The following is a 140,041-nucleotide window of genomic DNA, read 5'->3' on the forward strand; positions in this document are numbered from 1 at the left end:
ATAATTTAAACAACCAAAAAGTCTGGAAATTCAGCAATGGTCAAGAAGTTTCTTTCTTAAAAGTATCAAAATTCATGAGTCCATTGAATCTGTGAAACAAACAGCACACATCCTAAAAAGATAACAGAAGAAGCCTTCCAGTATTGTTTCGAACATTAGAAGGACGCTTCGTTGTAGGGATAGGGGGAGGATGTATATTGATGGTGATAAGTAAATATGTATGAAACCAAAATAAAATGTTTTACAGTTAAGTCTTTTTATTTAATAATCATACCTCACCTACTTTATACAAATAACTTGCGATAGTCAAATTCCCTTAATTAAAGCAGTTTGACATTTGTTCTTAAAAATTTCAAAACATTTTCATTCAGTAAAAAATTTATATAAAAACAGTAAACCTTTTGTAAAAAAAAATCGGTTGCCTATAAAGTCGGTTTTACGGGCGAAGATTTTACGTGACAACGTCTTTTTCTCGGTAGAATATTTATTTATATGAATATTATTAAATTGCACAATAGGAACAAGGAATTGAATGAAAATAAGAATTGCACAAATTTTAACTATAGAAATATATTTTGTTTACTAAAACATTGTACATGTAAACTTAAACTTAACTAATTTCTATTCCGATTCAACGCGCCTAATTCTCTAGTGCTGCGCGCGCAGCGGACCGATCATGTTTGAGTGGGAGAGAGACGCAAGGCATTCGCCGGTCCGGCGGGCCTCTCTCTCGTTCGGTGACTCATCGTAACAGACGTGAGCGGGCGTTACACTTTTTCATGAGTGACTCCGAGCCACAACCTAATTTAAGACGTTGTCACGTCAAAACAAAAAGTCTTTACTTAACATTAGTCCTACGCTTCTTTCTTTGTATTAGTGAAACTTGTTGTTTTTCTTCAATTTTACAATCTTATTACTTATGTTACCACGCCAAAATACATTTAAGGCTTCTCATGTTCCCAACCCGTTTAGAAATCCAAATTGAGTGTCATTCATTTGAAACTCACACTTCTTGTAAATTCGTGTATGGATAATTCTCAGAAAAGTTTTAAGGACATGAGACAGCAAGCTTAATATTCGGTAGTCATCACATTATGAGGAATTTGGTGCTGATATTTTCTGGACCGGTGGCTTTTCCGTTTTGCTGAGCTTTTATTGCATGAATAATTCTTTGGTTATGTCTGGACCTTTTTCATTTATTTGATCATGTGTGGATGCTGGAGGACAAGGTCTATCGTCGTCAAAAAGTGCCTGAATGTTTGTTCGATCTCTTCAGTTTGTCTTCTGTACCTATAATTATTTTGTTATTACTTCTTAATCTTGATTCTTCTCTCTTTCTATATCTACCTGCCATTTCTTTCATTTTGTTATGGAATTATAGGTGTCGTATCGTTCCTGAAGTTGTTCAATTTCTAGGAATTTAGTTGACATCCAGTTTTCTTTAGCTCCTCTGCACTTTCTTCTAATGATTTTAATTATTCGTTTGGATTCTATTAGGTTTGTTTTATGTTTTCGTCTATGTTCATGAGGTCCATGATCTCTCGCGTTATCCATTTTTGTTTTCTGTTGTTTTTCGTGAACCCGATGTATTCTTCTTTTATCGTTGTTATTTTCGTTTTTAAAACAGTCCATATTACTCCAACGTGTCAACTGCCTCTCTAGTTCTCTATCGTTTCTATTTCTTTCTCAACTTTGATATTTTCTTCTCCTTTCATAGTTCTTCCGTTGCGAGATGTTTATTTTCCTTGTCACTTTTTCTCTTTTAACTTTCAAAAATCTTTTTAGTCTAAAATCCATTATAACTGGATTGGGATAGCTATGAATGTCAGCTCCAGGGTATGTTTTAGTAGCTAGTAAGCTACTCCTAGTAATGTTTTTTCGTTAGTCGTAGGTGTCGATGTCTTGTAATCTAAAAGTTGTGTGATCGATCGCATTCAAATCTGAAATGTGTATTTTAAATCAACCTTATCATTCTAACTGATTTATTTCTTTCCTAATCCTTACAATTTTACATTAAACGCTTCTTATTAACTTAACAACATATTTAACGATTTGTAACTCGCAAAACATGTTTCTAGTTTATCATATTATAAATACATACACCGTGCAAACGTTATAGAATTTTATAAACAAATGGGAACTTCTCGCGGCTCCGCAAGAACCTCCGATTTGGTGAGCATAGGACTATAGCAATAAGAGAGGCGTATCTTCTGGTTCTATTATTGCAGCGAATCAGTGTTGTCAAATGACAATAAATTCATCTCTTTGAATTAATTATTAGCGTTTTTATCTATGTCCTATTGTTGATTTAGAATAAAAATACGATCAAATAATAGCTACTGTTACAATAATACTATTGCAGTGAAAATTATTGTATGAGGGAGAGGACACGTTGAAAAATCTGATTTACAATTGGGTAGAAGATATTAAAATATTGCATTGGTTTTGCAGATAAATTTGTCTTGTCGCAACTGCTGAGTTTCTCCATGACATAATAAAAAATTAGAAATGGACTATGCACACGTGTGCGAATGAAAACAGTGTCCTATATTAAAATCATCGAAGAAAAGTGGGGCGACTAAGAAAAACGTGCAAGAGATCTGTGAGAGGCTAGAGCAGAGGTTCCCAAACTTGGGGGGGGGGGGCGAGACAAGTCGAAAATTAAATAAAATTTAAGTAGTCTTTCTAAAATTATAAATTAACCATGATGTTTAGAAAATTAAAACAAACCACTGTAACATCTGACTTTATACATAAATTTGAAATTGAATGCTTGAAAGAATGGAATGTGAGCAGTTCAATGTGGCAATAGCACGCATTTGACAACCGAGCGTTTCCAAGCACTGTCTCCCTACTTCCCTCCCTCCAACAGACGCAGGCCAGCTAACAGCAGTTAGTTAACTGTGACTAAGTCTTTGAGAAAGCCGGCCTAGCCTTCACGTATTTTTGTATTATAAAAGCGTACGTGTTGTGAAATTTTAATTCTATTAGTTGACTTTCATTGATTTCGTTGATTTGAGTGAGAAAAGTTATTTTAGTCAAGATGAGCTCAGCAAAGAAACGCAAGTATAATGATGATTATATCATATATGGGTTTATTATTTTGTATCCGTAAAGATAATGTCTAACATCCTCCGTGTGTAATTTGCTATGAAGTATTAAACAATTATGCAATGAGATCTAATCGTCTTGAAAGACATTTGTCATCCAAACATAACTCTTTTAAGGACAAACCAAAGGAATTTTTTGCTACAAAATCTAAAAATTTAAAACGCATGTTGGATAGTACTGGTTCTACGGCTCAGTCGTCTGAAAAAGTGCTTGAAGCTTCATATGACTATCACTTCTGATTGCTAAAGAAAAGAAGAGCCATATTTTTGGAGAGACGCTTGTTAAACCGTGTTTGTTAAAGGCAGCTGATATTATTCTTGGAACGCAGAGTAAGCAAAAGTTATCTCAAATACCTCTTTCTGACAATACCGTGAAACGTCGCGTTGATGATATGGCCGAAGACATACAAAACCAGGTAGTTGATGCAGTAAAACAAATCACCATCTTTTGTTATTCGGCTAGACGAGAGTAAAGACATAGCACAATGTTCTCAGTTAATTGTTTATGTTCGGTATATTGAAAACGAAAGAATGAAAGACGAGCTACTCTTTTGTACAGAGTTGGAAATCACGACAAAAGCTATTGATGTTATGAAAGCAGTGTCAGACTTATTTGACAAACATGAACTATCTTGGCCAAAAATGGTCGGTGTATGTAAGGATGGCGCGCCTTCAATATTTGGTTCTCGCTCAGGATTTGTACAATCAGTAAGACAGAAAAATGCTGATATGCATCGACAAGCCTTGGCAGCAAAAAGTCTTTTAAATGAACTAAATGCTGTCTTAAAGTAGTGAATTACATAAAAAAACGTGCGTTGAATACTCGACTGCTTAAAACTCTTTATGAAGATTTAAGGAGTGATCGCAAAACAGTGCTATTTCATACAGAAGAACGATGGCTCCCAAAAGGAAACATGTTGGCAATATTATTTGACCTTCGAGATGAAGTAATCACCTTCTTGGAGGCAAAGAAAAATGAACTAAACGTGGCCTTCAAAAAACATTGTACCCAAGTAATATTGGCTTATTTGTCAGATATATTTGACTCCTTGAACGGCCTTAAAAACACATAAAGATAGGACGTCTGAGGTGGGTAGGCCATGTAATGCGGATGGAGCAAACCGACCCAGCTAGAAAAACGCTCCTCGATAGACCTATTGGTCAAAGAAGAAGAGGAAGACCCAGAACAAGATTCCTAGATAACATAGACCAAGATATGAGAAATATGGAAATACGTGCTTGGCGGAGGAAGGCGATGGATAGGGACGACTGGAGAAAAATTCTTGGGGAGGCTAGGACCCACACAGGGTTGTAAAGCCAAAATGATGATGATGATGAACAGCCTTAACCTAAAACTGCAGGGTGAAGACTCAAATATAGTTACTCATCGTGATGCGATTAAGACGTATATTGAGAAATTGCAACTTTGGTGGCGTAAAATATCAGCAAACCCCTGCAATTATTCGAGTTTCCCTAAAGTAGAGTAAATCTCAGAAGAAACACTCTTCAAGGACATTTATGAAGGATCAAGTTTGAAAATCCAATTATCAAAACATTTGGAGAGCCTAATTGAAGAATTCCAGAAATACTTCCCAAACACTTGTGACGATAGTATTTTCAGAATGGCAATTGACCCATTCCATGTCAACATAGACTCCCTGACTGAATTACTTCAAGAAGATGCTTTGCAAATAAAACATGATTAATCTGCCAAATACAACTTTGATATAATGAAAAAAACCTTCATTTTGGTTAAATTATTTCAAAGTGTATCCTAGTGTATCACATCCATCTCACTAACCAACCTAATCCATATTCCTTTTATTAATATTTTTTGTATTTTATAAAAACTGATATTATTGTATCTTATGGCAGTATAAATAAATGTTTTGTTTTCTATGTAATACTTATTTGTTTTTGTTTTGTTCCTAGGCCCATACAATTTATTGTTAAGGGGTGGGGGGCGCGAGAAACTTTCATTTCAACAAAAGGGGGCGTGGTACAAAAAGTTTGGGAACCCCTGGGCTAGAGGAACATATAAATATTGGATAGATGTGTAGTCACTAGCAGAGGATGAACAGTATTTACGGAAGCCCTATGCTCTGGCGGAAACGGACTGAGTCAACAAAATATTTATAATGTTATGCCCGTTAAACATAACCTCAAACTTGTTTTCTGTAAATATGTCTTTATATTACAAGTAAGCGTCAAGTTTACATGTGGTCATTAGTATTTATCCATCTGAGGACTCAGATTTGGCGTTTTAAAATATTTCGTATTTTCTAATCCACAAAAGGTAAACAATGTTCATTCAAATCGATCAAGAAATGGTAGTAAGCTGCACTTAATACTTTTCAAGATTCAACTGAAACGTTGACGCCACAACTGTTGTAATCCAATAAAATGAACATTGTAATACAAGTGTTCTTCTAATATGTCATCATTAATCCCGTCTTGAGTGTCAGAGTCAAAACATGGCAACAAGGAAATATAAAATGAAACGATATTTGTTTTTATTTTACTGTATAGCTTTTGAAAATATCAAAATTTAAAATTAAATAAAATGTTATCTTTTTTTATATTTTCCGAAAATACACATTATGTATAGTATTTTAACATAAAATTCTTCAGAAGTTTCTAAGCATCGTTATCTAATCAGTTACCATCAAAATAAATACTAAGCATGAAAATTATAAACAATTGAAAGACAAAAGTGAGATTTTAAGAACAAAATAAAATAACATAGATACTGATCTAAGTAATTAGTACCTAATAGATTCTATTTGCTAATATATTACATAAAGAGTATGTGACGAGATTACCATCAATATTCCTATGTTAATAACAAAAATGTTATGTATCCTACTTAGGTGATCATATGGTATTTACAAAGGCAAGTGTATCTGAAACAAAATGTTTTTATTAATATACAAAGTTAAAAGATGTATGCAGTAATCTCATCGAGCAAAAAGACAAAAGAGGGAATGTAATCCTTATGAAAAGGAGACCAAAAAAGTGGCCTCTGATGGCGGACATATCCGGAAATCCTAATGCGCCAAATTTGAATTTTCCGACACTTATTAACAGTAGCTATAAAATATTTTTCGAATGTGTCTTAGACGAGAAATTTTTAATTAAATATTAACGATAATAGTCTAAAATACGACACAATTGTTAAAAAACTTCAATATAAATAAGATTTCATGTGACAGTTGGGACAAACAATAACATAACCCAACTAAATTTGATGTGTTAAACAAGGAAAGGGACTTTTTTTCCTTGTTTAATGTGGCCTCTCAAGATGGCACTTCCTGTCTAACAATATTTTTGCCCCCACTACCTTTACATTCCCTCTTTTGTCTTTTTGCTTGATGAGTAATCTAAACTCAAAATATGAAATAGTTGTCAGTGATGTCCAAAGTTAGACAAATATGCAAAAGTGCATATGCATATGCATTTGCATATTTTTGAATTTTCTTTTGAATTTTGCATATACTGGTACATTTAAAAAAAGTACATATAATAGGTTTTCAAAACAAATTTATTTGATTCATGGTTCAAATACCTTCACACCTGATATTTCCAAAATAATATTATTCTTATCTTAATCCATTAACAATTCCTAAATAGACAGTAAAAGTTCCCAAGAATTAGCCTATTGGGACCTCTTATTGCGTTTTGGATGATGTAATAGTGGTTTTAATAGTTTTATTAACTTAGGTAACGAAAATTTCAATGTACTTTATGTTTTGAACTTGAGCAGTTACTTTTTGATTGTATACAGTATTTAAACATTGCAACACATATCAATATTTAAGGTGTGATCATCACAAAAGAAGGCAACGTAGACAACACAATTGAGGAGAAAAACAACCAAGCAAGAACAGCAATTTCCCTTCTCAATAGTATCCTTTGGTATCAATCAATTTCTAATAATAACAAGCACAAGATATATAACACAATCATTAAAAGTATAATTACCTACAGTAGTGAAGTATGGCAAATAAAGGAAAGATACAAGAGAAAACTTGAGGCAACGGAAATGGATTTCTGGAGACGTTCAGCTGGAAAATCTAAAATAGAAAGAGTAACGAACAACAGAATAAGAGAAATTATGAAAGTAAAACATACAATACTAGACGATATTGGTACCCAACAAATCAGATGGTCCAGTTATGTACAGAGAATGTCTGAAGAACGCCTCCCAAAACAAGTCTTAATGTGGACCCCTCACGGTAGAAAAAAAAAGAGGGAAGACCCCGCCTTAGTTGGAGAGAGGGCATCAATAGAGAAATGAAAGACAGAGACATAGAAGAACGTTTTAAACCGATATCTATATATATATATATATATATATATATATATATATATATATATAATGTCAATACAATCACGTACAGTCTGTCCCAAACCCTTCTTTCAGTGCGTCACTAATTTTGACGTCATATAGGATTTTAAGAATGTCGAGAATTATTGCATGACATTTTAGTTAAATCTGACAGTTGAAGGATCGTAATCGGCTAAATGTGAAAAGGTTATTTTTTGAAAATGTGGAGTAAAAACTTTAAGAATTAAAATTTTTTTTTAATTTACATATTAGAGGTCCCGTCCTGTATAAAAATTTTTATTGTGCATTATATTGGAACGACAGTTTGTCATAATTCTTATTCTATACACTCCAAGGAAAGTGCTTGATTAGCTAAGATTTATTTATGTATTTATTATTATTTATTACAAACACTATGGCTAAAATGTATAGTATTTAAACTACTAATATGAATATTTTTTAGAATAATTTAAAACTTACTTCACGAACTGCAGAAACTGGTAATAAAGTTGTCCCAGCCTCCTTTTCTAATTGAAAATAATTTAATAATTTTAATATTAGTCTTTGTTCATTCTCGGTATATCTCGGCATATTTAAAATATTTTTATGATAATAAATACAAAATTCAATTTTCACTGTAAAATGTCTAAAAATACTATCCTGGAATGACAATTATCATTTTATCAGTTGACATTGTCAAAGTACTGTCACTATCGAGATCATCTGCGTCAAATTATATTTATGCGCATCATTGATTGGATATCTATTTAGCGTATTCTAAACTGCGACCAATTATATATCCGTAAGTAGAATTTTGCTTTAATATGCAAATACCCGTGAACGAAATATAATTTTCTAAGTTCTATGTATAATAATCACAGACTCACGTTTTTTTCTGTCACTTCTAGCTTAATGCGTTAGAGAGAATTCGATAAACTGTGACGCACTGAAAGAAGGGTTTGGGATGAACTGTACTAACCGCTAACTAATGTAGTGCAAAACTAATAGGAAAAATTTCATTTTAGTTTACTCACCTAGTACTGTACATCCTCTACTTTTTCTCTTGTTAAATGATGTAGCTGCGCAACAGCCAATTGCGCATGGATGGCATTGGCATGGAGAGCGTTGGCGTGTAGAGCATTTGCGTGTAATGCATTCGCATGTAAGGCGTTGAACATGACATTATCAGGAATTACTGGTTTCGGTAGAGGAATTGTTATAGGTGGAGGTTCATCGGGATTTTCTTGCTTGTGAACAGGCTGCAACCTTCGTATGTTACTGACTACATTCAAACCTAAAAAAATTAAGGAGTATAGGAGTGTAATCCCAGATTAAAGAAGTGTAAATTTGGAAAACAATGTATTATTACGAAAAATATTAAATTTTACTTTCTGGATTATTAATTTTTAATTTAATTCATTTGTAGTCACACTGACGCTCCACAAGAGGTGAAATAGTATATTCGCAGACCCAAATGTATAAAACACAAAAGCTTTTTTGACTTCGAAATGTATATTCATATGCCATCTTATAAATATTTAAATTTTATACTCCGGTGAGATTCGAATTTGATATTTGTATAAAAATAAAATAAAATAAAGTTCTGAAGCTATTTTCTTGAGGCATCTGACTCATTCATATTGACAATTCATATATTATACATTTAAAGTAGACAACTTTACAATGATTTTGTCAATGTTGTTGAGTTGCGTTCCTGGGACGACTTTATTGTAAGATAGTGTTATATATAGAACGATTTCGATGGAAATCGAAACTTAAATTGTGGCTTATTCCCAATAAAAATAGTAATTTAAAATAAAATAAAATTAAAAAGAAAATTAAATAAATATTAACCATCACAAAGATAACTAAAAATACTGTAACAAAAAATCTAAGTGCAAATTAATGGAGCTGTTTAATTGTGCTGCTCGAAGGACCAATGTATAAATTCGAATGTCCTATGTTCGAACTTCTCGATTGACGATGTGAAATAATTCAAAGTAGAATCTGGTGGAGAAAAAATGATTTATTGGTAGCTCAAAATAAGTACACTCAACGTAACTTCAGAAATGACTATACATACTAGTCTGAGGTAAATATTCTAATTGACTACATACAAAAAAGAGTCCAACCCCAGTTTTATAAACCCACAAATAAAACAACAATTCATCAAAAGGCCATTAACATGTACCATTGTAATTAAATTAAAAAATATAGATATCTATTACAATTATGTAAGTAAAATTAGGAAGTTAAGATTAATGTGAAATTACAAATTAAGGGGTTTAATTCCTGATTGTACAGCCGCCGTTCTTCAAAAAAGAACAGTGAAATTGTTTACCTACATAGAGAGGTTAAGTAGATTAATAATACAATCCACCAACGACGAAAATTATTGCAAAAAAATTAAAGATGCAACTTTCATAAAAAATTAAAGAGACATGGAATTAAAATGTTATAGCTAAACAAGAACAAGGAAAACAATATAATGATAAATAACGTAATTACATAGTGATAACTTATGACAGCCAAACGCTGCTATGAAATTATTAATAATTAAATACGATGCCGATCGATCCTTGATAAACCTAATAAAAAGTAACCAGTTCATGTGTGAACACTTTTCAAATGTCAAACTTTTCTTAAGAAAATCAAATCAGCGATCAAAGTCAGAAAAGATCAAAGTAAAGTTTTCTTCCCAACTCACATAATATCAATTAAAGCCCTTCATGTTTTGGTCCTTCGATCCGGATATAAACCAGCGCCGTATGGTTGTACAGCCCAAGACGGATACTTAACCTCCACTATAATTTTACTGTATTATTAAAAGATTAAAAGCCACAATACGTCAAACTGGCATAAAGTACTTTCTAGAAGTAGAGAACTAAGTTTGAAAATGAGCTGGTAATGAGAATTTTGTGTTATTTCAACTTGGTAATACTGCTACGACAATTCTGGCAGATGTTTTTTGACATATTCCATGACCTATCACTCTGCATTAACTTATCTTAATATCAGTTGTTTTGTCGGTTATTGTGGTTGATTTACACGTGTTTTTCTATGTTTTGAGAGAAATAGCAAGCTGAACCCCAGACAGGCAAGTTATGATCTTCAGCAAGACTTAGAAAAGATAAATGAAAATTTATGACTTGCAGAAGCCTTTTGAAGGAAGGAAGAAAACTTGTGAGAACTAAAAAAATATTATGAAAAAAAGTCTCATTTTGATCCGTAAAAAAATATGCTAATTGGAGAAATGTCTTATTTCTGTGAGATACTTTTTGGTCTAAGGATAGCGCTCCAAATTTATGCGTTGAAGTGTGGACAAAAAATGGATTTCAGCTAACTTGGTCCAAACGGTGATACATACAGTGAAAACAGATGTTTTGGGACTGTTTTTCATATCTGGGAAATTTCTCCTATCGAGAATATGTCGGCTATCTGCAAGGCCCAGATTGCTGTAACTGAATTGTACGAAAAAAACCAATAAGATTGAAGCATTATTCCGTTATGATTTAGAGGTAACAAAGGGGGACGTATCCTCTATTGAACAATACTTAAATATTTACAAACTAGTAGTTTATATTTTTTTCTTTGGTAAACAATATTTCACGTAAATATGTCTGAGTTCACATTAATTCACACAATACTGTGGTACTTTAATTTCAATTTAAGATTCAATAATAATCAATATTTTAATATTAAATTAAAATTCTTTTTAGTTCTAATTACTTATTAAAACTTACCGTGGACAGTTCGCTTGTGTTGCGTCAATAAATAGCCCATAAGGAAACTCTCTGTACATAATTCGCACTGGAATCTTTCTCCTGTATGACGTCTAACGTGGGCTTTAAGATCGTTACCTTGTGCAAAAGCAGCATCGCAATATGTGCACTGATATGGTTTTTCACCGGTATGCGTTCTCATGTGAACGGTGAGATTATAGGCCCTACAATAAAAAAATAAAGCAACGATGAAGAAATGTTTTTTAATGCCACTGATACATAATAAAAAATTTAATGTGCTGACCATGCCTTCTGTGGAAGGTTCATTATAGAGAAGTTAAGACATTGATAATTCCAAAGTTTAATGATTTGTATAAATAGAAATCAATTAGGTAGTAGCACAGTTTATTACAATCATTTATTTTTTTATTAGGAATAAAAAAGTAGTTAATTAGTTGGAACACGGCTACTGCTTTGGTAATACTTTAACAATATTTTATGTTTTTGGATCTTAATCATTACATACCTTCCAAATCCTCTTCCACATATTGTACACAAATGAGTCTTCTCTCCAGTATGATATCTCTCGTGCACCGTCAAATCTGTCGTTCTTGGGAAACCTAAGTAAAAATAAAAACGAAGTAAGTGAACAAATATAAAATACTCTGTATAAATTGTAATATGAACATAGTAATATAGATGATAAAGAATTTAGGTTTACTATACACCTTGGTTTGGTAATCCCAAATTGTAATTCACTGCAACATCGACAAAAATCATAATTAGAGTTGGCTATGAAATAAATATTAATAATAAAAGATTAAAAATAAAAAAATTGAAGAACCCTGTATAAAAGAGAATCTCAAACAAAAAATATCTGAAAGCTTTGATAAATCGGACAAGTAATATCGAGGACATCAATCAATAATGGGAGAAAATAAAAAGCTGTCTCCTCGATCCATGCAAACAGATATTGAAAGAGCCTGTAAGAAAGAGAGCTGGATCAAAGACGGGATATTGAATATGGTGGAACAGCATAGACAAGCCAAGAACAAAGACACTCTCAAATACAGAACTATTCAGAATGAGATCAGAAACAACATCGGATAAACAAAACAAGTATAATTTGAGGAGAAATGTAAAGAAATCAAGGAACAATTATGACTTGTTCAACCTACATAAAAAGGTTAAAGTAATGGCAGGCAACAATGAATAAACCACATTTTGCCGCTTTTACACAAAAATTTTAACAAAACTTTTAGCAAACAAAATTATTGATAATTATTTAAACAGGAGTGTTGTAAACAAAGAGTACTTTACGTTCCGACTGGAGTAAAAGGAATGGGGTAGCCGACAAAAAATCTAACACAGTTTCAAAATCGAGCGTTTGGAAAAATGACATATCTCGGGTTCTACTTGACCGGGTATTAAAAAATTTCTTTTTTAAACCGGGGTACAACGTTAAAATAATAACATTTATCGTATTTTCATTGCAAAATAATCAAGATAATACGGTACAGATAAAAAAATGGTAAAAAATATAAATTTGGATGCTATGTAATCAGCAGGTAATATTTTGACGAATATGGGTATAGAAAAGAAATCATCATCAGGTGCGATAAATAGAAAGTGAAAGAAAATTAATGACAATAGCACTGCATGGTGGTGAATAGTATGGTAGACCTGTGTCCAAAAATGGATAGATGAATGTTGTAATTGACCTTTTTTAACTTACCTTTTCCGCAATATTTACACTTAAACGGCTTCTCTCCTCTATGCCGCCTCATATGAATAACTAAATAGTCATTTCTAATAAAGCGCTGTCCACACTCAGAACAAAGGAACTTCTTGGAATGTTCATTGTGGAATTTCATATGTTCTGTCAGATGGGATTTAGATAAGAATGTCTTTTCACATACTCTACATGAGTATTCCTTAGTACCGTTGTGACCTGCCACATGAACATCTCGATATTTCTCTGTGGTGAAGAATTTGTGACATAGAGGACATTCAAATTTCTTCTCGCCCATTACCTAAAATAATAATTTACTAGTTTTAATGGTGAATATTGAGACTATTGAATTATGAAGTCTATCCAAAAACCGCCACTATGTTGCTTTAATGAGTACTATATTAACAATGGTTTTATAAAGCTTAAATAATATATTTTTCGTTACAAAATCTGATTAAATAATCTATGTTAATACATAAAGGTTTTTTTCCATTAATTCAAAATATACAATAAAAAATTTAAATGATTCAAATCTGATTGGTCTTAAAGTAGATATCAAAAAGTAATTGTAGTTCAAATTTAAATCTTTCTAGTTGACTTTCCTTCATATTACTGGGCAGCTTATTATACAAGATCAGGCCATTTGAGTAGATGCTTCTATGTGCACCAGAAGTTTGCATTCTTCCTATACAAAAAGTACCCCTTTGCCTAGTATGATAGTCATGTACATATTCGGTCAATGTTGGGGCAATATTTGTATGTACTTAAGAAAGCTTACAATTATGTATTATTACACAAACTTGCATAGTACACATTGATTCAATATTGAATATGCTTCTTGGACAGTACAGATCTTATGTTGGATGAAGGCGTGGCAGTTGAAAAACATATAATGGTTAAATAAGACAGATGCCAGTTGAATAATACACTATTTTATGATGAGGGAGACATACATTTAGCAATTGTTCCTACTAAGCCCACTGTTGTGAAATTTGAATTTTCCAAAGTTCAACTGCCTCTCCCTATGTGCATCTACATTTGAAATTATCAAGTAACTGCAGCTGCTAGTATTGTAACAATTATACACTATTCGTCTGCACAGTCGAGCACCAAAGAGTGGTTCTGTGTCAACAGGCTACTGCTTAATGAACCAAAGACCAACAGGGCTGTTTTTGCTCTTAGGGACACTCGAGCTAAAAACGCGGATGTGACAAGGGTGAAGTCCATGGATCTGAGGATACACATGGATCCCAAGCTTCAATATGGTTAACATATTGACTATTTGGGTAAAAACCTAACAAAGAACCTATATGTGCTCAGAAATCTAGCATCGGACGTTTCGCACGACAAGCTTCTTTTGCCAATTTCCACTCTCATCTGACATACGCAATCTAGATCCGAGTGCATTCGGCGAGAATGCCGAGAGTCTTTGGTTTGCAACATGAGACTATGAGATTTCTTACAGGCCTTAGGTTTAGGGGCGATTGTGGATTGGCCTATGAGACTCTTTGAATTCTTATTGTGCCCTTCCTTGTATGTCTTGGAGAACTTTATGTTTGTTAACAAGAGCGAGGGGCGCTTTGGGACACATAGATAAGTGCACGATCATAATATTAGACATAGATGTGATGTTGTTCCAGCCTAATGGAGGCTAAAGAGGTGTCAAACTGGATCAGGGTATTGGGCAATAAATTTTATAACAAATTGCCTGATAACTTAAAGGATTTTTCCACAACTCGATTTAAAAGTAAAATTAAGGAAATTTTAACAAAAAATGTATTTTATAGTAGTGATGAATATCTGAAATTTCAATTTTGAACTATTTTAAGTCAAATTAATATTTCTTTTTTATTTTTCATTTTTATGTAACTAGAATTTAAGATTTTTTAATAGAACTGCTTTTATTTTTGACGTGTGTTAGGCTATTGGCATACTTACATCAATAAATGAATATGAATTAGTGGAAACAATAGCAGAAGGAGAAGAGGTACTTGAATCTTTAACCTAGAAAATGTGTACAATACACAAACAAACAAACACTTTCAATTATTCAATAATTATATCATGATAATAAAACATTTGTTAAGATGGTCAAACCTTCGATAGTGACTGTAAGACCTTCATATAAGTTCAGGGGCTTAAGCTGACTGTTCAGGGGCTAAACTCTCTGATAAGGAGCTCTCCGTTGAATGAAGTTACCTCCTATAACTGGCTAGGCCTAGTGAATGCGACCATGAACGGATGTGAAATGACGTCGCTAGAGCATTTCCTTTCACCACTTAGCTCTCTGGAATATCTGTGAATCTCTCCTAGGTAGTCAAGAGACTAGGAATGGATAACTGCTTCAGCAACTAAAAAGCAGTCTACCCCCTATCCACCCCTATATGGTTGTACCGCTACCCCTGGCGAAAATTCAATTATAAGGCCCTCTGACCTTCACAGCCACATCTGCAGTCTATGTCACTACCCATACCGCCAACGTATAGTCATTTAGACACAATAATATCTATTATGTATATATATATATATATATATATATATATATATATATATATATATGTATATATATATATATATATATATATATATATATATATATATATCCTACATTCCGAATACAACCAAGAAAAGATTCTTCATCCGTCTTTCCACTATACCTACATCCCTAGGAGACAACTTGCAACTAAAAACCGATGGAGAAAACCAGGGAAAAAACCTTTAATCCTAAGTGTGAGACACTGTGCTGAAGGATGTATGACCACACGATAAGTGGTTTCGAAAGGTTCCCTCCGGATACCAGGAGAGCTCCGAAGAAGCCTTACTTGCTCAAGCGGGGTTCTTAGCGAGTGGACATTTATTCCCTAGCTACTCGTGGGAAGAGTATGGAACCAATAGTAAAAATAAAAGTAAAAATGGATGTTCAGGAGAAAAGTACCTCTGAAAAAGACATCTCCAAAGTAGGAGGACAGATCCTCGTATGTCTTAAGATAAACTCAAGGGCGAAAGGAGGCAACTAAGTGGGGTTGGCGATCATATTGGCTAACAGGATGTTCTTCTCCGGCCTGGGCCTCTTCTTCCGACGATCTTGCCCTATATTGTATGAGGTGTAAAAGGTTATACCTCTCTGGATGTCTCATTACATGGCCGAAATATAACTTTTGAATTTTTATTGTTTTTATTATTTCTGTGGTCTTTTTCATTCGATGTAAAACTATTTCATTTCTGATTCGATCAACCCAACTTTCGTAAATTCGCAATACTAGCAAGTCGATAATTGTATTCAAGATGTAAGCATACGTAGTTAATAATTTGTTCAATAAATAATGCCATCTAGAAGTTATCCCGTTGCAAATACGAGCGAATAAACATAATGTAACGTCACAGTTTAATATATTTATCAATGCTCTTCCAAGTCAAGATGTAGTTAAGTAAGAAATATCGCAAATCCATTTAGATATTAATATGGAGGCGATCCAGCAAAGTCCATCTACAACCATTGAAATACTTTGGACATGTTATGAGAGCAGATACAGAAATCATGGAAAGACTTTTTATCCAAGGAGAGGTAAAAGGCCGAAGATCAAGAGCAAGATCTCCAACAATTACAAAAGAATTACATTTCTGTTGAAAACAATTGAAAAGATTCTCGATAGGCACATTAAGGAGGAGCCGTTGAGGGATCACCCTCTCAATTGCAACCAGCATCCATATCAGGAAGGAAAATCAACAGAAACAGCTCTGTACGAAGTAGTTCAGAAAATCAGTCACTCCATTAATAATGGAGAGATTGCATTAATCGCCTTTCTGTATATAGAAGGGACATTTAATAATGCACTAGGTAGCAAATTTTCTTTATGATGCAGCATCATCAAAAGGGATATCCGCTACCGTATGCAATTGGATCAAAACAATGCAGGAAAATAGAGGAGATTCTAGCCAAAACAGCTAGGGGGTATCCACAGGGAGGAGTGCTTTCTCATTTCTTGTGGACACTCCTGATCGATGACTTGGTTTCGCTCCTTAATGCACGGGGGGTAGAAATGTAGGCCTATGCAGATAATCTAGTAATTATGGTAAGAGGAAAATATGGAAATGTTCTTTCTATACATCACACTCCAAAGAACATTAAATATTCTTTCTAGATGGATGTGAGAGTAAGTGCTTGGATATTAGAAGAAAACTAAAGTGAAGGAGTGGTCCAAGGAGGAATTTAGAGATCTAGTAACAGCAAAATTAAAAGCAAAAGAAAGGCAATGTTATCCAATCATAATGAGGCCAATACAGAGAAAACGAAGAGAGATGAAGAGAAGATGTAGGATGCTTAGAAGACAGTACGATAAAAGAAACATCCAAGATACCGAAGAAAAGTTCTGAAACAAATAAATTAAGTTATTTCATGAGGAAGGTAGACAAAAAAAGCGTTATCAGGTTAAGAGTATATATATGACATTGAGAGAATGAATACTGCCAAGTGAGACTGTTGATGTAATGTTCGAATGGAAAAGTTTCTTTGATGGGCTGTTAAATGGACATGACAAAAAGGAAGCTGGTAAACAAACAATATTAGAATGCGAAAGTGTATATGAAAGATGAACAGAACAAGAAATAATGAACATAATTCAAGACCTAGAGAACAATATGATCTTGACAGCAAATGGGATGAAAGTCCGTTAGGGTCTGAGTTTTATCCAAGAAAACAAAGCGAAGATTATACCAAACTGTAGTAAGACCAACTACTACATTATATGCATGCAAAATTACAAAGACGGTCTTGCATACGAGGCTCATAGAAAGTAGGAGATGCAAGATGGATAGAAAAGGTCGAGAGTGATTTAGACTGAAGAAGAGAATTACTGATCTTTCAGATTATTATGGAAAAATGTCTACGATGCCAAACGATGGCCTTGAAATCTACAATCTAGTGATTATATTTGTAAATTTCAAAGATATGGTTTGTTCTCGTAGACCTTTTCACTCTGTGACCTGAAAGATCTTCATGTGTAAGGTAGATTATATTGAGAAAAACTATTTTTGTCAAAAACAGCTACGATATATTCAACCGAGATCTTTGTTTGGTTTTAATAAAATGATTTTCTTCTTTAATGTAATGAAATCAAACGCAAAAACTTTAATACTTTCTACACAACAGTTTAAATTTTTTACAGGGCCTGTTTCAAGAAGATCCTCATCTAGACAGTTGCCTCGTTGTTTATACTTCACATGCATATACTCCTCGATATTAACATCACTATGGGAATATTGGCGTGATCGGCTGTATATCATATTAAAGGATTATTTAAATTAATTAAAACGTTTTTGGTCTTTTCAGATCATCATCAATGAATCTTGATAAAATCATGCGTGGAGCCATATAAGGTATGGGTGCAAAAACCTTAAATTTACATTTTAATATTTAAATTAAACTTAAACATTACCACATTCGACATTATGTCAATAATGACACAATGTCGAATGTGGTGCTGGTGATGGTGTGATAAGACCGAAAAGATTTTTATGAATTTTAAATCATCCTTTTGAATATTTTTACATAAATATTCCTTCAGTAAAAGAAGTTTTGCTGAAAAATAGCCACTAAACGAAATAACAGTTTAACACTGAGTAATTTATACAATACCTAAATTGAAGGTGACATAATAGACAATTGTGACAAAATTAATGACCGCAGATGACAGTAGAAATGTGTTAATAAACAAAACAGAAACTACAACAGAAAATGTATAGCGTTTTACAGAGTACTTTGGGTTCCCTTCATACTTTACTTTACTTTTACAACTAAACCATCATGGAAGAAAAAGTGCGTTAATTTTAATAATTAATCGATAAGAAAACAAGCAAAAATCATACCAAAAATAAGAACTCAAGAGTATTGTGAAACTCTAAGGTTGAAAAGGACGAAAGGATTGAAAAGTATTGTGGATGTAAAAAATGGAATATAGTGTATTATATTTTAATCATTAATGCCTTGAGAGCAACTTAAAATATTGATTTTATAATCTGAATTATAAATAATTTTTACTTACACATATTCTCTCTCCTATGCCATGTTTCGAAGCCTTGTGTTTAGCGAGGTGGTCGGCCCTTGAAAATGGTTTTTGACATATTTCACATTCGTAATCATTAGTTCTCTCATGCAACTTTTGATGTTGATTGAGATGATCGCGTCTGTTAAAGCTTTTGGTACATACTGTACAACGGAAAGGTTTAATAGTTGAATGTGATGTAATATGTCTCTTCAAGTGATTTACGCGTGAGAAGGCTTTGCTGCACACATTACATTTGTGAATCTAAAAATATAAATTATTCAGTATCAGAAACTACTGAAAATATATATATCTATACAAAAATATTCCATTTTATAACATATTTGGACAACGGAAAAGGTTCCCCAAACAATGTTTAATATGTAAGGATAGAGCATGTCGAAATTCAACAATAATCCAACATGACTAGAATATGCTTGCAAATCAACGATAAAGCTATGAATGCAGAGCAAAAAGTATATGATATAGATAAAAAAACTGGAAATCAAATGATTTACAAGCAAGTTATATTTTACTAGACTCCTCAGACCGGCGAAACGAACAGAAGCACAGAATTAATTCTGTGGCATACCAACATCGCTACAATAGGTCATATAAAAGTTTGCGCGACGAAACATCAATTTACGTTTGCTATATTAAAAGCTGTTCTAAAATTGTTATCTTGTGGCATTTTGTATTTTATTCTTGGGAATTTGCCATAATTAAATGAAATAACTATCTTATTTTGTAACGTTGGCGACAAAACAAATGAATTATTTAAATACTTCATTTTGAAACCGGCTTCCAATCTGCAAGTCAAAATTTATTGCAAATTGCAATCTAAAAACCAAATCGCTATAAAGTGATGGCATACCTGCAGAAGTTTTTAAATGTGTGTTTCACTGGCCAAATATATAAAATAACAGTCAGAGTTTGGAATGACGAACAAATCCCGGAAGAGTGATGTACTGGAATTATTTGTCGCTGCACGAAATGGATAAAAAATTAGAATGTAGGTCTAAGGGGAATAACCTTAAATACAATAATATATATTATATTGTACAGAGTCCTGTAGGTGGCCTAAAATGACTAGACTTAGTCAATTAAGAAGAGACAAGATTTTTAGGGCTAAGACAAATATTAGAATATATTAGAAAATTTACTGAAAATGGCTCAAACAGGGGAACGAGGCTGTTCATTTTATGGAATGTTATAAGAAAAATGTCTGCGAACTCCAAAAATATATTAATAATTCTAAACAAATTGTGGTATATAAGGACGATGTAAACTAGATGGGTCGAACCGTAGGAGATATCAAAGAAGTGTATGTAGAACTGTACCTAAAGCCCTAGTACAAACAAGAAAACAACGAACCAAACGAGGAAGAGGAAATATGGAGAATGATTATGCTAGCTAACAGACCACATCACAGGTGTTTGGATCCAAAGACATCTATAGGGAAGTAAAGGTCAAAGTATAAAACCATCACACGACCACCAATAGCCACATTTAGCACAGAAACATGGATCATAACAGAAAAACAATAAATCTTATATCTTTGAATGAAAGATATAGAAAATGATATTGGGACCCATCTGCGACTATGGTGTGTGGACAATAAAGTTCAACCACGAGTTATATCAATATTACAAAGAACCCATTATAGTAAATTATTCAAAAATACAAAGATTGCGCTAAGCTGGTCCCCTTATCTGATCAAAGACCTTAGATTAGAACTGAGAGTAAGAGCACTGAGATGCTACGTGTTTTCAATACTGAAATATGGGCTTGAAAGCTGGACATTAAAGCAAGAACACATAAATAAGTTACAGTCCTTTGAAATGTGGTGTTACAGGAGGATGCTTAGAATAGCATGGACACAGAAGCAAACTAACACGGAAGTATTGCGAGAAATGGACAAAGAATGCAAAATAATAAACACAATAAAAATAAGAAAGTTACAATATCTGGGACACGTAATGAGGGGACAGCGATATGAACTGCTAAGGCTGATAATACAGGGAAATATAAGAGGAGAAAGGAGTATAGGAAGAAGGAGAGTGTCATGGTTGAAGAATTTAAGGGACTGGTTTAAATGCAGTTCTATAGAACTCTTCAGAGCAGCAGTAGATAGAGTAAAGATAGTGATGATGATATCCAACCTCCGATCGGGAGACGGCACTTAAAGAAGAAGAAGGTCCCCTTATAAGAATTGATAACAGAACACTTGGTGAAACTATGGTGATGCGTCGACCAGTGTGAAGTTGAAGGTGAATATCTGGAGCAAAGCGGACAAAGAAAGGAATGCTTGGATACAAGAGCTTGAGGAGACCAGGGCCAGATTTGGGCTGTAGCTCCGTTGGAGAGAGAAATATTAAGAAAAAGCCAATAAATTTAATGTCGACACTATATTGTCATTGATGTTAAGCCAGCTTATGATAGCCAATAATAAGCTGATATAAAGTGAGCATAAAAGGATAAAGTTGCAAAAAAATACAAAGTACAAATACACTGGTACTTAAATTTCTTAGTAACTAATGGGAACTCATATCACAGAAGAAATTAGTATATGTTGTAAGAGCATGATTTGTGAATGAGACATGATTTTTTGGACTGAACTTAGTTATTAACAAATTAATACCAAAAAATGGCAAAATTTTCATTGTTTTCGTCTATCAGCAAAAACTAAGCATTTGAAACAAATTTAAGAGAAATAAACCTATGTCACATAAAAACCTTCAAAATGACGTTTTTCGTGGAAAACTCAAAGCAAACTTAAGTGGAAAATAGTCTGGAGACGTTTGTTGGTCTTTTGTATTTGTGTATAAATGTTGTTTATCAATTCAAACACAGAGGCTGACAAATGTGTCGTGCGCCTACGACACATACTGTCTTATATATAGGGTTAATAGTGCAAAGTGGGATAGCGGAATTTTAAATTATTAAAAACATATGGGGATTGATGGAAATTTAAGTGGAACAAAAAAAAAGGTTTGATAAGATCTGTTTTATAGGCTGGACCACCATTACGAATATTATGGCAGTCACCAAATGTTTAGTTAAGGTTAAGAGTTAAATGGCGGTTGTGTAAGTATATAAAATGAAATTTTAGAATTTTATAATAGTAATAAAAGTATATACAGAAAAATTAATATTTTGTTACCTCTTTTCCGGATATGTACTTTCTAAATGGACTATAGTTTAATTACAGTGGTAATGTACCACATAGGACACATAAAAAATTTATATTTTAAAAATAAAAAAACTACCTTGGCTCCTTCATGTTTGATCTTAGCGTGTCTATCCAATTTACTCATAGTATTAAACATCTCGTTGCAAACAGGACAAGGATAATCTCCATAATCGTCATCCTTTTCTTTTTTAATATCTCTATCCATTTTGTTTTTATTTTTAGAGCCCGGCTTACGGCCCCTCTTGCCGGTTCCCACTTTCTTCGGTGGTTTAGGGGGCGCTTCCGCATTTTTACGAGGTCTACCTCGACCGCGTTTCACTGGTGGCGATTTCTTTTGTGGAATATAATCCGAGTCGTTACTTTCTTTATCTGAGTCATCGTCGTCTGAAACTAAACAAAATAGTGGTGAGAACATCAATAAACTATTGTTATAGATTGTTGTTTTTACATTTTCAATTGTTAAATGTGAATAAAATTAGAGTCAATGCGCGAGTTCATAGTGAAATAAAGTTAGTAGGTATCGGCATAGCTCGCAACAAAGGAAAAAAATATAATGAAATATATGTATAAGTTGGAAGGCAACTGTATATACGTATTTCTGACTATTGGTCGTCTTCAGTATGGTGCAGTCAAGGATCACTACAGGAGCTTTGCGACCAAATTGTGGCAATAATGTTAAAAGACTCGGAGGATTCCAGAGCAACAACTAACACATCCACGGAGGAAGCTAGGAGGAACGTTTGGCATTCCTTTCCTCAGGTAACTTAGCTTCCTCCGTGGATGTGGCAAACCGCGTTTGGCAACTGCATTAATTACGCTCATTTACAAAGAAAGACATATCGCAACAGGTTTTTGATAAAAAGGTTCCTTTGAAGACGGAGAGAGCTGGTAGTAAGTTTAAATAGTAAGTATTTGAAATTTTAATGGATTCTTAGTATTCAATAGGTAATAAAAAATAAATATGCCAGATAATTTTATTGGGTATAAATTTGGTAGATCTAAGGAAAGAATATGATAGCATACCGCTCAGTAAAATGTGGCTTGCAATGACAGATAATGGAATAAGTGATTTAAACGGTTAAAAATATGTCTATGAATATAACAGATAGTGTCAAGAAAAAAAGCTTTCTGAACAATTTCCAATTACTAAAGGATTAATACATACTATGTATGTATGATGAGAATGAGATGATAAGAAGTTTTTCACTTTGCACTTTGCAGAAGACCAGGTTATATTAGCTGAGGATGCATATGATTTAAGATATATGCTCAGAAAATTTGATGAAGAGTATAAGGCTTGGTGTTTGACAATTAATATGGAAAAGACAATATCTAGTTTTTGGAAAAGCAAATCGACATTCGGCTTGGTCGTTCCATTCTACTCTTCTATTTCTTAGCCAGTTCTTGATGTTCTGTACCTTATATTTAAGTCATTTATCTATAGTGTCTTACCATATATTTTTTTAAGAGTTTTCATCTGTGCTGTTTCTAACATTTTTTTTTGTCCTCTCTGTGTCAGATCGTGTTTCTGCCGCGTATTATTGTTCTGATGACTGTTTTGTAAATTCTGCCTTTCATTTCTTTCCCGATATTTTTTCTCCATATTGTTTCATTCTGGTAACCTGCGGCTCTGCTCTATTCACTTGATCTTCCACTACTGTTTCGAGCTTTCTGTAGCTAGATTGTGTGATGCCTAGATATTTAAACTCTATCACTTGTTCTGTTATCTGATCTTCCAGCTCCAATTTGCATCTTAGTAAATTTGCTGTTATAACCATGCATTTTGTCTTTTTTTGTGGAAATTAACATGTTAAATTTTCTGGAGGTTATATTAGATTAGAAGAAACTACAAGAAGAATATACCAAGGCTGGCCTAGATATTAACCTCGCGAAAACAGAGTACCTATCTACAAGTGAAGAAAACATAGAAGATCTACAGATTGATGACAATGTAACAATCAAAGGAAAGGATAAATTCAAATACTTGGGGTTTATAATTACGAAAAAGGCAACAACAGAGGAAGAAATTACACAAAAATTAGGACAAACAAGCACAGCAATCCAACAACTTAACTCAGTATGGTGGGATAGACACCTAAATATGGAGACCTAAAGAATGGATAGGAGAAGTAATGACGAAATAAAGCAAAGAACATCAATAGAAACAGACATACTAAAATACATAGAACAAAAAAGACTAAAGTGGTATGGACATGTAAGAAGAACTAGTGACAGCAGATGGATAAAGAGAATAACCAAATGGAGCCCCATAGGAAGGAGGAAAAGAGGACGACTCCGAAAATCCTAGAGGAATGAAGTAGACGACGCCATGAGTAAGAGAGGCCTAAACGATGGAGAATGGAACACCAGAGAGAGATGGAAACGGTTAAGCGAGGGAAGGCAGTGAATACTAGATTATTAGTGAATATTAGATTATGATATTATTATAGCGTTGTCTGATTAGTAGATTATTATAAGTTATTTTACTCCCATTTGGTACCCCTTTTTAAGTCTTACTTTTTTTATTATTTCATCCATCATCAGGTTGAACAATAGAGGACTCAGGAAATCTCCCTGTCTTATCCCATTGCCAGCTTCAATAGGATCGGTTAGTTCTTCTACTTTTTCTTTTATTGTGTTGTTCTGGTAGATATTGATTGTTTTGATTATTACTAGAGGTATCTCTCTTGTGTACAATAATTGGATAACATCCTTTAATTTGACCCTTTAATGTTGAGTCATTTAAGTACCTTGGAGTTAAAATTACTAAAGAAGGTTCTAGTAAGATTGAAATTGAGAAACGAATTGAACAAGGTAAGGAGGTGACAAAACAACTAAATTGCTTGCTGTGGAACACACAAAAATAACACAAGATACACAACTCAGATCTATAAGACCATAGTCAAAAGCATCACAACTTATGGAGCTTGTTACAGTTAAAAAAAAAAGCTACTGTTAATGGATATTGAGACTGTTAATGGAGAATGGGTATTGAGACAACAATAATTTGACACCATTGCAGCCAAAGTTTGAGATGGTAAGTACATGTAAGTTATATAAATGGAGACAGGTGGCCAAAGAAAGTGTCTGAAAGTTTTACTTGTATGTTTAGACAATCACCTTTCGATATGTACTACCAGTCTCTCTGAATAATTTCGGAATTTGTAAAAAACATTTTAAAAACCATTGTGGTCAAATCACTGAATAAAATTGTCATTCTGTGGAGGGGTCTTAAGTTCCACTTCGGATTTTTCTCGACGACTTTATACTAAAACAACCTGCTCAAAGCAACAATGTCCGTGAAATTAGGATGAACAGGAACAGTAAGTGCTCCAGAATAAACCCAAGTCTTTGGGTTAATCAAGAAATATTACCGGAATTATTAAGATACTATGACAAATAAAAGAGATTTGTAGTTTATCTACCTATTTACATTTATAACTAAATAAATAACATAAAAAAATTAATAACTTACCTTCACCTTCCACTTCGGCAATAACATTTTTAAGCAATTGCTCATCTTCATCAATATCTGGTTTTTCATCTTCAACTTTAACTTCTTTCTTATCTTCGTTTTCTTCCTCATCGATACATGTTAAATCTTTCTGATCTTTTTCCATACTACTGTCAGCATCATTATCTTTTTTCTCCTCGTCAAATTCTTCATCTTCATCTGACTCATTATCATTATCTATGTCAATGCCAATATCGCCACCACCAATAGAACCATCACTGTGTATACTTTCATCATCCTGGTTTTCTTCGTGAGTTGAAATTTCAGCAGCAACCTTTTTAAAAACATATTATCTTAAGTTTGAATGAAATGTTTAAATTGAGTATATAATATAAAAATATTTGCGAAATATAAGTGTAATAGTCAAAACTATATAAAGTGTGCGCCAAATAAAAACTAAACAGTTCGAATATATAAGACACATGTTTTGACACAAAAAAATATTAGTTTAATTGTTATTCCACGTAGGACGCCATGGCAGCCATCATACATTCCTATCCATATACAGATAACGACATTGTTTTGTTGACCCTAGGAATTAAGATTTATTGCAATCCCATCTCTATAGTATATTTATAATAATGCTCTAAAACAAATTTTTTGGTTATTTTTTAGCCTTAATAGCAATACAAATAAATAAGTAAGTAAATAAGTAATATCCTTATAACAATAAGACAAGAAAAAAGAAAAAAATCAGAATAAGCATCGTTTGTACTTTTAAATACAAAAAAAAACAATAAAATTCTTCCAAACTTAAACATAAAAAATACTATACTCGTTTTTATCGTTCTTGGCGTGTGCCTGAAATAAGCTACTACGGAATTTTTAATATTCGTCTCTCTCTGATACACAGATGCGTAATTCAATTGTGCGAGTCACGTTCGTCATGGTAAAGTGCGATGAGAAGGGAATGAAGAGACCACTCACGTCTCCCAGTATTGTAGCAATAAAACCGATGCGTTTGGCCGATACGGTGTCGGTGATAAGTTCGGCCTCTTTACGAATAAAGATAGCTGGCAGTGACGTGTTTTTTTTTAACATGTTACCCTGATCTGTGCAGGTTTGAAGTAGCTGATGAAATAGGTTTTATAACAGTTTTTAATTAATTAATAGTTTGAGCTCTTACTGTGTGGAATTCCATTACATAAAATAATACTGTCGACACCTTAAAAATTCCAGTTTATTATAAATTAACTCTCTCTCTTCCGATACCCATTGCAATGACTTGTGGCATTGTTCTTGAATGAGCTGGCTAATAGGTTTATAATTGTAGCAATTATTTAATAAAAAAAAATGCCGGGAAAAACGATAACAGGAGAAATGCGACAATGTGTAGTTCATTTATTGGAGTATTTTAAAAAAGAAAAAGAAAACAACGGACCTTTGCTTTCGTTATCATCGGTACATGAACGAGTAGCGGACGCTTTGAAAATCAGTCTTCGCACAGTGACAAGAATAAAGAGTGAATACAAGACAGGGGCAGCTCTTACTACACCAGGAGAGTCACGTAATGTACAAAAAAAAAGACTAATGATGTCAGCGATACTATAAAAGGAGAGATTAGAAATGTACTGTATGGCATGAAAGCAAAAGGGGAGCACGTTACAATTAAAGTTCTAAATACACAATTAAGAAACAAGCATCTCTATGACGGTTCTGATACAAGTTTGTGGCGTCTTATGAAAAATTGTGGGTTTTCATACAAACTAGAAAATAGTAGACGAGTGCTATGTGAGAAACCATGTATTGTCTCCAAACGACTGTATTTTTTGAGGCATTATATGAGAAATTTTTTAAGTCCAAGCCCACTTTAGTTTGTTTTTTTAGATGAAACATGGATATTCCTAAAAGGGGCATATAAACGTACTTGGCAAGATGACAGGTGAAAAGCATCAGAAAAGGACACGAAAATACGGTAAACGCTTTGTTGTTTTACATGCCGGAAGTAGCCAAGGATTTGTTAAAGATGCTGGATTACTGTTTTCTACGAAATCGAAGAGTGCAGACTATCATGATTATATGGATAAAGAGTCTTTTAAAAAGTGGGTCTCCGAAAAGCTGATACCAATGTTGGAGGAACCATCTCTAATTATTATGGATAATGCCTCATACCATAGCTCTTTAATAGAAAAGTTACCGAATCCAGTTGGAAAAAATCGGACTTACAAGAATGGTTACGAGCGAAAAAAATAATTTTTGACGACGATTCGGGCAAGACAGAGCTATTGAGTCTTTGTCGCCAGAATAAACCACAAAATACCAGGTACTTTATAGACGAGCTACTCCAAGAACATGGGCATCAGGTTTTGAGATTGCCTCCATATCACTGTCAATATAATCCGATTGAGTTGGTCTGGGGCATTTCTAAACAATACTATGATCGTCATATTGGAGAACATGGACGTGGAGATGAAACAGTGAAAAAAGTTTGGGACGATGCATTAGCTGAGGCAACACCTACAGTGTGGGCGAGTTGTGTTAACCATACTGAAAAATTAATTCAGGACGACTGGGCAAAAATGGTCAAATATGATGAAAATGAAAGTAGGATTATCATCGATTTGGCGGAAGATTCCAATGATGAAGACAGTTCCAGTGAAGACGCTGACTGATTAGCTAATTAATAAAGGTCAGTACGTTGTAACAGTTCAGAATTCGCTACAGTGCTTAAAACTTAAAAAATCTGTATCATTTTTTAATTAAAGTGGGTTAAATAATTAACACTTTTTTGGGTATATTTCAAAATCCTTTTAAAATGTACTTTTCGTTATATCCTGTCCTATTGTACTGCAAGCTAGAAAAATACTTCTTCGCAATTTATACGTATATTCCGTTATTAGAAATTTAATGAAAAAGAATTTATAATTTTCTTTTATAACTATTATTTCGTTTGACATGCTACATTTTGCTCCGCCACTGGAGGAGGTAAGCGAATCGAGCTTAGACAAGGAAAGACAGATGAAACAACTTATTGCAAGTGTTTTACACGCACACGCCAAGAACGATGAAAACGATAATACCTAATTAAGAACCTATAAACTTCATAAAATGTACCTAACAAAAAATAAAAATTGGGAAAGCAGATTACTGAAATAAGGGCTCAAATATTCCACCTCCTTGTAATAAACAGTAACCAAATCTGTCATACAGATTTCTCCTCATATTTTGGAGTAGGGCTGGTGTAATGCTTGCAGAGAAATAAAGTATTTTTGCCCTTAATTCGACTAGGTTTGTGGTCCTTTTAAACTGATGCCTATAAATGTTTTCTTTGAGAAAAACCCAAAAAAAGAAATCGTTAGGCGCTAAGTCAAAGGATCTTTAATTGTACTATTTAATTGTACCACATACGGAACCAGTGCTGTTCAGTGACATTTTATCTGGTGTGTATAGAAAAATTAACCCGGATTTATTTATTTAGGGCAACTATAGACATAATATGCACTATTTTATTCATACTTTTAGTTGAAGAATAGATTAAATTATTTCAAATGTACTAAATTATTAATCTAAAAATTTAAATTACAGTTCTGTCATAGCTTGTCACAAATTTCTCAATTCGAGTGTATGTTTCTGTAGGAACACTAAATACTTTCTTTATTTAAATTGTATTTATAATAGTAGTGGTGGGGTGAGAAGGGAGGTACGCCAGTTAAGAATATACTAGAACTATGTCTGCCATGGAATAAAACCCGAGCCGTTTTCTTATATTTTTTCACAAAAAATGTGTCTTAGAAATATTCGATGTTTTTTTAATTTTCGGCGTACGCTCTATATTATAATATTACTACTAATTGGATTATACTAACCTTGAGTTTATCATCTTCAGTTGTCTCTGTAACTTCAACTTGAGGTTCAAAGCAATCATCAACATCAGAATGCTCATGATCAGAAAAGTCGATAGACGGGTCTTGATCGATCTGGTAGTAATGATCTTCAATATTATCCAAGTTTTCAATTGTAGGTAATTTCGGAGTGGTTGAATCATGCATTTTCCTATGAACTTCAAGACTGTCTTCGCGGTTGAAGGCTTTATTGCAAATATCGCATGGGTAAACAGTATCACCTACATAAAAGAACAATTTAGAATAACATTTTGAATAGCTTTGGATGTATTTCATTCAAAAAATTCTGGCTATACTGCGATTATAGTCATCCAAAAAGACCTAATTAGTCTATATAGTATGTGCAGTAAAAATGACGTGGTTTGAGATTTTGGCCATTTCCACGAAATAATATACAGATTGAACGAATTTAAAACGGAACATACAATTTAATATATGTCTGTTTGAACTGCATTTGAAATAGTGGACCAATATAAAACTTGGACAAAAATAAATCCATACCCGGTGATAGACATTGTATAAAATATCGTTCAACTATCTGTCTCCTTTTAGGACGCACCATATTCTATAGCACCGCCCAAAGTCAATGTTGCCAATCGCCGTGTAATAATCCGATTTGCGGATCTTTTTGAGCGTTATATCTTCTTCGTATCTTTAAATAAATCGGATATTTGCCTATATTTTTCATTGTATTTACCAATCTACTACAACAGACTAATAACAAAAATAAACTTAATGGTTTGTAGTTATTTCCTTTCTTTCCTGTAAATATTTTGAACACCTTATTTGAAAAACATCTAGAGGAATGAGATTGGCAACACCGCTCAAAATATCCATCTGACTGCTTAGGCTTAGGTAAAGGAAAGAGGAGCTTGCCGAATAGTCGGAGAGATAGAGCTGAAATTTTGAACTGATCAGTAATAAAACAATGTTTCCAAAACATTTGATAAAACTCTACGTCATCGCCTGAATCTTTTATAGAATATTTGGTAGTTTTAAAATGATATTATGATAATGTTTTTTTTTCAAACTAAAGTCATATTTACTTTACAAATCACATTTTTTTCTTAAATATAAATATTTTACGAATTAATTTTTAATTGAATAAATGTTTGATATTAGAATGAAAAACAAAAAAAAATATTTTCAATATAATAATCAATTGAAATTATATGATGATTGATAAAAATTAATTATGAAACCGGTTAAGTAATTTTATTAAATTAAAGTAATTTTATAATGTTAACTATTGAATATTTTCAGAATAACAAATAGTAATTTTACTTATTTTTTATTACAATAAAAAGGTTTTTAAATTTATATTGCATAAATAATGGTTGTTCAGATATAAGAAAAATTTGATTTATTATTACATTAATAATCAAATACAAAATATATTATTTCTATTTATCAATAGGTAAAATTCAATTTGTAGAATTCCTTTAACATTTTACAAATAATTATTAATAAAAATCAATTTAATGGTGGAATTATCAATTTTTTAAGTTTTGAAATTTACTTTGTAGATATTTTCAATATTTTTTTTAACTTTCAAATTGATTGAATTTTTTTTTCATTAGTTAATTATAATTTTACAAATTCTGATTGGACATTTATTTTGCATCATTATTATTTTAAAATATTAAAATAATAATGATGCGCGTTCCATTTAGATCAGTAATTCTAGACGCATGCGCTAAATGTAATAAGTATCAAGATGCTTTTATCCAACTTGGTGAAACTGACTTCGATTGTAATGAAGTTTTTAAAACCTTAGAAACTTTCATATGTCACTTATATGGAACAGGATTGACGAGAAATTTTTTTGGAAAATTTTGAGGAAAACTCTACTTGACGCTTTTCAAAATAATAACAGAAGTGAGCATACAAATTTTCAAATCAATCGGTATAAAAATATCATAATAAAATCCGTTTGAAAATTGTTACCGAGACCTAAAATGCGCAGTCAAGTGGTACATTTGACCCCGTTTTATGGCTCTCTGTACCAACCCAGCTGTCTGCCCTTTTGGATATAGTTTTTAGGGGCTAAATAATGAGCCATGAAAATGGCGGACATATTACTTATCGTTAATTTTTCCCCAAAAAATTGCAACTTCACCCCTGTCCGCCACCCCTATGTATCCACTCTCGCGTCCGCCCTTTGGGATTTCGTCTAGTTATACCAAGATCTTACTCTGGGCAAATTTTCAGCCATATTATCGATCGTTAATTTTTCCGAAAAAAATGACAACTTCATCCCTGTATAGCCACCCCCTGTACCACGAGGGGCGTCCGCCTGTAAGGCAAAGTCTTAACCCAGTTACAATGAATATATTCCAATAGAGAAATGTCATATTACTGATCAGTTCAAAATTTTGGTTCTATCTCTTGGACTATAAAAAAGCGATAGGTGGTTTGACAGCATAATAACTGCTTGTTTAGTCTAGTTTTCACAGTGATTCTAGGCAACCTATTTGGGTGGAGTTTTGACTTGTTCTTGAATGAATTCAGAATCCAGCAGCCCGCTGAAGTATTGGATTTTTATAATAGAATTATTTGACAACCTTTTGTTGGCCAACCACCTAGAGCGGAGTCGAGCCGAAATACATTGATTTCGTATGTTCCGTTTTAAATTCGTTCAATCTGTATACATAGCCTACAAGATTTGACTTAAAAGTATCTGACCTTCGTACATAATTTTGTAATGCTTTATATTTTTTTTCTTCCAACCGCATCGTTGGAAATAATCCCCATTCATTTTAACAACACGCTCTTATTGATGTTTTAAGTCATTAAAGTGGTTCTACAATTCACTTAGCTTCCAGTGTCATCGGCACATTCATTTGAATTCTCTATTTCATCGAAATATTGATCTTTAAACAATATTTCCAGTTTAGGAAGCACAAAAAACTAACACTGTTATTAAGACTATATGTAAATTGGGTAAGGTTAAACACAAGCAATAAAGATACAAACGAATGTAGGGTATACATAAAATATATGGGATATATACATATAGATATTATAAGAAACTATAACTGTTTTGGAAGAACTGGATATATGTTTCTTACCTTTACATCTAGGAGCATGATTATGTAAATGTTCAATTCTGTTGAATCCTCTGTTACAAGTTTTACAGGAAAATGGTTTTTCTCGTAAATGTGTCACTAAGTGTCTTTTTAGATGTTCCATTCTTGTCAAAGTTTTACTGCAAATTCTACAAACATGGACTTTCCTTCTATTGTGAGATTGTTCATGACGCTGCAGGTGATTAAGTCTTGTATATTCTTTGTCACATTGTTTGCATTTGTACATACCTCCAGTGTGTATGCGTTTGTGGCAACGTAAACCCTACATTAAAGAAATAAGACAATTGAGTAAAAGCCTTACATTTATATATTTTATACATTAGTAATCAGTAAATATATTAACTAAGTTCACATCTGTAATATGAAATATATGAAGAACTTTGAATAGCCACTTGATCTACCTTTACATTTAAGATTGTTAATGGGCGATGGCCCTTTATCCATTTCAAAACAAAATTGACATGTATGGAAAATGTTTATCAGAAATAGCTCTTTCGCCAAAGGTATTTTCAAGGGACTGTTATTGTTCCACCCTGTATAATTCTTCACATTCTACAATCTTAAAAGATGTCTTTTTAAATACCACAAATGAATTTTTACTTTTTGTATACCCAGTAAAACAAGACTTTGTTGAAGAAATGTTAAATTAGAACAATATAAAAGTATAGGGCCAATAATTAAATTCACAAAACCAGCAAAACATGTTGGTTGGTTTGAAGAATATCGCTTCGCCATCCAAAATTAAATGTTGATATCCTGAAGTGTGAAAATGACTTTACTAACTTGATCAATTGTCATATTTCAAAATTTATTGGAACATCCCTGATACTTATAGGTATACTTATATAGGCGGTTGGCTTTTGTTGAAAAACATACCCACCAACTGAAAATTGTTTTAATCGATACATTATGATAGTAGTATGCTTTGATTAAAAGTTTACCGAAAGTTTACCATAGAGACTTATTTATTTATAACAATTTTTAAGAAAATTTTAAAAAATTGCTATTTTGCTTCGAAATCGCTTTTTCAATAAATTGGGTTATTTTAAGATAAAAGTTATTTTAGTAATTTCTTCGTTAATTGTTTATTTTAAGCGTAAAATGCAAATAAACAATTAAAACTACCGAAAAAAGCCAATTTTAGCATTTTTCGAGGACATTTTTCATTAGGTTGGATATTGAATTTAAAAAAACAAAACATACATGCTTGTATTTCGATTATATGTATATATACATGATTTCCGAAGGGGAAATTGAAACTTCAATAAACTTATTTTAACCTTCAATTGTGGCTTATTCCCAATAAAATAGTATCTAATTTAAAATGCCACAAGAAAATAGCTTCAGAAAAATATATACATATTACAGTAGAAGTTCTTAGGAACTTAAACTAAAAAATCACAAAAATAACTTTTGTCTTAAAATAGGCAATGAATAGGTTTCCGTGGAAATGTTTTGATAAACTTTTAAACATACACTCAGATGCAAAAAAACGCAACGGAGAAAATTTTGGTCAAATTCAAAGTATTTAAATTTTTTATTTTTAGCCCTATTTTGAGATTTTTTAGCACACTGTATAAATTTATAAATTTTAATTTGGTATAGTCAGTTTTTTGATAAAATTTTATATTTGACTTATTGTACGGGGTTAATTAAAACGTGGTTTTATTATCCTAACTTTGAAACATCCTGTGGAATAATTCCGTTTGCGAATTTTCGTAAAACCTTATTTTTCGGTTGCAACCATGTCTCCTAAGCATTGTGTTTTTTATTTCATGTCAAAATATGCCTTAGTTCATTTTTTAGAGCCAAATGAATTTGCCATCCACAATTTATTACTTTTGTAATTATGATTATTTTGGAGTTATTTTATAATACGACGAGGTGGCTTTGGTGACTGTTATCATTATGTCATATTGACACTTACATTTTTTTACTTATGATTGATCATGGTTCTTAGTGTCGAAGATTGTGCGAAAGCCGTTGCTCTGGTTGAAGATGGGCGAAATTATGAATATGTGGTAGAGTACTACACACTCATCGCTCTACCATCCAAAAGGTAGTGGAACGTTTTATATGAACTGGAACAGACAGGCGTAAAACGAGAAGTGGCAGGAAGCGCAAAACTACCGCTTTAGATGATCGTTTTATACGAGATGAACGCTTTGCGGTCGTCATTTAACAGCGGTGCAAACAAGAAATCAGCTTCAAGAGGTTCGAGGCAATAATGTAAGTGTATTTATAGTTCGTCGAAGATTACATGAATTTAGTTTGCAAAGTTGCAGACCAGCAACTGGGCCCAAATTACTTCCACGGCACAGAGTGGCTAGACTACAATTTTCCAGGGAACATTTACATTGGAATTTAGGACAATGGAGTAATGTTCTTTTTACGGATGAGTCGAGATACTGTCTTCACTCATCAGATGGGAGAGAACGAGTATGGCGTCGAACTGGAGAGAGATTTGCGGAAGGTGCTTTCAGTCCCCGCGTTAACCATGAAGGAGGTTCGGTGATGGTATGGGCAGGAATATCCCGATAGGCGCACACTGAATTGGTATTTATTGAGGGTTCGTTGACTGCACACCGGTATATTGAGGAAATTTTAGCGAATCACGTAGTACCTTTTTCTCAATATATCGGCGATGATTTTCTATTCATGCAAGATAATGTGCGACCCCGCTCTGCAATGTGTGTCACGCAATATTTAGAGGAAGTTGGTATTAATAAAGTGAACTGGCCAGCGTGTTCGTCAGATCTGAACCCAATAGAGCACGTTTGGGACATGCTTGGTAGAAATATTAGAGGTCGCGAAGTCGCACCAGCCTCAATTAACGAACTTCGCTTGGCTCTAGAAGAGGAATGGCAAAACATCCAGCAAGATGATATTCGCAACCTCATAGACAGCATGAGACGACGTGTACAGGCAGTTATAGAGGCTAGGGCAGGCAATACAAAGTATTAAGTTACTTTTTAGTAGTTTTTCTTTGTTATTTGCGTACTTAGGTTAAGTGACAGTTAAGTTGTTTTTTTATGTTTTGTTATTGTTATCATTGTTATTAAAACCCAAGATCACGTCGTTGCTTTTAATCATTATTTAAATATAGTGCTTCTGGGATGTCGATATGACATTTCTTCGATATCAGTCACCAAAGCCCCCATCGTTTTATTACAAATTAATACGAAAGATAATGGTAATAATAGGAAAAGTCGTAAATTGTGGGTGGCAAAGTTATTTCGCTTCTAAAAATAAACCAATCTATATTTTCACATGAAACAAAAAACATAATACTTAGAAGACATGGTTGCAACCGAAAAACAAGGTTTTACGAAAATCCTCTAACGGAATTATTCCACAGAATGTTTCAAAGTTAGGATAAAAAACCACCTTTTGATTAACCCTGTATAATAAGTCAAATACAAGATTTTATTAAAAAACTCACTATACTAAATTAAAATTTATAGATTTTTACACAGTGTGCTAAAAAAATCATCAAAATAGGGCTTGAAAAATAAAAAAACCGAAATACTTTGAATTTAACCAAAATTTTCTGTTGAGTTTTTTTGCACCTGAGTGTAGAATATTAGCATTATAATCTATCGATTAAAACAAGTTGGCTTATTATGGTCTAACAAAGCTTATTATGGTAATCAAACATTAACAGGGAAAATCAGTTATCTCTCAGACAACTTAAGGATATACTATCTTGCTTTTTCACCATAACGAGATCAATATCTGCATTGAGTATTGAGTTTAAATATTTATTAAAACTTTACCTCTAATGTAGTGAACATTTTTGCACATTCACGACATGTGAGAAGCATTTGATTGTTGTCCATAAACTGTATGTAATCTGTTTCAAATTTCTGGGGAGGTGCTGTTTCTCCGGTAGTAGTTGGGTCTTTAGCTGTTTCATTGAGAATACTGTCAAGTGTGTTAAGAGATTCTAAAATAAATAAAAATATACTAAAATTATGTACTTAAGATATGTCTTGAAATAAAAGATATAAAAAATCTAGAACATTTACATAAATATGTTTATATCTACAGTGCATAGTATGTAGGTTCCTCTTGATGTAAGGAAGAACCCTACTAAATTATTGGGTCAATGGGTCTTCTTATTCTCATATTAGTATGCCTTTTCTTTTTTACTGGAGGTAAAGTCCTAGTCTTGAAACATGATACATAGGTTCCTCTTGATGTAAGGAAAAACCCTATGTAATTTGGGATGAATAGGTCTTCTCATCTCTTTTATTGGATAAAATGTCCCAATATCTTGAAGAACATCAGTTCCTCTGGATATAAGGAAGAACCCTATTCAATTTTGGGTTCAATATTCAACAGTTCTTCTTCTCATATTCTAACCATTTCGTTTTTTTTTTTTTGAACAAACACTAGAGTCTTGGTAGTAGTCCAGTCATTAGAGATTTTACTTCTAAAAATCATACCAACAAGCTGAATTTTGCTGAAAATGTCAATTAAAAAAATTCAAAAAAAGATGCAAAAAAGTTTAACACTTCTACCTCCGGCTTCCCCCTAAAACACCACAATTTAGGTGGGGGGGGGGGGGGGAATCGGTTTACTAAGAATCTGTATGTGACTGAAAAATGTTTCAAATAAAAAATTTTATATTTTTGAATAAAAATAGTTATTAGCACTTTTTATGTAGAATGAACCATTCTCTCAGAAGCAATACTTGAAGCAACCGGCTATTTAGAATGTCAGTTAAGCACGCGAAATCAAAATTTAAATAAAATTTAAATTTTGTCAACTCGACATTAAAAATTCGATATCTTCTGATCAGAGTATTCTATCTACAAAAATCAAAATGCATTTTAAAACTAAACAGTGCAGCTTTTTTATACAATTTTTGTGTTTTGTCGCAAATGAAATAAGTTTTTATAAAGGTGTTAAATAAATAAATATTGTGCAACTTTTGCCATTTTTTATGATTCTCATGAGATTAATAAGATTTATCACTTTTATTGACTGGTCACATTAGAGCCTAATCGTCAAAGCATGAAATTTCGGTTTTTGAGTTTTGACAACAAATGTGAGGCATTTGAAATGTGCCTAAAAAAATGCTGAATTTAAACTTTTACATAACAAACGATCGCACGTCACAGGAAATGCTTTCACGAAGACGGTTTGTAGCTGAAGTTTTGTAGTTTCGAACGACATACTTGTGTATGTTTTAGTTTGTAATGTGAAAGCTTAAATTCGGCATTTTTTAGACATATTTCAAATGACTCACATTTGTTGCCAAAACTAAAAAAAATTCATACTATAGGTTTTCAAGCTTATGCTCTAAAAAATGGATATTCCATAAACATTTATTTATTTTACACCTGTATAAAAACTGATTTCATTTGTGGAAAAATACAAAATATGCATGCAAAAGCTGCACTCTTCACCTTTAAAACTTATTTTGATTCTTGTCGGTAGGACACTCTGACCAAAATATATCGAATTTTTACCATCGAGTTAATACAAATTTTATTTAAAATTGATTTTGAGCACATTCAAAATCACCAGTCACTTCATTGTTTCTACAGTTTGTTTCTACAGCATACAGATTCTTGGTAAATCTATTTTTTTCCATTTCCCCCACCAAGAGGGACATATTTTTGCAAAATTTACATTCTTTGCAAAATTCAGCTTGTTCATCTGATTTTTAGAGATTCCGAGGTATTTTTGTCTCTGGCGACTTAAGTATAGTATTTACATATAATTTCCCTTCTTATTCCATATTTACTAAAATAAATATAGTGAGGAATATGCATAAATTAATATTTTAAGTTTGGCTTACATTTGGTGTATGTTTATATCTTTATATCCCAACAGGTTTTCAAAGCACATATGACAAAGTTATATTTTTAAGTGAATATTACAATTATATTTTTAACATCAGATGTTATCAGATGACATGGCAAAAACTTCTCTTCCAGTAATTCTCAATTAATACCAATATAAAATTAACACAATCATATTGTGACGTTTCAATTTCTTTAAGTTGAAAACATTTTATGAAACTGTATTTTCAGTTAACCCTCTATCTAGATCTTGTTTTTTATCACTTCAAATATGTCAAGTGTGTGTATTTAAAAGCTCTATTTTCTTGATAAATTACGTTTGGGGTTAGAGTATTCATAATTTTCCATGCACCCTTGCACGGTTCTCTCTAATTTAGTCCACTTTAGAGCGATTTTACATAATCACTCTTAGAATTCTATTAGTTTTGGCCTATAATTAAGTTAAAGTGTTAATATTTTCTCATGAGAACCAAGACTATAAAACTGTATATCCCTCCTCAAAAATTAATTAGTATTGTCTAACTTATAAAAGAGCCAAAATCCAATATCATTCTTAGTTGCCAGTTATTTGTATATCAAGGTGCATTCAGACATTAATATTTTCATTGTTTAAAGTTTTGTTGTGAACTCACATATTATGTGGTAAGTTGATCCTCTGTTTTTTTTAATTAATTGCAATATTAAGTGATCCTTTTTTTTGTATATTTATAGAATCTGATTGACAATTTACTTTAATGCCGCTACACACCCTGAGCTTTTTTTACTATTTGATTTCTGCTGAAAGGGCAATACACTTCCTAATAACATCTAGTTATTTGCCCAAGAGGGTGAAGAAATTGTGAGGACAATAACCCTCATCCCTCTATCGAGGTATTTGAATATCCACTTGTTTTTTGATGTTAACATCTGTTATTCTCTAAACCGATGACATACAAATGTCATCGAGCTGTAATGTGAGTGCCATTAAGTTTTATTATTGACTATTCATTTTTTTATGTTTAATTACAGATGTATCTGTATATTACGTCTTGTAACTTAAGTAATAAAGTATTTTATTTTATATATCAATTATTATAATATATATTGAAAAGTAGTATATTTTTCGGCTATTAAAAGAATGTTATTTGTCATTCTTTTCTGTATTATATTTTAGGCAAAAACAAAAAGCTTTACGTTTTTGCCAGATTAGAGCTCATATTTATTTTCGTTTATTAATTTTTGAGACATTCTAAGAGATTATTAGTAACATAATTTGTTTAATTAAGTTTTCTCGGATTTTAAGAGCTGTAATCTTTTTAGATATAAGATTATTGATGACAATATGGTCACATATAAATTGCAAATTTTGAGTGTATAATAAATTCATGTTTGCTTAAATTTGAAAGTTTAAATACTTAAACATAATTGTTTATTGTGACATATAAATCTTTTGACATATAACTTTTGACAGACGATATAAATCTTTTGAAGTATCTTATTGAAAATGTAACCTTTTTACAGCTTATGGTAAATGTATCAATTTGTATGATTTGCTTTGGTAATTCGTTGATATATTTTCTGACATATTTATTTGATGTCTTTAAGAGAAATGTTAATATAATGTTTAGTTTATTTAATCTTGAGTTCCTTCATGAGTTTGGGGTTAAAACTCATTGGCACCCATTTTGTTTTGCAGTTTAATCCAATTATCTATCTATTGTTTATCTATTTGTCATTAATCTGTACTTTTCTATCATCTATATCCTTATCCAGCCCCAATGAAGATGCTGACTTGAGCAATGTGGTCTTCGTTTAGTCTTGGTGAACAATCAGTTTTTTACCATCTACTTTTGTTAACTCTTTTGAGTGTGTTAAAGTAACAGATTGATGTGTTGGATTAAAATGTTGTGAATAGTGTAGAAATACTTTTCCCAAAAATTATTTACTAAAAAATCCTATAACAAATATACCTACTCCTACTTTATTAAGGACCCAACAGGTCATTCTTGAAATTGTGTTGTCAATTACTATCCACCTGTCTAACTATTTGTATGATAACCAGTGAAAGGAAACCCCTATTCAATTTGGATTTAAGTCAAAGATCATGAAAGCTACAGATAATTGGGTCCTTCAATACCTCATTGCATTGGGTTTATTGTTTATTTGAAAATAAATGATAGCTTAAAAATCAACAATGCCACTATTGCACTATATCATATTGGTACTAGGTACAACTAAGAAAAATTTTTCAAACTCCCTCAAAATCCAAAGGAGAAATTTGGAATAGATTGCTTTTAAAAAAGTCAATTTTTGACTTTATGGTGCCACTAAATATAAAATCAAAAGAAAAATAAATGTCAATATAAAATCAAACTAAAAAACACATGTGAACACAGGGGTAAAATTCTTAAATAAGGAACACTCATCTGATTAACACAAAATTATTGAAAGAAAGTATTGGAAATAATGGAAAGCTTTTCAATAGAGGAAAAGTACAAAAGCTACAGTATTGTCCTTAAGGTAATTACCTCTTAACTGAAGGCGGTAGTCATTTACACATAAAATTTAAATGTAAACAAATGGTACAATGATTTAGGTATATAGCCAAATTACACATAAGACATTTAAAATAATACAATAAGTTTAAAATAACAATAAAAACAAAATGATTATTATCATATTATAAGCAATACGATATTTAATATTAGGTTTAAAGTAGCTGATTTTTTAATACAATAGAAACTCTTACCCATGAATTCCGAGTTCTGTAATTCTTGTTTAATTTCATTTACTTTGAGGTTTTTTGCGTACTCTCTTAGACCAACATCTACCCTTTCTGCTTGTTTTTTGAATAGGAAAGCATTTTTTAATTGTTCCACACATACTTGGCAAATTAAAGTCGGCAAACCGTCTCCACATATTACCTAACAAGAACAAATCACCGAATTTTAATTTGTAAATATTTTCATTGTAGGCGTTTTATCATTTACCTGAACTGAAGCACAGGCCATTAGCATCTCGTCAATACGGGGATTCTGATGAGGATTTTCATAACCTTCGAACAGCGACCGCATCTGTGGACTAACACATTTGCAAGTCCTGCAAATCTGATTAAGATTCGCGTTCTCCATTTCTATTAATGTTATCTGTAAAATTGGGATTATCCCATGAAAATCACTTCATTATATTTTCTACGAAACCCAAGCCAACTCAGTCGACAGCACTGGCAAAATTGACATATCCCGTTTCCTTTTTCTTTCTGTGAAATTAACACTAAATGAAGCGCCAAATTCAAATTTAATATTTTTATTTTTGATTTACTAAAACTTTTTTATGAAATATTATCTCTTTCATAACATTCTAACTCAACAATTGTTTGTGTCCTCTAATTATTGCCAAAACGTATAAGTAATGCGGAATAGATATAAAAAATTTAAAATCAGTGTCGGCACCTGTAAACGGTGAGTGGGGGTGTTAGGGTCCCTAGATGGAATGTGTGTTTATTCAATATAAAAAGTAATGTAAAACACATTTACATTTAACAACTTTATAAGATTGTTAATATGTTTTAGTATGTAAATTTAATTTTATCATAAGGAAATTTAATCGCATATCTTATAAAATCTAAATATGACAAGTCCATTAAATCAATTTGATGAACGTTAATGCCATCTATTCAAAACAAACAGTGACAGCGTGAAAAACAGGGTCGGACTAATGTAATTTTACCTCGTTCCCCATGTGTAAATCATCTATTGACTATTTAAATAAAGTCATTAAACAAGTAAATCTCAGACGACTGAACTATTAAAAATTGTTTTATTAAAACTAATAGCATGTTTCAAATTTATTTAATATAAGCGACTCTTTCAAAGGATTACCTACTTAAGTATTGAATATTTTTTATTGAAAATGTTCTGTTTCTGAAAATGTTAGTTTTGATAAATTAGGCGTTTAGGCAAATATCAGTTTTTGATAACATAATATCTGAAATGGTTGTAACGTATAGAGTTTATTTGTTCTTTTATGAGTTAACTTAACTATTATTGCTGACCACACCACTATGAGTATTAGTCCCGTAAGTATACATTTCGTTATTCCAGTCATACGTCCCTCTAGGTATTCATAGTAACAAACGGTTGTTTATGGTCTTTAACTATGAAGGACAACTTTTTACTTAAAATTTATAACCCAAACTTTACTTTCCTAATGTGGATTGCCATCCTCCAAAACTTTTCAAATGTGAATGGATTTCAAGTATAACTCTGTTGATTTATGATATCGTATACATTGTTATTTTAGAGCTCTTAGAAAAATGCTTAATTTTTATAGAAATAAAATTATCAATAATAAATAATAATTAACATTTCAAATGTTAATTATTATAATAATTATAATAATTAAAATCATAAAATTTATTAAAGTTTGATTATGTTTCTAATAGTAAAAATATTTATAATAGGTACGGATGCTTTTTTTGATTTCTGATTGGCAAAGATGTCTATAGTTTTCGAAAAATCGCATTTTTTTACCAAATCATGCTCAATATACAAAGTTTCTCGGCCAATTAACTAATTCTGCTTCATTGTAGATCTCATAGCATTTTTTATGCGAGAAAAACAACTAAACGATCTTTCCTCTTTTTCAACTGTCACTAGTAATGTGCAAAATATTCTTTACGCAATAACGACGTTAAATAATGATTTGAATTTGAGATATTTAATTTTATTTTATTAAGTAAATCTATTGGAAAAAGTTGAGATTCGCCAATATTATCCTTGTATATCGATTGTCTTTTTTATAAAACTCGACTATAAAACAGCGATTGTGGGAAATTCAGTTCCAGTTCCGATCCAGAATTCAGTCAATGGCTTTTTTTTAAATTTGAGTTTTAAGTTTATATCACTCGAAAGCTCAGCAAATTCCTCTTGAGCTTTAAGTGGCAGGTGATCAATCTCACTTAAGCCAATCCAAAACGGCTTTTGAATCCAAACTATTTTTTGGAAATCAATATTTAATATAAAATATGTACGGAACTGTATTTCTAGCGCTTGTAAGTGATCTACAATAATTTTTGCAATAAAAGTTTTACAATGAATTTTCTCGATTATAAAATTGTTGACACTAGAAAACATTTCGAACGAATTTTTTTCGACCCTACATTTCCAAATGTTGATCTTTATAATAAAACTTTCAATTTTATCATTTGAAGTAAATATATCGCATCGAGATCGTTTAACTTCGCAAGAATATCTGACAAATAACACAGCTTGGCTAGCCATAAGTCATTTTGAAAAAAGCAACAAGTTCACATTTTCGTTCGGCCAGATAATCGTCTGTTAATTTTTGCATTTACTGAATTATTCTGGTTGATTTGTGAGTCTAGATATATGAAATCTATTACTCCTTCGACAGTATAATATGTTCCTATCGTTAGGTCTTCGGGTTGTGCTACTTGCATATCATTTATCACTTTCATACATTTAATATAATTAATCGGTAGCCTCATTCTTTTTGTTGATGCTTCTAATGCCGTGAACGTTTCAGTTTGAAATAGGTTTATTTGACGTTTGGATTTCCACTTTCGAAACAATTCTCAAAATACAAAAAGAACGATTTCCGAAGTGGAAATCGTTCCGTCATCGTATTTTAAACTGAATTTGTGGTTAATTCCCAATAAAAATAGTAAATCAGGATGCTTTTTATCTCCAACGCCATTTAAAATATATTTTCAGGAGAAATGAACAAATTGGAGAAGGAAATTCAAGGAATGGGAATAGACACTGGGAACCAGTGATCTTTTCTTCACAGTAGATCCAGTAACTGTAGCAAATGACGAGGAAAATATAAATTATATGATTCGGAACTGACTGAAGAATACGAAAATTGATGACTTACCATCAACCATAAGTGCTAGAGCCAATTTTTATATGTGGATTGGAATGTTGGCAAATGACGAAAGAAGAGAAAAAGCAAATTGACGCACTAATGAACTATTTAGAAACAGAGTGTTGTATCTCGACACTCTCGTTATTTCTGCTACTGTAGTCGTTTCTTGGTTAGGAAGGGGCGCAATTTCAGGATACTTTGAAAAATAATTCATTGCGAGAACTAAGTACTTGTTTCTTCTATCAGTCATCGGAAGTGGACCGAAAATATCTACTACACCAATCTTCTACACCTTGGCAATAATTGATACAATAAAATTTGTCTCGAACTCTAGCCAGTGATCTTTTGACTCCAAAATGTTCTCCAGAAAGGCTGTTATGAAGTACTTGCAACACAATTTTAATGTGTGATTTTGGCAGCACCACTGGTTGAACTGTACGTACCCCATCGGGACTTTCCCCACTTCCAATATAACACACAATTGGAAAGATACAGAGATTTCCATTGAGCCTAGTACGCCTTTATAGTTCCACTATATTATTTATTTCCTTCCAAATAGGTCTTACTCCATTTTTAAGCCATTCTCGTTCCTCATGCTGATTGCTGACACCGACTTTGAACCTGTAATTAGTTCAAATCATCTTGTAATTTTTGTAATTGTTTATTTAACACATTCTTCCCCTTCATCAATTTCTTGCATTCGTATTCCATATTGAACTGTGTAGTTTTTGCATTATTTCGAGTTACCTTACGCCTTACACTCCTCTTGCAAAATTGACACCTGTTCTATAAACTTTTATATTTCATTTTTACTAATCGCTAGTTGCTCTTTCAAATGAGCAACTTCAGATTCCAGAGTATCTTTTTTCTTTTCTGTGATCAGTTGTGGAAATCGATTTCTTAGAGACCTATAATATCTACTAGTATTTCTAGTAGGACTATGTGACGGGCTTCTGGAAGTCGATCTAGGCGACCTCCTCACCTCGTTCTTTGGTTCTTCTTTTCTTGCCTGGGATCGACTTTTGCAAATTAATTTATAAGTACTGTTCAACTTTTAAAATCTCATATTATTCTCCTAACAGAAACGTGGTTGTATTCTTCTACAACCGATGCTATTGTAAACATTGAAAATTTTACTATATTTCGTAGAGATAGAGGTACTCGTCGAAGGGGAGGAGTATGCATCTATTTAGCAAATGAAATTACCAATACTTTTTCCATCAGTAATAAAACAATAGACGTACACGGTTTAGCAATTATTTGCTTACTTCTTAATAATAACTCTTTCATATTTAATATAGTTTGCATATACCGACCTCCGGATACAGTATTTGCTCAGGACAATATGCTTATTGACAAACTTGAGGAATTATCATCCCTTGAAAATCTCATTGTTGTTTGAGATTTCAATTTTCCAGAGATTAGCCGGTCCATTACTTCCAAAACTAATACTATCAATTCCCAAAATTTGTTTAAAAACTTTATTATGAACTCAAATTTATTACAACTGATAACTGAACCTACAAGGTTTAGAGCCAACAATAATCCTTCAATTTTAGACTTATTTTTCACAGGCGACGATCAATTAATTTCTACACTTGAAGTGTTCTCTTCGGTGGGACTTTCTGACCACTCGCTTATTACTGCTCACATTCAATTTAGTTTAACACCGCTTTGCAAAAATAATTTCGTAACGTATCCCAATACTTTCTCCGATTTCTCTAATGTAAATTCAGTTTTATTCCAGTTAAACTGGCAATCTGTTTTTCTTAATCACTCTGATCCATCGTCAATGTGGGACCCTTTTCTTTATACTGCTACTACAATAATTTCTGATCATACAACTGAACGGCAGCTATACAGAAATCGACTAAAACCTTGGATTAACTTCTCAGCTACCCATTTAATTCGACATAAGCGAAAGCTTATATAAATTTACTGATTCCCTTGATGATTTTCTCGCCCCCCGTAATTTTTCTAACCGAGTCAAACAATCTTTGCTAAAGTTAAGAACAGAATTTGAAGAATCTATAATTGCAAGTGGTAATAGTAAAAGTTTATCAGTACATTCGCACATCTTTATATTCTAAAGTCTCCATACCATTACTTCAAAAAGCTGACTGGTCTTTATGTTCTTTGAATACCGAAACTTCGGAATGTTTATCGTTATTCTTTTCTCAGGTTTTTACAATTGAACCTAACGATACCCTTCCTCAAATAATGTGCCCACGTTTGTCTAAAACTCTTGATAATATATCTTTCAATCCGGATGCAATTAAACATCATTTATGGAAGCTACGCAGTAATTCATCACCTGGATTAGACGGACTCACCTCCTTTTTCCTCAAACAATGTGCAGAATCTGTAACCATCCCTATATCTCTCATAATGAATGCTTCTTTTAATCAAGGTCCTCTCCCCTCGACCTGAAAATTGGCTTCGGTTACTCCTATATTCAAGAAAGGAAATAAACTTCTTCTTCCTCCTTATAAGCAGTTCTGGTTGTTCATTGGCGGATTAATACCTCTCTGAAAGGTTGTCACTCCATCTTTTGCGCGGTCGTCCGATACGTCTTCTGCCGATTGGTGACTTATCTCTTGCTATTTTGACGATTCTCTTTTTAAATTGTCTGTCATTTCATTTATACACTGTACGTTACATTTTCTTATATTGTCTTCACTTCTCTTTCGATCTCTCAGCGCATTTCCTGTAATGCTTCTCAGTACTCTCATCTCTGCCGTTTCCAGTAGCCTTTGCGTTGTTTCTGGGGCGTATGTCATTATTGGTATTACACTGGCGTTATAAATTCTTGACTTCATCTGTGTCAATGTGTCTGTTTCGCCATATAGTATTATTAAGGCATCCTGCCAGTCTATTTGCTTTTTGTACTTGATCTCTCACTTCTTTGTCCAGGTCTCCATAGCTAGACAGTGTAATTCCCAGGTATTTTATTTCCATTACTTGTTCAATACTGATGCCATCAATTTCTATTTTACATCTGGTTGGTTCTTTGCTGACTACTATTGTTTTAGTTTTCTGAGATGAGATAGTCATATTAAATTCTTTTGCTCTTATGTTAAATCAGTCTTTGCAGACTATCTTCATCTTGGGCTATCAATATTGCGTCGTCTGCGTAACAGAGTATTTTGATTTCTTTGTTTCCCATTCTGTATCCTCTTCCTTTGTTAACGGTTTTGATAATTTCATCCATGATCAAATTGAAGAGCATGGGGCTCAATGAATCCCCTTGTCTTATTCCGCTGCCTATTTCTATAGGTTCTGTAAGTTGTCCATCTATTCTGACTTTCATTTTGTTGTTTTGGTAGATGTTATCGATAGTTTTTATAATATTTAGGGGAACTTCTCTATTATACAGAAGATGGATTACATCTTTGAGTCTTACTCTGTATAAAGCTTTCTTTAGATCAATCAGATACATAAATGCTGGTCTATTATACTCTAGTGATTTCTCAGTAATTTGCTTTATAACGAATATTGCATCTGTACACGATCTTCCACTACGAAAACCCTGTTGTTCATCTGCTAAACTTATCCTCTGATTCATTAGCACTTGTAAAATTTTAGTTTTAAGTTTTAGCGTAGTGTTTAACAAGTTTATACCTCTGTAGTTTTCTGGTTGTTTTTTATCTCCTTTTTTGAATAGCAGAATTACTTCGCTCGTGCTCCATTCTTCAGGTTTTTTATTGTGTTTTATAATTTTATTAATTAATTTTGTTAATTGTTATGTCATAAAATAAACTTGATTGCAATAATTATCGTCCAATCAGCCTGGTTCATATTGTCGGCAAGGTCATGGAATCGATTATTTTGGAAGATATGTCTGAGTTTCTTCTTCAAGAAAATGCCATCCCTCACCAACAGCATGGCTTTATCAAATGTCGTTCAACGATCACAAACTTACTTCATTGTGTAAATGATTGGTCATCATCATGATTATTGGCTCCACAACCCATGGTGGGTCTTGGCCTGCCTCCATTCTCTCCTATTCTTCGCCTTGGCTTTCCAATTTCGTACTCCCATTATTCTCAAGTCTTCCTCCACCTGATCCTTAAATCGTGTTCTGGGTCTTCCTCTCCTTCTCACTCCATCTATTCTTTGGTTATAAATATGTTTTGGCGGCTTCATATCATTCATTCTCTCTATGTGACCTAACCACCGCAGCCGGTTTATTTTGATGGACCTAATAATATAGCGTCTACGCCATAATCAGCCCTCCTGTACTCCTCCATAGATATGCCGGAGAATTTTACGTTCAAAGCATCTTAAACGTTCTTCATCGCTCTTTGTCATCGTCCATGTTTCCGACGCGTAGGTGAGGATGGGCTTGATAAGAGTTCTGTATATCACTAGTTTCGTTCTTTTTGTAACTAGGCTGGTTATTAAAAAAATTTTTAATCCACAATAGGCTCTATTTGCCAGATATATCCGTCCGTTAATTTCTGAACGTACTGCATTATTCTGATTAATTTGTGAGCCTAGGTATATAAACGCTCTTACTCCTTCGAAAGTATATGTTCCGATCGTTAGATCTTCGGGTTGTGCTGCTTGTATATAATTTGATACTTTCATATACTTCGTCTTACTAGTGTTAACCTCTAGTCCCATTCTTTTTGTTGCTGCATCAAGCGCTTTGAATGATTCGACCACGTCCGCCTTTCTTCTTGCAATAATGTCGATGTCATCGGCGTACGCTAGTAATTGTACGCTGCGATTAATAATAGTTCCTTTGGTTGTTATTCCAGATTCTCTTATCGCTTTCTCTAGTACAATATTGAATAGAAGGCATGATAGGCTGTCTCCTTGTCTAAGTTCTATCTGAGACTCGTTCTCTGAGAACGATTTCCGAAGTGGAAATTGAAACGTCAATAAACGTACTTTAACCTTTAATTGTAGCTTATTCCCATTGAAATAGTAATTTCTTCTATTCATATGCATAATATTAAGGGGTTAAAATAAATAATTATTAATTAAGGCATTAAAGTTTGCCATTGATTCTAATATGCATGATCGTTTATCAACTACTTCATATTCTTGAATAAATGCATCCATATTTAGTGAATTGATTTCAATAGTTAAATAAAAATGTTAAAATCTGTTAATACAAAGAATAGAAATATTTCTCAAAAAAATATTAAAAAATAGTTTTTTTTGTGAAAACAAAAACCAAGACAAATAATATCGGTTCACACGTTAATCACATGCAAAAATTGTGAATGGCTATGCAGTACTTGACGAAGTTATTGCTTCGTAACATGATAATCCCAATTTCCTCAGTAAGAGCTGGTAGACTAAAGAATGTCATTTTCATTTGTGGGGTTACACAAAGCGTAGAAATACATTTTTAGTTATAATTTCAAATTATATATAAGCATTAGCTACGGTGTTTTCTTCGGGAACAATAAATATTACTACTAAAAATAGATGTTTATTTAAAAATACTGTTACAAAAAATACATGCATCTAACATCGTATAAAATATTAAATTGTGCTTTCCTATAATCAGATCGATACTGGTATAACTTAATAAAGTATGAAAATTAAAAATATAAATCTAAGATCTTATATCACTCTTTATTTATTACCGCATGTAGAAATAACTGCAATACGAGAATACTGTTATATGCAGAATGTTGTTTTTTTTTCATTTTATGTATGTACCGGACTTTCTAGCGTCTCAAACGCTTTCCGATAAGAATCCATTAATCAATTTCAAAAATAAATTTGCACACAAAAGCGTTAATAAATCGAAAGCTACCAAAAATAGGCGTAGGGGAAGGGCGGGCAAGATGGCATACTTAGTTTATTTTCCATATATCTGAGACATAAATAGAGATAAATCATTCCTTTTGATGTATAATGATAGCCAGGTCATTTTTCTACTATTCTAAGTAACAAAAAATCACTCATACAAAGAGATTTATTTAAAAAAAAATCAAAATCAAAATGTAACAAAAAACCATTTTGCCCGCCCAGTGCGGGCAAAATGGCATACACATAAACAATAGTGTTAAATACAAAAATAAATATAAATTTTTATTTTTAAGAAGAAAAAAAATTGAAATTAAACATTTTAGTTCATACAAACTTCGCAAATAAATTGTTTTGCTTTTTTGGGAAGTCCAGCACATTCTGAATGTGACCAGTTTTGGCAAATTTGGCATCTTAACCATCCTTCATTAGATTTGGACCTACTAAACGTATCATTGCAGTAAATGCAAGCGCAGTCCTCTTGTTCATCATCATTAATACTAAAGGGTTCTTCTTCATCACTTGATATATTGTTCAGTATTGGTCTGGTCCCAATATTTCTCTTGCCTTTTCTCTCCGTCTGATGTCTATCTTTGTTCACAATGCGTCTTCCATCACTTAAATCATTGACTATTTTTCTTTTCACGACGTCCCCTTTTCTGCTTTTTATTTCTTGTGCTTTTTTTTTCATTTTCTTTTTCGCGGAGATATTTCAGGAAGGGGCTCTCGGTTAATACATCTTAGTATTGACCAGATTTACGTTTGGTAGATTTTCTTACATTACTCTGAGGTACCGGTGCCAATTCCATCAGGATTCCTTCAATAGATTCATCTTTAGAACCAGATGCCGATGGTTCTTGGACATCATGATGATCGTAAGTTGCAGCGTGAGGAACATTAACATCAGCAGGTAAAGATGTAGAAGCAATGTCAGGTTTATTAGTAGAACCAAGCACATCCTCAGGCACATCTGTAGTTGCACTAGGCAAAAATGCATGCTCCGGAAAAATGTCACGATTTATAGGTGATATTGCGATTTCAATATTTGCTGTTTTCTCATATGCTTTCTGGAAGAGACTGGACAGTTGATATATGGTTATTGCACGACCAGGATTTTCTCTAAGCCAATAAGTAACAGCTTGATTATAATATTTATGCCTAAAAGGGCAACATCCAATGGCTGAAGGCGGTGCGTGCAGTGTGCCGGCAGGCAAAGTAATACCACTGAATTCTGTTTAGCTAATTCTTAGCTTTTATGGCTGGAGTGTCCGTCTAATATTAATAATGCTTTCTGCACAGGATTCGGCCTGACATGGTCAATGAAATGTTGCATCCACCTTATGAACAAATCTCCGGTCATGTATCCTGATTCATTATGCAATTTTAATATTCCTACAGGTGCGCCGTCATATAAAAGTGGGTTAAATCTTTTTCGGGGAAAATTATTGATGGTGGTACGTAAGTTCCTCCAGAACTCATGCACACTACAACTGTTGTGTGTACACCCCTTTCTGCGCTCGTGATAGAGCCCACTTGTTTTTTTCCTTTCTGAGCAAAGACTTTTGGCGGAACTTGGACGGTGGCCAAGGCTGATTCGTTCATGTTGAATATCATGGTATTCTGAATTTTGTGTTCTTCAACAACTTCTTCTAACTTATCAAAAACTTTATTTACCTGCGGCTTATTGAATGCCTCGGCCCATGCAAGAGACGTAGCTTCTGGAAGACGTAATGATAATTGCGGATTTCGTTGGCGAAAACCATGCAACCATCCTTTGCCAGCCATCTTGGTCACTTTATTGAACGGATGATTAATCTTCATTTTTTCTGCAATGCTATGGGCTAACTTGCATAAGTCTGCTCTTGTCACGCCAAAAAACCGGGATTCAAGATACAGAATGTGGGCAACTATTGCAGTCTCCATATCTTCGTTTAAAACTGTTGCCAGGGAGCCCAAATGTTTTTTTGCTTCAATGGCAATTTTATTTTTATTACCTGCTCGACTTCGTAGTGTTGAGAACGGTACATGAAATGTATTGCTTGCTTTAAGCCAACCCATTTCGGACTGCCTCTAAAGCTCTTTGCATGTCTTCCTCACTCCAACTATTTCTGTTAGACTTCCTTTTATATGAATAAAGCATCTGCAAAAAAAAACTGAATATGTACCTTAACCTGAAAAACAGACGGGCAAAATGGCATAGTATGTTATTTTGCCCGCCATAATGCTATGCCATTTTGCCCGTTTTGTATTTGCCGACTACTGATAGTTGAAAAAAATTAATAATGGAAGTAAACACAATTTTTATTTAAGGTCACATGCAGCGTATAAAACATAATTACCAAAAAGTGAATTCAAAAAGCTCTATAACCTTAATTTAATAAATTATTGAATAAAACTTACATTGACGCATCGAACTCGACCAGCACTTATTCACAAATACACCAATCTCGTGGCCGGCCGTTAAATTAGGTGCACGAGACTTAATGTGGACAGTGTTGCCACTGTTTATAATAAGTATCCAGAATTGCGGTGACGTAGAACCGTTAGCTTGACTACGAGAACAAAAAACCATTTTGCCCGCCTATGCCATTTTACCCGCCCTTCCCCTACAGAACGTTTAATGAAGTTATATTAGTTTTTCAGTACATTTGAAAAGTTATTTCCATTTAAGTTAACGTAATAGGTATACAAAATATTGTACTAAGTTGAACAAAGTACAAACAACCTATACAATAAATAAATATGTTAGCAACAATTAAAAATGAATAGGCAAAAATATGTTAATAGATTATTTTTATAATAAGGCTTAATTCATTTAAGGGTACTTCATTTGTAAGATCGAAAGACTTCGATCTGATGCGTATTCCATGGTCTGCATACTTCACAAATGATGAAGTTTTAAGAAGAAGTGACGGAGAACGACAATTGATAAATACTGTAAAGCATCGTAAAATATCTCACCTAGGACATGTGTTGAGGGGACCCCGATACTCGATTCCAAAACTAATATTACAAGGAAAAATTGAGGGAAAACGTGGACCTGGTAGAAAACAACATTCCTGGTTAAGAAATATAAGGGACTGGTGTGGAATACCAGACGCTGCTACTATATTTAAACAAACAGAACAAAGCGTTCTGGTCTCTACACAAAGTATTCTTATTGTATATAACCATAATTGATTATATTGTTCTGTTGGTATTGATCTTAATTTGTAGCCACTACAGATCGACGTATTTCTGACGAAGGAATTTCTATTATCACTGACAGTTTTCTTAGTATAGGCTCCCTCCTGTTGAGAGTGGCAAGAAGAGAGTGAAGAAGAAAAATAATCGACGTAAGATGCCTCAAAAACGAGGAAATACTACAAATCCTTAAATATTAGCCGTCGAGAATTTAAACCACGATTAACAATTTGTAAAGACACTAACGGTGAAATTCTACATGATAAAAACTCAGTTCTTAACAGATGGGCACAACATTTCAGCGAACATTTAAATATAAACGATATTGAAGGAGAGAACAATATAGAAAATGAACAAAATATACGTCAACTACACAGTGAAGACCCAACAAGAAGAGAAGTGTCAAATGCGATCCTAAAACTCAAAGACAATAAAGCCCCAGGAATCGATGACATCAGTTCGGAAATGTATAAAAAAGGTGGTGATCAACTTTTTGCATAAACTAATAGTACTTATATGGCAGAATGAATGGATACCAGAAGAGTGGCTGAAGGGAATAATATGTCCATTGCATAAAAAGGGGGATCAACTGGAGTGTAAGAACTATAGAGGCATTACTCTGTTAGCATCTGCGTATAAGATCTTCGGCAATGTATTATCTGAAAGACTTAAACATTTTACAAAGGATATTGTTGGTCAATATCAATGCAGATTTACTGCTGGAAAGTCAACTACACATCAAATTCAAGCACATAGGCAGATTCTAGAAAAGTCACTAGAATATAACATAGAAACACACCATCTCTTCATTGACTTCAAAGCAGCCTATGACAGTGTGAAAAGAACTGCATTATATAATGCAATGATAGACTTTGGGATCCCACCTAAGTTAGTTAAGTTGACCCACCTAACAATGCAAAACATAAGCTCATGCGTTAGAATTGAAGGAGAAAATTCTACGTTCTTTGACATTAATAATGGTCTAAGACAGGGAGACGCGTTGGCGTGTCTGCTTTTTAATATTGCCTTGGAAAAGGCAATCAGACAATTAAATATTAGAATGAATGGAACTATTTTTAATAGATCGACGCAAATTCTCGCATTCGCTGACGATATAGTTATAGTGGGCAGAAGTATGAGAGACATGGTGCAGTGTTTTACAAGGCTTGCGGACGCAGCAAGTGAATTAGGACTTGTGGTAAACGAGGAAAAAACCAAATATATGTTGGTTTCTAAAAACCCTCGAAATATCCAACAAAGGATTCAAATTAACAACCATACCTTTGAGCAAGTCAAAGAATTTACATATCTTGGATCGCTAGTAAACGCAACAAACACGACAAGCGACGAAATAAAAAGACGCATAGCAATAGCAAACAGAACTGTTCACGGCCTCCAGAGACATTTAAAAAATAAAAATATAAAACGTGCACTAAAGCTTAATATATACAGGACCTTAATAAGACCAGTTTTGATATATGGGGCTGAAACGTGGATCTTATCTCAAAATGATAAAAGACTTCTTGGTATTTTTGAGAGAAAAATCCTTAGAAAGATTTTTGGGGCCGTAAATGAAAATGGGCTATGGCGTCGAAGATACAACTTTGAACTGTATCAGTTATACACCGATCCAGATATTGTGAAATTCGTTAAAGTGCAGAGACTTAGATGGGCTGGACACATTGCTAGGATGTCAGATCACGAATACACGAAGAGATTAACATTTTCAAAACCAGAGGGCACAAGAAGCAGAGGACGACCACGAATGAGATGGATTGATGATGTGGAAGAAGACCTACAGATTCTAGGGGTTAGAAGATGGAGGGAAGTTGCCAGGAATCGACAGGAGTGGAGACTTCTTTGTGAGCAGGCCAAGATCCACAACGGATTGTCGAGCCACTTATGATGATGATGATGAAGATGCTTCAACTCAGCAGATATAGGTAGCGACCATAGCCTTCTTCTTCTTCAGGTGCCATCTCCACTACGGAGATTGGCAATCATCATAGCTATTTTAATTTTTGAGGCAGTAGATCCAAATAGTTGTTTTGAGTTGCATCCAAACCATTCTCTCAAGTTTTTAAGCCATGAAATTCGTCTTCTTTCGATGCTTTTTCTGCCATCTATCTTTCCTTGCATTATGAGTCGCAGGATGCCATACTTCTCGCCACTCATCACATGTCCGAGATACTGTAGCTTTCTCTCTTTAATTGTAACTTCAACTTCCTTCTCTTTACCTATTCTTCTCAGTACTTCATTGACCACAGCCTAGTAGTATGTAAAATAAGAATCATTCTGAAATACCTCACACCCAAGAGAGCGGCGCCAACACAAATAAAAATCAAAGTCGAAGGACTAAATACGGAATCCACGGAATACTTATACAGAAAAAGGATATCAGAGAAGATCGCTGGGAATGAAATATTAGAAAACGAAAACATCGAGGAAAGCTGGGAAAAACTCAAAAATATCATAATTATGCCGATTATTTTTGATGGATATAAAGAAAATTAAATATTTGATGAAAAATTGATATAAAGAAACTAAATACATGATAATAACAAAGAAAACACTTATATAAACAAATATACATTTGGGATGACCAAACAACAAAAACGACCGGGGTAGAAATACTAAGAAATACGTTTGTAAACATGAAAACAATTCTCTGAAATAAAGACCTGATTAGAACTGAGGGTAAGAGCTCTGAGATATTACGTGTTTTCGATACCACAATATGGACTCAAAAGCTGGAAAATATGAAGTAAGAACACATGAATAAGCTACAGTCATTTGAAATGTGGTGTTACAGAAGGATCCTTAGAATAGCATTGACACAGCGATATAAAAAAATGTTATATGTTAATATTGATAATAGAGAAAGATAAGAGGAGGAAGGACTGTAAGAATGTAAGAAGAAGGCGAGTGTCATAGTTGAAAAATTTAAGGGACTGGTTTAAAGCAGTTCAATAGAACTCTTCAGAGGAACGGTAGATTCTTCTTAAAGAAGAAGAGCACTAATATTAAAAGCAAAGCTTCTCTAATGACGTTCGTGGGTTTAATTTGTATGATCTCATTGGCTGGGCTGTGCATGATTACGTTTGGCCTCGTTGATAAGAGGATTTTATATACAAATTGTAAGAAGCTTTGTTTCTTTCGGGTGGCCACGACATTTAACGCCCTTTTTATTAATTCTTCTTCTTTCCGCGAAAGTAATAAAAAGTAGTTAATAGGTATTATATTTTCGTTTTCATACTTTATCATTATATCCTAAGGCTAAATCATTTTCTTATATATTAAGTTTAAAAAATAATACATTATCTAAATAATAAAATATTCAATTACAATTATATCACTATTTTTAACATTAAGTTTCTATTTGATAAAATAATATCGAGGTACAGGTATAAAGTACGTGGTATACAGATCAAAATTAAAATAAATACTGAAGCATTAGAGAGAACACTTCACTTGCTTGATTTAAAATATTCAAGTACCCGTTACGTGCTTGTCCATGAAGAGGCTACGCTAAACAATCATAGCGTGAGAAGAAGCTAAATACGGACACATAGGATGTCTTTTTAACTCTATTTAACCCATTTACGGCCAAAGGTGCGTAAACGCAACCTTTATTGTTAATTTTTTATTAAAGTAACATCTCAATAGATTGAGGTATATAGTATCATTTTTCTTTTGATAAAAATATTACTTTTTAAATATTTTAAGATTATTATAATTTTGCATAATATAATGATTTATGCACATCTTCATACAAAAAATGTTTCCGATACTAATTATAAACTTAATTCATATTTTGTATTCTATAATTATAAAAATATGTTGAAATTTTTATTATTCTAAAAACTTATTCATTCATACTTTAAAAATAAGGTCTATAATTGCATGTTTATACGATGGATTCGTATACGCACCTTTGGCCGAAACCATATTATATTTTTTTCGTAGACTAAACAATCTGAAATTACGATCTCGTCAATAGTCAATACTATTATATTTGCTTTTTTCTTGACTTAAATCAGTTTGAAAGTTTCCTTGTGTTTATTTGTTTTATATTCCATATAAGTTGAAATAAGGTAAGCTAAATTATTATCATATGAATGCGTGTATATAGTAATAGTATATTTTTAGTAGTGCATGTTTTTGTTTATTTTAGTAAATTCTCGAAATAGGTAATGAAGAGGGCACTAATTACTAAAGAATTAATGGCTTTGTTAGAAGAAGACTCAGACTGTGAAAATGCTGACTCACTTGATGTGGTTTATGTGCCGCCGGAAACAGATGAAATTTCCGATGTAGAAGACATTGATGATAATATTATTGGTACACAAGGAATAAAAACAGATATTGCAGGTATATATGAAATACAAGTGAATGGGAATTCTGATGATGATATTCCTGTGAACCACAGATCAAAACGTCCAAAGAAAGAACCAGGCAAAAATAATAAATCCAAATTTGTCCAAATTTGTCAAGTTGGGTAAAAACAGATACTCCTTCGTACTCGGCAGTAATTCAACATCAGTCTGATCAATATTTAGAAAATATAAAAGCCAACCATGGAGGCAAGTCACATTGAAGTTTTTTTACTCTTTTTTGATAAAGAAGTAAGTGAGAGCATTCTAAATTTTACAAATATTTATGCATCGCAGAATAACCGCCACAGATTTAAAAAAAATTATTGGCATATGTATATTATCTGGTTATCACAGTCTGCCTCAACTTGATATGTATTGGTCGAAGGATGAGGATAAAGAAGTGCACATTGTAAGAGAAAGCATGAGCCGACATAGATTTCGTTCAATCAAACAGAACATACATTTGTCAGATAACACCTTACTGAATAAAAATGATAAATTTGCAAAATTGTCACCAATTTTTGAAATAATTAACCGAAAGTTTGCACAATTTGGAGTCTTTGCAAAAAATCTTTCCATTGACGAGGAAATGGTTCCATATTTCGGGCGACATTCGTGCAAAATGGCCACATTGTAAAAAGAGACGATAATAGTGCAAGAAGAAAATGTCGGATGTGCAAAAGTAATACTATTTATTTATGTAAAAAGTGTACAGTGCATCTACACCCCGAATGTTTCGAAAATTTTCATCTTAAAATTTAATTTACAGTTAAGATACAATATGTTCCTTTTTTAAAAATTGTATGCGTATTCGGCCAAAGGTGCGTATACGCACCCACCTGTTTTTCCTTTCATGAGAAAAAAAAATTCTTTTTGGTTGTAAATTAGTCTTAATTTATGTGTTTTTAATCCAATCTTATAAATTAATTGTCAAATTTCTCTTTGTTTATTGTCTCGGCTCTTAATGGGTTAAATATAAAATTGGTTGAAAATGGGTTCAAACAAATGTATTGGAAGATGTATAAGAATTGTTAACGATTTTGTTGGTTTTCGATAACTGTACATTCGATAAAGTTGTAGTATGTAGGTACTGAAAAGGCATTCGATAAAGTACAGCATGTAAAATTAATATAGATGCTAAAAAATATAGGAATATATGACAAAGAAGTTCGCGTCAAATCTCCATACAACAAGGAGTCAGACAAGGTTTCATTTTGTCCCCAACATTGTTAAATGTTTACTCGTACCAGTTATTTAAAAAGGCACTTGAGAGACAGCAATTGTAATTAGATACGCGGACGATACAGTAATTCTGTCAGAAAATAGTGAAGGTCACCAAACTTTGCTTGATCGTATTCACGAAGTATGAGAGGAAATGGGCATTAAAATAAACTCTGTCTAATCTGTCAACAAAACCAAATTTTTAGTCTTTAGTCATAACCCTATTCAGATGCCGAGCTTCAATTTGATCCTTAAAGGCAAAATAGAAGGCCGGATTTTCTTCCATGTAGAAAGAAAACAGGTTTCTTGGTTAAAAAACATTTGTGAATGGACTCAGATATCATCATCATCATCAGTGGCGTTACAGCTCTTTATGAGCCAAAGCCTTCCTCAGAACAATCCTCCATTCGCCCCTGTCTCTGGCAACTCTTCTCCATGCTCTAATTCCGATAGACTTCAAATCAATTTCTAGGTTGTCTTGGTACCTAAGTCTCGGTCTTCCTCTTCTTCGTTGTCCGATCGGCCCTCTTCGGTCAAAAACTTTTCTGACTATGGCATCTTCCTCTCGTCTGATTACATGACCTGTCCATCTGAGGCGTGCTACCTTAATGAATTTTACAATGTCAGGTTCTCCAAATCTTCTATACAACTCAAAATTGTAACACCTGCGCCACAAACCTTGTTCTTTTATGCCTCCATATATTCGTCTTAGTATTTTTCGCTCAAAACGTTTGAGCAATTCTTGGTAATTCTGTGTTAGTGTCCAAGTTTCTGAACCATATGTTAGCACTGGTCTTATTAGTGTTTTGTATACAGTCAGTTTAATTTTTCTAGGCATTTTTGAGGCCATCTGTCTTCTTAAGCCATAGTAACACTTATTGGCGAGCACTATTCTTCTTTTGATTTCTTCACTGACGTTGTTATCTTTGGTTAGCAGCGACCCTAAGTATATGAAGGTGTCAACACCTTCCAGTTCTAGGTCATCAATTATTATTCGTGTAGGTGTCGGGTTGCTTGACCTAGTACAACACATATATTTGGTCTTTTGAACATTTATATTTAGTCCCATTCTGTGTGCAGATGCTCTTAACGACCGAAATGCTTCAGTCAGAGATTCTGTGGACCTACCTATGATGTCTATGTCATCTGCGTATCCGACAATTTGTACTGATTTGTTAACAGTATTTGTACTCAGATATCAAATGAGGACAATTACTCCATGCGGCAGAAGATCGAAAAGCCTTCAATGAAGATCGCCAACGTCGGATAATTCTGATATGACACGTGAAGAAAAAGATAGGGAGATAAGTGTATATGCGAATCATAGAAAATGATGAATTTCGAAGATTATGAAGAATACATCAAAATAGAGCAAAATTTATATTTTTGGATGTACATAACAATTTCAAGTCAAATGTATGAATAAAAAAAGAAAAAATTGATGAGTCTGATTCCCAAATAAGTTATTGACGACAACAGGGTAAAAAAACACAACCAGTACCAGAAGTTGGACAGAACGTATAAATAAAGAGCAAAAACAGAAGTTTATATAACGATCGCTATGAAAGAAACAGATTTGTACTTCGAGAATCGAAAGATGTCAAACGTTTTATCCCGATTTATTACTTTATTATCACAGTGTGGCAAAAAACGCACCTTTCTTGCTAAAATTGGGAACTTAAATTTTTGATACGTTAATAATTCTTAGTTTGTCAGCATACTAAAGAGTAAAAATATGAAACAGGTAATAAGTTAAGGACTAGTACACGCATGTATACAAGTCTTTCTTTATATAAAGGTCGCTACTGGCGCACACTGGTGTATTATTTTATAATAATTGCCAGTAGACACAGCGTTTCCGTTCATTTCGAGTCTTAATAAGTCGCCTTACACTAAATATTTTAAATCAACATTTAGTACCAGGAATTCATAATAGATAACTAGAATTATAAAATCAAACAACTATGAGTGTTAACGAAAGTTTTCGAAAAATATTATAAATTATAGAATATTTACTTATCTAAACATTTTATTTTGTATTAAAATACGCATTTAATCCCTGAATAATCATGTAATGTTTAATGATCTCTAATACTTTTTCATAATCACCAGTACATAAAATTTAAAATAATTGTTGTCATGTATGTATACAGGGTGTCCCCGAAAATAGTACGTTCCTTTAAGGTTTAAGGTATGGATATAATACACAATTTTGAACAAAAAGTCTGTAACACTTTTTTCTAAACTTAACCGTTTCAAAAAAAAATTACATTGTTTTCCATATACGTAAATTTTTATTTTCAGAAAATTAAATAATCTGGCAATGTCATACGCAGTGAAAGAGCTTCTGAATAAAAACTCGTTTGTGACTTAGGGTATTTAACAAAATCCAACCCTTGTTTATTTACTATTCAAGTAAACGTCAATGATACTGTGTATCATTGACGTCTATGTCCAATTTGTGATATATTCGGTTATGGACGAAACCACCTACATACAAAATGTTAATTTTAGAGGAAGATCCCAAGAGGTAACCCAGACAGAGGAGTCCAGATGGAGAAAACCAGCTTTTAAAAAATCCGCAATTCAAGCTGGAAGACATCGCGGCGAAGGATGAATGGCCATGCGTAGTTGGTCGAGAGCGATTCCTGTAAGGAACCAGGCGACACCTTACAGTAATTAGCCTTACTCGGGCATGCGGGGCTCTGCTCGAGTGGACTGCAATTCCCTAGCTACTCGTGGGAACAATATGGAAAATAATATGGAAACCAATATTCCCGAACAACCCGTAGTAGAAAGCCCTGAAGGCACTACTATACAGATAGCGAAGCCGACCAAAAGGAAGGCGGTCAGAGTCACCTCCCTAGAGGAGGTGGATCTAATGACAGACGAGGAGGTTATTAAGGCCAGGCTGGCCGGGGCCTCCAAGAAGAAAGTAAGGGATCTGGTGGGAAAAGGCCAGGATTACATTGAAGCCAAGCGCTCGGTGATCAAGGCCAACCTCACCAAGGTGCTTGGGCGACAAAAGGACAATCCCCCTAAGTCTAAAGAGAAGGCGGAGCAAAAGCTGGAAATGGCTACGCAAAAGTCTACAAAGAAGCGACAAAGGTCGGACCACAGTACGCCGCCAGCGGAAGCCAAAAAGAGGCCGAGGAAGTCAGAAATGACTTTTACACAAGCCCTTTGCTCGGCAAAGGTGGCTGTAGTATGTGATGGCTTCCCTGGAGTCAGGATGGAACCCACAAAGCTTAAGGCAGTGCAAACATCCATCTTGGAGGCTCTGGAGAGAACGCCAGAAGAAGGGCCGCAAATCAGGCTGCTAAAGAGCACATTCAAGCCCGGTTACCTGGTAATGACGTGCGCGGATAGTGCAAGCGCACAATGGCTCAGGGACACTACTCCCACTCTGAAGCCTTGGGAAGGTGCAAGCCTCCAGGCTAAGGACGAGAGTGAAGTCGAGAGGCCGTGTTCTTGCACTGTCTACATCCCAGACGAGGACGGAAAGAGGTTGGGGGCGGAAAGTGTGCTGACTCGATTAAGGGTCAGCAACCGAAAGCTCAACACCCTTATATGGACCGTTTTGGGCAAAACACCTGCAGAAAAAGGGCAGGTATGGGTCCTCTCAATGGACAAAGAGTCCTTTGAGGAACTCAACAAACTTCAAATGTGTCCTTACTTTGGCATCGGAAGAATTAAATTCCGTGTCAAGGATGATGGGTACATTAAGAAGGTTGCAGAGGCCGGACCATCGGGGTTGCAAGGCGTAACTGCCGCAACCTCGGCAGTCAAGGCTAAGCAAAAAAGAAAAGAAGTAAAACCTTCAGAGGGGCAAAGCTCTAAAGCAGCGCCAAAGAAGGTTAACACTTCGACCAAACACAAGGCTCGCCCTAAGGATGATAAGTCGAGGGAAGGAGCTAAAGAAGGAATAATCCCGAAAGAAGTCCGTACCGACTTGCAGGGGAGTGCTACAAACCCGCCCAGAAGGCTAGAAGCCACTGAGCGGGTGGCCGCTCCCATGGAAGGGGTAGAGGACACGGGAAAACCCGAAAGTTAGCCTTCAGTTTAGAGGAAGGCAGAGTAAAGGTCCTGCAGGTCAACCTTCATCATGCTAAAGCTGCGTCGGCGGTTTTGTGCAGAAGGTTTGACATGGAAGGCCTGGACTTGGCCCTACTGCAGGAACCATGGCTCCACGGAGGGAAGATTGCAGGCTTGAAGCCGCAACAAGGTAAGTTACTATACGATGCGAAAGGAGAGACACCTCGAGCATGCATTGTATATGGTAACGAAGTAAACTGTACACTGATTCCGGATCTTTGCTCCGGAGACTTTGTTACAGGTATTTTAACCGCTTCCACCGAGGAAGGTAGTAAAAGATGGTTGGTCTGTTCTGCCTACTTCGCTGGAGAGAAGGTCTTCCGCCCAGGCATAGTAGAGGACGTTATAACCTACAGCCGAAGGGAGAACCTTCATCTAATACTGGGATGTGATGCCAATGCCCACCATCTGGCATGGGGGAGTACGAACATCAACAGTCGAGGTGAGTCTTTACTACAGTTCATCTTAAGCATGGGTTTAGAAATAGCCAATATAGGAAATAAACCTACCTTCGTTACGGCCACGCGCAAAGAAGTCTTAGATGTAACACTTTGCAGTGAAAAAACGTACGATACTATAAAGAATTGGCATGTGTCAGAGGAACCTTCATGTTCCGACCATAGGCACATTCGATTTGATTTAATTACTTCGACTCGAATGGTGGCAAGGTTCAGGAACCCGAGAGAGACGGATTGGGAAGGCTATAGAGGCTCACTCGAGAAGTCTCTTGAGGGAGGAATCGGCACCATAAAAGACACGGACGATCTCGAACTGACAGTCGAAACGGTGAGGGAAGCTGTTCTGGCCGCTTACCAGGAGAATTGTCCAGAGAGAGAAAAGAAAGGAAAGAAAAACACACCCTGGTGGAATGAACACTTACAAAAGCTTAGGGCAGATGTAAGAAGGCTATTCAATAAAGCCAAATTCAACCAGGACTGGGCCATTTATAGAGAAAAACTGACGCAATATAATAAGGAGATCCGAAAAGCCAAAAGAGACTCGTGGCGAAAGTTCTGCGAGGAAGTCGAACAGGCTCCCGCATGTTCCAGAATCCACAAGGTCCTGGCTAAGGATGGTATTGCGAATCAGGTCGGCCTCTTGAAGAAAGAGGACGAAACGTATGTAGAAACCCTGGAGGAAAGCTTAATAATGCTCACCAAGGTACATTTTCCCAGCTCATCCATTGACAATAATCCTTCGGTAGAGGTAGCTCATCCCAGAAGGCCTACTAAGGCGGACTGGAAATTAGCTACCGACATCACGAGACCGGAAAAAGTCAGGTGGGCCATCAATAAATTCCAGCCATACAAATCACCTGGAATGGACGGGATTTATCCAGCCTTGCTACAGAAGGGACAGGATGTGATCATCCCGCATCTAACAAAGATCTTCAAAGCTAGTTTGGCATGGAGATATATTCCAACCGCATGGCGAAGGGTGAAAGTCACATATATCCCCAAGGTTGGTAGGGTAATGGACCAGACCCCCAAGTCATACAGACCAATAAGTCTATCCTCTTTCCTAGCAAAAACGCTGGAAAGATTGATAGACAGGTATATTAGGGACGACGTGCTGATGGAGAATCCACTTAGCGATCGCCAATATGCATACCAGCCAGGAAAGTCAACTGACTTGGCGCTGGATGATCTTAACAGACTGCTCTCAAAGTCGCTAGATGACAAGGAGATAGCGGTGGCGACATTTCTGGACGTGGAGGTAGCGTTTAATAACGTCTCCTTCGAGTCTGTAACGGACGCGCTTAAAAGAAGAGGAGTTCCTGCCTTCATATGCGAGTGGACAAAGGCGACCTTAACAAACAGGATCATTGTGTCCTCGTTAGGTGAAGCCACTATTGAAGCGAAGGCAGGAAGCGGCTGCCCACAAGGAGGAGTTTTATCCCCATTACTGTGGGCTACGCTTATGGACGACCTACTTAATACACTGACCAGGGAGGGTTTTTACTGTCTGGGTTATGCGGACGATTTGGTAATTGTAGTCCGAGGACGCTTTACCAAAATAATTTCGGAGAGACTTCAAGTCGCTCTGAGGATTGTGGACAGCTGGTGTGAGGAAGAAGGCCTGAAGGTTAACCCTAAAAAAACATCTGTTGTTCCCTTCACCAGAAAAAGAGCACTGCAAGGCTTACAGCCACTAGTGCTCAAGGGAGTAGAAATCCCATTCACAAGTCAGGCCAAGTACTTAGGTGTAATATTCGACCAGAGGCTGACATGGAATGCACACATTCAGAAAGTCACACAGAAGGCCACTATGGCCCTGAACACATGTAGACGAATGTGTGGTAAGAATTGGGGGTTAAATCCTAAAATGAACCTCTGGTTGTACACAAGGGTTATAAGGCCCATGATAACTTATGGTTCAGTGGCGTGGTGGAACAAAACGCAACAGTTCGGGGCGATTCGATTGCTCAGTAGCACACAAAGGCTTGCATGCTTGAGTGTTACCGGAGCCATGAGAACAGCCCCAACGGACGCGCTAGAAGTTCTGCTAAACCTACCACCTCTGCATATATACATACAGAGTGAAGCCAGATCAACAGTACATCGGTTGATCCAAGGCCAAGCTCCAATAAGTATGATGCAGGGAGCTGATAACTTAAGGCTATACCAGGACATAAAGGCAGACCCCGTTCTAGGAATGCCTGTAGACCGAATGGTTACGAGGTATAGTTTTAACAAAAATTTTCAAATTATAATACCAAAAAGAGAGGACTGGGAAACTGGTCCGCCGCTAACAGCAAACTCAATATGGTATACGGACGGCTCCAAAACGGATACAGGTACGGGGGCTGGAATATATGGCATAAAACCAAGGACGGAAGTCCGGGTATGTCTAGGAACATACGCGACCGTATTTCAAGCCGAATTAGCTGCTATACACAGGTGCGCTATGGAACTAATCGGCCGAAATGTAGATAACGACTCCATCGTTATCTATTCGGATAGTCAAGCGGCTCTAAAGGCTCTCAGTTCGGTACAGGTCGATTCATGGCTGGTATGGAACTGTTTGGATGTCCTCTCTCAGGTGGGAAGTCAAAACAGGTTGACACTTGCCTGGGTGCCGGGACATAAGGGTCATCGTGGCAACGAGAAGGCCGATGAATTGGCCCGAGAAGGAGCATCTACGCCACTGGTTGGTCCGGAACCCTTCTTTGGAATCGCAAATACGATAAAAAGGGCAGCCATACACAAATGGGTGCAACAGAAGTCTCTTGAGTGGTGGAACAACTCACCAGGACAGAGGCAGGCCAAACAGTTCATCAAAGGACATTCGGCTAAATTTACAGCAGACTTACTTTCGCACAGGCGCAGGACTGTCAGAATGATAGTGGGTCTGCTCACTGGGCACTGTAGACTCAATAGACACCTGAGTCTCATAGGCCTGACAGAAGAGGACACCTGTCGTTTCTGTCTGGAAGAAGAGGAAACCGCTCTACACGTTCTGTGCCATTGCGAAGGTCTCGCACGAATGCGGTTTCTAGAACTCGGAGAGGAAAAACCGGAAGCACCAGGCTACATGAAAAGGCCACTATCAAGGCTGTTGAGTCTCATTAAGAGGACCAAGCTAGATGAAGTGCTTTAAAATAAGGGGGAAACACAATAGATCTGCAAAGGTCGCAGTGTATCAGGCTCTATTGGCCGCCCCATTTTCTACATTCTACATTCTAGAGGAAGATCACCTAGTTGTAAATCTGGTACTCTTTGATAGTGGTATGGATGTAGAAGTTGTTCCCTAAATGTTCTATGAAAAACGTTTTTTGACATTCCAATATACATGAATTCCCGACATAAATTTGGACAGCTAAATTACTGTTACACTGCGCTTCTCCATAAATAATCAACATATCATGGTACTTATGAATGGAAAACATTTTCGCGGTGACACTAAACACGATTGTTTCAAAATATCTGTTTACTAAAGTTGTGACTGCCTACGTTTAGATTTTTGTACCGTACGTAGTTGACAGATTTCTTTTTGCATACCAAAATATATATTCGGTTTTTGGTCAAACGGTTGAATTTAGAAAAAAATGTTATAAGACTTTTTGCTCTAAATGGTGCCTTCTACCTATACTTTTAAGGAACGCACTATTTACGGCGACACCCTGTATAATAAAGTAAAAAAAAGTTCAACAATAATAACAAAAGAACGTATTGAGTTGACAACGCCGTTGGTCTGTTGTGTGAGTAAGACCGTAGTACGGCATCTTTTATACTATAAACACTGGCACATTAATGTCAAACCGATTCTAGTCTAACTGTGTACTGTAGCTGTATTATTGTTTGTAGTATTAGTAATACATTATAAGCATTTTTACTCTATAAAAGAGATTTTTTACCTACCTACAAGTACAAAACTTAATAATACCTAAAATACATTATGACAGTAGTATTTTTTAGTAGTAATAGACACTTGATACTAAAAAAGTGCCATATCATTTAATATGGTCAAAGGAAGGATTTAGTCGGACGGATTCGATATGAAAAATGGCCAAAATATCGAGGTCGGGTAAAATGATTATAAAAATATCTAGGAATAACAACTTGCGAAAAAAATTGCCCATAAACAAATGAAAACTGAGTTTAACATAATAAGAATTAAATACCTTTTACATTTAAGTGTAATTGATATATATTTAATTAAACAATTAAATCAAAAAATCCAAATGGATTACAATAGTTGATTTTTGTTCAGAACGAACGTTTTCGGCTTTATCAGTCTATCTTCAGTGAACTTTGAAGTATTTGCGCTAATAACGGCATCAACAAGCAGTGGGTAGGTTTAAATTGAAAACTAAATACTTGAAAGTATTAACCCTGCAGTACTCGCGTGGGATACCACCATATCCCACTTGCCGGAAAAACTCGAATGCGTTCTTATACAGCGCATGTTCTACACCAGCTTCTAGCTAAGCTTTCCCGACAGTTTACTCAAGACTGGTAAACTGCGTATGTGTGCGTTTTCTGTTCAGAGTTATTGTTGAGGTTAAATTTGATTCTGGGACAGATTCGTATCTCATGCTGATATTGCATATGTTGGTGAGATATTTGTTTATTTTTATTGTATTTTGTATTTTTTTTTATATGAATTATTACTTATAGCTTTCAAAAACGTGCAAAGATCCGGAGAAATACTGACACAAAATACTGGCATTTTACAAAGAGCTTAAAGAGGAAGAAGTACTCGGAGTAGCAGATCCAGATGAAGATTATAGAGATTTTTGTTCGAAAAGTGTTCACGACACTGATTCAGAAGATGTCGGGAAGGAGGATGTTGCCGAGGAAGTTATAGGATGTTACGACGCTATGAAGTTACCTGTTATGTTGAGAAAAACCATACAACCCGCTGGAGAAAAATTTGTCCACCAAAAACAAGAACTAGAGTGTATAATATCTTCGAAAAAAAAAACCTCGGTCCATAGATGATACAGCAAATGCCAAAACCATACCAGAATGTTTTAAAATTTGTATTAACAACAACATTGTGGAAATGGTAATTGATTCTACAAATATATACATTGAAAATGTTAACCCAAGTACAATTGGGAACGAGACGCTAAACAAACTCATCAGTGTGAAGTCCGAGCTCTATTTGGACGCTTTATATTGATACCTTCTAGGAGTTAGTAAATCAGGCAGACAAAACATAACACATGGTACTGGGATAGATGCCATATATTATACGATGTCTTACAATCGGTTCCGCTTTCTTCTATGTTGCCTACGCCTTAATGATTTCATTGGTAAGGAGCGAAGGGAAATCGTTAGGTTTGCAGCAATACGAGATATTTATAGGAACTGCCAGTAATACCTGTACCTGATCTCACAACTGATGAATAATTTGTAAGTTTCAGAGGTCTTCCCCTTTAAAGCGTGCTAAATACGGCATCAAGGTATTCGTATTAGTTTACCCAAATAACATGTTTACTGTGAATTTTGAAATATACACAGAAACTCCACCAGAAGGCCTCTTTCGACTATCGGGACAAACATGAGATTAACATATTTTAGGTGGCACTGAAAATATTAAGGCAGTAAATACATGGGTATAATCCGCGCTTAGCTATTTATTTTGTGTAGTGACACACAAACCTCTAAAAAAGGAACCGAAAGATTATCCTTGATGTGCAATAGAAAGAGAATATAGACTAATAATATAAAGGTAAAAGGAAATGCGCACAATATACTTGATGAACATCCTAATGGGCTCAGACAGATTCATCTCAACATTTTTTGTTGAAACATCTTATTTTTGAGCAGAAAATCTTTAGTTGTTCTAAGTCCTGTTCTTCTCGGGACATTCTGTATATAAGTTATAATACTATAAAAGACAATATATTTGGCAGATGAATTCATAAAAACTATTAACTGGTAGACAGCCAATATGATTGTTATCACCAAGTAAGAAATCACATTATATTCTTTGTTTACAATTGGAAGTTGATTATGTGTATCTACATACATCCCATTAGTAGAATACTTTATGAAACATGTATAAGGTCCACACATTAGATTCCTGATTTAGACCACACATTATATTCCTGAAAATAATTGGAATCATATTTTGATAATTTAGACTTCCGAACAACTATTGCTGATATGTAGCACAAAACATTTACAGCTTGCTATCACTTCCTATAAAACCTGAAGTCAACAAAAACTATATTGTTTTTAAGCAACAAACTGGATATTGTTGTATTTTTAGATTCCGCATACAATTATGCAACATACCAGGTATGTTATACAAAATATATATAAATGTTGAAAAACTTTACGTACATAGAGTGGTTCATGATTTTTTTTAGGAATTTACATAGGAATTTACATTATAAATAGAGCATATTTATATGTAAATCATTTAAAATTAAATACCTTATATTTTATGATTCTAATGAAATAAGAAATCAATCAAATTCTTTTAAGTATTATTTGAACTCTACACCTAAAGTTAACACTTTTGGAGTTATATGGAGAGTATAATATTTTATGTAGAGTTGGAAACAGTGTGTGAACAACGTGTTTGTTACTGTGTGTTTAGAGCTCCCAGTTTGTTTTGAATATTTTTATTGATAAAAGTAAGTTTATTAGCAATATTCACCAACATTTATTTTGACAATCGCTGTAGTTATTGCAAAACTTTTGATATCACAATAAAGAGTAATAATCTAGATAATACTTAAGCATATTTGTAGTTGCACCTTAACCTAAAATAGATTAGCGTGTTTAAAACTTTAAATCTGCGCTGCTTGTACCTGTAGGTACCTGTTATTCCGTTGTAAAAAGTTACCTGGGCGGCGAATCGGACGTTTTTGATAAGGACGGATGGTATAAAACCGGGGATGCGATTTATATCAGTGATGACGGAAAATTGCATATAATGGGAAGATTGACGGATATCATCAACAGAGGAGGCGAAAAAGTCAGTCCAGCAGAAGTTGAAGAAATTTTATCGACTCATGATAATATTCGGGAAGCCTGCGTCGTTGGAACCAAATGTGAGCGATTAGGAGAAGAAGTATGCGCCTGCATTATTTTAAAAGATGATGAAATAGATCTCACCTTGGCAGATGTCAGAAATTTCTGCTCAGGTCAACTCTCCTACTATAAGATCCCTTCCAGAATTGAGATCATGACCCATTTTGAGTTTGGGTTTAGCAGCCAAAGAGAACACACGTGCAGACAACGACATCGACGAAAATAAATTCGCATATCGGACCTTTTCACGGTGTCGGAAGTCAAATAATAAATACAAGTGATTAAAGTAAAATATAGATAATAAGTGTTTATAAAAAAGAACTTTTGATTCGTCTACATTGAAAAAAAAAACGTAATTTAATTAAAATAGTGAAAGTAGCATTGATAAATAAATTAGGTTTCGGCAAGGTGACAAAAAGATAAGAAATATTTATCGGTTGGTTTTTAAGATCATTAGCCAGATAATTAAGTAAACAATACAACAGGATATCGTAAGTAAGCAGAATTTTAGTTTTAATAGTAATAATAGTAGCTTTGATACAAACAATATAAACATATAGTCAGGGCCGGCTTCTGAGTTTTAGGAATAAAAGTGTTGGAGTATTGGACGCAGCCAGCGCGGATGTGGGTGGAAATTTGAATTGAGTAGAGTTTTCGCACAACTGCACCCGTGACGCAGTGACTAATAACCCTAGCACAGAAAATTACTATAAATAAAGAACAATGAATTCAGATGAGGAGTTAACTGATGAAGGAAAAAGGAGGAGAGAAGATGATGAATATTACTCCAGGAGATCAAAAAAAAAACACAGAGAACCCCACAAAAAAGAGAAGAAGAAAACACAAGTGGAATCGACCAAATGATGAAAATGATGAAAGAATTAGCAATGGATGTAAAAGACATAAAAAAAGAACAACATAGATCACGAGACAAAACAAAACTTTCATTTTCTAAAAGGAAAAGAAGAACCATATGCAGTCGATTTTCAAGATATAGTGTTTAAAATACCACTGGCTCAAAGCATGGGAACATCAAAAAGGTTTATCTCTCATATTAAATTCAACATTTTGACAATATGTTTTAATATAAGTATCCATTAAACAATATTTTATTATTATTTTAGTTGACTTTATCAATTTGACTACCAGTCCAAAGGTAGAAGTATGTTCTGTTCCTTTGGACAATATGACAGTATTTTAATAAATGCATATTGATTTTAAAACGGTGCAACTTATAGATTATATAAAACTCTATGTCTTTTATGTCTTTTACTTTTACTCCAAATAGCCAATTTTACTTTTTGTTTTTTGTTCAATTGCAATTCCAAGGTACACAAAATACTATGCAAATAAATTTATACAACAAATAAAGCAAGAAACTATTGAATAATTTGGTGAGCTACCTTCATTTTAACCTTAAAATTTAAAAAATCAATCTAACCATCATCTAAACTTGTTTTAAGTACTTTCATAATTTCAATTTTTATTTGAATCTTTTTATCTACATCTTTAATCCGCTTTAAATATTTGGCAATCATTTTACCAAAAAATGTATCTTCATCATCCTCATCCATCATGGTGGCTACAGGAACATGTATGTCTTCCTCACTATTGGTATCCTTCAAATAATCCATGCTATCACTAATAGATAAACTTGGGGTTGTTTCTATTTCTTCTGGAGGATCTTTAAAATTAAGTTCAAAATCTTCTGATTCTTCTTTCATTTGAGAGTTGAAACTGTAATCTGACTCACTCTTCATTTGGGATTGAAAATTACTGGGTTTGTATCCAAGCAACATGGTTCTTGTCCTAATATAAAAATTAATATGTTAACAAAATAAGATAACAAAACATATTTTTTCTGACTAAAAGTAACTACAAATAAAAAAATGTATAAAAAAATTAAATGATACTCTTTGAGACAAGTATATAATACTAGCAAAATAGATCATACAAAACATACAGAAGATATTGATTTTTACAAGAACATGGGAGTTTGTGGTGAAGCTTAATGAAAATACAGGGTTTGACACAAAGATCCCATGACTGGGTCACAGACAAAGTAATGTCTCATAGGTAAGAAGGAGAAGAAAGGACTAGCAAATTTGGTGACAAAACAAAATAATAGGATGATAAAATAAAAATTATGAACATATTAGTAACAAATATAGGAAAGGTAGGTCATAAAAGTAAAAAAAATCATAAAAAATAAAAACAACAGAGTATAACATATTAAGAAGTGTGGTTCATAAATAAATGAGTCGCAAGTCACAAAGATTTAATGTTGTGTAATGATTTAGTAAGAACACATAAAAAACAAAGGTAATAATCCATTTATAAAATGAGTCATTGAGGTTTATTATTGAAAATTTACAATGGCTAATGTATTTAAGGTTTGGTAAAAATACAGAAGAAAAACAATGGGGATGGTTCATCAATAAATGAAGTCAATTGAAATATTAGCTGTTGAAAATTGGCAATTTCTAATGCTTCTACAGCTTGCCAAAATACAAACAAAAAACAAACAGGAAAATCTAAATAAATAATCTATAAATTGAGTGGAAATGGTAAATGGTAAATAAGAGAAGTAATGGACATTTATTTTTGAAAATTAGTGGCATCTTTTAATGATTATTAAGAATGAAAAATTAATGAGATCCCTTAAATTTTTATGAATGAGTACATGTCTGTCTTTTATTACATAAAAATATAATATTGTAAGTTCTATCTTTATTCCAATAAATGATACACAATACATAAAGACAATACATACTTTCTTGGATAAATAAATTTGGACAAAAATCTCATTTGTTGGAAGAGAGGCCATGGACGTCTTGGTACAGCAGAAGGATCTGTATTTCTTAGATGCCTTAGTTCGAGACAAAATCTATTTCTTAACAGACACCACCTGGATTCACAAATTTCAGCTAAAATCGAATGTTAGAAATTTCATTGATGTACTGTTAATTGTACAGTGTCTAATAATAACTTACCTGAAGTATTTAGAGTAGCAGCTATTTGTTTGAAGGCTTCAAATTTTGCAAACTTATTTTTATGCTGACCATGATTTTTGTCATATATAACATTATACATTTTTACTAAGTCTATGAGTTTATAATCGTCTACGTCCATTTTAAATTAATGTTTTATCTTTTGTGCATTTTGTGTACTTTTAGCACTATTAGGTTAAGTTCTCTAATTCTCTACATATAACAAATAACGTTGTGCCAACTGCCAACCCTTACCACAGATAAATTAAAAATTAAACCTAGATTTCAAGATCACCCTAGATTTAGATTGGTAACAAGGATAGCCAGGATCAACGCACGTTTTTATTTGTACGCCCTTCCGTTTGGTGGCACTATTAGTCTCGTTCCTGCGCATGGAAGTAAGAAAATATCTTACCTCCATTCGTTATTAATATTATTATATTCGTTATTAATGTTATTAATATTAAAATTAAAGTCCAGAGTATATACTTAAAGCACAGAATAATAAACAATCAGAATGCCCACTCTGCTTGAAAAGATATTATATGCGCAATCTCGTTCGCGCAGACGGAATCAGCCATATTTTAAACGGAACCAGTGCCGTTCAGTGACATTTTATCTGGTGTGGATAGAAAAATTAACCAGGTTTAATTTATTTACGGCAACTATAGACATAATGTGCACTATTTTATTCGTACTTTTAGTTGAAGAATAGATTAAATTATTTCAAATTTACTAAATTATTAATCTCTAAAAATTTAAATTACAGTTCTGCCGTAGCTTGTCACAAATTTCTCAAACCGAGTCTATGCTTCATGCTTCCGTTTAAAATATTGCGATTGTGTCATAGATGTGCTGACACGCTTCAAGGGCGGCATCCGGCATCTAACTAAGAGAAGAGTGGGCATTCTGCTTGTTATTTAATTCTGTGCTTAAAGTCTTTCTTTGAGAACATCACAATATATACTTAAAGGGGTGGTATATACTCTGGAGAACATCGAGATCGAGAATCTAGATTCGTAACTCTATGTTTGAGAAGACCTTAAAGAAAGAGTAACGAGAAGAATATGACATATCTTTATTTGTTTTGTTTTTTTTCACAAATACCTTGCAAAAAGATACAATTTTCCACTATTTTTAATTATGGAATCGGACACAATACATGGAATAGCAATGGAAAGGAAGAACTGAACACAAAGGAATGGTTTTTAAAATAAGACATATTTTAAATGGAAGTTTTATTTTTAATGGAAATTATTTAAATACTGACAAGTCTGACAAGTTCTTGTCACAACATTAATCTACTTAGTTAGACTGCACTTTGCTTGTATTATTAATATTTCTTGTAACATTATATTATATAATAATATTTCTGTTTTTATAAATAAAGATTTTATTCTTCAATTTTTTTAACCACTTTGGCATTTTAATGTTATGGAAAATGAAGATATAACCATAACCAACATAACAAGAACACTCAAATAGTATACGAAACGAAAAATATAAACATATTTGTAAAATATCACCAAAATTTGATTTGAAAGAGCTTCGCGTTTCAAGTAAATTTAACTTGAATTTTTGTAGGAAGTTAATAACATGATCACAGAATAAATATTATTGTTGTGGCCCTGTTAAGTTCCCCAAGAGCCCCAATAACGTATATTTAAATTAAAAATTTAATTCAATACGTTTCTTTCTTATCTAAAGGTTACGTCTTAGAAGTTATATAGTTAGTAGTTAGTTTTGATGTTGGTGCTCCTTCTAATTTCTATTTAAACCAAAATTAAATGTCAAAAGTCAAAATTAATAAAATCAGCATTGATGTCAAGTTTCCGACATATTTCTAATTTTACAGAAAAAACTAATTTTGTAATTTTATAAACACAACTATTTATGTGAAAATATGGAAAATGAAGAGGAAACTACCAGTTCAAATAAAAGCAATACATTTGAAGGCCTGAATTTAATACTTACGAATACATTTAAAACAGAGGATTTTGATGCCACTGAGGAATTTTTATCAAAATGTCGTTCTGTTCATGCTTGTAGAGTTTGTGATGAAGTTTTCAGATCCAGATTTGATTTAATGAAGCATATGACTCAAAGTTATGACTGTAGAACTAAAAAGATTTTCAGGTGCATTGAATGCCAACAAACTTTTCCTACTGTAGGAAAATTCCAACTTCATTTAGTATCTCATTCACAGGAAAATGAACTAGAAGAGGAGCAAGCAAGTGAAAATGTTCCTTCTGCTGTGTGCGAGTTGTGTGGTAAAGGTATAATACATTTTTATTTTCTATTAATTTTTGCTTGTTTAATTTTTTTTGGCTCTTTCTGGTTCATTTCATGTTTTCAATAAATTTTCTGAATGCTAATTTCTCCAGGTGATTCTCGAGGTTCTTATCTTCTTGCTTCATGTTGTAGTTACTGTTCTTCATTATTTTTAGTCTCAGAGTTTCTCGTTCTTAAATGCTGTTTACATCCAAATATATTTAATAATTAACAGATATGTAGGGGAAGATGTGAACACTAATATACAGGAAATACTTGATTAAGATATAGCAGATATTCTGGGTAATAGAAATCATATAATAGTTATTGGACATACTAATTATACTTTGTTGTTAAAACATAAGCAGAAGTGGATAAAAAATCACTCACTGAAAAACTATGTTGAGATTTGACTTAGCATGCCTATATCCATAACTAAATATAGTTAATGAAAAGTAAAGTACCCAAAAAAGTTTCAAATAATTCAGAACTTGTAATAAATAAAATTTTGTTGCTACTTAAGGTCCATGTAGAGATACCGTTTCAGGTGTTTTTACAGTGACATGAAGGAAATATGTTTAAAACTTTTAATCATATAAATTTATCCGCAATGATGTAATATATAACAAATTTAATAACATTTAAAGGGTTGTACCCATAGATTTAGTGGCTTCACTCATGTATACCTAGTAACAGCACTGGTAATGGAATTAAAGGGGTTAGAATAAAGAGTTTATAAGTAACACAAATACTGTTTTGAGGTAATCAAGCTTAAAGTTGTTTGTCTTTAAAAAAATCCAGAAAATGTTTAACTCATATCTTTGATTGATTTTGTTAGAAGGAAAATATGAAATTTTAGTTTTTCAAAATATTTTGTTTTTTTTTTTCAAAAAGAAGCACTTCCCTTTGTTCACCAAATTAGCTCAATTTGATTAAAATGAAAAATAAAACATTTTAGAAACATTTTTATTCAAATTAAATATTGTTACAAATGTTAAACCGAACTCTTGTCTCAATCAGAGTCAAGTAAAGCAATATCCATATCACTTTCAGAATCTGTAATATTATTAGAAGCATCAGCTGTAACCTGCTTTGATGTAGATGCTGCACCTCTGATATTGTTTGCTAAAGTTTATTAATCTTTTTCTTTCTTTTATGTTGCCATGTTTTAATCCCTTATACAAGTCATGATGCCACAGTGGTATGTATTCCACGAGGGACTACAAAATGTACCATTTTGCTGTGCTGATGCTAAGAGAATTCTTATTTACTTCGGTACAAAATACATTTCTCAGATTATTGGCTGCTCTACGTGTACTCAAATAAGAGCAGATACATATAGTGAAAGGGAAATATTCACTTAGAGTACTCTTAAAATTAAAATAATAAATCTCTTCAAATTTTTGCTTTATTAGAAGCAACTAATTTTTCTGAACTTGGTTTGCATTGAGATGTGCAAATGAGTAGAAATGTTCTTTGTTCAAAAAATTTATCAAAAAATGTTTAGAAGTTGACCTTATTACATCAGTCCACTCAGAAGGAATAAATACTTGTGGAATTTTTCTTTTGCATTTTTCTATAAGACCAAAAGACCAGTCACACTCCATATATGTGTGACCAAGTTCTAAAAATTCATGTTCAGTTTCTCCAAGCTGTGTAGCTTTAACCAAAAACATAAATAATTTGCATATATTTTTATTTTTATTTTGACTGCCACAAGAATCAATACAGGCGATTAATCTTTTAATATAATGTGGCAGGGAATTTGGCAAAGTGTAATAGACATATGACCAAAGATACATATCAGCTTCGTTGATTATTAAGTTGTAAATACAAAAGTTGTATGTCTAAAGATAAAATAGTTTGTTTGAATTTTGTCTAGTGGTGTTGGTAGACTGTTACAGGTCAAAGCATACCACTACTGTATCTGTTGAAAGTCTGTATTTCTCTATTTCACTTTTCCTCCTGTTTATGGCATTTTTGACACATTTCTGATGAAGAGTTAACTGAACCTTATGTTTGAGACTTTAGAATCATCGAATATTTTATAATATTTTGATGGGTCACAGCAGGAACAGTTGTCTGGGTGTGGACAATGAAATTTTAAGTTAAATTCAATGTATTCTCCTAATTTTAAATATATGTAAAAATGTGAGTTTGAATAAGTACTTTATGAATGTAAGAATGTAGTGATTAACACATATGACCAAAGATACATATGAGCTTCGTTGATTATTAAGTTGTAAGTACAAAAGTTGTATGTCTAAAGATAAAATAGTTTGTTTGAATTTTGTCTAGTGGTGTTGGTAGACTGTTACAGGTCAAAGCATACCACTACTGTATCTGTTGAAAGTCTGTATTTCTCTATTTCACTTTTCCTCCTGTTTATGGCATTTTTGACACATTTCTGATGAAGAGTTAACTGAACCTTATGTTTGAGACTTTAGAATCATCGAATATTTTATAATATTTTGATGGGTCACAGCAGGAACAGTTGTCTGGGTGTGGACAATGAAATTTTAAGTTAAATTCAATGTATTCTCCTAATTTTAAATATATGTAAAAATGTGAGTTTGAATAAGTACTTTATGAATGTAAGAATGTAGTGATTGTGCAGTGGGATCTTAGGCTATTATGGATTTAGTTTTAGGCATAGTACCTAGCAGTGTAGAGGAAAGTAAAGCAGGAACCCTAAGGAATGTCATTATTAAGTTTAATTTGTCTGTCCTTAGTATTTTTCATTATTTGGAAGTTATGTTTGGTAGCATGTTATTGACGATATAGATTATCCTCCTGAATGGGATAAAATGGATCAGCTGATAAATTAATTCTTGTCTCCAAAGAGTGTTGTAGGCTGCTGTTACATCTATGAATGCTGCAGCTGTTTTTTGTTTCTTTTGAATACACAGTGTTTTATCACTAACATAATGATACAACTTAGTTTGTGCAGCTTTTGTAGGAGTCAAAGGCTTCATGTTGAACAAAAATATTTTCTAGTGATCTGTAAGTAAGTCTTTTGGGGGAAAGCTTTGATATTTTATATACCTTGCTGAGTAGCGCTACAGGATGGTAGTTTTCTGGTTCATTCAATTTGCCCAGTTTTTTACTGGAAGCCACTGTTTCTTATATGCACTAGTGTATATAAGAAATTCAGGATAAATGGCATCAAAATCAAAATTTTATTTCTCTCAAAGCGTTTGTGATTTGACTAATATGAATTTTTACAAAATACTTGAAGTTAAACTTGTGGAACTCTTGATTTGGATGTTATATGCTATGCATATCGTCGACGTTTTGAGATTTTGAAACATCAGCGTATCGTCCAATTTACTAATATTCTTTTCATTCCCAAAAATTTTTAACGGTTTGGCTGCACTAATTTTATGTTAAGGTAACAGATTAAATGTCTATTATAAAAAATTATTTATTTTGAAACTGAGTTATTTACATATGTATTTATATTTTTAGATTTTGAAAGCAATTCCCTAAGAAAGAAGCATCTAGATTCCCACTTTGAAACACGTGGTTCAGTCCTCTGTCCACAGTGTGGTAAATGTATATCATCTAAAGAAATGTATTTGAGACATCGTTATGTGCATGGTAAATCAAGTAAGAAGTTTCAGTGCAAAATATGTAACAGATATTTTATATCGGCTTTCTCATTAAAGAATCATCTCTATACACACACCAAGGAAAAAACTTTTGAGTGTTGCTTTTGCAAAAAACTTTTTGCAACTAAAAGTTCCTTAAGATCACATATAAAGCTTAAACATTTCAAACCTGACAATACAGCTGTTCAGGTTAAGGAAGAAAAAGTTAATTAGTTTTTATGAATAGGTAACACTTTCTAGCTATACTTTTTTTTTGGTACTATTTCGGATGAGTCACTTTGATGTCTTTTTGCCTACATTTTGTTTAGTTAATAAATTCCTTTAAGTTTAGTTTCATTTTCAACATTTTAGTCCCAAGATTAATAAAAATTTACATACATCTATTTCACATAAAAAATTAGATTTAAAAAAATCTTACATATAACAGAAACTAGTACTTACAGCAAAAATTTTAAATTTGAGAAAGTCTATTATAAAAAGAAAATGTTTCTGAAATTATATAAAAACATTTATTAATAAAAGATAAATAAGTTCGATTTGATTTAACACGAAAGGAAATGTTTTTAAACTTAAAGTGTATGCTCCAAATGATAGTTCAGTCACACATTTATTCAGGTTCTGTTCTCGGAGAAACTAAAATTGGAAAAATTATAACACAGTTATAGATAAAGAAGAAAGACGGCTGAATGCAAGCACAATGGATGCTGGATCACGCCACATAGCTGAGTCATCCAACATCTTACTGGGGGCTGCCAGGCATTTGCTGCAACTGAATATAAGGAATGACGAAAGTCATTCCTTAGTGAGGAAGATCCTTCATCAAGAGATAGCTTTTAAACTGGGACTTCTCCAAACAAACCATCTCCCATATTATCAATTGAGACTATACTTAAGAATTGTAACATCTAGCTCATCCATTGCACATTAAAACCCCGCAGGGGTGTTGTTCAGCATAAACTAATTAATTTTGGAGAAATCGGGAATTATTAATAAACTAGGTTTTCAACACATCTCTTTATTAATTGATAAATTAATAAATTAAAAAATTAGAATTTAATAATAATTAAAAAATTGAGGTTTTGATAACAGAGAATTCGGAATTCCACAATGAAAGCGACCGCCCTCGCGGCCGTTCCACCGAGAAGTGACCTCATCCTCAAAAATCGGTATAAGCATAAGTGCAAAGATTCTGGTTTACCTCCTACGAAAATACCTATACGGAACCAAGATCAAACGAAAGAGCCATTTGTTTATTATAGACAGTTTGTTGATTATAAGCATTTATAATTGTAAATATACATTATTATAATCATTTGTTTATTATAAGTAGTTTACGAGCTAGAACCTCATAAACAATTAAATTGTTTATAACGATTTTTTGACCACTCGCATCAAAATCCACCCTCGAAATTCGTAATCAGTAGCCAAAAATATATATATATATATATATATATATATATATATATATATATATATATATATATATATATATATATATATAAAAACTTGGGTTGGCCCCTCAGAATTGAAAAGGCCACGGTGGCCGTTAGCTGGCCCCTAGACTATAATGAGAAAAAATAAGAAAAATGCACTGAGCCCCGATGCAATCCTTCTTTCACAAGAAATTTATCAGTCTCTCCCAAACCTGTCCTAATTCTAGATGGTACTCCCTCCTCTCACCATCTTCACATAGTTACCGGAGACTACTTTCTTATCGAATGCTCATCATAGAGCTATACCATATGATTTCTTAAGATCATTGAATACCATTTACTTCTATATTTTTCCATCAGCTACCTTATAATGAAAATTTACTTATGTTGTCGAACTGTCATGTGTATATTCAGTTCTTTATTTTTTTGATAATGTTATACAAAATTGTAATGTACCTGTAGAAAAGCTCAAAACTGACGTAATATGAAAAAACAAGCATCTGGGATTGAAAACAAGAATAGGAATACAAAATCTGCATCGTCCAATAAGCAATTGAAACGAGAGCTGATACAAAGAAAGCGACTAAGTTATAAGAACAGCTGAAATGAAAACATTGAGATAAATATTAGATAAAACTAAACGTAACAATAATACAATAATGGAGATATTAAGTGATGAAAGGATGACACTAGCATTAAAGAGATGAAGAGAAAGTTTACATCCCATTCTGATGAAGCTGACGTTTAGCGAAGCATGTTAACCCTTAACTGGTCCGATACTGCAGTAGTAGGGTAACTGGTCCGGCGTAGTCTCCTAAACTACTGTTTCCAAGGAAGCAAAACAACACACAAAAATAATTGTTTTATTAAAATAAATGTTACTAACATACCCTGATATATTTATATAAAAATAAACGTATTAGATTTGGGCGTTATTTGGGTTAAGAAAAAAATATTAAAATAAAACTATAAAAAATATTTGTGAAAAAGTACATAGTTTTGTAAAGTAAATAAAAAAAATATAAAAAACCACATGCAAAAAAAGTGTATTGCTAGGATAAATGTTCAAACTGCACATTAAACAAACAGCATCAGTCAAGCTTTACCGTTTTTATATGCAATTTTTACATAGTGGTTTTGTACATCCCAAACAAACAGGCTTTTTATAACGCAAACACAGGTATTTTGTCATCCTGTGCTTTCTACTCGGACATAAACTGCAAATCTTGCGTTTTTCTAAAATGAGAACATCCGTCTGATTGTCCTCTTCTTCTTCTTCTTGAACTCCAAGTATCTGGTTAATTATAATATGTAATTGACATGGAATGTTCTTCGTTATCATTCGTCTTTTCATGTGATCTTGCACTAACTGCATAGCCAACTCCAAAGCAAAAAAACTTTTTTCTTTGATTACTGGATCGTTTTTACAGCACTGATGCAGAATGTATGAATTTGCCACAGAAATGTCCAATACATGGAAAAAATTTGTTAAGGGCCATCTTCGGGTTCGACGGCGTGAGGTGCTTTTAGAGCATTGTTCATCTAAGGAATCTACACCTCCCTTATTCTCATTATAATAAGAAATAATTTCTGGTTTATTAGTAGACACTATAACGTCTATTATGTATTGAAGATATAAGTACGGTAGCCTTTCCGACTTTTCCTACATGAGAGGTACATTTTTCCCTAAATCCATAAATTGTTGACCCTTCAGGTCTGTTTCTGTTGGGCAGAAAAGATGAAGGTATTTCAGTTTTTATTTTTTTTTTCAGTGTGTCCACATAAGTCAAATTTTTCTTTCGCAAAATATCCACTAATTGAATAGAAGAATACCAATTATCAGTTGTGATATTTCGGTTGCTACCGAAAAAGCGGTTCAGCTAAGCGCAACACAGCTTGTGTAGGCTTTAGAAGTTTTTTGTACTCGTCACTGATACCAAACCAAATCCGCTTTTCCGCTGTAGATGTAAGCATTATACAAATACCCATTACGTGCATCCGTAAGACACTGTATTTCGAGTCCGTATTTAGCCGGTTTGTTAGGCATGTACATTTTAAACCGGCATCTACCTCGAAAACTTACAAGCATTTCATCAATTGTGGCAGATTGACCAAGTCCATATACACTTTGACAATTTTCTATGAAAGTATTGAATATAAATGAAATAGCAGTATTTGGATTTTTACGTTCCCCTCTGTCTTCAGGATTGTCGAATCGGATAGCAAGTAAAGAACAGCATATCTTTTTTTTTTGCTCATGACTGCTTTGAAGATTTCTCTTCTAGTTCCATCTGTTGCAAATAAACGGTCTATATTTTCGTGACTGGAATTGAAAATGGCAGTGTAAACAAGAAGTCCCAAAAATACTCTTAAAAGGGTATTGCAGCCTCACCCAGCATTTTCGCATTTGTTTTTAGAATGGGTACTTTTATGTCAATATTATATTTACGTGTTTTAGATGAAGGGATAACTTCTGACGTACACCACAAAATTCCGAACATGTATCGTGTTCAGATTCAATTTTATGGTCTTCCGAAATATCGTCTACATCACTGTCACTATCAAATTCTTCATTGTACCACTTCTTCATTATACCACTAAAAGAGTTTTCTCATAATCGTCATCGCCGAAACGCACCCCTTTTGATGGCCCGGCCATTACTTCTAAAAATGCACAACACACAAAACAGTAACACAAACGGTCCGGCGTCGTCTGAGCAACTACTCTCGACCTAACTGTAACTGTTGCGACAACTTAGGAGTTACTAGGAACTGAGAGAAACTTGTCTCAAATACACCCACTTGTCAAACTCGAATAGTTCGAGGATTAGATAGAACGACTTACCTGTGGGCGGTGCCGATTGTTAATAAGAAAGAATTAAAAATATTCAGACCAGTTAAGGATTAAGGTGACAATGCATTGGTATTAAAAATGGTGTTTGTTTTATGTTTATCTACTTTATTAAAATGTGAATTTATAATTATTAATATAAATCTTAATATTGTACGTTCTTATTATTTATTTATGTTAATCATAACATATCTAAGCCATGCATGAAGCAATTTACATAGGTATCATTTAAAATTTCAAAATAGATGTTGTTTTATTCTTCACTTATTTCATGTAATTTAAATGATATATTAATGAATTGAAATGATGTCAACATTCATTGTCCTAATTATATCTAAAACCTACAAGATCCTGGCAATTTTTTGTTTATTTTTATTGCAAAAAATGAGTTAAAAGATATGCTAAGTATTCCAATAATTTACCAAATTTGAATGTCATCTACAATATATCATTTAAATATTTGTTTGAATAAAAAAGTCTTGATGAATTACTTTTATATCAATAGATCCAATTCTTTGGGAACAGTTTGATCACAATGTTATGATCCATAGTTAAACTTTGTAATGATCTATTTTTATATTTGCATGTAAGAATAAGGACTTTTTGTTATGATTTCATAATTTTGGAGTAGCCAGCAAATTCAAACGTCCAAAAATATTGTAAATTGTTATCATTTATTGTAATAATAGTAATTTATTAGTAATAGTAAACAAGTATTTAATAAAGAATAGTTTTCTTTTTTATAACCTAACGTTTTAAGCAAGTTAATTAGTTACAGTTTGTGTGAATAGAAAATATAGAAATCCATGGTCATGACACAAAATAAATAACAATCAAAATGCCCACTCTCAGATGCCGCCTTTGAAGTTTGTCAGCACGGAACGCCATGTTTTAGACGGAAACATAGACTCGAATCACGGTTCGTAGACTTACTACGGTTGCCTCTTCCGACTGGGGTGGGGATGCTTGAGTTACGTCACCAGAGTACACAAGAATACAAAACCCATTTATTCGCGATTGAAACTTGTCATCAAGTGCCACCAATCACGCACTTCGATGTTCATCGCCCTTCCTTCTGGAACACATAATTAAATTTAATTGGTTAAGAAATGAAAAAGTTTCATATAAAAGTTAATTTATCTTTAAATATGGGACATTTTCGGATCTCAAGTTAGTTGTGTGACAGTGGTGATAGTAGTGTCTAACTCATGGTTTTTACCCGTGTAGGGTAGCTCCCTAGAGCACTTTGCTCGAAGGGCTCTGTTTCTTCCTAAGACTCTGAAGCTGAGTTTTTTTCTTCTTAGAAAGAATGTGTTTTATTTCAACCACCTAATAAAACCACAATGGCATTGTCTCTTCAAGATAATGCCACAATAAGAGCGTACCGGCCAACTACGCAATATAACACCATATTGCGCAATAGTTGGACAAATTAATAAACATGGAAACTTGCACCAAGTTGCAATCAGTTTTTCCTACGTTTATTAATTACACCGGAGACGACATGGCGCCCAACCTTCAATGAACTCTACCACGACTCCAAGATGTCAGAGTTCTCATGCTCCGCGATCGAAAATCGCAAACAGTTCCAACACGATGCCTGCATCAAAACCACTCAAGAAAACAGCGGGGAGAAGCACCGGATGTTAGTACACCAAACTAACATGCCGATATCCACCTTCTGCAGCCCTGAAACCGTCGATGTGCCATATCTCCGACGAGCCAGCCTACTTGATGCTAAGTACCTGATGCAATGGATGTCTCCGCAGTAGCCAGTCACTGCCTGCCCTACCATTATGTGGTCCAGAGCACCACGGAGGCCCAGGCAAACTCGCCTACGACACACCGGCGACATGCAGATGGGAAATGTACAGCTAGAGAGGACGAAGCCGCCGTAGAACGAGAGCACGTCGTCGAGGATGGACCTGCAGATGCTGTCAACAACACCGACCACCGCCTGTGAGTGTTTTTGTGCAGTGTAAGTGCGCGCTACGCGAGTGTAGTGTGTGTTATAGGACTTGTAAGTAATTTGACAATATAGACATATTCATTTTGATATATTTTATGATATATTTGATATATTTCTCCTTTTCTATATGTGATTTGTAAAAAAATTGTTTTCTTAAGTTTTTTAATAAAATCATCTTTTTTTATCAGCCTCGGAGTCTCCAAAGCAGGGGGGATGTCATCAAGTGCCACCAATCACGCACTTCGATGTTCATCGCCCTTCCTTCTGGAACACGTAATTAAATTTAATTGGTTAAGAAATGAAAAAGTTTCATATAAAAGTTAATTTATCTTTAAATATGGGACATTTTCGGATCTCAAGTTAGTTGTGTGACAGTGGTGATAGTAGTGTCTAACTCATGGTTTTTACCCGTGTAGGGTAGCTCCCTAGAGCACTTTGCTCGAAGGGCTCTGTTTCTTTCTAGGACTCTGAAGCTGAGTTTTTTTCTTCTTAGAAAGAATGTGTTTTATTTCAACTACCTAATAAAACCACAATGGCATTGTCTCTTCAAGATAATGCCACAATAAGAGCGTACCGGCCAACTACGCAATATAACACCATATTGCGCAATAGTTGGACAAATTAATAAACATGGAAACTTGCACCAAGTTGCAATCAGTTTTTCCTACGTTTATTAATTACACCGGAGACGACAAACTGAATGTAGAGGGCAGGTCGATTCATAGTATATACTGTACTATGGGTCGATTGCAGTGTTGATTGGTTGAAGGGGAAGAATTACGTCACGAGAGTACAGTTTTGGGCTTAATGTTCATTGGTTATTGGTTAGGCGAAAGAGGCAACCGTAGTGAACCGTGGACTCGAATTGAGAAATTTGTGACAAGCTACGACAGAACTGTAATTTAAATTTTTAGATATTAATAATTTAGTACATTTGAAATAATTTAATCTATTCTTCAACTAAAAGTACGAATAAAATAGTGCATATTATGTCTGTAGTTGCCGTAAATAAATTAAACCGGGTTAATTTGTCTATGCATACCAGATAAAATGTCGCTGAACAGCACTGGTTCCGACTAAAACATGGCTTTCCGACATTCCGTCTGCGCGTACTTATTTTTTCAAGCAGAGTGGGCATTGTGATTGTTTATTATTCTGTGGTCATGATCAGTGATTATGGTGGCTGCCCTAGCTCAGTGGTTAGGTACTGGCTTATTAAGCTGACGGCCCAGATTTTATCTCAATTTATAAATTAAAAGCCGCCATGGTGCTTCGGAGGGCACGTAAATCCGTCGATCCCAGTTACATAAGTAGTCATTAACATTTAAAACCTGAGCCAGAAGTAGAATCCAATTGGCTGTACGACCAGTTGTAACAACAAAGGGCTTCCCCAAAAAAGTGATCAGTTGTATGTTCATTATCGACCTGTGCCAATTTGTAATGCCAATCTTCCCCTCGTTCTCATTTACGCTGTACCTAAACCTACCCTTATTTCACACATCAAGCGATAATGAGTTCTTCGAGTGGATAGTTTTTACTCGTTTTTGACAGGTGACTAAGATTTTCTATACGAAGATCAGTAGATGATTTTCATCTATGGTAAAATTTTAGGTAACTTACCTTCTTATATCGTGTTGTGTAGCATGTGCATAAAATGCGGATACACTCACCATTGAGCTTGGCATAATTTTCATCTATCTGGTCTAAAACCACTAATATATAGATCTCTTTTCTTATGTAGTTGGCAGATAATTACATTACACCATTTTTCTATAACTTCTTTTCATTTCAGACTTTGATTGTTATTCTACATATTTTATTTTTGTGTTTGAAGAGATCTGCAAGAGTCAGTGGCGCACCGAGCGGGGGTTAAACCCCCTCCTCCCCCCCCAGGGCACACTGTTACTCACAAATTTTAAGGACTCAAAATGGAGGTAGCATAAAAAAAATTTCGATGCCGAACCAAAACCCCCCACTAGGTAATTTCTATGCGCTAGTGGTAAGAGTGTCGCTGATTCGTCGGTTTCTACTGATCTTGAAACATTTAATTACATCCCCAACTTTCAGCATTGTGGGAGGTTCTATGGGAGTTTTTGATCCTTGTATGTTTTTAAAAAAGAATCCACTTTGGTGCAGGCATGATGTTAATAGAAAAGGCATCAATGTCCGAACAATTTTCGGGCCATAATAATAAAAAAACCTTTTCCAATATGACAAAAATTATACTGAAATGATGGCCTGAGGTAAAATGTTCCGGAAGACAACTGAGCCTCTATTCGGATTTCCGTGTGAGTACTTTTTAGGGGGAACCCTTAGGTACAGGTTAGAAAAATCAGGATAGTCTTGGAAGTTTTACAGGTAAGAGTATGGAGACGAGGTAACAATGACAAAAGGCGAAAGAAATGTATGAAGAATACAAATTGTGGTACGTATGGAAAAGTAACATTGGGTTATAACGGCTGATAGAGTAATGAAAGATAACGTAGTTAAAAGGACGGATTGAAATCACTGATTATATACAAATACATAGATACATTATACCTATTTAGTGGAGCGCCTGGGGGTTTTCACCTCGGATTAGAGTTACAGTGAATGAATTAATATGATCGATGTGGGATATTATTTTTAAAACTATAAATTGCAATGTTTACCCAAAAATTTTTGTGCACTCTATTTTTTTATTGTTTAAACAAATTATTATAAAAAATTAATGTTTGACATTATATTTTCACTTTAAACAGTATTTTTTTTTATTGATATGTTAAATCTTACCTGAGTAGACATATAGGAAAATTTTTCAAAGATACCTGTATAAAAATAGCAGTAGGGATCTCGAACAGGTAGGAAAACCTGGATAGGAGAGCGAAGCGACAGCTGCTATGTACAATAGAATTTCTCGGCCAGTTTATAGTTTAATTATAAATGAAACGTACTCTATTGTGTACATTTAAAAAAATAAGGTAATTAATTACGAATAATGAAAAGAAAAAAAAAATTATTAGTACAAAATCTGTTTATTTAAATATACAACATTGTTGCCTACATCAAATAATATTTTCTTCTACTTCATCTATCTGTATAATAGATGAAGAGTTGGAACAACTATTTCCACTGCGCTGTAAACATGCTACACTGCAGTATAAACCACTTTTTCGGCATCCACACGCAGCTCCACATCCCTTTTTGCAATTACAAAATAAGATTTGCAATCAATTATCCGGAGCTGGTAATTGATTCATTGTTATTGGGATGTACATGTTATTGGTATACTTCCATCCCCAATTTTCAATAACTACGTCATTTCCTAGCCATATCTGAATTTGTAGGTACACTCTTTTAAGGTGCTCAAACGCTGCATCAGTTGTTGGAGGCAGTGATGACAAAAGAACACTCGTATTTTTGGCTGTTGCTTTTATAAAAGAATTGAACCTCAATGTATTTAAATCATAGCACCATATAAACTCAAAATACATGCTACACCTGCTTGCAATATATTGTTGGGGTCTTCATTGATATTTTTGAATACTTTTACTGAGTCGTGTAAATCAATCCGTTTCTCAAAATTTTTGGCAAACTTAATTTTTCCTTTATTGAAAAATGCAGAAGTAGTGTCACAACCCGTAAAGACATGTAAAAAAAGAATATGTTCTTTACAATTTGGTAAAGATTTTTCTAAACATTTCGATGAAAATATCTTCTGTTGAACTTTGCCTCGGGTTGGTTTTAGAAAATATATTTCACGATCTTTTTCTACCAATGCCGTTTTTTTTTTCGGAGGCGTTAATGAGAGATTTTCACGGGCCTTATTTTTAGACACTCAAATATACTTTTTATTAATATATTTTTGTCGACAACTTGAATGAGCATAAACAAATTCAGTTTGTAGGTGAGGTAACAATCCATCTTGCCGTTCGGTTGAAGCAGCTTTTAAAGAGGTTACTCCTCTACCAATTTTTATAATTTCACCTAAATTTGAATATGTTTTGGAAGATGAACCCAGGTGTATACATATTATGCAGCTATTTTCATCAGCCATGCTGCTAGCCGTTGGTTTATCCATTGTTCGAAATCTAAAAAAAAATTAATATTTAATTAATTGCATTTGATTCATTATTATCATATATTTCTTTTTTTATTGAAACTGATCTTTAATTTTCGATTTATTTATAATTTAATTAGTTCAATAATGAACTGTAGTTATCAATCTAATCACTTACCAAATTAAGCAATACGAAATAATTTGTAATAGTTCAATATAAAAACGTCGTCTTCAATACACCTTCCAGTACAAAAATATACAAGAATTTTTCACTAAAAACCAAATTTTCACTGTTTAATTTTTTATAATAATTTGTTTTAACAATAAAAAAAATAGAGTGCACAAAAAAATGTTGGGTAAACATTGCAATTTATAGTTTTGAAAACAATATCCCACATCGATCCTATTAATTCATTCACTGTAACTCTAATCCGAGGTTTTACTGTTTTAAATGCTCCAGGAACTCCACTAATTAGATGTTTGCTAAAATCCCATTTTCTCTCAGAACTTTTCTTATTTTACATTGCAATAAGTACACAGGAAGTGTTTTTTACCTACAGTTGTAAATGTTTATTCATAATGCTACCAAAGAATATAGACGCATATGCGCCTATATTCTTTGATGCTACATTAGTTACTAAACTTTCTAATTCTAAGTGTTTCATACTGGTGTATTAAATCATCTAGAACTTTTATTCCAAACTATATAATCTTGTAGGCTGAACTAGATGTTATAAAGTTTGATTTCGACTAAAAGACTCCGATAATTTTAAATTTTGTCGTTATATTTTTTTATTATAATCAATGCTATTGAAATAAATAAAAATAGTTGCCAAAAGGAACGCTAAAAAATTTCTATCAGCTAATCAAAGTTTTCATTCTAACCACTAGGAGGATAACTAAAAGATCAGAGATCAAGAGAACTCGATCGAATTAAAAATAAACAAAAAAATATTGCTTTTTGACAGATGAATTAACACATCCTCTAACCAAAGAAGATGCGACATCGACATGCATGCGTTCTTTGACTATGGACTAACTAAACATATATTCTTTATCTATGAACTAAACTAAACTGTCATAACAATATATCAACATAACCTCAATTAATACACACGTGTATCGTGTATTTTGAAATGGTGTGAAAGTTAGCTTAAGACAAGACTGAAAACTTAATTAAATTACAAAAATGAGTAACGGCAAGGATATAAATGACCATAATAATCTATGTGATAGTGAACTATTTTATGAATGTAATTGTTTAAGTGAAGTACTTGTAACAAGTGATTATATATTTAATATTGATGCCACAAAGTATTATTATTAAATAATTATTTTATCCCTTGAATTATTTAACAAATTTTTTAGAGACAACAACCCCAACATTGCTGTTACTACAGCAAATAAAAGTTGTTTGGTCTATAGTCTAGATAATAACCAACTAGCGAATATTTGGGAAAGTAAAAAGGAAAAAAGCAAATTAATTGGTTGCAAGTACAGCAGTAGAGAGAAGCATGTGTTGTATATTGGTAATAGTGATGGTGTTATCAAAATAATAGATTTAAGGACACCAGAAAATGTTGTAGTTGAATTTACAGGTAATTTTTGAATCATGTTAGTGTCTTGTGGACTTTAACAATACTTTATAAACAGGTAAATTTATTTTATAGATACAACAGCAGAAGGTGATGAGAGGAAAACCTTTAACTGTTTTGATGTATCAACCAATGACAGGCTTCTAGCCGCTGGTACAGATGTACTTGGAGGAGATGCTTTTGTATTATTTTGGGATATAAGAAATAAAAAGCTGTTAGGAGGATATTGGGAATCACACACTGATGACGTTACTCAGGTAAATTAATACATACATGTAAGTCAGCTTCACATCTATGGAGGTACTAAGTTTCAAAGTTAAGTCTAGGGTGTGGTTTACATAGAATACCCTGTAGGTAAGGTTCACATAGTATGATTCATCTAGTGATATAACCGTCAAAACCTGATAATTAGCAGCACTCATTTTCCTCATAAACGGATCCAAAAGGGAACTTGAAAAATCCCAGGTAGTACTGCTTGCAATCAGATCGATCATGTACTAATTTCAAAGATATGAGCCTCCTCCACCCAAGGCATACAATTGTATAGAGGAATAAACTTTTTAGTCATTGTCACTGTGAAGCAAAGAATTAGTAATATCCAGAAGGCTGTAGGATAAAAAAAAAGAAATATATGTGAGACAGACGAATTATTGATTTTTATTTTTAACTATTCATATCTTTAACTGGTAGCACCACCATGGGGTTTAGATAACCTCATAATTCATAACGAAAACTAAATAAAATCTAGTTTCCTCAAAAAGGTGACGATATTTAAATAATATATGGAATAATATAATTCTAGTTGTACTTCAAATCCAATAGTACCTCAAAATTAACAACGAAATAGAATATTTATAAAGCAAATAAAATCACGTCTTGTTATCTCACTATAAAAAAATTTTTATATTCTAAAATGTACTAAATGTACTTATTAAATTTTAGGTTCGTTTCCATCCAGATGATATGAACAAATTAATATCTGGATCAACTGATGGTCTCATAAATTTATATGATTTGTCCCAGACTTCAGAAGATGATGCCCTAATAGATACCCTTAATACTGAATCTTCTGTAAATGAATTACAGTGGTTCACTAAAAATAACAAAGACTGTATTAGCTGTGTGACTCATACATCTGACCTGCAGTTATGGGATTTGGACAAAGGTGAACCATATCAATCATTTAGTAGAGAAGACTTAATAACTAAGATAATGGTAAGATACAATAATTATGAACTACATTTTTTAATAAATAGTAACACTTAATCCGTTACACACATTTATATCTTTAATTAGGTTAAGTTAAGTAATCATAATTAGTAATTAAGGTTATGTCTAATTTTAACTATATTTTACATAGACATATAATAAAACAACGTAGATCTTTAATGGGTTCTGCGCATTGGAGCTGATCTTACCCCTTTACAGCGTGAGAAAGTGAAGGCCGTTTATCAAGAGTTAGAATTCAGAAAAACACAGGGTGAGAATGATTTGAAGATCAAGTACTTTAATGGGGTACCCAAAATCATTGTCAGTAAATCCAATAATTCAAAAAACGATCATTGAGCTTATATTTTCAGAATGTTGGCGGTATGTGCTCTAAACTTCAGAATTTCAGACATGCTGTGAGTCTCTCTAGTTATGATGTTATTATTATTATTGAAATATGGCTTACACCTAGAATCCTAGATGCTGAATTGGGATTGAGTGACTTTAATGTGTATAGACATGACAGGGGCCCTCAAACTAGTTCAAAGACTCGTGGTGGTGGTGTTCTTATTGCTGTCCATAAGCGCCTTAATTCAATATTGGTTAGGTCTATTGATTCCTATGTGGAACACATTTTTACACAGGTAATGTGTGGCACAAAAAAGTTAGTCATTGGTGCAGTGTCAGTATATGAGGAGCATTCCACCTGTATGTTGGACTTAGCGGATAGATTCAGTGATTGTGAATTCTGTATTTGTGGTGACTACAACCTACCTGAAGCATCGTGGGATAATCTTAGTAATGGTGTTACAGTTGAATGTCCGCATCACTCTCCAGCAAATATTATTTGTACTTGCTACAATTTTCAAAATATGTCACAAGTAAATTATTTGCCTAACATTAATAATAAATTTTTAGATCTAATTTTCTGTACTCAGAGGGATGTAGTGGTGTCGATTTCAACTGATATTCTATTGAATACTTCGCAACATCATTCAGCTTATACTATATTGTTACATGCAGCCAATTTAAATTTGTTTCTTAAATATGATGTCTTCTATCATGATTTTAAAAAATGTAATTATCCAGTTTTAAATGAATATTTAGCCTCAATTCCCTGGAACAAGGTATTAGATGAATCAGATATAAATTGCTGCTTAGAAAATTTTTACCATATTTTATAATGATGCCATCAATATGTTTGTTCCTATCAAACGGTTTAAATCATTAAACTTTCCAGTTTGGTTTTCGCGAGAATTAATTGAGCTTGTCAAAAAATAGCTCACAGTAATTTTAAAGCATCAGGCAACTCATATGAGGAATTTTCAGTGTTAAGGGAAAGATGTAAATCATTACAAGCAGTATGTTATATAAGAACTATTTAGAGAATATTCAAGCAAATGTTTCAAGTAATCCCCACTCTTTTTGGAGGTATGTTAGTACTACATGTGGGTCTAGTGTTTATCCTAATCTAATGTCTAATAAAGGTGGGGATGTAATAGCTCAGAATGGTGATGAAATAGTCAATCTTTTTGCCAGTTATTTTTCAGGTACATATAATGATAGTGAGTATAATGTACCTAATTTTAAATTGGACTATAGTGTGGATTTTCAGATTCTGAAGTTTAGTCTGACTGATGTTTTCGAGGGGATTATGAGTTTAAAATCCACATATTCTTCAGGGCCTGACGGTATACCTGCAGCACTTATTAAAGAACTGTATTTTTCCCTTTGTAAACCTTTACAACAAATTTTCAATTTATCATTGTCATCATCTGCATTTCCACAATATTGGAATTATAGAGGTATAACTATTCAATCAGCAATCCCGAAACTACTTGATAAATTGGTATCGATAAATCTCACCTGGGCTTGCAGAGACATAATTATTGATGAACAACATGGATGTTCTAACGGGAAGTCAACAGTAACAAACCTTGTCAATTACCAACAATACTTGTTGGGTGCAATTGAGAATAAAATTCAGGTCGACAACGTTTACACTGATTTCTCAAAGGCCTTTAACCAGGTTAATCATAATCTTTTGGTCCACAAACTTCATTAATCTGGCTTTGGTGACCCCATTGTGAATTGGATTAAAAGTTTTCTGATGGGACGTACACAGCAAGTTCGTATTAACAATTATATTTCAAAAGAATTCCATTGTTATTCTGGTGTACCACAAGGGTCTCATTGTGGTCCCTTGTTTTTTAACTTGTTCGTTAACGATATTGGTAATGCTATCAAAAACTCACACTTCCTGCTATTTGCTGATGATCTTAAGTTATTTCGTTGTATACATAATAAATCGGATAGAGATCTCCTGCAAGATGATGTAAATAATATATTTTTATGGTCAAAACAAAATGGTTTAAGCTTAAATCCAACTAAATGTTCTTGTATTTCATTTGGTCGTATAAATAATCTAATAGCTAATAGATATGTTCTTAATGATGTACTCTTGGATTCAGTTACTGAGATAAGAGATTTGGGTGTATTATTGGATTGTGCATTGACATTTAGAAGCCATTTTCTTAAAATTAAGGAAACAGGATTTCGTAATCTTGGTTTTATTTATCGTAACAGTCATGATCTCTCACCTATTGTATTCAAATTATTGTATTGCTCTCTGGTACGCTCAGGTCTTGAATACTGCTCTGTTGTTTGGTCCCCATTTCATCAAGTATACATTGCATTGTCTCACTGTGGAACATGTCTCACTGTGGATCACTCTCCCCTATACTAATAACCTATGGAAAAAAGTTAAAAAATTTTTAATACTAAATACTACTTTTTAAGCTTATAAACATTTACAATAACCTCATAGAATTTAGTTCACATTAAATGTCTAAAAACTATTTGGAAAGCTGGGTAAAAATGACAACATTAAAAAAAAGGTTCTACCCTTACAACCCAAGATAGCACCCCTTTTTAAATCACTTACGTTAATTAATAACATTGAGCTATTAAAATAAAATATTTTTGCAGAGTGAGCATGATGATGACTTTTATTTAGCCAAATTCCACCAATTAAAAAATAGTCAATTCATTTTGGGAGGCTCCCATTATAGAAGTAAAGAATATCTAAGGGCATTATCACTTCATAAAAAAGGATTGGAACCTTACTTAGAATTCAAGAATAATCAACAGAAGGTTAGGGATAGTGCATTCAATGAACATGTAAGTATTATTTTACTACATATATACAAATTTTCCTTTTATTCAATATATATTTTATTTAGTATAAATCTGTTTAGTTTGTGTTCCCTGTGTCTACCTCAGGGTAGACTGGGCAGGTCACGTGGCTCGAATGACAGATAATAGATGGACAAAGCGGATACTGGAATGGAGACCAAGAGATGATGCCTACCGAAGCAGAGGTCGTCCACCAACACGTTGGACTGACGATCTAAAACGTTATCATAGGAATTGGATGCAAGAGGCACAAGATCGAAATAGATGGAAAATTATGAGGGAGATCTATGTCCAGCAGTGGATAAGCGAAGATTGAATGATGATGTCTACCTCAACGTTATATAAAAGACACCCTAGCGTGAAAAGTGCCTGTGTTTAAATCTTTGTTTGTTAATCTGCAGCTTAATTTATAAACAAACAAATTGTAGGGCATTCAGTGAAGAGTATGCCTACGAATCAATCTAGTATTGCAGTTTTGTATTGTACTGAGTTGTTCAAGTTATCCACAGCCAATAAAATAATCGCTTAAATATGGTCCGTTTGATCAGCTTGGCAATATTTTGACAGATTCATTGTCGGAAATACACAACACAACAATTTCTCCCCTCAGTATTAATATCTCAAATAGATTTACTGTTGCACTTCTTTCATTCAAAAACAAAGAATAATCATAAATAATGGGAATTTATACTCATTAATTCTCATTAAAAATGTTCTATTTTTATTATGTAGATTTATTTTGTTTGAGGACGCAAGAAATCTCCTTGGCTGTCGATCGTGTAGGAGAATGACTACAGACCAAAATGAATGGAGAGGTTTGATGAGGGATGCTCGAGCTCAAATTGAGCTGTAGCGCCATAGGATGAATGGAATGAAAGCCAGCTTTCCAAATGCTCTCTATGCTAAATTTGTTCGACATGTTATCTCCACACTGAACTTCTTTGTTAAATTTTATAATTTGTCATTATTTTTGTTTTTTCATAGTTCATTCTAATGCCGACTTTTCGTGCTTTTGTATCTAGTTCCAAAAGCATATTCTAACTTTCTACCAGGAAGACATCATCGGCGTGTCGTTGATGGTTAAGATCATCATCATCAACCTGTATGCGTCCACTGCTGGACATAACTCTCCCTCAGCTCCTTCCATCTGTCTCTGTCTTGTGCGGCTTGCATCCAGTTATTACTAACACGCTTCAGGTCGTCAGTTAGTTGGTGGGCGTCCTCTGCTCCGTATTGCTTATACGTTTTTTTCCATCGGTTGTCTGATAATCAGGCGACGTGTCCTGCCCAATTCCATTTTAAGCGACGCGATTTTTTTGATGGCGTCTATTGTTTTTGTTCTACGACGTATTTCTTCGTTTGGGATTCGGTTTCTCAGAGAGACACCCAACACCTGGCGCTCCACAGCCCTCTGAGTTACAAGAATCTTATTCACTACATTTTTTGTGAGTGCTACTGTTTCCTCTCCTTAAGTGTATTGGTCAAAGATTTTTCTTTTGAGGCATATGGATAGATCTGATTTAAATACATAGTTTAATTTACCAAACGCTGCCCAGGCTAATTCTATGCGACGTGGAAGCTCACATGTCTGGTTATCTCTGCTTAATCGATTTTCATGTCCTAAGTACTTATACGATATAGTCTGTACAATTTCCCTTCCATCAACAGCAATATTTCGATTTAGCACCAGGTTAGACATTATTTGCGTCTTGATCATCCATACGATCGGCTATAAGGACGATGTCATCTGCAAATCTCAAATGATGGTTAAGATATTCTTCATTTATTCTTATTCATTTCTCGTACCAATTTAGTTTCTTGAACACATCCTCTAAGGCTTGGTTAAACAGCTTTGGTAATAAATATTCTATCACCTTGTCCAATTCCTCTATTCAGTACTATTGAGTCCGTGTTTAAACTAAACTTAATTCGTGTTTTTGCTTTATGGTTCTTTAATGAGCATTTTATTGCCTAGTGTTCGGCACTGTCAAAAGCTTTCTTAGTCTACAAAAGCTGCATATATCGGGATGCTATATTCATTTGCTTTTTCGATTACTATTTTCACAGTTAATAAGTCGTCACTGGTGCTAAATTCCTTTCGGCTTCATTGCAGTCTTCGACGTTCGTCTTTTTTCGTAATATTTTATTTAGCAGATATTGAAAACAGTCTTTCCTTCATTCTTTAACATATCTATAGTGATACTCATACACATGTTAAGTGACAATATTAAATTGCTCTCGTGCGCTATTTAAATGCAGGGAATGCGTTATAACAGTGTAGAAGCAAGAAATTAATTTCTAAATGTTAAAATATTTTTATAAATCTGGACCGGACCTAATTTTCTTTAAATGATTACTTACTGCTCTTTTAACACCCGAGATATCAAAATACAGAGAGGAGTCCGCCAGGGTTGCGCACTGCCATCACTACTCTTCAATGTCTACAGTGAAGCGGTATTTAAAGAAGCGTTTTCAGATTTATTAGAAGGTATATCTATCAATGGAGAAGTTTTGAATAACTTGCGTTTTACAGACGTTACAGTAGTAATAACAACAATGATTTACAGAACGTAATGCAACGGCTTAATGAATGCTGTCATGAATACGGACTAAGGATTAATTTGAAAAAAACTAAATGCATGATCATGACTAAATCAGCAGATGCAAACGTCCAATTGATTGTTAAGGATACTGTAATTGAGAGTGTGGATACCTACAAATACTTAGGAACATGGATAACATTAAATGTAGACCAAACCAAAGAAATTAAGACACATATTGAAGTAGCACGTGCATCATTCGTTATAACTTAAAAAGTTTCTTTGTTGTCGGGATATAAGGTTAGGATTCCGCCTAAGAATACTTTGGTGTTACGTATTCACTACTCTCCTTTATGGCTTGGAAGCATGGACATTAAAACAAGTGCATTTAAATAAGTTGGCCGCCTTTAAATTTTAGTGTTACAGAAGAATAATACGAATATTGTACCCTCTCGATGATTGATTGGAGGTTACACAAAGAACGGTACTAGGCTCGGGCTTCAGTCTGGTAGAGGTATCTTGGTCGGGGTTCTTGTTACAGCTCAAATATCACGGATCAATTAAAGAAGTACTTACGACACAAGGACAAGAAGTTAGAAGAGAAGATAAAAGATAAGAGGAGAAAAGTTATTTGGGCACCACCCTATTTTTAGAGGAACAGGGAAACCTTAAGGCACATAGAAAAGGATGACGAGAAAGGTAAGGTACAGCTAGAGAACTCACGCGAGAATAAAGTAAACCGTGAAAGAAAAAAGTATCGGAATTATGCGGTACACTCCTAATATTTCGACACATATACTTAAAATATACGATCAAACAAATAAATATAATAATATAATTCAATAAAAAATGCCTGGAAGAGAAACACAAAAATATAAATTCAAATTGTATAAAAAAATATAAAAGAAATAAAAAGCGAATAGTTCTTTAACAAAATTATATTTAGGTATATTTGTTAAAGTAAATGTACCATATTAAATTTTATTAAACAGTTAAATGGCATGATTATTGCGCAACTGATTATTAATTACAAACAAAATATATCTCAAAAAAATAGTTATAAATAATTTAGTATCCTCAAGAATTAGAAAAAAAAGGCAAGGAACATTATAATTAAATCTACATATATAAAATAAATGGTACGTTATTTATACGTATATATTATCCTGTATTTTTACTATATTACTCAGTCAAACCAAACCTCCATAAATAAGAAGGTACACTGAACTGGAGTCATAAATCAACTTCTATAGATTTCGTTATCACGGTTTAGTCAATAAAACTTATACTCACAAAACAGGTGTATTCAAATAATGGTATGACGCCTTCAATAAGGCACTTGACTTCGGTCCAAACAACAGGTAGTTGGGACGACACGACCACAATAAATTGCAGTCTTCCTAACGTAATCCCTTAGATTGTCTGTTAGGCCGACGAAAAGAGGCAGCTACCGGGGTACTACAGGTGGTTGAGATAACATAAAGATGACTGATGATCAGGTGAACTAACGTTGCGGTGAATGCTTGAAAATTGTACACGTATGGACGGTGTATAATAGGAATCGGTATACAATCTGAATTGGTGTACAATCTGAATTGGTGTACAATCTGAATTGGTGTAAAATAGGAATTTGGTGTAAAATAGGAACGGCAAACAGAAGTGACTTCAATTGGAAGACGTCTGTTTGACAAAAGAGAAAATAATCAATATAAGACACACTGTGTAAAGATAAATAAGGGTGAATTGAAAATCCACTTACCGCCGATTGTCGAAGATAAGACCACTTGCCACAGGAACCAACTTGGAAATGAACATCGGATTGTGAATTTAGAAGGGCTTAGACAAGCGAAGGTTGAAAAATAGGGAGGGGATATTGGCTGAAGGGTGCCACGCGAAATTGACATTAAATACCCGGGCTACTGGGGTTCATTTTCATAACTTTTACCAATAGAAAGTAACTTTCTACGAAAGATAACTCTTCTGTTTTTCTGAGAAGGTAGCTCGGAGATTTCACAATAGGTCCTTTTTCCTTTGTTATTAGGAAAGATTTTTATGTACCAAAACAAGATAAAAAGAAGAAGAAACATTTGGCGAAGTTATTTCTTTGTTAAAAAAAGGCGTAACGAAACGCTCGGTAGTGTCGATTATTTGAGGAAGGTATGCAGGCATGGGCGGCGTGAAAATAATTTATTAAAGGGAATAATTTAAAGAAATTATGAACATGCTTCAATATCATGGACTCAAAGAATGTCAAACGCAGAAGTTACTAGAAGAATATCAAATGAAGCTGAAATAATATTGACTATCAAAAGAAGAAAATTTGAGTACTTAGGCCATGTTATGAGAGGGCAAAGATACTCATTATTGCAGCTTATTATGCAAGGCAAAATTCGAGGAAAGCGAAATGTAGAAAGACGAAGAATATCGTGGCTTAAGAACTTGAGGGAATGGTTTGAATACAGTAGTGCAGAACTTTTTAGAGCGACAGAGTCCGCATAGCAATGATGATTTCCAACCTTCGATAGAAGATGGAACTTAAAGAAGAAGACTGCTCTTTTAGCGTTTTTTAAAACTCATAAATATTTAATAATATATGTAGTTTCTTTTAGTAAAAACAAAAATGCTGTCGTTGTAGAAGTTTCTTCTCAAGCTCATTGCGCCCTACCATGTAGGACCAAAATTGCTCTTGATGGAGTAAACTATCTTTTTATCTTTACAAAATATACAAATATAAAACGTCCTATCTTAATATGTTTTACGATATCTGGTTCCTGCTATATTCCATAAAGTTCGAAGTTGTATCGTCTTCTCCACACTCCATTGTCATTCATTGCTCCATAGATTCGCCTTAGTACTTTTCTTTCGAAACATCCTACCATGTTTTCATTACTTTTTGTTAGGATTCAAGTCTCTGAACCATATGTTAGAACTGGGCGTATTATTGTTTTCTATAACAAGTGGTCGTAGGATTTGTGGTTGCGTGCTTATTTTCATATACTTCGTTTTGTTGGTGTTTATTATTAAACCCATTTTTGTAGCCGATTTTTTAATGCTACATACGCCTTACAGCGTTTTCGTTCTCCCAACAATATTGATATCATCAACTGATTTATTATATATTGAACCGATGGGTGTGATTTGTGACATACGTATTACTTTTTCCAAAGCCAGATTAATCAGTATACAAAATAGAGGGTCTCCATGCAGCAGCCCGTTGTTTTAAAAGGTTCAGACTGTTCCCCCTGAATTCGTACTATACATTCAAGTTTTTCTAGAGTTAGTTTTGTTAAATTTACCAACTCATTTGGTATTCCTAGCTCTTTCATTGCTTTGAACGTTTCCCTTCTATTCACATAGTCGTAGGCTGCTTTGTAGTCTATAAATATGTGATGAGTAACAGTGCCATATTCCAGTGTTTTTTCTAAAATTTGTTTCAGGGTTACAATCTGATAAATTGTCGATTTACCACCTCTGAAACACTATTTTATACGCTGCATTTAGAAGCGTAAGTCCTCTGTGGTTAGAGCATTCAAAGATATCTCATTTGTTGGGTATGGTGCAAAGTATTCCAAATTATAAATTAAACAAGATGAAAATTTGAGCATATTAAATCCAACATCCTTTTTTTCGTGTTTAAAATTGAGATATAATCATAATGTTAATTTATTTTTTACAGACGAACATTTTGGTAACGGGAGGAGAAAAGGGAGTATTAAATATCTGGAAAATAAGTGATCCATCAATATAAATAAAAGACTAGATAACATTTTGAAGGTTTTATTTCTATCCCAACCCTTATAATTTAAATTCATTTCGCAACTTAAAAAATAACATTCTACATATTAATTACATAAAAAAACTAAAAATACATTTGGTGATGTTGGCTTATAAATGGCTTCAAATCACTAGCTTTTCAACCTAAATTTGCAAACGCTAAATTGAGCTGATATCATAATTATTTCTGTTATAGGGTGCCAAATGATGTGACAGTAAATAAGGTTTGCCAACAGTATAACTTAACTTTAAAATAAATATTTGTTTAGTTGACATGTTGACCGTATTTTCATTTTATTAAATTAGCAAAACTTAAATATATTTAATCCATTCGCCCGACTTAGCGAGCCCTAGGATGGGAAGGGCAGATATAAACGGGTTTTAACAGTTACATTTATAGCCTAAAATGATAAAAAATGAAGTATCCTACTATTTTCGTGTAAGTTGTTTAACTAACGTCATGTTTTATATATCGTACATATTTTTAACAATGATAATCTATAATAAATGTAAGTTACGTATATATATATATATATATATATATATATATATATATATATATATATATATATAGTATATATATATATATATATATATATATATATATATATATATATATATATATATATATATATAAATTTGATTAATGGTTCAAGGCAAGTTGAACATAAATTTAGTGGAATGCGTGATTAGACGGAGTTTTAGGCACTTCAGATTGGTCAGAAATCAAAGCATGTCTAAGTTGACTAGATAATATTTATAGTTACATATGTACCGGCTTGGTGAGTTAATGTTTAATTTGCTATATAAAAGTGTGTTACTTCATTAAATTTAAAAACTCTGTGTGAATATTTACTACAGCTTGTTTGTTTTCATTTTCACATCGTATTTATATTTTTTAATCATTTTGGACGATTAAAAATTAATTTACGAGTGCTTTAGAGTTAGTAGTAGTAGTAGTATTGCAAACCTACACAGCACGAATTCTGTTTATGTTATTCAAACGTGCTATTGTTGGTGTTGAATTAAAAAGACTGTAAGCAAATTTACAACAAGTTCGTTTTTTGTTAACTGCAGTCGATATGTTAAAGGTCCCGTATTTGCCTTTTATCGATTAGTGCTCTAAATCTGACTAAATTTAAAATAAATTCTAGTTGAATTTACCAACTATAATTTTATAGATTGAAAATATAATTTTTAAAAACTTATTTGAGGAAAATTATTCTTACAAATTTGAAAATACCATAATTTTTTTACAAGTTAACTATGGGAAATTGATTCCAATTTTTTCTTGAAAAGTGCTCCAGAAGATTAGCCAGACTAATAAATTATAAATATTTATACATAATCAAATATTATTTTGTTGTATTACAATTAAAAGATTTTAAAAGTAATATATCCGTTGAGGTCTACGATTCTACAATCAATAATATACATTTTTTCTCTCAAATCCGTTGCAGGATATTAATAACATTTATTTGTCATCAAAATTCAACATTGATGATATTAATACGCCATCAAAATGCAACCAAACGCTTAGAATTGCCTTAACTAAGCTAATATGCCAAAATATAAACGAACATTTACTAGAATTCATTTATGAATGCGCAAGTATCTTACCACATATATGAGAGTTCACTAGTATTTCATTGTGCAGTAAATACAAAGTACTTCATAACATACACCTAAATATATTGATGATTGACAATGTTACTTGTCTGAATTCTGAAAGTAAACTCATATATTTGGTAAGATGCGTGCGCATCATTACACACTCCACTAGAAGAAGAATTGGTATTAGTCAAGATACGACATATTTATGCCAAATATAATTAGGGTTGTGGGACATCGAATAGGGATAAAAGTAAAGAGAATGATAACTGTCATACATTAAACGTGTTAGGTAGCGACCGATCATTATGCATAATGCTTTTACACTTTCTTAAAAGGAACAATACTTTCATAAACATTGGCAAAGGCAAAGAGAAGGATGTTGATTCCTACGATACCGTTAACTCATTAGATAATAATCAATCATTGTAGTTTTGGACTACAATTTATATTATCTTTTATCAAAAACACATAAACATTGCCAACATGTCACTAAGTTATAAAAATAAAATAATATTGAGTTTATAGAATATTAATAATGGCATTTAAATTAAATTCTAAGGTAACAATTAGACATATATAGCATATAAATCTTAATATTCTGGATAAATAGAATCTTACCATTTTCTACAAGAACAAAGAAACAAATATCATAAGTCATGGATATAAAAATAATCTACACTTAATGTAACTAAGAGATCCATTCACAAATAACACAAAATAGAAATTACTGAAAAATCCCTAGGATTTATATAGCACAAAAATTTATTATTAATCTTTAAAACAACGTGTAAAAATATCTTACACAATTTTGGTGCAGGTAAACGTTTACTTTGAAAACATTATCAACCTAAAAAAGAATAAACTTTATTAATAGATCACCTAGTACTTAATAAAACTAAAGTAATGTTCATTTTTTTTTGCTTAACATGTTCAACAAGTTTTGGGCTTGTTTTCAAAACATGAATCTTTTTTTAAATAAAAAAAAACACGAATGTGAGGAGTATTGCTATAAGTAGGTTGAAGTGTGAGAGAGGTTGAGTTGAAGCCTAGTGTGTTTCATAAGGCAGAGGAACGTAAAACAGATGTGCAAATGTAGGATTTTTGGTTAACATTAACGAAAGTACAATGTGATTATAGCCGCAAATGTCAACCATGGAACACAATATTTCGGTTTGGCAGTGTTAGTATGTTTTTATAATGTATATGTTGTATGATTCAAATATAAAGAGAGAAGTCTTTTAAAATGTACATTTTGATTATATTATATATATAATATAATACATAACCCGACAAATCCACTTTTTATGAATATTGAGTTATTTATGTCAGATATGTAACAGATTTTGTAATCTTGCCCTCTACAAGTTTATACTGAATTTCCGATGCAAAACCATCCAAATCTAATCTTAATTTGCATTCGAAATATTGGGTTGGTTTCAAAATCCAGCAAATCCAAGCACTGTTAAAATCAAATCTCAGCAAATCCAACGCAACCAATCACAGTCAGGTAAGAAAGTGACGTCATTGCATGGCTGCTACAAAGAGAGCGCAGTTTTATATGTTTGTCAGTGTTGTTAAAACGTTTGGTTGTAATAGAAGTTTGCCTTAAAGATTTGTGTTGTTTGAATAAAATCAAAATAGTATTATAGTGTTGTTAAAGCGTTTTAAAATCAAAAGAGTTATAGCAAATTTCATGGAGCAGAGTCCAAAACTAGTAAATCCGTATATGAGTCGAAAACGTGTTTTACGGCCAGCTACTTGGAAAAGAACAGCTAAAAAAAAATGAAAGGTAAACAAATCACTCTTATTTTTAACAAAAAAAAATGCTAAATACTCAATTTTTTTTTGATACAAAGCACATGATTTGCCATCGTATCCATCTTGTAAACATGCTACCAAATCATATAGATGCTCTACTCTTATAATGCGGGACGTTCAACAGTTTCATTAAAGATAACTATAGGTATAATAAAATTTTGCGATACCAAAAATATAAAACGGTCAGGACGAACAGGAAATGCAAAATAAAAATAAATTTTCAATACAATACTATGTTAACATTTTTAAGTCTAACAAAAAAAGACCTGTTTGTCAACAAACCTTTCCGAACATTCTAAAAGTAATAAAAGACAGAGTACTTGATGTGTTAAGGAGATATCATGATGGGAGATATCAAGTTTGCTGAAAAACGATCTTGTGTAATGAAGTTTGTTAAAAAATTACATGCTATTCAAGGTCACTACTGCAGAGGCAAAAGTAATCGAACTTATTTATCATCCGATTTAAATATTTCCAAAATGTTTCGACTATATTGCCAAGAAGTAGAGCGTGATTTATGTGTTGCGGTAAAAAAAAGTTACTTTCGGCATATTTTCAATACCTGCTACAATATTGGCTTTGGTTCCCCAATAACTGATGTTTGTTCTACGTGCCTTCAGCTAACAGAAAAGATAAAGGTTGAAAAAAATAATGAACTTAAAAATGTATTATTAACCGAAAAACGCATAAATATGTTACGAGCAAAAGCCTGTTTAGCATGTTTAGTTTACTCCAAGAAGAAAAGCATAACCTTTGACTGTCAAAAGAATCAAGCTATGCCGAAGATTCCTGATCAGTCTGTTTATTCAGCCGGCAGTTATATACGTACAATTTTGCTGCTGTAACAGGTTCATCCCATCCGCTGTTGACTAAGGAAAATGTGTTTTTGTATACATGGACAGAAGATCAACATTTAAAAGGAGTAAATGTAATAGCCAGTGCCGTTTATCACAAGCTTTGCCATACAAACTTCGAAGACGATATACGATCTGCACGACTTGTTGCAGATGTGTGCGGAGGACAAAATAAAAATTCCATCATAATAACTATGTGCACTAAATGGCTTAGTGTAGATGCACCTTCATTTATAAAACACTTGGGATATTATATTCCCTGTAGCTGGACATTCATTTATTCCCCCAGACAGAGTATTTGCAAAGATCGAAAAAGTTATTAAAAAAAAGACACCATCGTTTCTCCAGAAAAGTTCATTGAAATTTTTAAAGACCATGGAACTCTCTATATCTTTGGTTAAGATGGTAACGGTGTACGACTGGAAAAAGGATTGCCAAACTGCACTTAAACCTCCTTCACAGTGGTACTTTCGATTTAATATAAGCAAAAGATTTCTATTAAAACGTGAAAAAAGCAAAGTTGTAACTATTAGAAGGGAACAGTCTTATAAATGTGATCTAGTGGAATATAAGTATGTATTTAAAAAAGGAAAATCCGCTAAAAGGATGTTCCAATGTGGTGTAGGTCCTAAAAAAGAAAAGCTTGAGAGCATAAAGAGCTAATTGGAAAAACATTGGGGAGAAAATTAGCAACAACTTGAAACTCTAAAATACTTTTGATAATGATAATGTCAATGAGATTCCAGAGATAACCAACAATGACCATTTGTGTGAATCAATTGACGAAGTTCCGGATTTTGTAGCGTTTTAAATTTTATAATACGTCCCTGTTCGTTTATCTCGTTAGTACGCATTAAAAATTACCGGGAAATCTGCGTTTGTCTTTTAAAAGGGAATGTAAAAACGATCGATAATATAACAAGTTTTGTATCCAGCTTTCAAGTGTTTTTTTTTATTTATATTCAAAATTCCCCATTTCGTACGTGTTATTTCTAACTATAATATTTCAAATTTTTTTGTCGCTGAACAACGATTTGTTTACATTTGAGTCCCCTAATATAATATTGCAAGTCAATTGCTACCTTTTTTCTAAGACGTAGTAAAACTGGGATATTTCAAGGTTGTCAACGAACGATTGTCGAGGGTATTATGTTTGTTTTAAGTTTGTAGGCAAAAACTAGCTGAGACGTAAAGAGTTATTTTACGACGTGGAATTTGTAAAATTTAACGCAAATAGGAGTCGACATTTAAGTTCCAAGCAGGGCAGACGTGCTAGAAGGAGAGTCAAGCAAGAAACTGAAAAAGAAAGATGTTTGGGTAATTAGGAATCGCGAGTCGATTCAATTTTTTTTGTGTTATGTCTTAAGACCGGTTAAGGTGATAATACTCTTTGCAATATGGCAGTTAAGAACAGAGTAATCACTATAAGATTTGTGCAGTACACCGGCACTGATGAAATTTGGAAAATGAGTATATAGGATGTCCCAGTCGTCAGCTTGCTTCCTCCACCGAACCTAATTTTACATCTTTTGATTGTTCGTCACTGTGTATGGAAATGGTTTCCTTTTGTTCAAGTTGAGAGTTTTGTATTTGGAGCTCCAATCCCAGAGATAGTAGCAAGTTTTTTTTAAGTTAAGTGAAACAAGTGAAATTAAGGAAATAATTAACATTTTAAATTTTAAAGTAAAGACAGACTTTTTTTTGATAATTATTAATAATTGCTTTCATTAAAATTTAAAGGAATTGTAATATTTAATAAATTGTAAATTTTATGGTTTAACTTAGCTGTCATTTTAATTGTTTTTTTTTTAATTTAATGTTAACATATGACAGCTAGCTTTATTTGTTTCGATATTAATTTGTTTTGTTTGTTTAAAAAACTAATCTCTGTGCGGTAACATTTGTAAGTTTTTGTAGTATCGCCAACCCCTTTGTAAACGGACACATGTAAGTTTTTTTTATTCTGTATTTGGCAACTATTTATATAGTATATTTTTTGTGCCATTTATATGTTTGTTAACTGTTTGTATGAGACAAAAATAAACGTTTGATTTGTTTCTCTGATCCTTTGTTTATTTTATTTTAGAAAATCTCCTAACCCTTGTATGTATTTTTGATTGTAGGGAAGAAGAAATTTTCTTTCTTTTTCCAGCAGGAAGTTTTCTTCGAAGCGGCGTCCAAATTTAAATAGCTAGAGGTAACCTTGTCTGTCATATCTCGTTTCATTTTGTCCAGATTTTTGTAAGTATCCCTTTGTTTCATATTTTGGTAGTTACCCCAATTCGACCCCCTTGTCTTTTACTTGCCCACGACCCCAGCTCTCCAGCAACCCCCTGAGTGCCGTTCGCATAGTAGCGTTTGTTTTGCTTGCCTTATCTTCGCCCCCATAGTTTCTGTCCCCTATTTCTACCACTATGTTATTACCCTATGGTAAGCAAATAATATTCGTTACAATTTAATAGTTTAATTTAATGTTTTTTGTCAAAATAAAACCAATTATATGATTAAACAACAATGTTTGTTTTTGTGATTAACTGGATATAATTTAAACCTGACAATTCCATACACATTAGTTTCAAAATCCGACAAATCCGTAAGTAAAAATCAAAACCCGACAAGTCCATTTTTGTTTTTTAAATTTTATTTAAAATTACATATTTCTAGAAGAATTACAAATGGTTTTTAATTCAGAAACTTATTTTTTAACTAATAAAAAAATATGAATACCCATAAGCTTAACTTTCATACCAAAAAGTTTTTTTGAATCTCCCAACATTTGACCTCAGTGGATTTGTCGGGTTTTGAAACTAGATGAATCATTATTTTATGAATTTTGCAATTTTTAATTTATATAAAACAATAACGAGTAAATATTTGTTTCTTTCGAGATTAATTGCAGTTAATTATTAGAATATTCATTTAGTAATTGCCCTTTAATAGATTAGCGGATAGATTTGGCAATACTAAAACCTCCAGTTGCCAGAGTGCAACTGATGTTTGCAATTAATCTCGAGAGAGACAAACATTTACTCGTTATTGTTTTAGATAAATTAAAAGTTGCAGAATTCATAAAATAATATCAGAATGTATTTAAAAGCTTTCTCTCTTTATATTTGAAACATACAACATAAATACATTATAAAAACATGCCAACACTGCCACATCGAAATATTTTGTTCCAGGGTTGACATTTGCGGGTATAATCAGCTTGTATATTATACTTGCGTTTATTATAACAGATTTTTTTTAAACAAGTAAAGAACGATTGCGTATCACGCGCGGTCCCGATCCCCCAACGCAGAGACTTCGTGCGCACCAGTTACCTTTGTCTGACGCATCAGCGTGAGCCAAGTCTTTAAAAATCATGCCAAATGTGCAGTACGCAGTGTGATTTGGTTTTTGAATGCGCAAAATGTTCGCCCTATCGCAATTTACAAACTAATAAAAGTTGCTTATGGTAAGAATGTAAAGAGTCTTCAGTGAGGAAATGGCGCCTTATGTTCAACCAAGGAAGAACCAGTGTGCACGATGAAGAACGGAATGGGAGGCCATCTCTTGTGACGGAGGAGTTGATGACAAAATTCACACAAACCGGCAATTCACTTTAGCCACATTGCAGACTCTTTTCCATAAATTTCTCGATCCCTCTTACATGAAATAGTTACTGAGCACCTTGGTTATAAAAAATGTGCGCTCGATGGGTACCGCAACCCTTTATTTCTTGACCCGGTATGACAGTAATGGTGACTATGATGTCCAGATGGGAGTAGAGATGGCTCCATGAGACAACCAAATTCTTGAAAGGACTTTAGCGTTATTTTGAATATATTTTTGTAATCAGGATCTGGAAATCAAGGAAATTTATGGAGATCAAGAAAGGGGTACGACAGGGCTGTATCTTGTCTCCTATTGTCTTTAATATATACTCAGAAGAAGTATTTAAGACAGCGCTGGAGGAAAGCACAGAAGGCATAAAGATAAATGGAGAAATAATTAATAACATAAGGTATGCTGATGACACTGTGATTCTAGCAAGTAGCATGGAGGAACTGAGTTGCCTAATGAGTAAGATACAAAAAACAAGTGCACAATACGGACTCAGACTAAATATCACAAAAACCAAATGGATGTTAGTAAGCAAAACCCAACAACCACCACAGCAACTGATATTAGACAATGAAAGAATTGAACACGTGGATTCGTACATCTACTTGGGAACAACAGTTAACTCAAATTGGGATCAAGCGAAGGAAATACGTATAAGAGTAGAAAAGGCAAGAGCATCGTTCACTAGCATGAAGCAAATTTTCACCTCTAAAAGCCTCACCCTACCTCTCAAAATTCGACTTCTGAAATGTTATGTATTCCCGGTTTTGTTATATGGAATGGAGGCGTGGACAATGACCGCAACATTGATGAAAAAAGTAGAGGCCTTCGAAATGTGGGCTTACCGACGTATATTACGTATATCCTGGACTGAGCACGTGACCAACGAAGAGGTACTACGCCGGATAGGTAAAGAGAGAGAGGTAGGAATAAGTATAAAGAAAAGAAAGTTGGAATACTTGGGTCACGTTATGAGACATAATAAATATAGAGTACTACAACTGATCGTTCAAGGGAAAATAGACAGCAGAAGGGGTCCAGGGAGGAGAAGACACTCGTGGCTCCAAAACTTGCGGCAATGGTTCGGATTACCATCTGCTGAACTATTCAGATCTGCCGTAAACAAAGTCAGAATAGCCATGTTGATTGCCAACGTTCGGAACGGACAAGGCACATGAAGAAGAGAAGAATCAGGATCTTGTTGCCCAAAAATTTCTTCACAACATCCTTAAAACACAAACTATCCTTCTCTCTGACGATATCTAATGCCTGGCAAAACAAATATACCTTCAGTCGCCACATTTAAATTTGTATACATCACTGTGGAAGTGCGTTGTCTTTTGGCTCTTAATATATTTGCTTAAATTGTTGTTTGTTCTGAAAACTGGTAGTATTCCTTTCTTTTTTTATGTATTTTTTCATCAGAAAATCAGAAGGTCTGGTTTTTTCTCTGGTGGCGGAAATACTAATTTCAGGGCCTTCTTATGTAGTTTTTGTTTTAGAATTTTGTTTATTGTTTTTTGACATGGGAATTTCTATTAATCTATGTAACATGCTATAGTAGGCTGCCAATTTATGTTGTGTAGGATGGGATGATGATTTCTTTCATTTTTTAGGACATGGAATATAAAGATGTATATATCAAATGCCTATACTTAATGGAGTTTACTTACCTAAAATTTATGGTAGTCGCTGCCAATAATCGATTACATTCAGGTGTATCTGGCAAGGGTAGTTTCACAAAAGGAGTCTCGTTATTCTGCTCTGTGAATTCAAATTCGTGTATCCTTGGCTTCACATTTATGTCACCGACAGGTCCTCTTAGTACTATGTAACTCAAGCTTATTGGTTTGCTTGACTTCGATTTTAAAATCAACTAAAATAATGAATAAATAGTTTTAATGTAATTTGTTATTAAAACAAATATAGATTTAATATATTAATTAAGCGTTTGTCTTAGTCTTAACATATACCAAGAATATAATCAAGATATACAATATAACAAGCAATAGCAAATAAAATTAAGGAAATTTATGCTAAGGTATATCCCAATCTGTTCAAAACGAAGGAAAAAACTAGGCGGATCTTAAAACAAATGCAAAACTGCTGGAGATCATTATCTCCCTATAACATAAAAAGAATTTGAAAACAAAGGTAACAAATGTTGAAAAATGGAATATGTTTTTCCATTTGGAAATAGGTCTCATACAAATAGTTACGTACCTGGTATGACATATCTCTTTCTGAACTCTGAGTTGGATCTTTTTGATTGTTATTTATCCTCGCTTTGACTACCCACTGGTAATTGAAAGCCGAAAATCTTGATGATTCGTAAAACAATCTATGTACAAACTCATCTGTACGGTAGGGTTTCAACTGTACCTCTAAAACAAAAAAGATACATTTTAGTTATTAGAAGTAGTCATTAAAAGCAAATTATACAACAATCATGCCTTTAGTACTTTATTTTAATGACGCTTAACAACTTAAACGTGTTTGAGTATTTACTAATTTGATATAAGGTTGAATGCTCGAATAAATGAACTTTGATCATAGAGAACGTAGGTATCGAGCACAGTTTATTAATTAAATCTTGCCCAAGTACTTTCGCTTCCTAGAGCATATTCAGGGGCATTTCGTCAATTTTGGCCTATCCAACAAACTGCTGAGAATGTCATAAACATAAATTTATACATTACACTACACTATATACATATATATACACACACATATATATATATATATATATATATATATATATATATATATATATATATATATATATATATATATACAAAACATACACATCTTACTGATTCCGTATAATGGAATACCGCAAGACAATTTAATTGCTTTTCCATTTTCATACCTAGTAGAAAGGGGTTTCAGCGCAGTTATAAATCTTAAAGTTATAAAAAAAAGAAACAACGGAGGAGATTGAGATTAAACCTAACTAAATGGCGAAAGAGTAAACAATGTTAGATATGCCGACGACACCATGATGATAGCAGATAGTTTAGAGGGACTTCAGAGGCTAATGGACAGAATAAACGAGTACAGTCAACAGTACGGACTAAACATTAATACCCACAAAACGAAACAAATGATTATCAGCAAGGAGAATATAAATGGGGCTCATCTATACATTCATGGGACGCAGATAGAGCGAGTAAAACAGTATTGCTACCTGGAGCAATGTGGAGCAATGTACAGGAAATAAAGTGCCGCATAGCAAAGGCAAGAACGGTCTTTAACAAAATGAGCGCCATCTTCAAAAGTCACAACATATCCCTAGATACAAAAATGAGACATTTGAGATGCTATGTTTTCTCTGTGTTGTTGTACGGGGCGGAGGCATGGACGCTTACAGACACCACTATTAAAAAACTTGAAGCATTTGAGATGTGGCTTTATAGAAGAATGCTGAGAATATCATGGACAGCAAGGATCACGAACAAGGAAGTTCTAGAAACAATGAAGAAGGAACCAGAGATTGTGTTTACGATCAAACGCATAAAATTGCAATATCTGGGACACGTTATGAGAAATCAGCACCGTTACTCCCTGCTGCAGTCTATATTGCAAGGTAAAGTCAAAAGTAAGCGAGGACCCGGTAGAAGGAGAATATCATGGCTGTGGAATTTAAGAACATGGTTTAAGAAAACTTCAACGGAGCTGTTTCGAGCCGCAGCAAGCAAGGTCATGATTGCCAATATGATTTCCAACATCCGAAACGAATAGGAACCAGAAGAAGAAGAAATTAATTCCAAATGTTGATAATTTATTTTTCAGCCATCAAGTTCATTCCTCCCATTAAATAAATTTATTTTTTGCTTAGTTATTTTTATGAAACAGTTACTATATTTTGATTTAAATTTAAGTAATTAATAAATGTATAAATATTTTCGCACTATATGCCCTTCGTTACTATTAGAAATTTATATCTTTCAAAGTGAATAGCAGGGTGTCTATCCAAAACGAAAAACATGACAAGGGGTCTACCAGAGAAAAAGTTTGGGAACCTCTGTGCTAAAGTATCAACAAAGTTAGGGTGTATATTTCGTCTACATTGTTGCCAAGCATACGTTGTTTACTTCTGACAGGCCTGTCAAAGTCAGAGAGAGTACATATTAAATTAATAATGAAATATAAATAAATATCATCATAAACATCAAATTTAATTATTATATAAACTATATAAAATGCTTAAACATACAATTTGAGTATAGTTTAAAATTAATTTATTACATAATATATAACAACTAACGTTAAAAAATTAATACAACGCCAGTATAAATAGTATACAAACTATTTCGTGTCGTGACGAGCTATTTCGTGTCGTGGCGATCCGCTCTGCATTTTGCTATAAATTTATAGAATTAATACAACGCCAGTACGAAAGCTTGGCTTCAAAAACAAAAATACCGTTAGTTAAACAATGATTGTTCAAAACTTTATTTACTAGCAGTGAAATATTCTCTTTTTTTAGCAAAATGTTAAGTTTTAAAAACAATAAAATATATCATAATGTCAATATTTTTATGTTAATGAGGTCATATTTTGATATTGTATGTTTATACACTTTATAGCAATAACTTCTGAGATAACAAGTATTTACAAACACTAATCAACCTTTAACGATATGAATAATTGCTTTGATATCTAATTTTTATCGAGGTCGAGATAAGTACATGTTAGAAATACACGTTTGTCTAGACTTCCGTGTTAGAAACCCAAACATCAATCCTTTCATTTAATTCAACTCGTTGGAATTCTACTGACCTACTATAGATATCAAGGCAGAACTGTTTTTAGAGAGAAGGTCAATGAGATTTGCGTTTTATATTATTGTTCAACATAAACAAATCTGTGTTGCGCATGTTTATAGTTGTTTACTAGATTCAGCGGATTTCTTCAAGTTGTGTTTATTGCAAAATAAAATAAAACAAAAAAAATAAAGGGAAGATAAATCTGACTATATTATAATTAAGTAAATGTATTACAAGCAGAAAATTTGATATTTTTCTTTCTTTTTTTCCATTTTTCAACACACGAAGCACACACAATTTTCATTATCAACCGCCGCATGCATATTCGCCGATCCCACTACGTACAAAATGGGCAAGTAAATACAGCCCTGGATTGCAATTTGGCTATGCCACAGTTGAGTCGTTTCTAGATTTCTAATGGGCTTTGTTTTGTTCGTTTAAAACCTTTAAGTTATACAGTGGGTTGAATTTTTTCCAAATATGATATTTTTTATAAACGGAGCAATTCAAAGGGAACATGGTATGTTCATTGTTTAACAAACTCTCTATTACTAACTCGATACTAATCATGTGTAATATGTAATAATGTTTTTTTTTTGTTTAGCCATTCTGTTATACCCAAAAATACCAAATTTGGAAAAATATAGGTATCTTAATACGTGAAAACTATATAAATGTTTTTTTTTAGTTAGAAAATAAGTGAAACCTTTTTACTAAACTTCTTAAAATATTCATATCTGCCATCTTTAATTCTAAGAATGTCTGTAATAAATAAATTTGCGTAGACGTAGAGAAACTTCTAAGGACGAAAAAAAAATCTACAAGACGAGAACATAGGAAACGATAAAAACTGAATTGCCAAAAAATATACATAGGTAACATTGTTATTTATATTACTTTTGAAGAAATTTTCACAGCTCTTCCTTAATTTGATCATGAGTCACACTTAAGTTATTTAATCTCTGGTATGAATGCAAGAAGTTTATTTTTAATAATCGCCTGTTATTAAGTCAAAAGCTATCAGCAAAAAAAATAATTAAATTATTAATTTATCGTTCAATGCACGAGAAATATTTCCTGCAATTTTTATGTGCCTAATACGAGTTGATTGTTTACTACTGGCCAAAACATATTTAATCTTGACATTTTTAAACATGATTAGAAAAAGGTTTTTGGAGTACGTTTAATGCACTCACTCCTTAATATTCTTACATGATACATAAGTAGCACAGGGCAAGTTATAAACGCAAGAGTAATTTGGTCGGTTTCATCTTAAATTTTTATATTATCAGCTATCAGCTTCTATAAAATTTATTAATACTCATATATGAACATATTATCCCACGATTAATGAAAGACAGAATTTTTATGATAAAATGTAGTTTTCCTAAAGTAATATGATGAAGGGTGGTCAGGCCTAAACCTAAACTAAACTTAAGTAGTTTTTTGAAAAATGTTTAATATGGGTTATCCCTGGGATTTGCCACAGGAATGCTATAAATAGTGCAGATATAAATTTATCGAGACATTTAAAAATAAACACGCAAAAAATAAAGTCAACTATTCTCCAGCAAAGAAATGATGAAATGAGTCATACGCGTGATATCGTAAGCTATCGTATAATTTAGCTGTCCTTATGAGTTTTACCAAGAAGCGTATCAGTAGCGGAGAATTACAAAAAAAAACATCTTATATGTCAATATAATCTAAAACATTTTCGGTTTCATTCAGGAATTCCATCTTCTTAGTTTTTCTTGCTGTTCTGTCAATATATTACCCTCCTTATATCTTTACTTCTTTTCTTTGAATTCCTTTTTGCCTTTGTTTAGTTTATGGTAAAATTTTCTCGTCTCTATTGGCTTACTTAGATCTTGTAGTTCTTGAATTTCATAGTTCATAGTTTTTATTTCTTTCTGCGGTGGATTTTCTTTTCTTCCTTGCGTAGTTATTTATATTCCTCCTCTGCTTGTCGGGTTCTGTACCCATGTTGCATCATTAAATAGGTATGCTCTGTTATAAACTAATATTCTTCGTCAAAATAGTTACTCGTTCTTGTTCCTCTTTGTTTACCTTTTATGCCTAATAATTCTTCAGCTGCTTCTTTCATGATATTTCTGTATCCTTCCTACTCTTCATTTAGGTTTTCATGTTTTAGTCTGTTTTCTAGTTTGATGTTTATATTTTCTATTTTTGTTTGTGTTTTTAAGTCCTTCTACATTGTATCGTTCATGTTTAGAACTTATTTCTTTTTTAAACGTTTAAAATTCTGGTCCTTACACTACATTGGATCCAGTAGTGATCAGAAACCGCAATTGCTGCTCTGCTGGTGCGAATGTTTATTATATTGGATTTGTGTCTTAAGTATACAATAGAATGATCTATTAGATTTACTGTAAGTCCGTCTGGTGATTTCCAGGTGCTTTGTGTATATCTTTTTGAGCGAAGTTAAAATTATACCATCGACTCCAAAAAAAACTACTATGAAAAAGAAGTTTTGAAATCAGAGCATTAAAAATATTTAAAATTCGTTATTTCTCAAGCGCCAAATTTTTTCATTTTGTTGGGCTGTGTTATCATTTCTGTTCCATCCCATGCAGGTTAAACGTTTACTTTGTATTAAAGTTCTTACTTTGACGGAATTTTTAGTTTTTTATTGACGCTTATAAAATGAAAGTATTTGCTTCGTTGTGTAGTTGCAGCAATCTGCTGATTCAGCTGTTGGTTTATCTGTTGTGTCTTTATTTTGTTGTGTAAACACATTTCGACACAATGTCAGTACATTGATTAATTCTATTATTAAATGGTCTTCTCGGTTATTTGACACTCAAGTGAATTAAATTTGTCTTAGACATAAACGTCAAATCTCGATAATTGAGTTTCGTTCTGGTTACTAGCGTAAACGTAATTTATTGCGAAAATGAAACATATTTTCTTATGCGCCGCCAATGATCGAATTCAAAATTTCCGAGAATGCATGATAGACACGTGATTTCTGCTACTTTTCACCACTTACGACGCGTGATTTGTGATTTATAGTTTCATTTAATATTTGCCAGACTATATGACTATCAAATTTGCAAATATTCAGCATCGTGACAGGATACTCATTTAGACATAAATCTTACAATCATCGTCCTAATTTTGAAAAAGTTAATTTAGATATAATAATCTTTCTTATACATATTTAACCTTTAAGTATATTCATGAATTAATAATAATCTATTCATTCACAGCATTAAAAACTTTGGACAAAAAAAAGTAAGTTTCAATACGTATGAACATACTGAGTCTCGTTTAACTTGCCAAAAATTCTAAACATGGTTGAATTTTAAGTTTGTCCAAAATAGTTCAATTCTAAACTACTCAATATCAATGTTAGTTTTCGTTTGAGACGTTGAAATATTCAAAACATCGACGCGTATTCAAAACTCCGGTTGGCATCGGCTATAAACGATTGTAGCCGTGGCTCCGCACTGTCTATCCGGAGACGAAAGTGCGTTGTAGACGTAAAGGCGGGTACACATTTGCGAGCAGAACTGTTCGCGAACCGTTTGTGAACGCTATATTCGTTAATGTGTACGGCAGAAAAAACCGCTTGCGTACTGTTTCATCGTGACTCGTCGCGAACCAAATTGTTGCGGTTATTTTACGACTTCAAAGGAAGCTCGGCTTTCAGTTTGGACGGCGCTTACTAGACGCAGCGAACATTTTTATTGTGTCATCAAATCGACATTGTGTGAATGACGTGTTTCTTTCTAGAGAGACGTGAGAAAACAGTAAACTGATTATTGTCATGGACGTATAAATAAAGATAAAATCTTTATTTATACGTCGATGATTACTGTACATAATTTTATTTTTGTTAAACAAGCAAAAACAGGAACATAAATCAGTACCCAAATTATAAATAAAATGAATCATTTCGCACATGTGTGTTCGTTGTTGGTTTGTCGCTTTCCATGGATCGAGATAAGTATGCGATTAGTACGATGTAGAATATTTTTCAAGGATCTGTACGCGTACTGTACGTATACCGTTCGGCTCGCATATGTGTACCCGCCTTAAAGGTGGGTACACATATGCGAGCCGAACGGTATACGTACCGTACGCGTACAGATCCTTGAAAAATATTCTACATCGTACTGATCGCATACTTATCTCGATCCATGGAAAGCGACAAACCAACAACGAACACACATACGCGAAATGATTCATTTTATTTATAATTTGGGTACTGATTTATGTTCTTGTTTTTGCTTGTTTAACAAAAATAAAAATATGTACAATAATCAGTTAACTGTTTTCTCACGTCTCTCTAGGAAGGAACACGTCATTCACACAATGACAATGACCTTAAAGGTCGGTACACATATACGAGCCAAACGGTATGCATACGGTATGCGAACGCTATATTCGGTAATGTGTACGGCAGAAAAAACCGCTTGCGTACTGTTTCATCGTGACTCGTCACGAACCAAATTACTGCGGTTTATTTCAAGACTTCAAAGGAAGCTCGTCTTTCAGTTTGGACGGCGCTTACTAGACGCAGCGAACATTTTTATTGTGTCATCAAATCGACATTGTGTGAATGACGTGTTCCTTCCTAGAGAGACGTGAGAAAACAGTAAACTGATTATTGTACATATTTTTATTTTTGTTAAACAAGCAAAAACAGGAACATAAATCAGTACCCAAATTATAAATAAAATGAATCAATTCGCATATGTGTGTTCGTTGTTGGTTTGTTGCTTTCCATGGATCGAGATAAGTATGCGATCAGTACGATGTAGAATATTTTTCAAGGATCTATACGCGTACGGTACGTATACCGTTTGGCTCGCATATGTGTACCCACCTTAAGAATGTACTACTACAAAACAACAGTCGCGAAACGAAGGAAGTCATATTTTACGGTAACCAAAAATGCAAGACAATTGCGTGTTTTAAAAGAACTGCCACAAACGGTCTGCTGAAAGTACTAGGTCGCATCTCTTCTTATATTAGGTCTTAAATTGGCAGATCTTTAGGACCCTAATCCTCTATACTCGGGAGAATGGACCAACATAAAAAAATTGGGAACTCTATGAAGAACTCAATAAACAAAGTTCTTTCAACAAGGATATCCAGCAGACTAAGGAAGAAGTATCAGATTTAACAGAATCGGTACAGATACCAACATTAGAAGACCATGTGAGTACTTACAGAACACGTCTTACAGAAAACACACTTAATAAAATATAACCACGAAGCTCCATTTGTTCCTCGACATGTCGAGAAAGCCGATATGGCGAATGTTGAAGCGTTTAATATCGTAAAGGACTTTCTTGAAGAAAAAATAATGAAGATGGAAGAAACTTCATAGAAAACTCATAATAATATTTATAGCTTTTATATTTTTACCAATATTCCAACAGATAAAGCACACCCAGAAGTAGAATGAAAAACATGAAACTGAAATATATTCTTAATTGGAAGTTAAATTGTAAATTGTTCTAAAGTTTATATGTATGGGACAAACAAGCAGATCCTTTGAATGCTAACAAAAACACAACAAACCATTTAAAAACAAAAGGACCAATTCTAAATTTACACTTCATATTTTAAAAAACACAAATATTCATTTAATGATCTTTTAAATTTCTTCACATACAGAAAAGCCTTCAATTAATGAATTAAAAAAGAAATCACTTATAGCAAAAAATAGTAGTTTTTAGTGTTTTACGTGAATTTTAATAAAGTATGTGTCGACTCAACCAAGAACCAACGCTGCAAAATGAAGCATAAATCTACAGTAAAACAAAAATAGACAAACAAAGTATGTCAAACATCCGAATAGTCTTTTAAACTCGTAAATCGTCTGAGCTAATAATAATAGAGAACGCGACGTCCTATTTCTTTTTGTGTTCCTATTTATAGATGAGGATGAATTCTTACCGTTAAATGTGATTTTTTCATATCCCAGTAAGTCAAATATACTATCGTAAAGTACACGTTCCTCGTTCATCTGTTGATCTAAACCTTTCAACGCTTCCATTACGTCCGCTCCAGAGCGATTAGGGTGAACGCATTCCTTCTCGTGTTCAGATCTTTCATGTAATGGACCTCTCCATGGACAACCTATACGACTGTATTTACAACCAGAAATTCTGAAATAATAAACAATATATTAAATTTAACATTTGCAAGCTTTACTAATATTCGTGAAAGTGCAAATGCATAAATTAAACTCTTGGTTATAGACCTAACAAAACTTTGGAATAGAGTTTATAGCTTTAGGCAAAAAAAAAAATAAAGTTCAATGCGCGAAATAGTTATACAATAAGGGTCATAAAAACATTTTAAGTATCAAACGTATGGTGTGATTTGAATTTTTTTACATTAGATTGATAATAATTGATATAAACATATGAACATACATAACTGCTCAAATGTCTCCATAAACAAATAGCTAGTTTTGAAAGAAAAATAGGTGACATAAAAAATATTGTAAAAATAATACCACTTATTCGACCGTTTGTGTGATTTATCTCGTGGTATTTTTATTATCATATCTTGTCATTCTGTTAATATGCATAATATACATATGTACTTTGGTCTTCTACATTACAACGGCTGGTCAACGGCTTCGGGCGGGTGAGCTGGTAAGTGGAAGGGCACTTGTTTGTCCCGAGATTGTCAAATCGGTCTTAAAGGCAGATGAACCATGAATGGTCAACGGCGTAGGGATGCAGAAGGCAAGGAGAAACCACTGCAATAAAGATCCCTAAGGATATCTCCAGAAAAATCACTAATGGAGAGTCAAAACAAAATGGCCCAGAGTGCCTGGCGCCTCTTAAATGGGAGAGGAGTGCAAAGAATCTGCGGGCGGAAAAACAAAATAAATATAAATCGTATTGCAACGTGGAATGTACGAACATTATATAAAACTGGACAACTCGGAACAGTATCATTAGAAATGAGCAGACTTGAAATGGAGATACTTGGCCTCAGCGAAGTAAAATGGCCCAGTGCTGGACAATGTCATCATAACGGATGGTTCTTTATTACTACGGTAGCAGTAGTGATGATCACAAAAGTGAGCACTACAACCAAAGGTCTTTAACTTTATTCCCTATAATGAAAGAATAATAATATTACAGTTGAAAACGCACCCAATAAACATAAACATAATTCAAATTTATACCCCAACATCAAGCAGCATCGATAATGACATAGATTTATTCTATTCAGATTTACAACATCTAACGAAAAACATACAAAAACATGAAGCCAACATAATAATGGGCGACTTTAACGCCAAAATCGGTAAAGGGGAAGTAGAAGGTATTGTAGGGAATTATGGTCTAGGAATAAGAAACAAAAGAGGAGACGGATTAGTACAATATTGTCAATAGAAAGAAGTAGTCATCACAAACACCTTTTATCAATTACCACCAAGAAGACCTTTAGACATGGGGAGGCGTTACATGCGATCGAAAGCCTTTGTTAGGTCTACGAAGCATAAATATGCAAGATTTAACTTAGTACAAACACGGCGTCTACTCACGATCTTCTGGATCTAAACCCCTCTTTTTCGTCTGATAGTGATATCAATTTATTGATTTTGTTTGTTAAGACTTTGGTAGTACACTTGACTGCGGTGATCAGTAGATTTATACTCATATAGTTGTTGAAGTTTTCTTTGTCTCCTTTTTTGAACACAGGTATCATTATGCTATTTCTCAATGGGTCTAGTATCTTGCATTGTAATATTATTATTTGAACAAGTTTTGTCATCTCTAGTGTTATACTTTCTCCTCCAAATCTCAGGAGCTCATTAGTTATTCCTTCTTGTCCTGGCGACTTCCTGTTTTTTAGTTTTATTATTTTTCTTTAATTCTGCAATTTCTTTCCGTTGATTCTTTACAAATCTCTGTATTTGTTTTCAACACCATAGAAGTCGCTTTCCATTCTTTCTGTGAAATGATCCCAATGTTCATTGTTTGCTTTTCTTGGCAGTTTCTTTGTTTCATTTCTTATTTTTCTATAAGCTTCTCTGGATTCTGCAGTATTTGATATTTTACACTTCAGGTGAGCCTCTCGTTTTTCTTTTCATTTGCCTTTTATTTATTTTATAAGCCATGGTGTTTTTGTTTGTATTTTTGAGAGAAAAATTCTTAGAAAGATTTTTGGGGCCGTAAATGAAAATGGGCTATGGCGTCGAAGATAAAACTTTGAACTATATCAGTTACACACCGATCCAGATATTGTGAAATTCGTTAAAGTGCAGAGACTTAGATGGGCTGGACACATTGCTAGGATGTCAGATCACGAATACACCAAGAGATTAACATTTTCAAAACCAGCGGGCACAAGAAGCAGAGGACGACCACGAATGAGATGGATTGATGATGTGGAAGAAGACCTACAGATTCTATAGGGGTTAGAAGATGGAGGGAAGTTGCCAGGAATCGACAGGAGTGGCGACTTCTTTGTGAGCAGGCCAAGATCCACAACGGATTGTCGAGCCACTTATGATGATGATGGTGTTTTTTTTCTTTTTTGTGACTTTTATATCTTCAAATATATTTATATCTTTTATATCTTCGATGTTATTTATTTGTTTCAGCTATATTTTTCTGGGACAGCCTCCTTTGCTACCTTTCTCTGGTAGATTCATTCCACAGTGATTCTTCAGTGATTTCCTCCGATAATGGATTAGATAAAGACGAAAAAGATAACAAGGTAAATTCAGACCAGTAAGAAATCGCGGATGATGTTGAGGCGGACAAAGTTGAAGTAAAACATATCCAAGAGGAAATATAAGAAGCCACAAAACAACTAAATAACAAAAAAGCGTTAGCGATAATTCTCAAAAAATGACTTTCAAATTTCCCATTTTTGTTTTCGATAAACAAATTTAGCAATGAACCTGCCTATTTTACTTTCTACAAAATTTCTCCGAGTTTTGAACCCGATACGAGACAAAAAAGAGATCGTTAATCCCTTACATTTTGTTTATCAGGACCGTTGAGAAGAGTTAAACGGTTTTTTCCGTGATATTTACTAAGAAACTTAATTTTGTTTTTATACATTACTTAAAAATTTTACATTTCACCCATAGAAGTCTATACAACATTTAACACATACGAAAAAAACATTTGGATTTATTCAAGGTCGATCAACAAGAAATTGAACAACATGGGGGTAATTATTAAAGAATAAAATAAAATGGTCAAAAGGTCAATGGCTACTTGAAGAGACTGAGACTCTTTATTATTTTATACAATAACTAGGTTGAGACAGAGATCAACGATATGCGCTATCTTAAGAATATAAGAAAGCATGAAGATTCCCGAAGATTACATTAATATGTACTTACAATAAACAAATAACAACACAATTAGATTCTGCTTATAGACAAAATATGATTAATCATAATGAAAAATAATGAATTGTTTGCTCGTGTAAGTCCATGTCAAACGGTACTACCCAGTGGCGGCTTTTGGGGGTAGGCAGGATAGGCCGGGCCTACCCAATAATTTTAAGAGCTTTAAAATTGAAAAACATATATTCAAAAATTATGTTAATGCATACATAATAACTTTTAAATGTACTAAATCACTCAATACATTGCGTCCCTTAAAACAACTATGTTATTATATTCCCACAGAAAATATCGAATCGTATTCACGCATTTTAAATATCATTAATAGGCCCGACCGGAACTGGCCGACCCAGCTCACATAGATCCCCGTACAATAAGCGTTTGAAGTTAAGCAGCTTGCCGGACAACGATTTATATTTTCGGGTTTATGCTTGCTGTTTAGGCACCAGACGATCGGGCCTACGTCGACCATCGTTGTCACTTGTAACGTAATTATCGAATTGTAATGTAAATTATCTTTTAAATTATGATAAAAAAATATGTAACATAATCTATAATTGTAACATATTTTTAAACAAACAACACAATTGCAAACAAGTGCACGGTTAGCGAAATAAATTTAAAAAAAAATCGTAAAATTCGAAAAAAAAAGAAAGATTCCCTCTCTCACACAAAAAAAAAATATATTACACACACAGGCGGCTACAGAATTTTTGTTGGGGAGGTCATGGATCTTGAGGGTGATTACTTTTCTCTGATGCAAAGTCACTTTTAGTCTTACCACCAATAGGATAAGTGGGTTTCCAAATATTTTTAAGGGGGGGTGGTCATTACCCCGTGAGCCCTCCCTCTCTGATTACACATAGCTTTATGTAATTTGCTGGCTTGGCCTACCCAAAATTTTACCACACCAACCGCCACTGGTACTACCCAGTTCATAATGAAAAAGTAATCAAAATCGTGACAGTCTAAACGAATTATTAGCTACGTCAAATTTTGCAGTGCTTTTGAATTAGAATTTGGGTTATGATGAGACTAAAAGGTTGTCACATCGAAAAATAATTAAATGCTTACAAATAATTTACAAAATGCCAAAGATACTTTCAAGAGTATTCAAAATGATATTTTAGATAGACAGCTACTAGTTTGGAAAAACGCAATTTTGCTCTAGATTAAAAATAAAAACTTCTTGTCAAGTCAATGTGATGAAAAAATATTTTTAGATTTATTTTTGCGCCTCACAAACTTCAATATCACCAGCCGTCACTGGAAAACACCCAATCATTCCGAATCAAATATATGTATAAAGATAAATGTAATGATAATAAAATACATAACCTCTATCTGTCAATAAAATATCTATTAGAACGTAATTGCACATTGTATGAGTTGTTATTAAATAAACAAAATTGCTTTCAATACCCAAACCAGACAGATTGGTATATATTTACATAAATTAATATACAATAGATTAAGTATAACAAGATGTATTCACTGTTACAAGCAATAAAAATATGACTAGAAATATGATTATCAAGTTAAATTATTTTCTAATTGTCTCTAATTGTGAAGCCATCATTCAATATTGACGTATTTATCAACATGTACATCTTCTTCTTCAAGTGCCGTCTCCATCAATGGAGGTTAGCGGTTATGGTGGCAAACGTTTGTCTATCTTCAGCTGTTCTTAAGAGTTCCTCAAATCCAAGTCCTGTCCAGTTTCTGATATTACGTAACCAGGACAATTTTTTTCTTCCAATTCCTCGCTTTCCTTCTATTTTGCCTCAACATGTACATGCTTCGGGATTAGCCAGTTTGGTAACTTGCACGTGTTATGAATGCTGATCATCAATGCAATTCAACGCTGCTACTTTTTTTACTATGAATTTTAAAGAAATGTTATCTGTTTGCAGAGAACGCCTGATATTCTATCTCAACTTTCATATTTTCATATATATCTACGTAAATATTCAAAATATATTCGTATGTAACTAGATGTACATAACTAAGTTCAGATATATAATGTAATGCTAAGAGCTGTGAAAGACGTTAGAAGCTTTAGAGAAACAAATATAATCATATGCTTTTTTAGTCTTAATGCGATTGAAGTAAGAATACCTCAGAAGCCACAGAAAAAACCAAATGCAAAAAATTAGATGCCCCATGAGGGTACACGTAAACTCATCACCAATTAGCTTAAATGGCTTAAATAGGCCAAGCATCGTGAGACACCCGATATAAATACGTACACCTATCAGTTAAATTTTAAAGCAATTTGCTTAAAATAATTTCTAAATTTAACAGATTACCGCGTAAACAAGAACAGGTAAACAGGCAATCTTCCGCATTAGCAAGCAGCGCCTTGTGGCAAAAATGCTGGTGATGTGTTTACCTGCTGCATCCAGGAGGGTCTAATAATTTTATGAAGAGCCATAAAGTGATGAGTTCGTAGACGTCCCAACATGAAAGTGTTAAAAGGAGCAACAGATTAAAAAGACTATAAAATCGACATCGCAACAAAACTGGAAGAAAATTCTAAAGGAGATAAAGCAGAAACCGAGTGGAAGTTAATTATTAATAACATATTATTATCAACAAATTATTTTATTATTAATAAAATAAGAAACTTTTAACAAAAAGTTAAAAGGAATAGGAAAGCAGGTTACAGACAGAGTATTTTGAGGTAAAGATGGAACAATAAAAGCAGATCCAACTAGATAAATAAGTGGGCACAATACTTTGAGTAATTGTTACTAAATATGGAAAAACTGAATGGATACTAATGAAACATAATGGAAACAAAGAAATGATGATGAACTTTACAAAAACTGACTGAAAATGAAATAAATGTGCAAAACAATACAAATCCAGGAGAAAATAAAGACACTGCTGAACTTTTGAAAGAATAGAGAAAATGTAAAAGAAATACGGAGAGAAGAAACATTGCTAAGTGTATGAAAAATTTCACTAATATCCCCTGACAAGAAATGAAATAAGAGTACATGTGTATGGGACATCGCATAAGTACAAAGTATTCAGCCTTATCATAAGAAATAGATAAAGCGTATGTGGAAACCATATCATAAATAGGAGAACCAACTCAGTTTTAAAAAAGGAGGTCACGATGCAGCACATTTTTACTGTAAAGCAAATACATAAACAGCAGCGAAGAACAGAACTTAGTATTATACATTCCGTTTACTAATTATTTATGCACATGATTGCATTTATGATACTCTTGCATTTTTATGAAGCATTTCATATACCTAAACTGATTACTTTGTGAGATATTTTTAGTTTTCTTAAAATTTCGGGAATATCTTCAATTTTTGGAAAGTAGAAATAATTTTAAATTTCAGAGACTTGGATGGACTGGTCATGTAGTGAGAATGGAATGAAAGATTGACAAAAAGAGCCCCAGATAGTAAAATGCAGTGCATAAAACCAAAAGGAAGGCCACGGAAAACGTGGGAGGGTGAAGTGGCAGCGAACGCGCAAAAGAGCGAGAGGGAAGAGAGAGAGGAGACAGAGAGGGAGAGGGAGAAAAATAATTTAGTCTTGTGTAATAATATAAAAAAATATTCTTATTCAATAAATAACTAATAAAATATAAAGTTTTTAGTAAAACATTCATAACTGTCGATTGTGATGAGTAATTATTAATAAGTAAAAGGCCACTTGTACAAGTAGTTAACAACGGTAAAACAACTGCTTTCAAAAAATGACACGTTTCATATTATTACTTTTTTAATCGGTCTGTGCGGCTGGTCTTTAACTTTAAAAATGAATTTTGGTGTAGAAGAATTAACAGATCTTATCTGAGTATTGGGAGAAAGTTCGAGAAATTGCCTACTTGCATCCAGAAATTAACAACAGCGATATCCTGAACGAAGTAAGCCAAACGTAAGAGCTTTTTAAAAATTAATGAATCGTTTTTTTCGCACTGGGTCATTTGCATATAAAAACATGAAAGAACTAAAACTGCTATAAGTGAAGAAAAGGAATATGATGTGCTATTAGCTACTACTGAGAATTTCCATATCAGCACTCGTGAAATTTCACATCAACATGACAGTAGTCAAACTTCGGCGGCAAAAATCTGCATTAACATAAAATTCATCCCTACCGCATACAGTTACATCAAGAAGTCGATGATTATTATTAGCTTTTTGTCAATGGTCGCAGCAGCAAGTGGCGACCAATATTTTTTCGATTATCTGCTTTTTGGAGATGAGGCTACATTTCACAAAAATTGAACAGTGAATCGGCATAATTTTCATTATTATGCATCAAATAATCCATATTTTATTAACAGTCACAATCAAACAGATCTTGTTGGGGACTATGTGATTGGCCCATATTTTTTGATGGCTGTGTAAATTGTGCTATATTATATCTGGATTTTCTGAATAATTATTTACCATTACTACTGCAAAATGTTCCACTTAATATTTGATTTGATTTTTTCATGGTGTCTATATATAAAAGGTTGTGTACTAGAAGCCTTCAACAGCGCCAGATGATATGAAAAATAGAATAAGAGAAGCTTTTAATAATTTTTTAATACTTACAAATGTTAAGAAATGTGGCTCAGTCATTTGAATATCGGTTACAAACTTGCACAGACGTTGGAGGTCATTTTAAACATTTACTTTAGACTTATTTCCTTAATTTCACATTAATTGTTACATTCATTGTATATTATTATGGTTTATACTTTGTATTAGTTATTTATTAAATAAAAATAATTTTATTATATTATTACACAAGACTGTTATTTCTATTTACAAAATTTTTAAGGTATTCCCGAAATTTGAAGAATGCTAAAAATATCTCGGAAAGTAATGAGTTTAGGTATAGGGAATGATTCATACAAATGAAAGAGTATCATAAATGAAATATTTTGAAATAAAATATAGGGTTTAACATTAATCGTAATGTTATGTTAAACTTAATTTGAAAACTAGAAAATATTGTTTACATTATTATGTACAGTCTATTCCATGAATATACGACTATTTTGGATTATCGCGACAACGAATATTTTACTATACAACATAAGAAGTATAATAAGCAACATCAGAAACATCATCTGAATAAGAAACATCAGAAAAGTTAAGATGCTAACAGTCAAATAGCAAAACTATGGTCGAAGCTATCATAGATAATGATTCTCACACAAAAGAGGGGAAGACCATAAATGAGACGGGTAGATGGCCCAAAAAACACACTGGTTCTAGATGAATGCACACGACTTAGAATGGAGAAAGGGTGGAGCGAAGTGGAGGTCTATATCCCACATTGGATATCTCAAGGCTATTAGATAGATAGGATCTTACTTTTACTTAAAAAGTTGAAAACATTAATTGAATAAAAAGCAAGCTGCATTAAACATTGAAATCTTTAAGTTCATTTTCAATGGTTAAAAGACAAAATTTGGATTTCGTGATGGCTTAGGCACCTGAGAGGCTCTATTCTCTGTAGCAGTGCTAATGCAGAATTGCAGGGATGTTAACTGTGACATATATATTTAAATAAAATATTTAAAAAATTATTTTTTAAAAGAGAACATTGTAAATCAATGTAATAATTTCTACTCACCTTTCTTCACATTCAGATTCCTCATGTCTGACCAAGGAATTTCTTGGAAATTGCTTGTTACAAAATTGGCATTCGGCCGGTAGCTCCGATACGGCATTTTCAACTGCCAGATTTCTAGTAGCCGTCGTTTTACTTATTTCGACTCTACAGCTGGGACAAGTAGCTGTTTCGTCACGGAGCCTTGCATCGGCCAAAACATGAGTAAAGCATCCGGCACACATTAAGTGACCATTGCTGCACTATAATTCGCGTGAGCACCAAAAAAGAAAGAAAAAACAATTTAGTAAAATGATCATATGCTATTGTTTTATTAAAGAATTTCAGTTAAAATATCAACTGGCAATGGTAATCCTGGAAGTTGAACTAGAAAAGTTAAACAAGACATCAAACAGTGCATCAAATTGTTACCTTTAAAGGATCTCATCGGCTCCAGATATCCTAAGAATATGGACTGCAAATTTGCTGTTTAGTACATAATAAAACATAATTTTTATGAACACTATTTCCATGAAATAATGCTGATTACTAAATTTGTCAAACTTCAATTTAGGAAACAATACCTTATCAAAGGTTTCCTTGAATAGAGCTTTTACCAGATGTCTTCAAGTGTATGACAAAGAAATTTTAACAAAATTAACATAATTTCAGTAAATAGTAAAATTAAGACATCTGACAAAATCATTTGCAATCTATACAGCTATTATGTATCTAACTATTAAAAGATGTAGATATTCATTGTTACTTTCATCTTCCACTTCCCCTCTAAAACCAACCATCAGTATAGTTTTTAATAAAAAAAACTATTATTTAATGAGACAACAATAATTTAAGATTTTGATTTATGATAAACCTCACAATGTATTAAGTTGTATTTTTTTTTCGATAATGAGATGATGCTTAGATTATACAGTATTATAAGGTAAAATGTGAATACAATTATCTATATCTTGGCCAAATAGGCAACTATTACTGATTCTTTGACTTTGGTTTTTTATGGCATGTTAATACATGCTTTTATTGCTATATGCACTTTCCAACTTGGAAAACATACTCATGTTAACAATACAGTTAAAGCCTATATATTTTGAAAGTTTTTGCAATTGGCAACATTGCAAAAATTTCCAAAGTGCTAAAAATTGTCGCAGTGGAAACTTGTGTTTTAATTAGACGTTAAACACTTACCAATACTGTCCATATCCTGGAATTAACAAAAACGATCAATATACAGTACAGAAAAATTCAGTTGAAAATTGAATTTTCTACTTTACCTCATGTTTTATTTGTTTATTTTTATGTTGCTATTGAAGATACTATTGAGTCAAAATTTGTGTAGGGAGAAAATGACTAATTTTTGGATGTGAGGAATAAATAAAACAACATGTGATCTTTAACTTTTTCAAAACTGTATATGAGAAGCAAAAATACTTTTGAATTATAAAAATAAAAACAGCAGGTCCTCAAACAATCTCTTAGACTTTATATATAAGGTTCATACTATTATATTACATGCTTTCAAAAGTACTTCATTTGAATTGTTATAATTAATATATACTAGTCTGATTACACTACTGTTACACATGTTTTTATGAAAATACCTACCCATCTGTGTAATATATGATAAATTAATAGTATTTAGATGTGATATTTGTAAATAAAGTCAAAGCAGGTAGGTATTCTTTGCTGAAAAGTAGTGTGGGTGCACCTACCTCATGAAAATTTTAATTTGCAGGAAAACAACCATTACTAGCATCAATGTTTTAAAGGGATTGGGTTTGGGAAATGAAATACTAAAGCTAATAGTAAAGTAAGGACTACGCAAAATAAATCAAATCAATTTATTGAAATTCAGATATTACTTATAAAACAGCAAAGCTTAATAATACAAATGTATTGTTTCTAATTACATAGTTATGAAAATGATAACTTGGTGCACAACAAGAACAAAAGTTTATATACCAAAATCAGACATTTTATAATATTGAATTAAGGAAATTAAGAAACTATGTTTCCATTGATATACTATATCTCCTGATCTATTTTGGATTCCAAACTTTTGTACCAAAGAGTGCAAACCAAACATCATTTTAATAATTTTTGACCAACTTAAATATATTGTAACATAGATTAGGGTAATTACATTTATTTTAAGAAGGTAATAATATTTAGTAAACAACTAAATAAATAAAAATTATATCTGAAACATTTTAAGTCTTATTATGATGAGACACAAAACTTTTAAATTTTAATAGCAATATAAACATGTATCTTCTTCAACAAGGAACTGTTTTGAGCTTGAAAATTAAAGAAATTATTCCTAGTTAAATGTTTTTTAGAAATCTATTATAGTTACTCATAACTGCAATATCATGGAATGATATATCTAGTTCTAAAGTTTCTGACAATGAAATACAACAAATGGATCTTCAATCTTCCCAACATTTAGATGTAAGAAGGAAAAGTGGAAAACAAAAATGTTTAAAAAGGGAAACTGGGTAGTAAAGATATACCCAGCCAGGATCAGTACAAAAATGTTGTAGTTAGAGCTTAGATTTTTGTAGAAATGTCTCCAAAAACTTGTTTATAACTGGAATTAGGATAAGCTTCAAAAGCTGAAAAAGTTAAATTGCCAATTAAAAGGTGCTTGTACAATTACTTAAAAAATTTCCAGTGTGTAAAAGAGTTGTAAAAATTTTTGTAGAATTATGAATTGTGTAAAAACATTTGGGAAATTTGCTAATGAGAAATCAGAAAGCTTTAAAATTTCTAAAAATTAGGTATTGACAATTTGAAGCTTAGAGGAAAATGTTATCCCAGTTTTCTCTTTTTGCATCTTTTAAATTTTTTTGCGCAATCAACATAACTGCAAACAATTTTACTTTTATCCATTTTTCTTATAGATACATAAAAATGCTCACAAATGCCCTTAGTCCAGTCTTTTGATGTGTACACACATTAAAGAGCTAATAAAATCCCTAACATATCACAGAAAACCAATTACACAGTCTTGTAAAAATAAAGGAAAAATGACAGAATCTTACAAAATCAAGGAATTATAAAGACATGAGTAGCAAAACCAAAACTAAATGTTGACAAAGAAAACATTACCTTATGGATAAGACTTATTTAAAACTTTGCATTAGCTGAGTTAATAAAGAGGTAATAAATAATGAGGATAATTTTTCTAAATAAATATTATTGAAATACTTATATAAAAACCTAATTACATAAACAGTTAAATAATCAATAATATGATTTTCATAATTATAAATGTGAATTTGCAAAAATACAAAACTTAACTTGTGAGATACATCCAAACTTAAAACTAATAGTCATTAAGTAATCTAAGATTTGTAAAAAAATATTACAAGGTCATTCATAATATTTGAATAAGTTCTTGACCTCAAAATCAAAATAACACTTTTTTTAGGTGCGGGACTCTATAATTCAGAAATATAATCAGACCATAGCAAATAAAAGTATGTATGAAGAAAAAATACTATTTCTCTATACCAGAATAAGTCAAATAAACCTGTTAGGATATTATTTTCTTTTACTCTTTTTATATAATTTTTTACTAAATAGGTATTGTTTTATAAATTAGACTTAAAATGTTCATAATATAATTTTTGTCCAAATTTCAAATTATATTGAAAATATCTAGGTTTCTTTTCTGTTCTAAAATGTCTAAATTTACAATTACTTAAATCGTAGTACAAATTATGAAATATATTTTTTTAACATGAAATTTTTTACAACTACGCAAAATCAGAAAATAGAAAATTACTTGTGCAGAACAAAGACCTCTGTCATGCAATGCTAGGAAATTCATAACAAAACAAAAGGGCTCTGCTCTGTGAGTGTATTTTTCCACAGGCGAGTTTAATCAATACTTCTACTCGCCTGCAGAAATCTGCTGCAACGTAAAAGAGAACAAAGAAAAACGTAAATGTTTAGCATATTATGTAACGCTTGTTAGCAAAATGGTTTCATTTCTATTTGGATAATGATAAAAATATAAACTTACCTGATAAACAGCAGCTCTAGGTAAATCTAAACAAACTGCGCAGCATAAAATTCCGCCCAGCCTTTCTTCTAACTTGTATTTTTTGTCATCTGTTAGTTTACTACTAATTTTACGTTTTTTTATGTCTGGTTCTAGGAATTCTTCCTGTTTAACATCTTCAACAATTTGAGGAGTAGTCTCGCTACTCGATGATGTTGGCTGAGTTTCAGACATATCGATAGGATTAATATCCTCGTTTATAGCTAATTCAATCATTACCCAAACACAAAACAGCTGAGAGGAACACTCCACTTCCACACAAAACCAGAAAACAGCTGACGTGACGTTTCTTATTTGACACGAACCCTAGCGTGTTTCCCTCGCCCCACCTCAACACAGTATCCGTCAAGGCCACGCCTTCATACATCCTTTGTTTTTATGAATAAAGATGTTGCCAAATATTTATATTTCTTGAATTCAAAGATATTATTTTTATTTAGCGGCGTTCATTAATATTATTAATCAAAATGATCATTAATTACAAAATAGCCGTCGTTTTTGTCTCAACATAAAAAAAAATTACTACACAGCTTAAAGTTCATAGGCGACATTGTTTTGATAAGTACAATATCAAAAAGTTGCAATCAATAAGAGAACTAAATTAAAAATCTAAATATTAAACAAACCATTGTTAAAACAACTATACAAAATATCGAACACTATACTTAAATTATAATAATAGATAATAGATTGAAAATGTTAACATGGTTATTTCGACTTGTAGATCTTTTTTTAGTGGTCTAACAAGATTATCAGCAATTCCGTTACCAGTAATCTCTTTAGGCTCTGGCATCCCTGATGAAGATACTTTACAGTGTTTCGCCATTTGCCTAAAAAATTAGCAGTTCGAAGCTGTCAAGGACTCACAAGTTGTAGACTTCAGAGTCTTCAGTGCAGCTTGTTTGCTTTGACGTTGTTCTCTTGATCTATTAGTATAATAAGTGAGGGCATTTCTTATGATTTGAGCGACTCCGATTTGCGTTAACACACTCGTTTATGATGATACTTAGTGAGAGTTCGAAATCTTATTTTGCTGACATAGTTTATGTGGATATGATAATAGATTTCATTGGTTCCAATCCTTAAAATCTTTAGATATCCAGTCAGGTACTTATATGTAAACCTAAAGCCAATTTCTATACCGATTCGATTCTCCTTACATGTATATGTTGAGTGAGGTCTAGCATTATCTTCAAGGATGCAGTGAGACATGCTCTTATTGGGAACGTAATTTCTTCACAAGCGAGTGTATGCACTTTTTGCAATCCTGTTATTGCCTCTTACTGTATTATTTTGATCCATCATCCCAGCGTAACATAAGTAAAAATGCTGGTAAATATGACCAATAGATCGTTTTAGGTTGCAGACCCATGTTTTGATACAAAGCCTTCGGAATATCTATTGTGGGGCCCTTGTGGGTCCTTACCTCCAACCACTATAACTATATCATCTGCATAGCCTACAGAACAAAATCCTTAACTTTTGAAAACTATAATTAGTTAGAAAAATATAATTATTTAGCCTTTGAAAACTATTTTTTGCATTTTGCTATTAATATTTTCGCAGTATTTTTTTTTTTTTTTTTTATTTTTCTTTTCGAATTCATGTGTGAAATTAAAAGATATTTTCAAATATAATTTAATTTTTATAACTATTAAGTAAAATAAGATTAAGTAAAGTAATTACTTTTTTTAAAATTATTCTGACTACATTGAGGTTTCTCTTGATATTTAAAACAACCATTCCTCTATCAGAATATTTACAAACAAAAATTTAGATTATATACAGGCATGAAACATAATATTTAGTGCCCAAAATAAATTAAACTATATTAGAAATTATTTTCCAAAAGAGCTGGATGCTGCACAAAACTTTGTTGGAGCAATGACAGAAATGCTTGACAAAAAATTATCGAAATACAAAGAACCACATAACATTTTCAACGAAAAAAAACTACCGTACGAGGACGAATAATTTGTAAAAAATGTAGGTTGAAAATCCTAATAATTAGACTGAATTGAATGCTAAAGAGTCTTTCAGAATCAAGACGTTTAATGTCATCATTTATCAGATAAATACTAGTATGACAACAAGGTTTTCTTTCAAGGAACTTAATGTCTTTTTGGTCTTTTTTTAATGTTGGCTAGGTCCGTAGCTACTAATTTTAGGAATTAGGTGGTACTGGAAGAGTCCAGACGTAGCTTCCTTTCGCGATAAAGTCGATTTCTATCGTATTTCTATTATGAAATAATATATCGTCGTATAATATATCATTCTTCAAGTTAAATACAGATTTATTCCTAAGTCATACAAGAAATCTCTTGAGATTTGTTTTAAGACTAGAGTCAGTGTTTGAATTTTCCAGAGGCAAACCCAAAATTGATTAAGGATGCTCATTTGTGTTCAATTGATATTACCTACACATGAAAAACAAAATTAAATTCTTCATAAAATATTCTCAATATTTTTGCAAAATATTAATATCAACGAGTTTTTATGTACCTATGTATATGTATATAGAATAATATCAATATCAACGACAATAGAGATTTTCTAATAAGTCGTTGACGAGGCTTTATTATTATTCCTCTAAATAATTTACTCTATTTGCTAAGTACTGACACCTCCAAAGTCCAAAATTTAAACTGACATATAGAATTGTAGAATATCTGTTTTTATGAATCCTGCATGAATAGCACTGACCCTGGTCTTTGAAAAAACAAACAAAATATTTGCTCAACTTCTGGCAACATGGCCAGTGCTTTCCTCCCTTTCTCTTCTATTTATGACAACATTTCTGTTTCCAGATGATCAAATTAACGAGTATGCGTCGTCGGGTATCGTCGTATTTTAGATTTAAGTTTATGATAAGCCATAGTCACAGTATATTGCTTATAAAGAATCAGTAGGTTCACTCTCGCATTTTCACGGTTCCAATTTCGAATCCACTCCTGGAAGATATGCGCAATAGATTTGGCGAAAAATGCCGCTGTTGCAAGATTTAAAATATTCCATCAGTTTCAAAGAATATTTCAAATTTATAATAAAATAATTATTATAGAAGTTCTTCAAAAAGAGGAAAATAAATTTCATAAATGGTAAAATTCTTTACATAGCCACTATACACACTTCTAAAGTTTGAAAAATCATATTAGCTAGGTGTAACATATGTTCTACTATTTTATATTCTGCAAGAATTTGAGTATTACCTTATTTGCAGAAACTATAAAACAGGCCTCCTAAAATCCAGCTTTGGTTTGATTCTTCATGCTTTAGTCTTAAAAACAAAAATTAAATTTTAAACTTAAAAAACTTAAGCTATGTAAAAAACATAATTTTCTTGAACCTTTTTAAACAGAATATTAAATAGCTGAGAAGATTTATATCGCATGTTAGGATTCGATCAATTAACTTTGTACTCAGCCTTTTAAGTAAAAAAATCAAAATTTGTCTTATGGTAAATCTATTTTTATTCATAGTACCCTATCATATCTCGTATGTCGTTATACGTTCATTAATATTGAAGTTACTGTGTAGTGCCCTTTTAATAGTCGCCTTGTTTATTTTTTCTATCTGAATATATTCGTTATATCCTCCCCTTTCATTTGCCATGTCGCATGTTAGGATTCAATCAGTTGTTTATTTTGTACCTAACCTGAGGCCTTCTTTAAGTCAAAAAATCAAAATTTGTCATATGGTAAATCTATTTTTATTCATAGTACCCTATCATATCTCGTATGTCGTTATACGTTCATTAATATTGAAGATACTGCGTAGTGCCCTTTTAATAGTCGCCTTGTTTATTTTTTCTATCTGAATATATTCGTTATATCCTCCCCTTTCATTTGCCATGTCGCATGTTAGGATTCAATCAGTTGTTTATTTTGTACTGAACCTGAGGCCTTCTTTAAGTCAAAAAATCAAAATTTGTCTTATGGTAAATCTATTTTTATTCATAGTACCCTATCATATCTCGTATGTCGCTATACGTTCATTAATATTGAAGATACTGTGTAGTGCCCTTTCATTTAACGTATCACACGCTCCAATGTCGAAAGTGTATTTTTTCTGCCTCAGCAGCGTTTTTACAGCTTTTAATTAATTACATTTAATTTTGGTAGATGTTGGTAGTTCAGATTTCTTTTCTAGGTGGCGTAGTTACCTTACTGAATAAACAGTGTGACTTTTCATCCTAGCCTTTTATATAGATAGATTCTTTCAATTTTAAATGTACGTAAAAATATGAGTTTGACTAACTACGTTATGAACGTAGTGATCCTACAGTGGGATCTTTAGGCTATATGACTTTTTTCATTTCATTATTTTGTTATTAATAAGTTGTGATTGTGAATATATATATATATATATATATATATATATATATATATATATATATATATATATATATATATATATATATATATATATATATATATATTCTATTCTAACTTGTATTCATAGTTCGCTACTTGTGTTTTTATAATCCTATTTTTATTATAACTGGTATTGTAAAATTTAAATTTTCAAAATATAATTTATAATTCGAATGTATTATTATTTTTTCATCTATAGAAATTAGTTTCCTCATTAGCTCTTCGTTTTATGAGATTTCTCACCAGTAACAGTGAATACAGTGTGATTTTCTAATGAATACAAAAAATTAATATTCGATTAATCAAAACTGATGGATTCAACATAATACATTTTGAAGGACAAACAGTAATAATTATTTTGGGAAACTATTGATAATTGTCGAAAACGCTAAATTTAGGAAAGTATTCATTATTCCGAAAATCTAATTAAATTTTATTTCGCCACAAGTCACTTTTTTCCTATTTATTTTCGAGCAGTGTATTAAAAATTATATTGAGCAGTGTATCAAAAACTGGAATTTATCTGCGCGTGGAAGTAATGCGCGTGAAAAAAATGGAACATGAAGAACAAAGGACTGGCGGCAGAGTGAACCTACTGATTCTTTATAAGCAATATACTGTGCCATAGTTACAGGGTCGTACTCGTGCTGCTGCTGCTCTGATGCTTGCTGTGTGGTGGTGTGGTGTTCGGTTTAGCCACAGATGGGACAAAACAAAAATCGTACTGCGTTGTTGAAACGTGAGTGGCGGGTTTAGGTGGGCCGTACATGCCTACGCTCGCATTGGCACTATTGGCAGTCACGAGCCGAGTGCCAGTGGCAACTGACAGTATGTATTTAAAACCGATGGCGCAGTACCAAATTCCGCACAATGCACAAAGAATATAGTTCGTAGCTCATAACACTCGTGGACAATCGCAAAATACAACGTGGGCCCAGATGCCTTAAGTGGACAAACTCTATATTGTCACATATTTGCATATATTTTTCAATGTTATAATATAGATATTGTACTAATTATCACTTTTGTTTCAGGGCTACCTATAAAAACAACCAAAAAACACACAAAAAACGGCCTCGGCCACCAAAAAAATTAAAAAACACTAACAAAAACCGGCGCAGGCCAACAAACAAAAACTACCAAAAAATCCCAAAAATTCGGGCACGTAGGGCCCAACTCCTTGAGCATCAAGTCACCGAACTGAGCCTAGCTCAGAGAGGAGACTTGAGGCCCAAGTAAGCAATTTTAGTTCGCGGATAAGCCACAGTAAGATAACAGGATTATAGCGACAATACGCTGTCCTTAGTTTTGAATTCGGTTAGGTTAGGTTAGGTTAGGTTCCCACATGAAGAGCATTTGGCTGATAGTTGTGCCCCTATCGCGCATCAGAGTGCTATAGGGGGGAATGGGATGGTCTGGAGCATTGGAGCGCGGTGAAGTGACTCATGTTTTTACTCGAGTTAATACACCTTGCTCCAATGAATTGTTACACCCGAACGTAATTCTTAGGGGTGAACATGTCTCACAGGCTCGGTTTAATTAAATTGCTTGCCAAACTCCGCATTTGCTCTCACGTGTCGGCGCAGGCACGTTAATGAGCGTGTACGCGCGTGTCTGCTAGGCGACCGAAACATTGTTTTCGAGTGGCAGTGTCGCGAGTATTTGCAAAATGGAGGAACTTATTGAAGCTGTTCGAAGCCAAAAATTTTTATACGACGTAAAACACCAAGATTATTCGAATACAAAATTAAAGGATTCTATTTGGACACGTATCACAGAGGCGTTAAATCTCAAGGATGGTAAGTATTACTTGTATAAATCTTACTGATGATATAAATGTGAAAGTATGGATGTTTGTTTATTCATGGTCACTGATATAAACATCTAATGACAGGGCTAAAGGACCCCAATAATGGCATCTGAACTTTGGCCAGTATGGCCACTCGCGAATGCTCGAAGGGGCTCGTCCCTATGTTTATGTCAATGTTCAGGGTATAAAATATAGTCTAGTATTTGTATAAAATAGATTAGGTATGTAAGGTGTTACAAAGGTAGGTAATAAAAACTAAAACTGTTTGTAAGTATAATAGATATTAAATTCTAGCATTTATT

The 140,041-nt window shown here is 33.2% G+C and overlaps 5 protein-coding genes and 1 long non-coding RNA gene across 8 annotated transcripts; 2 read left to right on the forward strand and 4 right to left on the reverse strand.

The window, feature by feature from the left end:
* Positions 1-235: 235 nt before the first annotated feature.
* On the reverse strand, positions 236-41,606 carry LOC140441952 (uncharacterized). 3 transcript variants are annotated; one of them, XM_072532965.1, is made up of 14 exons: positions 41,353-41,606; positions 41,112-41,286; positions 36,347-36,516; positions 32,553-32,832; positions 29,446-29,702; positions 25,601-25,913; positions 22,202-22,515; positions 18,933-19,196; positions 14,830-14,895; positions 12,895-13,192; positions 11,686-11,779; positions 11,181-11,383; positions 8,472-8,731; positions 236-6,013 (listed from the first exon to the last, which is right to left on the reverse strand). In XM_072532965.1, exons 1-13 carry the CDS (start codon positions 41,491-41,493, stop codon positions 8,472-8,474), a joined length of 2,835 nt encoding a protein of 944 aa, XP_072389066.1. In that variant the 5' UTR covers positions 41,494-41,606; the 3' UTR covers positions 236-6,013. The 3 variants fall into 3 exon arrangements, with proteins under 3 accessions (XP_072389066.1, XP_072389067.1, XP_072389068.1); XM_072532966.1 differs by lacking the exon at positions 14,830-14,895 and having other exon boundaries at positions 41,353-41,605; XM_072532967.1 differs by lacking the exons at positions 14,830-14,895; positions 18,933-19,196.
* An 8,736-nt stretch (positions 41,607-50,342) lies between these two features.
* LOC140442503 (uncharacterized) lies at positions 50,343-50,711 on the reverse strand. Its single transcript, XM_072533570.1, has one exon. It carries the CDS (start codon positions 50,709-50,711, stop codon positions 50,343-50,345), a length of 369 nt encoding a protein of 122 aa, XP_072389671.1.
* Positions 50,712-70,595: 19,884 nt separating this feature from the next.
* LOC140441953 (uncharacterized) lies at positions 70,596-73,657 on the reverse strand. The gene is made up of 3 exons (XM_072532968.1): positions 73,382-73,657; positions 73,162-73,315; positions 70,596-72,197 (listed from the first exon to the last, which is right to left on the reverse strand). The coding sequence occupies exons 1-3, from the start codon at positions 73,518-73,520 to the stop codon at positions 71,825-71,827; spliced, it is 666 nt and encodes a 221-aa protein (XP_072389069.1). The 5' UTR covers positions 73,521-73,657; the 3' UTR covers positions 70,596-71,824.
* A 1,507-nt stretch (positions 73,658-75,164) lies between these two features.
* Positions 75,165-80,705, forward strand: LOC140441955 (uncharacterized). Its single transcript, XR_011951051.1, has 2 exons — positions 75,165-75,654; positions 79,118-80,705. It is a non-coding gene; the product is annotated as an uncharacterized lncRNA (long non-coding RNA).
* Positions 80,706-90,526: 9,821 nt separating this feature from the next.
* Positions 90,527-101,857, forward strand: LOC140441957 (WD repeat-containing protein 89). The gene is made up of 6 exons (XM_072532970.1): positions 90,527-90,865; positions 90,920-91,149; positions 91,222-91,403; positions 92,089-92,361; positions 95,344-95,535; positions 101,767-101,857. Exons 1-6 carry the CDS (start codon positions 90,741-90,743, stop codon positions 101,836-101,838), a joined length of 1,074 nt encoding a protein of 357 aa, XP_072389071.1. The 5' UTR covers positions 90,527-90,740; the 3' UTR covers positions 101,839-101,857.
* Positions 101,852-133,865, reverse strand: LOC140441956 (zinc finger TRAF-type-containing protein 1 homolog). Its single transcript, XM_072532969.1, has 6 exons — positions 133,518-133,865; positions 129,494-129,732; positions 120,460-120,671; positions 111,980-112,140; positions 111,430-111,632; positions 101,852-104,325 (listed from the first exon to the last, which is right to left on the reverse strand). Exons 1-6 carry the CDS (start codon positions 133,770-133,772, stop codon positions 104,304-104,306), a joined length of 1,092 nt encoding a protein of 363 aa, XP_072389070.1. The 5' UTR covers positions 133,773-133,865; the 3' UTR covers positions 101,852-104,303.
* Between the last annotated feature and the right edge of the window lie 6,176 nt (positions 133,866-140,041).

This window comes from Diabrotica undecimpunctata, chromosome 5 (assembly GCF_040954645.1).
Source record: "Diabrotica undecimpunctata isolate CICGRU chromosome 5, icDiaUnde3, whole genome shotgun sequence".
NCBI classification, from domain to species: domain Eukaryota; kingdom Metazoa; phylum Arthropoda; class Insecta; order Coleoptera; family Chrysomelidae; genus Diabrotica; species Diabrotica undecimpunctata.

Excerpts from the sequence above, each read along its gene's own strand:
- LOC140441956 (XM_072532969.1), bottom strand. The coding sequence starts at position 133,772 with ATGATTGAATTAGCTATAAACGAGGATATTAATCCTATCGATATGTCT. Across the intron at positions 120,672-129,493 it reads GAATCTGAATGTGAAGAAAG|AATTTCTGGTTGTAAATACA; the intron begins GTGAGTAGAAAT and ends TTATTATTTCAG. Across the intron at positions 111,633-111,979 it reads AAAGAGATATGTCATACCAG|TTGATTTTAAAATCGAAGTC; the intron begins GTACGTAACTAT and ends TCATTATTTTAG.
- LOC140442503 (XM_072533570.1), bottom strand. The coding sequence starts at position 50,711 with ATGAAAAAAAAAGCACAAGAAATAAAAAGCAGAAAAGGGGACGTCGTG.
- LOC140441957 (XM_072532970.1), top strand. The coding sequence starts at position 90,741 with ATGAGTAACGGCAAGGATATAAATGACCATAATAATCTATGTGATAGT. Across the intron at positions 91,150-91,221 it reads TGTTGTAGTTGAATTTACAG|ATACAACAGCAGAAGGTGAT; the intron begins GTAATTTTTGAA and ends TTTATTTTATAG. Across the intron at positions 91,404-92,088 it reads ACACTGATGACGTTACTCAG|GTTCGTTTCCATCCAGATGA; the intron begins GTAAATTAATAC and ends ATTAAATTTTAG.
- LOC140441953 (XM_072532968.1), bottom strand. The coding sequence starts at position 73,520 with ATGGACGTAGACGATTATAAACTCATAGACTTAGTAAAAATGTATAAT. Across the intron at positions 73,316-73,381 it reads TGCTACTCTAAATACTTCAG|CTGAAATTTGTGAATCCAGG; the intron begins GTAAGTTATTAT and ends ATTCGATTTTAG. Across the intron at positions 72,198-73,161 it reads AAATTTATTTATCCAAGAAA|GACAAGAACCATGTTGCTTG; the intron begins GTATGTATTGTC and ends TTTTTATATTAG.
- LOC140441952 (XM_072532965.1), bottom strand. The coding sequence starts at position 41,493 with ATGGAGAACGCGAATCTTAATCAGATTTGCAGGACTTGCAAATGTGTT. Across the intron at positions 41,287-41,352 it reads TGGCCTGTGCTTCAGTTCAG|GTAATATGTGGAGACGGTTT; the intron begins GTAAATGATAAA and ends TGTTCTTGTTAG. Across the intron at positions 29,703-32,552 it reads TCATGCTCCTAGATGTAAAG|GTGATACTGTTTACCCATGC; the intron begins GTAAGAAACATA and ends TCTTTTATGTAG.